At 40.4% G+C, this 108186-nt stretch overlaps 3 protein-coding genes across 5 annotated transcripts; all 3 read right to left on the bottom strand.

The window, feature by feature from the left end:
- Positions 1–424: 424 nt before the first annotated feature.
- On the bottom strand, positions 425–36726 carry nsmfa (NMDA receptor synaptonuclear signaling and neuronal migration factor a). The gene is made up of 14 exons (XM_068705865.1): positions 36370–36726; positions 27156–27217; positions 25949–26857; positions 25157–25223; positions 17128–17180; positions 15313–15402; positions 12308–12438; positions 11595–11678; positions 11393–11426; positions 10540–10610; positions 10364–10443; positions 9574–9676; positions 4766–4841; positions 425–3834 (listed from the first exon to the last, which is right to left on the bottom strand). The coding sequence occupies exons 1-14, from the start codon at positions 36438–36440 to the stop codon at positions 3737–3739; spliced, it is 1929 nt and encodes a 642-aa protein (XP_068561966.1). The 5' UTR covers positions 36441–36726; the 3' UTR covers positions 425–3736.
- Positions 36727–53981: 17255 nt separating this feature from the next.
- Positions 53982–101308, bottom strand: pnpla7a (patatin-like phospholipase domain containing 7a). Of its 3 annotated transcripts, none has more exons than XM_068705860.1 (36): positions 101219–101308; positions 100527–100584; positions 100358–100432; positions 99787–99874; positions 99518–99600; positions 98938–99038; positions 97921–98061; positions 97662–97821; positions 96995–97075; positions 96165–96293; positions 95821–95901; positions 95204–95333; positions 95037–95108; positions 94826–94902; positions 94537–94692; positions 94305–94382; positions 93921–94126; positions 93213–93344; positions 92961–93084; positions 91659–91772; positions 91466–91532; positions 91245–91382; positions 90969–91032; positions 90583–90751; positions 88971–89153; positions 88647–88765; positions 88250–88406; positions 87454–87570; positions 87248–87317; positions 86901–87017; positions 86578–86726; positions 86287–86439; positions 86072–86191; positions 85028–85112; positions 57320–57435; positions 53982–56596 (listed from the first exon to the last, which is right to left on the bottom strand). In XM_068705860.1, the coding sequence occupies exons 1-36, from the start codon at positions 101227–101229 to the stop codon at positions 56513–56515; spliced, it is 4005 nt and encodes a 1334-aa protein (XP_068561961.1). In that variant the 5' UTR covers positions 101230–101308; the 3' UTR covers positions 53982–56512. The 3 variants fall into 3 exon arrangements, with proteins under 3 accessions (XP_068561961.1, XP_068561962.1, XP_068561963.1); XM_068705861.1 differs by having other exon boundaries at positions 100527–100607; positions 101219–101258; XM_068705862.1 differs by having other exon boundaries at positions 56527–56596; positions 57298–57435.
- A 666-nt stretch (positions 101309–101974) lies between these two features.
- Positions 101975–106063, bottom strand: clic3 (chloride intracellular channel 3). The gene is made up of 7 exons (XM_068705492.1): positions 105979–106063; positions 105668–105779; positions 105027–105136; positions 103488–103613; positions 103279–103385; positions 102997–103172; positions 101975–102874 (listed from the first exon to the last, which is right to left on the bottom strand). Exons 2-7 carry the CDS (start codon positions 105728–105730, stop codon positions 102713–102715), a joined length of 744 nt encoding a protein of 247 aa, XP_068561593.1. The 5' UTR covers positions 105731–105779; positions 105979–106063; the 3' UTR covers positions 101975–102712.
- Between the last annotated feature and the right edge of the window lie 2123 nt (positions 106064–108186).

Genomic DNA, 108186 nt, shown 5'->3' with positions numbered 1-108186 from the left:
CATTCACTGTGTAGCAGTTGATCCAGGTGTAAAAAGTTCTCTAAAACATAAAGTGGGTTTGTAATGCAGAACAATGGAGACTTGCCTGTATGTGGGCAGCTGTCTGGTTTTATTTGTTTGAAATGGGGAAGGGTCACAACTTTGCTGAAGTTGTGTAACAAAGAGTGGTGACGACAGTGGAGTTTCATCTGTGTTGTTTTGGGTAATCGGTGAAGTGAGGGTCATTGAAATGACAAATTAGCATTTTTCTTTGCGGTCCTATCATCCTGCAGTATTTCTTTCTCGCATGTCTTTAGCCTTAAGTCTGTTTTTCACACATTTTAATTAAACAAAAGCTCTGATCTCAGAGCTCTCCTTTTGTTTGTTTGTTGCCCAGTGAGTGAAATGAAACGATAAGGCAAATAATGCAACACAGACCGAGAGAGACAAGTAGACATTTGCATCTTTAATTAGATTTCCGGTAAATAATTTTTTTTTCTTTTTTGCTGAAGAAGAAAACAAAAAAAATCTCTCTCAAACTCCTGAGTCAGAGTGCTCTTCACATCACGGTCAGTTCAGCACAGGAAAATCAAACGGAGGATTAATTACCAGTAATTTCTTTATAGACTGGATATGTGATGTGTGATGTTTTCTATGGCATAAGAAAAACACTTTCTGAATCCATCACATCACCGCTTTTGCTTTAAATGAACCAGTGTTTCTGATCTGAAAATTAAACCAGGGCTTAAAGTTGAAATAGTCCATTAAACGTAGCAGCTGTTGAGGGCAACATCTTTGAGAATTCGGCAGCTTAATGCTTCTGCTGGAATTAAAATGGCTCAATGATACGACAGGTTGTCTGAGTGTTGGATTTTAAATCTGGAGTGAAAACATGTACTGCGTGACTCAGGCTGTTAGAGCACTTGTCTGTGCCAGACGAAACTGTAGGCCAACACTGCAATGTCAGAGAGAGGGCAAGAGCAAATAAAAAAAGCCCCAGTTCTGCTAGTGGAGCGATGGAGAGCCCTCCAGTGAGCCTGGTGAGCCTGCACATAATGCTCCACATATTAACACAGCCACACAAATAATGACTTGTGGAAAAGCATTTACCATACACAGGTGAAGAGTATCTTTGCCCATGTGTGTGTTTGTGTATGTTTGTGTGTGTGAATGTATTATGCAGGGCTGGGCCCACTGACATCCATTAATAACTAACATCTTTTTCCTCACGCACTCTGTAAACTATCTGCACACAAGTCGCCCACGGCAACACTCAATGACCGGTTTAAAATCACAATCGGCAGCATGTTTCGCTGACTTTCAGTGGCCGTCGTCACCGTGGGACGCCGCTGCCGTGACTTAGCAACGTCCCCTTTGGATCGCTGCCACATTCGAAAAAATGACGGCTCAAAGTTCAGCATTTAAAACAAAAGTAGAGACACAGCGCAGCACTCCAGAAGCACAGAAAGCTCAATACTCTGGTATCGGCTCATTTCTTAGGTTGACACATCGAAGCAATGCTGTCTCAATCTGAGCTTTTTTTTTCACGTCAACCTGAGGAATCTTTTTTTTGTGCTTCGAGTGTCCCTGTCCCAGTCTAGATGTTGTTACATAAAGCAAATGAAGTTATCATTAAAGGGTGATTATCTCCGCCAGGAGGATCACGTGTCCGTCTCTGCGTCCGTGAGTGAGTGAGTGTGCAGCTCTGTGTTTGTCCACAGTTAATCTTACATTCCGCTGCAGCAAACGGCACTATATTTTGGGTGGCCAGTGGTTGCTGTGACTCACGCTTTCTCAAAACATCTTTTTTCTTTTTGCTGCTGTTATATACTGGCGTTGACTGCCTGCTGACTCCTCGCTCACTGCTCTTAACCGGCCTCTGCTGAGTGCACCTTTCTAGCGCAGTACTGCAGAACTTCCAAAAAAACGAAAACGAGAAACAGAAAATGTGTCGGACCGAAGCGAAGATGACCCTGGGGACATCACCTTTAATTCTGTCCTGATTTATTGATTTCTTAAAATGTCCCAGCCCCTGTGTGTGTGTGTGTGTGTGTGTGTGTCTGTCTGTCTGTCTGTCTGTCTGTCTGTCTGTCTGTCTGTCTGTCTGTCTGTCTGTGTGTGTGTGTGTGTGTGTGTGTGTGTGTGTGTGTGTGTGTGTGTGTGTGTGTGTGTGTGTGTTTGCGCGCATTGTTTCAGATTTGCTGTCCAGTTGTAGGCTCGCCGCTGCTCTCCACATTTGACCATCCTTAATCTGTGTGAGGTGCGGTTCTGGTCACTCGGGTGGCGCGGCGGTCGTGGACACACACACACACACACACACACACACACACACACACACACTCGCCGCATATTTCTAGCTGACACCTGGCAGGGGCAGCAGATGGCTGTTAACAGCCGAAACCGCTGGCAGATCTGTTTAATTCGGAGAACTCCGGTCCTCAGACTGGATCGCGGCCCAGTGAAGTGAGCGGTGGCGGAAGCTCGTTTTGGCTGCCATTTAAGAGAAGCCAAGAGTGTTTGGCAGACAGTGAGAGCAGCTGGCGGCTGTGACCGGGGGGCCGACTAAGTGGCCTGAACCTTCTGCAAGAGGAGCAGGAGGGATCAATAGGGCAACTCCTACACTACAGTGGCAGGAGCACTTGGATGGCTGTTACATCCCTCTTGACATCATTAATCACACTAGACGGTCTTTGAGCGTATGTGACAGAAAGAGAGAAGATGGGGGGGGTGAAGGTGATGACCATTATTTTTGCTTTTAACATAGGAGCAGAAAGAGGAAATACACACAACACATTTGCATGATTTCTTCTTTTTTGACATGGAAAAAGACAGCCAAACACACACTCGCACACAAAATCAGAACTTTTTTTCTTTTCTTTTTTCTTTTTTTTTTTTACCAAAACATGAAGCTGGATTTCTTCAAACCTGAAGATACATTTCTGGAGAGATAATACATTCGTTCCAAGCGATGGCGATGACGATTACAATATCTTGATAGAATAGACAAACAGATTAATTACTTCATGGCTAAAACCTGAGTTATTCCAAAGTATTTCCATATGAAACTGCACAACAATGCACATCAAAAATAAATTATGCATTATTATTCTCATGTATTATTTGCTTGACTAAAGCTATGCTAATATATTCATATGATATATACAGACACACATCGACGTATGGATTATTTATGTATGTATATATGTATGTCTCTGGGGTCTGAGATCATCGGAGCGGTCCAGTCAAAACACAGAACCACATCGTGGCAGAATGAGTTTCAGCCATTTTTCCTGAAGCACATCAGCCTCAAAGTGTATTTGCAACAGAGGTGTGACTAAAATTATATTTGTTGGTTTTTTTTACACATTTGAATTTTTTTTATTCTCCTTTTTGCTTTCCAACCCAAGAGGCAAAGGGAGTTGGTGACTAAGACGTGGACAGTCCAGTTGTCTCTGCTTTTTCCTCATTTTGTCTTTTGTGTTTTTTTTTCTTTTTTTCGGCCCTTTTTGTTATAGTCTTTGATCCTTACTCTGAAAATGAGGAGGAGCAGAGGCACAGCATCATTTTGTTTGTCTTCACCTTGTCCGTCCTGTCATCTCTCTTCCTCCCCTCCCAGTCCTCTCCAGGATGAACGCAGGCGTGACTGTTTGTATTGAGTTGGCGGGTCGAGCGCTGTAGTTGAGCAATGTTCAGTTATTGGATCAGTTTTATTTTCACTGTAGGGCTCCGCTGGACCCATTAATCCGAGTTTTTTTCGTCACAAAAATTCCTCATATTCCAAGAGTTTGGAGTGCTGCCGTGTCTTCCAAAGCCGGTAGAGGCGGAAGTCGAAGTACATCTCAATCATCTCTTTGCCTTGATTGGTAAATGAGAAAGTTTGAATCAAGTATTAAGGAAGGAAAGTGAAACCAAGACCGTGATTTTTCTCTAACCCTTAACCAAGAACTGTGTGTGGCTTAAAACATGAATCATGCTTTAGATACTATAAGCAGATATTGTTTTGCAATAGCTGTAAGAATTATTTGCAAATACAGTACACCAACTTTTTGCAACTTTCCAGGTATGTTTATTAAGAGCATTTCTTATGTGGATAAGAAACATTACTCAGATGACATTAAGGTCGCCTCAAAATACGATGGAAAATGATACGTGTACAGACATAATTTCCAGAAGACGGGGTTGATTTGTATGAGACAAAAGTTTAGCCTGGTTTGATTTCATCAGGGCCGCAGAGGTTTGGATCTCTACTGGGCACAAAGGTAACAGGAGGAGAAAACCTGTAATGAGAGTGACGGACTGAAGAGGAGGAAGTCTGGGTTTAAAAGACAACAGTTTCCAGGAACAGTTTGTTCCTGGAACTGAGAGCAGGCTTTAGTAATACTGACTATTGTGTCGAGTAGCGTTCTGAGCGTCTCTTCTCCCACCTGCAGCTAGAGAGGAGAAGAGTGCAAAGCAAAGTGATGACTCTCTCCTGTGTGGTGGGTGTTGTTTACAAACTGGAGTGTGAAGCCTTTATGACTTGGATCAATTGCATGAAAATGACAATTCACACCAAAAAAAATGAAATGCCGATTTTAAAACACCACCCAGATAAGGTGGATGAGATTGGAATGAGAAGGAAACGGCATGTGACACAAATGACAAACATGTTTGAGTAACATCTGTTGGTAAATTCCAGATGTTAATGCAACCTGTGACGTTTTTTTCCAGGTCATTTAATGCGTCACGTGTGAATCACTACGCGCGCCTGTGATCTGCATGTTTGGGTGCGTTTGTTCAGACTCACCCTGTGCAGACAGCTCCAGCGGCGACTCAAACTCGACAGAATAAGGCCTCATCAGATTCTTCAGTTTCTGGAACAGCTGTTGGGCCGAGATAAGAAAGCAAACACCAACTAGGAAATGCATTTCCTGCTGAAAATGCGTTGGAATGCTGAAAGCTGAAAGCTGAAATGAATTGCAAAAACATTGCTGAAAATACAGAAATGAGAGACTACCTGTCTGAAAAATGTTGAAGCCCAAAAGCATTTAAACTGCTGAAAACCATTCTAGTTGAAACATCTAACTATGGTGTCTGTAGCTGAAAGTATGAGAAAGAAGAAGGCTTCGAAAGTTGAAGAAGTTGAAGAACAGGATTTGAAGATTTTCTCCATTGATATCCCATAAAAAAAGAATTGCAAACAGCTTAATAATTCCTCTAAAAAGCTCTAAGACCTGAATGACTGTATGAGAGAGAGAGAGAGAGAGAGAGAGAGAGAGAGAGAGAGAGAGAGAGAGAGAGAGAGAGAGAGAGAGAGAGAGAGAGAGATGGACTGAGTGAGTGACTGGGAGAGAGAGAGAGAGAGACAGGCAGACAGACTCAATATTATATTAATACTGGAGCGGAAGGATGACTTGAAGAACAGATCTTGTGAAAATTGTGTCTGTAGTGTAAAAAAAGTGGCTTAACTGGCGATTTAGAAATGGGGTCCGGTTGTCTGTGCAAGACTCTTTTGAAGTACGAGAAGGATTTGAAAGTTGAAAAAGTTTAAGAGGATTTGAAAATGTTCATATTATATATGATATATATATATTTATATATTTTCATAGCCAGCATGTCCTTAAAGAGCTGAACATTTTGATAGTTGAACGGTTTCTGTAGCTTAAAAAATGCATAAGGAGAAGAGGTCCAAAAAATGTACGGAAGAAATAGTAGTTGAATAAAGATTTGAAGAACAATACTTTGAATGCTGAAGCAGCATTCCAACAATTAATCCTACTGTACTTGAATACACGAGCAGCGGGGGAGCCTGCATCTTCACGCACGCACGCACACACACACACACACACACACACACACACACACACACACACACACACACACACACACACACAATCAAAGAAACACACACAAGAATGACAATGACTCCAGCTCATTACTGCCAAAGAGACATATGGACATTTGTCCTAAGCAGCTAACGAGGAGGACAGTAAATGAGGAGAGAGTATAATTTGCGACGGTGTTTTCCAGCATGTCTTCATATAACCTGCCTTTCCATGAAACAGCCGAGCTTGTAAAGGGTTGAGAGCAGGACCCCGGTCCCTGTCATTTCACTAGCGAAGAGTCCCATGTTCAGGAAATTAAAAGAGAGGAGATTCAAATCAAACATCAAATTTATCTGTGAATCAGAGGGATTTGAGATGCTAGCTGATAGCTTGCATTTGTAGTCCTACAAGTGTTTTTCTCGAAACCACAATATGAAATTTAGCGCCGATTAGTCACTCGGAAAATTAATGGATGACACACATGGGTCGTCCGTGAACCAAAAATGAAAAGCATTTGCAGGTTCCAGCATCTCATTGATGTTTCTCTCGGTATTATTTCATTGGAGATGTTACACTTTGGGGTTTTGAACTGTTGGATGGACAAAAAAAAAATCCCTTTTTGAAGTATGGATCGACAGATGTGTTTATTTTTCAGGGCCGATACTAATAATTAGTGAGAGAGGGAGCATGGACTGAAGCGTCGACGTGACACAAAATCTTTCTTTGATCATGAAGCCGATTGTATCTGTACTATTCACTGGTTTATCAGTGACGTGTATGAACTACACTGCAGACTCCATTCACATATTTCAATTAATTTTATCAGCAAACGTATTAAAAAAAGATTCCAATAATCGTAAAAATGTCGACTATCGCAGCTGATAATCGGGCAGGCATCACACTTTGGACTCTGGAAACATGTGATTACCATTTTTCATTTTAGACTAAACCATCATTCAGTCAGTTGAAAGAAAAAAACAGACGTAGTAATCAATAGTGAAAATAATAACTCATTGCAGCCCTGAAGAGCGTTTTTTAATTGGCTCTGTAACGCGAGTCCTCTCCTCTGCAGCCTCTCGGTGACGTGGTTCTGTGCACATTAAAAGTTGAATCTCACTGATTCCTCTAGAATTTAGTCATGAGGGAACCCGATAGCCTCTCTGTCAGAGAAATCAAAGGCCATGTGCGCTTTTGTTTTCCACTTTATGATGTTAAAATGGAGGCGGTGGTGAAGAAACAGAAGCTTTCGCTCCTTGTGTTTGCAGTCCTTTTTGAAGAAGATGAAAGAAGATGGCTACGCGCCAGATGTGGAGGAGAGAATGGCTGTGGAGACGCAGGCGGCGTGGCTCGTCTGTAGTGCAAAGAGAGCCGGAGGCAAACGACTGATCTCAAATAATGCGCTGCAAGTCGGGTAGTTTCCTCTCTGTTCTGCGTGACTCCGCATTTCACATTGCCGTGTTTAGAACTGTGTTTCTCCAGTAATCAAAGCAACATCCCCCCCCCCTCCCCCTTATATCAGACTTTTCACTTGGCCTTGTCACCTATCTTTTCAATCACATTCACTTACATGTATATGGAGCTCCTCCAACATTCAAAACTGAAAGCAATTGTTTAATTCATTTATTGATATCGAGAGGAGAGAGAAGTATCCTTAAAAAAACAGCTTTTATATTTCTTAACAAGCCCCTTTAATATCTGTTGAGTGATTTAATTACCCATGAGCTCACCTTTATGTTTTTACTTTTAATAGGGGGCGGGGAGGGAGGTTAATATACCCCTCTGTTAAAACCACCCCCTCTATCATGGCTGCAAACTGCATATCAATATTTATGAGCTTAGATGTACATTATTGTGTGTGTGTGTGTGTCTCTCTTTATGTGTATGGCTTGCTTTCAACTCTCCAGGAGGCTTTTGCACAACATGTGCTTTGGTATTTGCAATAACTTCCAGGCTGTTATTAATTTAGTTCCATTCCATTACTGTCGTGTGTTTGTAAGATTTACTGTTACGCTGTCTGGAGTGCAGCATTTGACAACAATGAAACCTACTGTTTAAAAATGGATCGAGCTATAGGACCCAAGCTGACTCCATTTAAACTTTGTGTGTTGTGTTCTTTTCACGACGCACTGTCTCTGGGTGGAGGTTATATGATTGTTAAGAAAGTGAACACAAAAAAATAAACAGTTTGGTGAAATACACTAAACAGCCAAAAGTATGTGGACACAAACTGTTGTTTATTTGTTGTGTTCTGGGGTCGTTTCTCGTGGTTTTGGGCCCTTTAGCACTGACGGGGGTCATGTTGTTTCAGGGACCAGTCAGTACCGTGAAATAGGATCCAGGAAGTCCACTTTGAGTAATAGCAGTTGAAGGCTTATCCGACGGCAAAACAGCGTTTTTTTAAATACAACGAGACGGGGTTTATCGTCGCAGAAATCATGTTCTCTCGTCGCAACGCTCTGAAGTTACAAAGTCATCAACCGTGTGAACCGACCGCTTGATTTGACTTGACTGCAGCACCTTGCAGCACCATAAACGAGTTGTTTATCAAGTTTGGTGTGGGAGAACATACCGGCCTGCAGAGAGCCACGGCCTTCAGCTCCATCCAACGTTTCTAACATCAGCAGCCGACCACACTAGTGCTCCTGTGGCTAAACATCTGCGCAGCCAGGTTCCAACATTTTTGTGGAAAGACATTACAAGAGTGAAGGTTGTTCTAGCAGCATATCCTGTGTGTAATGGTCCACAAGTAAGTGTCTACATACTTTTGGCCATGTTGTGCTGTTTCCAGTGGAGATTTGATGAAAAGCACAACAAGGTCACGGCTCGTAAAATGTCTACAAAGTGGTTTATAGTGTACACATTCTTCAGGAGAGGTTCAAGCTGAAATCGTGTTCATTCTATTTTCTGCCTGAAGTTAAGACTAAAGTAGACGAGCCACCAGTGTGAAGATATCACGTTGGGATCTTGGGACTAAGCCTTGCTCAAAAGAAAAACACCAATTTAGTTGTTTTTGAATTCCATCTTTGTTGAGGCGACTGCATGTGTCTGTGATTGTCTGTAGGGGTGGAGATATCACCGATGTGCAGCCTGTGCTGCAGACTGCCAGACTGTCCATCAACCCTAGAGAGATCCACTTTATATAACAAAGCATTTTGGCAGACATGACTGGAACAGTTAGGTCAGACAAACACCGCTGGCTATGTTGTGCATCTGTGTGTGTGTGTGTGTGTGCGTGTGTGTGTGTACGTGTGAGTGTGTCTGCCAGCTTGTCTGTGTGTGTTTTTTTTTTTTTTTTTTCATTTTCATGCGTGTGGTTATGAGTCTTATTAAATGCTCTTGTCGGGTAGAGAGAGGTGCAGCAGCACTCGCTTCAGCTGCAACGTCGCACAGAGCGAGACGATAGTCACACGGGTGGATTAAGAGAGAAGAGACGGGGGGACAAACTGAGACAACCGGGAGGTTAATATGCTGAATGTCAGACACCATTAGAATAAATCTGAAAGCAGAGGGGCGGCAAACGGGGAGGACAAAGAGAGGCAGGAGAGAGCGTTTACCTAGATGATGAGAGACGGGGAACAAAAAGACTATACCTTTGACGATCTACCTTATTAAATCAGTTTGTGCAATCACGGCTCTTGTGGTCTCTATGCACAGTATCTCCATAGACCTGCCATGTAGTTCCATTTTTTAAGAGGTGTGCACAAGTGCTGGTGCTTGAAACGTTAGTGGTGTTGATGAGCTTTCGTGTTTTTCAGTTGTTCGCATGTGTATCAGCATCAGCTCTGCGTACCTTCTCTCCGTTGGGGTTGCCCAGGACGTAGCATCCCATTATGTGGATAAGGTTGGGTTCTGGGTTGACTTTACTCATGAAGCGACTCAGCCTCCTCCAGAACCTGAACAAACACAAAGACAGTTACAACTGAATGGAATCGAGCCGATCGACGGTTCCCATGACATTTCAAAAACACAAAATGTAGGCCTGTTAAAAGATGAGGCTTAGTCAAGTACTTGTCACTGCTGCTCTTCTTTTGCACTGAAGCAACTGTTTTTTTTTTTAATAATATAGCGATGGAACGGGCTGTGAGCCGAATGTTTTATATCTCTGAAACAAGTAAACATCACCTAATCAAAGGCGGTCCCCCTGGGAGAGACGCATCGCTCCGAAAAATAGTCGATAAATGACAAACCCGAGTGTTGAATCATCCAAGTGGAACATCCGTAATTTAAATCAAGTCGGAGAGCACTCACAGAAATAGTATTGTGTCATGTAAACGAGCATTTACATTGTTTTAGAATCTTTGAATCCTTTGAATGCCTAAAATGAAGTTAAGAGTTCTTTGGAATGAGCCCGTTTCCTTTTATTCGACTGAGCCCTTCTTCCTGTTATGGGTGGAGTAAATACCTCAAAGTGGAAGCAGCTAAGGTATCTCAATGATAAAATAGTTCTCTTTTCACAGCTAGCTCATGGTTCTCAGTCATGACTCGTAGCGCGTCATCACATGTCGGTGCTTCATGAGACATCGGGCCTGTGAATTGTCACGGTGTTCGTTACATTAGGAGCCTGTGGGAGATGTACTTACTGGCTCATGTCCTCCTCCTTTTCCACCTTAGCAAAAGTTGCCACTTTATTCTTCAGTAAATACAAGTGACCGGGGCCTCCCTAAGAAACGCATACAAGAGTGAAACGCATTACTACAATCACGACCACTAATTGACCTCTTCTTAATCAATTTTATTCTGTCTCGTTGTTCCCCACCTGACAAAAGATGAGCATCCTCCAGAACTTGCTTCCTCTCCTGTACGCTGTGAGCTTCTTCTCTATTTCCTCTGTGGGGGACAGAGAAAGGGTTGGATTGATGTGATTGATGTGAACTTCAGGGACCGAGAACAAACGCAGCGAGAGAACGGTGAACACAAAGGAATACTCTGGAGCTTGAGTTCAAGTACAGGTGTAATACAGAGAGTAGAGACTCTAATGTAAGATGGAGTTTGATTTAAATTCAACAGTGCGTACTTAAGGAAATGTCACAGTGAAATAAAAACGGGTCAATGAAAGACGGTAAAATGGAAACATAAAGTCGATGAATTATTCACTGACGTCCTCTCACTAACTCTGCGTGAGCTTCATTCAATGCAGCGCTTGTTATTATCTCCAGGGACTGCTTACTGGAAGTGCTTCATTTTCAGAATGTACAAACCAATTAAAAAAAACAACACATTTTTAAGTAATTTTGCAGCATTGTAACTGGTTTTATATGAAATGCGTAATTATCGCCAAATCTAAGCTATTTTTTTAAAGATATTTTGGACCCTTAACTCCCCCGTTACGAGTCAGAGTTCTAGTCCAGGCTAACGTCTAAATGTCATATAAATCTGTATGTAAATCTATCTGTGGCTCTAGTTTTTTATATTAATTAGGTCTCTATACTTCAACTATTTGAATCTTTATTATATCTTCCATTAGTTGGACACTGGTACCTCAAAATTATTTGCAATTGTCAATTTCTATCATCCGTCATAATTTTAAAAGTATTTTATTCACTTTACTCATTTATTGGAATCATTGAATACATAATTACAAAACAGGAGTAAAAGGAATATCTACTCACCCAAAATATCATCAAAGGTTGCATGTTCATGATCCTAAGGAAGAAGACGTTCACATACAACAATCATTTGAGATCGCAAAAGGCTTTGATTTACATTTCGATCAGCCTTTATCACAGAACATCCCTTTTAAAGACACAGCTGGTCTGCTCTGTATGTCGATGGATTTGTTACGCACACACGTCAATCAATGCTTCGACTCACGTAGAGGATGGGGATGATGGAGGGGTCATCCCTGCGAATTATAGTGGGAACGTACTCTGCCTTCGGGACCTTAGAGGAGATCAGCTGGAGGTGAAGGAGAGGAATGTTGGATTTAATGGGATGTGAGGAAATGAAAGAGAGGGAGAAATTGGAGCAAAGTTAGAGCGAAATTAGAGGAAAGGGTAAACTCTACCACACTCTCATGCCTGCAGGGAAAGTACAGCTCTATATAATATTCACAGCGAGATGGCAGAGAATACATCCGGTGCGTTTAAGATACTGCATCTGCATAGACATTCACCTTCCAGAGTTTAAGCTGTTTTAACCTAGATCTGCAATCCGTGTGTAATCCTAAAGCAACAATTGCCTAAAGCAACCATTTTTATTGTGCCCTGTTTATCAATGATCATTGTTAGCTGCAACAGAAGCCAGAGACCTACATTCTTAAAGGGACAGTCCACCAATTTCACTTGGGTTTGGACATGTTTGACAGTATTTAAAGGCAGGAAGGGTCTTAAGAAAGATGCTGGTTTGTTGTATCGCTGGAAATGTAGGATACAGTGTTTTGGGGTTTTGATATATACTTAAGACTAAAAGTCATGATGTTATGGCCTCAGCTACTTTGATTTTGACCATTTAAAAACTTCTTTCACTTGTAAACCTGCCAACTTTAAGTGTAATATTACATTTGATGAGCAAAACCGATCTCCTACCATGATTTTTGGAGGTACAAAGTCGTCTCCTTCACAGGCCAGCTTCTCCATCTCTCGCTCCTCCTCCCAGTCTATATTGTCATCGAGGCCCCCTTCATCCAAGGTACCACAGGAGGATTGCAAGTCTCCACCTAAAATAAAATATATTACACCGGTGAGGGAGAAAAAAGAAGCCTTGTAGACAGAAGTGTTTCCGTGGGAGGCAAGGAAGGTGACACAGAAAGAGAAAAATCTAGGAGTGAAGGAAGGAGGTGTCCAGGAGAGTGGAGAGAGGTGAGTGCGGAGGAGAGAGGAGAGAGGATGGAGTCGTTAATAATAATGGTGGTGACATAAGACATGTGACAGATGGAACAGGGAAAATAAGAGACAGCCGGCAGAAGGAGAAAAGTGAGTGACTGATAGTGAATGTGGCGGCACAATTTCTGGCAACGGCTAACAAGGAGATAAAAAAATCAAACGGTGGATCAGAGGGCAGCTGTTCTAAGACGGTGAAGTGTTGTGTACCTTCAGGTCGTGCAATCATAATGTATATTACACATCATATTTACATTTCAACATGTTCTGGAAGGATCAACTGATGATTAGTACTCAGAATATTGACATATAGCCGTGTCACTATCATACTTAAGAAATATCAAAGAACTCATTGGAATTAAAGTGTAATATAAGGAATCTGAATGAAAGAGTCCAATACTGTTCCACATCTGATCGATATTGTTCATAGATAGATTATTTCCGTCCTTTCCTAACTCCTTAATTGCGATAGCATTTGAGAGACACCGTTGCCTACGATGGTCTTAAACTGGGACCCGATTTCCTCTGGACTCTGGTGTTTGGTTTCATTTTGTCCAATGTGTTCCTGCTCTTCTGCTCTCCACACTTGACTGTTTACCTGCGTTCAACCAAAGCTCGCTCAAACATCATCGGTCAATACTACTCGGGCTCCGATCAGAGACCAGAACGCTTCAGACACCAAAATCTCATCCCGACAGATTCTGCATTCATATACAAATATCTGTCTATGAAGATTAGTTCATATACAGATGTTTTCTCGCCTTTGTTTGATGTTTTGACCGTATTATTTTTTTTTTCAATCCAAATATCTATGTTGGTACTGAGTCAAGTTGCAGTCGACAATATATTCTGTAAAGCGTCTTATGAAGAAAAGCTGTAGGGCGAAAAAAGAGAGAGTGAAGAAAGAGTATGAAAAAGGAGAAGATGACGAGCAAGGCTGACGATTAATGTCGCGCCTCCAGAGAACAATACCTTTCCCTCAGGAAAGAGGAAGAGTGAGGCATCAACCACACCATTAGACTGTCATCAACAGTTCATGTATCTTTCATCACACTCTGAAACACAGAAACGCTGAAGAAGATGGAGGTGGAGAAACACAAACATAAAGCCACAGATACTCAGACGTCGACACAGACCAACGGCACATGCAAACAGTGTGTGAGGAAACTCGTAATCAGAAGCACCGAGACACACCTCGCGTTAACAGTTATACCGGTTGACACACTCGGACTTAGACGCACACTCCATTTTGGAAGACATACTCACAGAAAGAGAGCATCACAAAGTTGAAGAAAGACCCACGGTCATAGGGAGACAGATGGACAGGGTCAGAGCCAACAGCAGAGACGGTCGGTTTGTTCGTGTGACGCTGAGTTTTAAGTGCAAATGTCTTTCGATCTTAATCTGCTGAAAGCAGGAACTGAGCTGTGAAACCGCGATGACAAAAACGTCACCTGACTTCAACACAGAGGTCTGCGGTGCGTACAGCTCAGGACACATTTGGCATGTGTCTATCTGTACTAGATGAAAAGTGGCTTTAACTTTCAAGTGCATGTGAGTTATAATAGGCTGCCTTCCAGGTGGCCATTTATGAAAGAATTTAAAGGAGCAATATATACAACATTCAGAGGATTAATATACCAGCAAACAACTATTGTCTATGTAAAGATACGGTGCAGTGAAGCGTGCCCCAGTGGCTCAGGTGTCGCCATTGTGAGGGACGTTAAAAGGGAATCTCGTATTTTGCACCTTTTTGTCCAAAGTTAGCAATATCATAATCAAAAAACAAATCTAGATTTTTCAGGATTTCATATCAGCTGAGGGAGGAATGAAAGAAATGAAAACACGTGGTAACTAATAACAACCATTAGATAAATGTAGTGCAGTACGATATTTCCTACTGATATGTTTTACTTACTTGTACAAAGTACTTAGTTATATTATACTTTGCATTATTCTTGACCTTCATTTAAGACTACAGGTGGTCCGGCCTCATTGCAGCTGTACTGTGACTCAGCTCGTATATAAAGGTGCTGATTACCGGACCTTTTTTTTTTTTTTATTATTTTTTTATGGCTGACAAATGCCGCTAAGTGGCTTTCAACTCACTACGAGCCACCAGTGTACGCAAATGAATTAATGACAAAAGTACTGAGTGAGCGCAAAGCAAATTTTAAACTCGTCATCAATCTTGCCGGTCGAGGTGTAAGGGCTCACGGGTTCAGATGGGTTCGTTATAACGGCACACGTGGTGGATGGTTCAGAAGATTTACTGCAGCTCTTTTAGAGTGTCGACATACTAGAGAACCAGAGGACACTTGACAGCTCTTAAAGGACATGTTTGTGTGCGGCAGTTATGGTGATGACTGCTTTTTAAGTAGTTTGATTTAGGCGAGGTCTTTCATGTCCAGCTCAGTTTCTTTTTACTCTCTCTTCTCTCAGGTCATGCTAATAACACAAACTGACTACTTACCAAGCACACTTCACATTACACACTTTGGAAATGTGATTTGGTTACTTCAAAGTTAAAGCCTCTTTCCAGATGTTTTTCTTTTAATTGCACCATTTTTAGTCCTTAACTGTTTGGAATTGTGTGTGTGTGCGTGTGCGTGTGCGTGTGCGTGTGTGTGTGTGCGTGTGTGTGTGTGTGTGTGTGTGTGTGTGCGTGTGTGTGTGTGCAGATGCTCGTGCGTGAGTCTGTGTTAACTCACTGTCTCTGGGTTCATGAGGAGAGTCGGGCTTGACCGGGGTGGGGTCACTCCAGGAGCGGTTGAAACTCTTCGATCTACGCTCAGCGAATGCTAGTGCAGGCGGGGAGAGATAGTCACACACACACACACACACACACACACACACACACACACACACACACACACACTAACAAGCCTGCAAACTGGCTGTTTCCTCTACACACTCGCCACCAAAAACACCAAAGTGAAAAGGCGAAAGCGGTTCACACATGGCGTACACACGATGCCGTCCTTCCTCCGCACAAACAAATGCCTGTGTGTACAAACTGTCAAACAAACACACACATATGCTAACAATCATGTATTTGATCATTTTAAAGGATCCTGCTTATCGTCGGTATCTATGGATTTTAAAGGACTGTGCTCGTTACACAGATTTACTGAGCCTCGATAAAATCAGCTCTGCTTTGAAGAGTAATCACTGTTCACTTAGAATATTTTTAGACTACTTGAAAGTATTTGACATGGTTAATCAACAGCGTCCCTCAAGGCGCCGTCGTGTTTTTTTTTTTTTTTTTTTTGCTTCCCTTTCCATTTTGCTGCTGACACCAACTTGTTCCTTTTCAAGTACAAACGCTCTTTTATTAGCCGAGTCATTCGTCTGATTTTTACTCTCGTGATCAAAAGGACATTTTTCAAGGTTCGCGATTCATTAAAATACCTTGTAATGAAACCAAACGTGTCCTAGTTCGTGATCCCAACATTTATGCTCTGTGATTATGACTAGAGTTTAGATTTTTAGTTGGAGAAGAAATTGTCTAAAGGAGAAATTGTCTCCTTCTGGAAACTAGTTCTTGAGAGGTGGGAGAACTTTGACACTGCAGCATTAAGAGGATTTGGGGTTTTAGTAAATGTCGAAGCAAAAATCTTCTACGGCGCTATATTGATTCAGCTGCAGTGATAGGTAACACATTTGAGTTTAAATTGGGTTCAGTCTGCCAAAACCTTTTTATGTAAATTACAAAATAATGATTTTTTTCACAGTTGACATAATCGCCGCTTTTATTTTATTTCCATTATAACCTCACAGCACTGGAATAGAAACAACTTTATTGCAATATGTTCATAAGGCTTTGACATATGTTACCATGATTTATACATACTGTATAGATATAACAATTATCACCTTCTGTCTGTCTATGTGGCATCTGGTCACGGAACGTTTTTCTTGAGGTTATTGTTTAGTTTACTTTGTCCGTCACCATTTTCTCTTTCCATCTAAGGTCTAAAATCCTGGACAAGTTACAGAGCAGCCGCGTAACAAAACCACGCTCACGATGCCATTGAGCCACATCTAAACCAGGACCAGGAGGAATCTATAGATTATGGTTTTCTTTCCTTATAGATTTGCAGTTACACTCAAACAGACACACACCACTCCATCTATACCAATCATCCCTTCGCTTTATATCATTTAGTCTTTTGCCTTCAAACTTTTCGACACACCGAACAAAACAAAGAGAAAACTCTGAACATTCAAAGCGATGCGACAGGAACACACCACCTACACACTCGTACATTAACACATGCACAGACTCATGTTGCTGGCTGATCAACACAGACACACGCTGATGAAAATAATAATCCTCAAAGAAACGCAATAGAGCGTTAAAAATCCCAATAAACCAGCAGCAACACGCATGCAAAAAACACACCAGAGAGCATAGAAACAGAACACAGACGACGATGACGATGGTGATGATGATGATGGTGGGGTGAACTACATCGCACTCAATTTGAGCAAACATACAAACCACACACACATCTCTGACTCACTCTGTGCTTTCATCCTCCTGCTGCCCACCATCCGAAGATGCTTCCGGAAGTTCCTGTGGGTAGAAATATCAAAGCAGAAGAGGGATGACGAAGGACAGAGGAAGATCCAGAATGCAAAGAGGAGAGGGAGGGGAGAGGGAGGGGTGGGCGGGAAATCACAAAGCAGGAGAAGACAAATAGGAGAGTTTAGTGTCAAGCTTCTATTTATACTAAAAGTTTGGCTTTTTAAAAGGGATAATTAGAGGTAAATATACTTATTTCCTCCAACGTGAGTGGAAATACTTGTCACAGTAGCAGTGTGGGTGTAATGTAGCACATTGCCAAAGTACCTCTTCTCCTCCTTTTTATAGTGTCGATTATTGAGGCGTAGGAGATTCATTCATGTAACAGCCAAAAGGGAAAGCCTTCTTTAGCATTGTCCAGGTTTTGATGCATATGTGAGCATCAGAGGGAGGTTATTCAGCCAAACTGGTGCTTGTGTGTTTCTTTGCTTTGTTCCAGGCTGATGAGATGTTGCTTTGTTGATCTTTGTGTGTGTGTGTGTGTGTGTGTGTGTGTGTGTGTGTGTGTGTGTGTGTGTGTGTGTGTGTGTGTGTGTGTGTGTGTGTTCGTTCAACACAGCTGGGATTTGGCCAAGAAGTTCATGCCTGATCGATTTTATTTATATTTGAGAGCCTGACCAATACTGGTCAACATATTTATAATATGACACATTTGAGACATTTGAGAAAGCGATGACAATATATCGACCGATGTCTTTGTTTGTTTGTTTGTTTGTTCATGCAGTAAATACGTCCAGAAGATCCTGTAGATTGTTCTACAGGTTCAAAAATTCTAGTTATCGAATGCCATTAAATGCCATGAATTTAAGGTCAAATCTAATAAAACTTATTTTAACAGGTTCTACCTTAGATGCCTTTTTCTCTTCTGTCCTCAGCTGCTCCAACAATCAAGCAAAATCCACGAGCCTCTGCTCCACAAAATACATTTCCCTGATTACTCTCCATTATCTCCATTTAAATCCTGCCTACATGGGACTGACTGGTGTTGAGCCACCACACTCTCTTGCAAGCTTGGTACACCATATGCCTCTTATGTATAACATATATATATATATATATATATATATATATATATATATATATATATATATATATATATATATATAGAGGTCAGAAAGAAGCGGCACACTTTTGTTAATTTCCCCCAAAGCCTGTGTCATAACCAATTTTCCCACCATTGCTATGAGACTGAATAACATTCAGGCTTCCTTAATCTGTTGGAGGGTGCAACTATCAACCATAAACAACCAAAACGCACAACGAACGTACTTCCCCTGCCAATGGACATAATGCTGCAATAATCAGCCGGTGGATTTCCCTGTTTGTCTTTAAAGATATCAGCCGGCTAATTATCGGTCAGGCTGTATTTGCATCTGCAGCTGATTACAGGATCAAACAAGCTTATCCTCATTATTCAAATCATTCGCCAAACAATAAAACATTCATTTATATTTACTTTTGAACCATATAGTTTATAAACATAGTTTGTCCGTTCTTTCATCTGTTGACAGAATATGTTAAACTATCATATAAAACGCTGTGTTATAGATTAGACTATAAGACTAGTTGGGCTACAAACGGGTTGAGCTCGTTTCTCTTCTGTTTTTCGCTCCTTGTATTCGCCTCCTAAAAGTCTACAAGGTCTTCATGTCTCCTCGCAACAATAAAACATTCTGACGACACTCTATATATAGATATATATAGAGGCTTTGCATTACCGTGCTCCCCTTGAAATCCATTTAGTTTGTTTAATGACAACAAAGAAATGGGGTTTGTGTGTTCGCGTCTTCTCTGTGACTTTCTGCCTGACGACATGATGTTCTATGCAAGAGACCCAGATAAACATCCTTTTATCTTTCTGCCTCCCTCCCGCATCGCATCTACACACAGTTTCTGTATATACCGAGCCACGAGTCGACACTCCTGATTAATGATCTCAGCATGTGGTTTATATGGGCGTGTGTGTGTGTGTGTGTGTGTGTGTGTGTGTGTGTGTGTGTGTGTGTGTGTGTGTGTGTGTGTGTGTGTGTGTGTGTGTGTGTGTGTGTGTGTGTGTGTGTGTGTGTGTGTGTGTGTGTGCGTGCGTGCGTGTGTGTGTGTGTTAGCGGGTCCATGTTTATCTGGTGGTGGAGGAGAAGCACATAAATATAGAAGCAACATAAAAGGAAAAGGAAATAGACTGTGGATTATTTGTCCTTGGTTTACCCCCATAAAAATGTCAGCAAAGCAACAGTTAACTTGTAACATCAAACAATGAATTTTACAAGCAACACATTACATCATGCAAATAACACGGTCTAATATAAACTCGGTACTAATTACAGATGAGCAACATCGTCGTTGCTTACTTTGAACTTTGTGCATTAGTGCGTTTAAGATATTTTTCTCAGAGTCTTTCCCACCGAATCCTCTGCTTAAACCTCAGCTGCCCACAGAGGAGAGGTGTGGACACAGCTGATGAGATTCAGTCAGAGAGAGGAGATGGGAGAGAACCACGGTTCTCCGTTCTCTCTTGTTCGGCTCTTTCTGTGACGCTCTATAACTCATTTCCATCTTTTTTACCTATTCCACTACACCCTAGACTTCACTTTGATTTAATTCTTTGCTGCCTACTCCTGTTCCATATTCTCAATGTATTTATTTGAATAAGAAAGATGATCACACCAGCTTTATTTCACACATTGTTTTTGTTCCTTTGCTACCTTACGAGCATCCTTCCTGTCTCCTTCCTCCTCTTTCCTTTAACAGAGTGTGAACTTTCTCCCAGTCTTCACTGTTTCTTTGATAACATCTTCTACTATAACGTCTTGCGTTCCGAGGTTTTCTCTAAGTACAGGATTATCATCAAAATATACTAGAAGTAAAAGTAGCCAACTCCATATGCAGAATGTCCCATTTCAGAATAATATGTATTATATTATTGGATGTTGATTGATCGATGTATTAATGTGTAAACCTTACTTAGCCGACTTATAATCATTAATATTAACCTTTTACGTTCTGTCATCGTCTGGTAACTTTAGCTCTCAACTAAAGGCAGTGAAGTAAAAAGTACAGTATTTGCAGTACGTATAATGTAAAATCCTAAAATAACCAGGTTGACTGTTTTAGAGATGCTAATGCATGATGGAAAGGACAGAAGCAGACCTTTCTATGGTGGAAAGCGCTCTGAGATTGTGAGGGGTGATGAAGAGCAGTGCTGAAAGGCCTCTTTGACTCTTTCTTTGTGCATCGCTGTTGTTCATAACAATGCTTAGAATTGTCGTCTATGTCGGGATGAGATTCTGGTGTTTGACGTTTGTACCGCCTGCAAACTGCTACTGTATGAAGTGGAATCATGTCGGCTCTGCTCTGCAGCTCAGGACATGTTCTAGTGCAGGTAGACTCAAACACACTGCTTAGGTGTCAAAGGGTTTCATTCTCTCTGGTGTTTTTATTGCTTTTATAAAGTTTGCCAACCCAGACTGAAATTAAAAAAAAAATACAGAAATGCTCCAAATCTGAGCCAGCAGCTATTCACCACATCTGGGGGAAAAAAAAGAAAGAAGCTTTCTTCTGTTTTCACAGTGTTGTTGGTTACAGAACAATAAGGCAGAAGAACAAAGTGCCACCAAGTCAAGAATGCAACACATAAGCCTACTGTGTCAAGAGTCACGAGTGGTTTTCCTGTTTGATCTGGTTTTGATGGTCAAATAGTACGACTAATAAAGGCAAGAATGGAAATACATAAACATAGGATGGCCTTAGTGTGATAAGATGTAATCTTCTTTTTCAAGGGATGCTTTCAGGTTTCATTTTCCTGTGGATTTGCAAATGCAAGGAGGCAAATTGTTCCCAAAACTTTGTTCTGCTATTTTTTTCCCCTCATTTTCAAAATAACTCATTTCGATGAAATAACACTCGACGTGAATGCGCTGACACTGCAGATGGATGACACTGAGATGTCAAAGGAACCGAGATGTACTGCATGCGTGGTGTCACATTCACCATCTGCCCCTGTGTGACGAAGCATCTGGGCCCTGAGTGGGACAGTGTCTGAACTTGTTGCTGGTGTCATTACTCCTGCAAAAGTTACAGAATCTGACTCAGGATTCTTTTTACCTTTTTAGGGCTTTTAGCTGCAGGGTTTACTTGGCTGTTAAGGGGAGGCTGAGGTAGGAAGGCAGCAGCTAGATTTGAGTATAAAGACCAGGAAGTCAAATCGCATCACCAGCTCAAATCTTATTTTCTATTCATCCCTGTAACAGAAGTCTCCATGTGGAATAATCCATCTTACAATAGAGACGCTGATCTTGTGACCTTATGTGTCTTTTCACTAGTTTCACTTCAGATATAATTCTTTTGTTTATTTTTGGGGAATTTTATGATTCTTGATACTCTCCCAGAAATTGTTTATTATGTGCAGTTTAAAGGAATTTTTTGATACAAGTGTAATTTTTGCACCTGCAGGCCATTGGGCTAGAGTAGCAGCGCCACTTGAAATGCTGTGGCTTAATTCTCCCTTTTCACCACCTGGTGTTCATTTTTATGGTTTATTTTGAACGTTAAAGCTGTAATTCACGAGCAAAGAGGTTGACGGCAAAGCCTGCCGCTCATTAAAGTCATTGTTCCAACTTCTGAGAGCCTTCTGGCGAGCAGAAAGTGACAGCACTTTATGTGTCAAAGTACACACGTGGTGTGAAATGCCTCGCTGTCGATGTGTGATTATGTCTTCAAGAGACGTACTTATTGTTGTTAACGAGGAAAGATGTGACCCAGAGATTCAGTTCAGCTGGTTAACATTTGTCCATAGCAGAGATGGAGATGGAGCATCTCCAACCATGCTAAACATGACTGACTCTGGGCAAGTTATGGAAAGTAGTAAAATCCCTAAAAGAACAAAATGTTCTTTAGCTGGCACTATTCTTAATTAATCCTACTGTCAACCAATCGCATGAACAGCCCCAAACTAACGATGCATCAGTCAATACTTTCTGACTTCACAGCCAGTCATGCAAATGGCCATAAATCTTGAAAGACTTAACATAACTATATAGTTTAATTTTTTGATTTTGTAGTTTTCAGCAAACATTAATCAAACAAGATTAAATAGGGACAATTTTAATAAGCATTTTGTGCGCTGAGCAACACCAAGATGTCATGTGGGATTTGTTGAAAATAAGCTACCTGTGTTCATCATAATGAACACAGGTAGCTACACAGATACCTGGTGTTTGGTCTTTCCATGGAATTTGTTGACAAAAAGAAAAAAATATATAGATTATCACCAGCTTGATCATTTTAATATTGCAGAGATTTAGAATAAACCTTCACCGTTTACTGTAAACTAGCAGCCAGAGGTTAGCTAAGCTGGGTCAACATACGAAGAACTTGAGAACGCGTATGAGCAGCTTGGGTTCGTTGGGTTTAGTTAGGCGAGGTGTGGTAGGAGCAGCGGTTGTGCAGTATGTCAAGACTTAGTCATAATACATTATTACTGTTGTCAACATTCATCTTAACCTACTTCTCAGCTTGCCTATACTCAGGAATTATTTGACAGATGTTTGCGATTTTGCACTTATCAGATTTCACACTGGACATCTACCAAGGTCATTAAGACTTCATGAATAATACATCAAAGCTGAACGATAACTGACTTCTTTTTAAACTACAACCAATAGTACAGTTTTACCAGACGGCACTGGGGATCACATGTTAGCACTATAAATATTTGTGATTAACAAATCTCTCCGGAGCCAATTGCCACAATCGGTTCCAAACACGCACCAAAGTCAGCCGGCACAGATTCAGTGATGATTGGCGACGGCTGTCGATCTGGATTAGAGCACTTCAACACGGCTGCCACAAAAAATCTTCAAAGGCCAAACCACCTATCGCTGTGTCCTTGGTGAGGCGGCTGTGTTGGCCACGCTGACAGAACTGCTGGATGGACGTGGGCTGACGGGGTTTTGGTCGGCCGATGCTCAGATGGACATTTTCCTGACTTGAGCTTGGTGGGATTGTCTCAGCTGCAGTGGATTACTCTGGACTTTATCCCTGCTGTTGCATGAAAATCCTGTAACTCAATTTCCCCCCTTTTGGCTTTTTTATTTAATTAAAATACCAAAATATTTGTGCTGACTAGGCTTTTAACTAATAATCAATAACTGTCCGACGATGATTGATGTTTTGTGATAAACATAATTTTTTTGCCAGGCCAGAATAACCCAGACAACAAACACACACACACACACACACACACACACACACACACACACACACACACACACACACACACACACACACACACCTCTACTGTACACTCCCTATAGCTCTTTCTCATACTTGTCAGTTTGTTTTCAGCTGAAACTCAATCACCCAACCCAAGGGTGTATGTTCAGTGGTTGTCATCAAAGTTAAGGAACAGCTGTTAAGAACAAGAGGTAAGCTAAGAAAAGAAATAAGAAGCAGGCAGGGAAGTATACTCACGATATCCTGTTTGAGTGTCCCGTGATTAATTAGCATTCAAGAAGAGAGGAGAGGGAGAAAGAAAACAACACAGTTTAGGCATCTGTGAGCAAAGAGTCCAAACAACAGAGACAGAGGAAAACCTGGGAGAGACATAATGAGACGGAGACAAAAAAGTGTGTGTCATAATTGACATTTATGAATAAACCGTAAACTTGCAATGCCACATAATTGCGACTGGTCTGACCGTATTTAATGGACCGCATGAATAACCGCTTTTATATATTGACTGAGTCTGCCTTTATATTCTGAATATTGTCTATCAAGCATTGCACAAGGATGCTTTTTGTTAAAGACGGACAGAAGAGGTCAGAGGAGGTCAGAGGAGGAACGGATTGCTGGAGATTCTGCGTTTGATAAAGTGAGTTGAGATATCTCCTACAGCTGCAGGTGATCTTTGGACAGAATCTCAGGTCGCTATCATAATCACACTCACAAGCACTTACAGTTAATACAAGTCACACACACACACACACACACACACACACACACACACACACACACACACACACACACACACACACACACGCACACTGTTGGTTTTGTGTGTTTCAGTCCATTAACTTCAAACTGCATAAATGTTACATTACTATTACTTATTATTAGCAGCTTGCCTTTTGGGATGGCAATGTCGGGTCGGTCCACCACTTTTGGTCCAGACTAAAATATCTCAACAACGTTTGGATCTATAAATGCTAATAACTTTGGTGATCCTGTGACTTTTCATCCAGCGTCACCTTCAGGTCAAAATGACGACCGGTGCGTCCAATTCATCCAAATCAAATGCCTACAGAGCTAATGACATCGCTACTGTAACTAGCTAATGTTAGCATGTGAACACATTAAGCTAAGATGGCAAACATGCTTGCTAAACAGCTGCATGTTTTGGCATTGTCATTGTAGACCATGAGAGCATCCTTATGGGGACATAAAAGAACTTGTAATTAAATCTGAAAGATCCACGATCAAATCCGTTGTGGAAGTGATAATGAGGTTGTCGTCACGTTTTGCTGTTCATCACCTAACTATCAAAACTCAGATGTCGAATGGTCCTCAAGGTGAGCTTTCAAAAGAAACCCTGCGTACAGCTGCTTTACCGCGCATCAATTATTCAACTTTGATAACAAAAAAAAGAATTGACAAAGTATTCAATATGATGAATTGTCCTCCCTGAGCCAGCTTTAAGGGTCTGCAAGCTGTTTTTATAGCTTACTGAAATGAAGATCAATGGCAGCCTGGAAATCAATCTAAAAACCTATAGCAAGCTCTGGAGAAATGGTCTGCTGTAACGTAAAGTATGTGGTTTGTAGTTAATGGCCTCAGATGTGCAGAAACACCAGTAGTGGTCCGTTAACTCACACCAGCATGACCTTTCAGACACCGTCGCTGTGACTGTGTGCGCATGCATGTGCGTTTGTGTACATGTAAGGTTCATGTGTGCTTGAAGGTCGGACACTCACGCCTGCATGGTTGTCGTGGCTGTTTGAAAGCTGAACATGTTTTCCTTTGGGAACCAGTTAGTGTCCTCTGCAATTAGAGAGAAAAATGATCATTCCAGGGTTAAGTGGGAAAAAAAAAGAAAAATCGATGTGTCATTATTGGCAAACGTCGTAATAAATATATTAGAAATATGGAAGCACAAAACCAGCGACAGCACCAGCACTTCACAGTCCACCACTCCACAAATGGAGAGAGGGAGACACACAGAAGGAGACAGCAGAGGAGACAGACGGGGAGACGAAGAGTCAGATATACAGACCACCACGTCACATCCAACAACAACCCCTCCGTCCCCACCAGAGCTGAGAAGAAATAGATTTAACTCACTTTAATTCATCCAGATGTGTTGTTTCATTAGACTGATATTAAACAGTAAAATAACAACTTCAATCTACAAACTAACTGCAGAGTTTCTTAGTTAATTCTTACAAAATGCTCATTAAATGTTAAGTGTGCTTGTTTTCACTAATGTGGCCCCTAGACTTCCACGGAGCCTAGAATTATTACTTATAAATAATTAAACCGTCACATACACTAGACTAATGGGAAATCATGTTTAAATGGATCCTTCATTTTCATTTAGGAAAATTATTGAAATTAGTCAAATGCTATTTCATCTCTGGTCCAATACCAAACCCGTCATTCACAGGGTCTTTTGAACGGTCCCTAACCCCCCCCCCCCCCCCCCCCCCGCCCCGCCCTCGTTTGGAATTCAGCGCCTCTCCCTTGCTCTGTGTCCTCCGCCCTCTCACCTCTCTCCAGCCCAGTCACCCGGTCCACACTCCACATCCGCTCTAGGCGTCGGTGCTGCTTGCCTGCCTCTCGGTTTGCGCTCTCCAGGTCCAGGGAGCCTTGACTTCGCGATGGGGCGCCGCTGCAGGACTCGCAGGCCAGCCCGCTGCACTCCGCCTCCCCTTTTCCACCCTCGCCCCAGCCGCGGATGTTGTGGGCGCTGACGGAGGTCTGCAGCGGGGGTTGAGACAGGTGATGGTGGTGGCCGTGGTGGTGTGCTCCGTGATGGGAGTGGGATCCAGCGACGGATAGAGACTGCTGCTGCTGATTGCCGCTTCCACTTGCTCCGCTACTTCCTCCGCTGCTGGAGGGCGCGTTGGTTCCCGGGACGCCGTGGTGGTGGTGGTTCCCGTGGTCGTGATGGTTTCTGTGATGGTGGCTGGCGCCACGGCTGCTGCTGGCATGGTAGTACTGAGTTGGAGACGATGAGGTGGAGGAAGGGGAAGTGGAGGGTTGGATCAAGCCTCCTCTGGATCCCACCCCGCCACTCCCCGACTTCTCCTTCAGGACGTCCAGTTCTAGGCTCTCCTTGCTGCCCCGGCCGCTGCTCATCAGCATACCGCGCTGGGTGGTGATAGTGTACACGCGAGCAGGCTGCAGGGTGCACTCGACGCACTTCTGCTGGTCTTCCTCCGCTGAGAAGCTGCGCTCGAGGGACAGTCGCGATGCTTTGGTAGAGATGGTGATGGAAGGGGGAGGAGGCTGGAGTAAGCCCAGCGGGGGTTTTATCAGGCTGGCCTCCCGTTTGTCCTCACAGCTCTTGGTGGCGTTGGAGCAGGGATGGAGGCTGTTGTTGTTGTTGTTGGGGCTAATCGTGTCACTTGGCGACTCCGGGTCGGGACCCACCAAGGTTTCACGCAGGAGATGAGCTAGAATGATGGACAAATAGACAGATATGAGTGCTTGAGAATGAGGGGGAAAAAAAAGAGCAAGGAGAAGAGAGAGAGAGAGGAGAAATAAGAGGACAAGCTGAGGATGACACAGAGGAAATTATCATCATCTTTCTTCGGTTACCAGCTATTGTAGTGGTCCAAACACTAATGATCGCAGCCTGGCATTTTCACAGAGGATGAGGTGAAGCAGGTGGAGGAAGGATTAAAGACCACAAAGGAATAGGCAGAGCAGGATAGAGGGATGGACAAATGGCAGGATGTCTAAGACGCTGACCTGATCCGTTTCGGTTTTCAGGGTGTGTGTGGGACAGGTACTCTCCAAATGCTCGCGCTGCTCTGTGGGGACACATGACACACATAAAGACATTATTCATGGGCGGAAAGTAGGAGTGAGTTGAAAGGACAGGAAATGGAAGAGTAGAGAAGAGAGAAGGGCAAGATAATTGTAATTTATGAACCTAATTGCCTTCTTTTGTGGGCTTGTGCCACCCACAGATTAAAGATGCAGCGGTTTTATCTCCACGTTTCAGGCAGCCTCGGACTGAAAGAGAAACGGCGTATGAGACGGTCGGAGGAGATACTGTAGAGTGAAGGATTGTTCGTCTTCATTTCTCAGTGTGACCTCAGTTCTTGTCAGTGGGTGTAATTGCAGCTGCAGACCATAAGTGTGTTTGTGTCCTCCTTTCATGCACACACACACATGCAGAATGTATGTGCGGATGTAAACTGTATCTTCGTGTCGAGGAAAAACACTTAACCTTGTCAACAACTACAGAAAAATGTCTTTGGTGAAAATAGATGCTGTGAGCTCCTTGACCACCGTACTGCATCTGGCGCTTAGCTCCTTTTTTTTTGCTCCTTTTTACTCACACACACAGAAATAGAGATAAATACGCTACGGACGTCCATTCAGCCACTTATAACTAAAACTCAATATCATGGAGGGCTTCAGCTTTTAATAGAATAGCCCCAGGTCTCGCAGTCGAATGACACTGACCTCGTAATGTTCCCGTGTGACGGCAGAGGAAAATGAGCAAAGAGAGACGGGGCGGACAAAGAAAGACGAATCACTCTGAAGATGTGCTTTCAATGTCAATCTGGAACCGAGAGGGAAGGAGCCGCAGCCATAACTATCAGGAGCAACGACGTGACAATAATTAGGAATGAGTGGAGGGAGGAAGGGAGAAAGATGCGAGTAACTCTTAATACTGTATGCTATTAATAACAAGTTACTCCTGTTGCAAGGATCGTGTTTTCACTCCACTTCTCAGAGGAAATGCTGCAGCTTTTAAACTTTTATTCAACTTGTGCTTTGGTTTAAACTACCCAACAGCATATGCACTTCAGTAAAACACAAAAAGCAGCACTCATCTTCAAGTTTATATCGATGTGATCCTGAAAAGTAACCTAGTGTGTTCCACAGCTGCAGTTATAATATCACCTGTTTACATCCTGGAGCACATTCAGGGGAGTGGCCTCTTCTCCAATGCAGCTAGAGTTGGAGGTGACTGTGCAAAAGAATCCCCTGAATACAGGTGAATCTGTGGGTGAACGCCTCCTCCCTGCCAGCTCTGTCAATTATTAAAGCCTGTCCAACACACACACACACACACACACACACACACACACATTGTCTTCCTTGTTTAAACTGAGCCCAGTCGAGCCAGATTCAATTTTACCGACGCTACCTTTTCAACAACTGCACAGTTATAGGATGTCGTATAAATGGAGCTATGACTTTATTATTCAAGTTAATAACCCCCATCATCATTTTGCCACATTATTTATTGTTACTGACTAGGAAGTAGAAACTGTCACTGTCACCTATTTTGGGAAACTCTTTGTTCTCCACCGATATTAATCCTTTGTGAATACGTATCAGTAGTTACAGAGAGTTAGGCACGTTTTGACACCATCACCTCCTTCATTAACCCTTTGTAGGTTGTAGTGGAGACTTTGTGTGAGAGCTCAAGGCTCGTGTGGACCTCCATCAGCAAGACAACAGAACCAGATGTTCTTTATCACAGCGTTGGGTTAGATACTGCATGCGACACACACAGCCGCTTCGTACCGTAGTCTGCCTGCAGTCCCAGAAACCAACCGGTAGACTAATATTATGCTGTAATACTACCTAACAGTCTGGTGTGATTCAATTAAACACACATTGATTTAAGAATATGCGCCATGTAAACACAATATAAACTGAATTAAAGATTTCAAAACCAGCATTGACTCTACAACACAGGCCCTCAAAACCAGGAAATGATGCAGGTGTTATCTTAGAGTTACAAGTCTTGAGATTCATATTTGTACAGCACTCGGCTGTGTGTGTGCATGCATGTGCGCATGAGTCCCTCTCCATACAATATATTCAAGAGCAAAGAAATGCCAGCAAAAAGAGATGAAATGTTTCTGTGTGTGTGTGTGTGTGTGTGTGTGTGTGTGTGTGTGTGTGTGTGTGTGTCTCTGAAATGTAACAAGCAACCACTCCAGTTAAGGCCAGTTGTGATAAATGCAGTCTAAGCTCAAATCAGCAGGTGTTCCTCCGAAGCTCTGAGACATTTTCATTTTGCCCTCCTGTTTTATTATTCAACAGGCCGGGCCCTCTGATTAGAATCGGCAAACAATGGTGCAAGAGACTCGCGTCATCCATTATACATGAGAGGAAACCGAGTCGGAAACGGATCGAGCAAAGCACCGCTCAACCCCTCCATTAAACAAACCCTCTCTCTGTGTTGTCTCCTATCGCTGTTTTGCACCTACTCCATATACGATATGTGAGCTCGGCGCGTCGGGGACACAGGTGCATGTGGCAGCAGGGGAGATAAACCCAACGCAGAAGTTAGAGACGAAGAAGACGAGGAAGAGCCTGACAGGCAGATATGAAATTCGTCCTGCATGCTCTCAGACATGTGACGGGGGTTTGGGGAGAGAAACGAGTCGGGGAGGGGCGTTTCTGAGCAGGAGAGACGGGATTACAGCTGAGAGGAAGAGGAGTGTACAGCAAAATGGGGGCATATTAAAAATGAAAGGTGGAGTAAACTTGAGGAAACCGCGGCAGACACAGAGAGAGAGAGAGAGAGAGAGAGAGAGAGAGAGAGAGAGAGAGAGAGAGAGAGAGAGAGAGAGAGAGAGAGAGAGAGAGAGAGAGAGAGAGAGAGAGAGAGAGAGAGAGAGAGAGAGAGAGAGAGAGAGAGAGAGAGCACAGTCAGGACAACGAGGAAGAAAGAGATGCAGCTGACGACAGAGTCTGTTTCCTCCTCAGGGCAACTGCATCTTTGAAAATCAACTCGACCCTAAAACCCCGTTTCATTTAACCCCTTAAGTGACTTCTACAAAACCCAGTGAGTGCGATACGCTGTGAAACGTGTCAAACAGCAGCGAGGAGGATGGCACAGGTTCAAGTTCAGTGCTCTGGATTCAGATCAGATCAGATATTCTGACGGTGATGGACGAGAGTGGGTCGTGTGAGTGAGATCTTTAACCTTAAAGGTGAAGTTTGAATCTGTTTCCACGTGTTTCACTGTTCATTAACGTTAACTTGAGGAGACTTAAAGAACGGTTAATTGCCGTAATGTTTTAGAAACCCTTCCAGGGTGGCAAGTTTATGAGCTTATGGGAAATGGGAGTTGGCAACCAAAGAGTGAATTTTCACACCCATACTCTGCCAAGTCTTGTAATATATATATATTTTTATTTATATGTATTTCCTCTTACTTTGCATAGCCTGTTCTAGTTTCTATAGTAATGCAAGAAATTCACATGATCAATTTTGGCCACTTTGTTGTTGTTCGTCTCCCGTGAATGAAGGTTAGATACCCTGACAGCATCACTGGTGAATGAAGGCCATGTGTTCAGCTGCCAACTCGGCTGCCACAGCGTCCTTGACACCACAACCGGGGCTTTTGGAAGCACTTCTCACCTACCCATCAGGTCCCCAAATTCAATGACAAAATACCTCGTTTGTTATCGCCCTCCACAATGACGCATTTTCTGCTCTGACGCCCCCTATCTGTCACGTGACAACACAGTGGTTAACACTTGGTTTAGGCACAAAAACAACCGAGTCAGGGCTGCGGGACGACCATGGTTTTGATTAAAATAAGTACAAAAGCATCTTTGTTTGGTCGAGAAAACAAGAAACAAACATTGTTTAAATCGGTTAATCGTTTTATCATTGCTTGTATAGCTTTGCCACTTTAACATAAACATATGCTGCTTTTGGTAATTTGCTGAAATGACAGCTGGTCTTGTTTTTGTCGGGAGGACAAGCTCCAACTACAATGTCAAGCAACAAGGATGCTAATGGTACGATGTCTCGGACAGAGCTGCTCTCTAAGAGTAACTCTATACTGGCTGAGCGAGTGAATACAGTATGAGCATATGTTGTTGCTTTGTCTGGGTCTACAGTTGAGAACTTAGCATTTACAAGCCGTATGAGTCAGACACAATTACACACACTCCACTCCTCCTTAAACACTTTTATGCCACAAACGTCACTAACCACTTCACAGCGGCATTACAGCGTCCTCCACAACAGGGACGATACACCTGAGCAGTCCTTCTCTTTTAATGGATCTACACGGAACAATATGCATAACTAGACACTTGGCAGATGGGAACATTATAGAACTGTAAACATACCTTTTTGTCTACAGTCTGTCCAAGTGTGCTCACTAATGCAGACACAGATGGTGAAACATTGCTCATTACTTATTCCAGTGTTACTTTCTCCTCTTCTTTGACTTTTTTCCTGTTTTTTTTTTTTTTTAGGCTGCTTTTTTAAACTATGTTTTTAGTGCTCATCAACCGAACATGTTTCCTGGTTGACTTTGCTCTGACGGCTGTAAAAGGCCCGCCCACATTACGCAAACCATCGCTTACTGAAACTCAGGGGACTTTGTCTTCCAAGCGGAGACAAATTAAAGTAAATGTAATATGTGGAATAAAGGTAAAGTCAATGCAAAACATATTGCCCAGTTTCAATAAGATAATTAGATGGGCCTGTTTTATATGATCAATAGGTTAGAATGCAGTGTTTATTTTGCACCATCATTAAATTCAAACTGTAATTTGACCAATAAATGATCCACATGGCTACAAAACGGACTAACGGGTCAATCTGATCATAGACACACAGGTACTTATTGAGAGTCCCGTATCTTAACGCTGCCACTCCATATAGCGTTTCATTCTGTTATTGACCCATATCTAATCTCATGCCTTTTCCCTGTCGATTCTCATGCTGTTTATCGCTGTGACCATATATCTTTAGAGGACAAGCGGCTGGAGGCTGCACACAGGTCATCACTCCCCTGGCGGTGTTCCCACTGGTCTGAATATCATCAGAGCTGATGTCTCCCCGGGCGTCTCTGCGCTGTAAACAATGGGCTGCCGAGCAAAGAGATTCCTCACTCTTAATGCTCCTTAATCGAATTCGCCTCTCAGATGGTCTAATTGAATTGGGTTTCCTACACACACACACACACACACACACACACACACACACACACACACACATAAATGCACAGCTGGGGTGATGAGAACCTGTTGAGAGGCTTGCTGCCTGCATGTGCTGAGGGCCGAAGGGACTTGGGAACGTTAATTGCGAGTCTTGAAAGTGTGGTGCATCATGGGACGTATGTGGAAACGGAGCACCTGATCTGGGAGCTAATTAATTACGTTAGTGGCCTTTACGCTACCACATGCTGTGCTGGGTGCTGGCTCTGAAGCCTTCCACCATATCACGAGGTCTTCACTGGCAAATTAAACTTGCTTAGTTGTCACTGAACTGTAGAAAAAGTGCTCAGAGTAGTGGAGAGTTTGAACATCTACTTTTTCAACCTGGGCTGCGATTTTTTTAACTTTTTTTTAAAACTTTTTTTTTGTCAAAGAATAAATATGAAAAACAAATAGATATGCGCTATAGCAGACAGACAATCAGACAACACTGCTGGAGCCCTAATCATTCTTCAAACTGTAATCAATAAAATCTGCCTCGTTCAGCATATTTATGGCAAAGATTTGCACTCTGAGGGAACAGAAGAGGGGGAGATGTAATAGAAATGCTCAAATGTTGATGCTCTGAGCCTTGCTGCTAAAAATCTGAAATACAGTGAGTATCAATACACAAGCAAAATGTTCAGCAGAGAATGACCAGACACTCAGAACTTCTGAGGAAACACGCTCTCCCTTTTGTTGAGCTGAATCTGAAATACTGTTCTTTCAAAAAACAATTACGTAACAGCCCTCGACCCTCAGACTGCAGGTCTGCAACAGTGACGGTCGCTCCTTTCGATTGGCCTGAATAAACTGAGACATTTCATTTACATCCGTCCGTAGAAAACAACCCTTTCATCTCTCACACCCCCACAGCTCTGTGGACGCTGTTGTCTGACGCCCTTTACCCGAACCACAGCACAGCCCTCGTCTCTGGCCGATATGAAGATCAAAGCGTTCGCTTTCTCACTCAACGTCGCTGAATTCTGGTGTGTAAATTGGAATTAATCTCATCCTCTCTTCCCCCCCCCCTCCCCCTCTCTCGCTCTGTCGCTCGCTACTTCTCAAGAGCTGCTGGAGGGGAAAGTGTGACCTGTTTCATAACCAGCAATCCACAAACATGCAAATGGTGACGGGGGCACAGACACCGGAGACGAGAAGCTGGTGTCTCCGTAGTGTCTCCTGTGTATTGTTTGTAGGCGTTCCCGTGAATGTGCTCGTCCACTCTTGAGTGACGTCCGCTGACACGGCCTCGTACCTCGATGGCGATATGGGTCAGAGCTTTACAAAATGTCTCTTACGAGCGTTTTTCTAATCCGGCACACCTATCCGTATATTAGTGATTCCTCAAGTCATGGCAGCAGCGTGGCTCAAGGGTTTGCACTGTTTGATTACCAAACAAACAACAGATTTGGTACGGACATTAGTGGTCCCCAGAGGGTGAATCCTACTGACTTTGGGGATCCCCTGACTTTCCCTTTGCCGCCACCAGCAGGTTGACATTTTCGTTTTTTAGTGGCATGTCTTGGATAACTATGGTATTGCCAGGAAATTTGGTAAAGATATTCATGGTCGCCAAAGGATAAACCATATTGACTTTGGTAATCCCCTGACTTGTTCTGTAGCACCAACAGAGGAGACAGATTGTGTTCATGTAAAATTATTGTAAATCTTACAGAAAGATGGAGGATCAACTTGCAGAGAGGGTGTGTGTGTGTGTGTGTGTGTGTACCTGGGTCTAGCTACTTCAACAGATTTATATGATGTCCTCTAATATGATTTGAGAGCTGAGGTGACGCTGTATCACGTCGCCAACTGGACACTAGCTGCAGATAAGAAATTGATGAGTCAGAACTTGTCTATGAGCTTGAAAATTAAATTGTGTTTCTGAGGTAAACCCCTTTTAATATAAATGCACCTTGCTATGTAAATGGCTGCATGGGTAATGCGTCCGTAGATGTGACGCTGCAGACGGAGCTCTAGCACTTAAGATCCGCAGCGATTCAAAGATTCAGAGTCCAACCTGCCCTTCAGACACAACGGAGAAGAGATCGAGTAGATGAGGGTGAAATGGAGAGAGGCACATAGACATGTTTGTGTGTGAGGTGGAGAGATGCAGAGAAACAACTTTTGAATGCCTACTTCCACATTCATGAGGTCGTGTGCAGGTGAAAGGCTGATTATTATTGGATGGGATTCAGCTGCATCTCCCATCTACGGAAGGCAAGGTTCATTCTGCCATTAACTCAGAAAATTAAACTGTGTGTGTGTGTGTGTGTGTGTGTGTGTGTGTGTGTGTGTGTGTGTGTGTGTGTGTGTGTGTGTGTGTGTGTGTGTGTGTGTGTGTGCGTGCGCGCGCGCGTGCAGTAATAATCCTCAGTAATGATGTATTTCAGATGTTTCATTGAAGACGTGAAGACTTGGCTTTGAGATTGACTTTCTCTCTCTTCCTCACACACACACACACACACACACACACACACACACACACACACACACACACACACACACACACTTACAGTATAGGCTACGTGCCCGGGACACCCTCCGTATTCACTCGCCACTGTATGAGCATCACATTCTCATCTCAAGGTGGCACACATAAAAAATAAAAAAACACACACCTACTCCCGCACACTGCGGTGAATGCAAAGAAGGCTCACATACACATGTGCAATGTAAGGAAGACACACATACACATGTGAGATAATGACGTAATGGCACGTCAGCCCTCATCTGTGGACATTGGACGTCGTTGCACAAGTCAAGGTCAATCATTGATTGATAAAAAATAAATAAAAATCCCAAAGCGTGGCCTGCTGTGAGGCCACTGCTGAAGCCCAGAAGAGCTCATTTTGCATTCTGATCTCACTCGAGAGATCGCAGCTCCTCGTCCGCACTCCACAGTGTGGACACATGAACACAGTTGCACGTGCTTTTCTGCAAACTGCAGCTTCAGCTCAACCTCAGTCAAGCGTGATAGAGCTATAAGCTATATTTATGTTTTTGTCTGCATGGTGCGAGAACAGCTGGATGCGGACTTGGCCATTTAAAAAAAACATAATCCATACAGTGAACGAATGAGTCGTTAACAGCTTTTAACGGGTTGGACTCGTGCCAAACAGTCTGAGTCCCACTGCTTCTTTTTTTTTTTTTCCCTCCTGGTTGAATAAATTAAACAACCGCTTACCGGCGCTGGCCCCCTGTGACCGGCCCAATAACAGATCGTGATAGGTGATCACTGCAAGCGACCGAATCGATTGCGGTGATTGATTCATTTGCGGCTGGATCGTTTGCACGCCGGGGTGTGAAGTCAGCAGGCTCCTCGCTGCGCGGTCCGCTCGGGTCGATGCGGCCAGACAGAAAGCCATTTTTGGTTTAAATCCCCATTAAAAACATACGATGACAGCTTTTTTTTTTTTTTTTTTTTTTTTACAAATACATATCCAACAAATGATTGCTCATCACGATGACCTATTTTAGGTGATAGCCTACCAAAGTCAGAACGTGTTAGTCGACCAGTGAGTCACAGCAGCCCCTCGCTTCGCCTCTGCATGACTTTCATTACACAATGATGCTTCATTCACAACATCAGGAAACGCTCCGACGCGTCATGGGCAGATGGGTTAGCACATTTAGTCCGAATAAAACGCAGTCTTGTGGAATGAAGGGACAACCTTCTCCAAAGTCGGTTTCCATTGCTCACCACAGGTGCTGTGTTTTTTTGCAGAGAATAAAGGCTAATTTAAGCGCACATTTGCGCGGATGCACGCCCCGGGCCAGACGGGACGGTCGGCAGACGTGCGAAAAGCTCTGAGCCTCTTTGCGCATTACAAATAAGGACGAGCTGTACCCAGGAAAGCGCAGCGGTAATTCAACTGTCACACATTGGCAACTTCGCTCGGGTCGCACCCGAAGGCTGTCGAGTCTAACCCGCGGCTGCCGTTTAATGGGGGCTGAAAGGCGGAGAGCTCCGGGTTGATACTCACCTAACTTTTGCTGCCACGGAGGATATCGCATCGTTTCTTAAATTCTTCCTTTTGGACACGGCAGTTCCCATGCTGGCATGGAAACGACGCAGACAGGAAAACAGTTCATTCCAAAGACTCGGCGGACGGAGGGAATGCGGCAGTGAAAACAGTGTGAAAACCGCACAAAAAGTTGAAGGGAAATCCGGGAGCAGACAGCATGTCACGCACGCGTCTGCAGAGCAAAGGATGCAGAAAAAAAGATCTCTCTCTCTCTCTCTCTCTCTCTCTCTCTCTCTCTCTCTCTCTCTCTCTCTCTGTTTCCCGGATATGAGCACGTACGTGGGGTAGCTGCACAGCTGTCAGCGTGTGACTGAAAATACACGGTCCTCTCTCATTGATCTGAAAATGCTATGGAAAGATGGTAGGGGTGGTGATATCATCAGCACAGAGGAGGGGGGGGGGCAGGTACTGAGCAAGGGACGCATGGTGCCATCCATGCATAGGAACCTCTGCCTTTCATCTCATCCAGTTTTGGATCATTATGCGTATCTTTATGTAAACGGTCATTTTGGCAAAAAGGTTCCCGTCTCTCTTTCTCTCTCTCCCTCTCGTCGAAATGGTTCTCATCCACAGCCGAGGACAGAGGGAGCGGTGAGGTTGAGGCGCTGCAGTGAGCATCACTTCAAAAAGCATGAGAACAATAGCTTTAGAGGCAAATGTGATCAGTATTCCAAAGAGTGCAGGAGACTGACAGATCATAAAGGGCAGCTCCTTGCAGCACTCCTATGAGAGGTTCTTTATTCAATCAGGGATCCACAATGCTCCCATTTTGTCTTTACCTTCTACTGCAATATGGTTGCAAAAGTTGCATAGACTTGATATCCTTAACTGGTGATGATCTATGACTTACTGAGTACCACTGGTTTGTATTCTGGTGTTGTGGACCTCACCAACGTTGTTGTTAGATTATTAATGTGATGGAAAGAAAGGAAAAAAACATTTCCATGAAATAAAATACTTCTATATTTTATGACGTATATCCCTTTGTGTCTTGTGAAATAGTTTTACCTCCTCAGGCCTCTTGAATTACTTAAATGTAATGAGTCTAAGAATCAATATTTAATTGCAACCTGGGTTGAGACGGTACAGTAAACGCTGCTTTCTTTGAAGAGGTCACAAACCACAACAGGTTTGTGACCAAAGCTGAACAAAGTAGAACAATGGTTGCGTTGGCTGGTAGCACATCTGACATGGGACGCACGGTCAAACACATGGATCCATAAGCTTTTGTTTTTAGAGTTGCATTCAATCAGCGGAATTGAACTAACAAAGATTGTCTATTTATCACTGAATGGTTTGGAGATGTTTTCTAACATCCTGGTCTTTGAGTCCTATAGTTGAAGTCTACGTATGTGGTAGAGAGTCTGCAGACTCAATGATTTAACAAGTGCTGAGTTAGTGTTCAGTAACAAAGTGCCAACATCTAGCAGTATACAGTGTTTGTGTCTACTGCTGAACTATCAGTTCAGACGTTGTCCTCACTTTTATTTAGTGTAATGGGACCTAAAGACTTGCATCTTCAGCAATAACACTACAAGCCAGACAACCATTCGAGGTACAACGTGTCTTTAACCCAGGTTATATTAAACGTATAGTATTTCAAATGAATAGTGGAAACCAACGCTGTGTGCAGAAGTTTTAATTATGTAATGACGCGATATACAGCTTTATTTCCAAGAAATCCATATTGGCAAAAGTCCCAGCAGTATAGAGAAGTCACTCTACTCAGAGATAATGAATCACTAGTCAGTGCAACACACATACATACATACTATTGTACATATGGACACATGCACACATCATATAAACAGACAGAAGCATGGGTAGTAGAGAGTAACGGTCGATTAGCCTTCAGACATCAGATCAATCACTCTTCCAACCCACAGGTCATTTCACCAGCAGCCCGGAATGTGCAGGATGTCCTTGAGCTTTTATATCTTTTAAGATTTGCTTCTCCTGCACACACACACGCACGCACGCACGCACGCACGCACGCACACACACGTGCACACAGACACAGACACAGAACAGAAGACAAAAGGAATGAAAATCAATAAATAAAGCAAAGCACCGCTGGGCTGGCGTGAGCTGCTGTAGGCCATTAAGCAGTAAATAATTCGAGGTAGTTCTGACGAGACAGAGGGAATGTGTGTGGATGTACTGTAGATGAGCACGAGAGGAGAAGGGAGGGATGAATGAACGGAGAGAGAGGACGGGATGATGGAGCTTCTCACACAAGAAGTGAAGGATGACGGAAAGAGGAAGGATGAATGGATGCATGAACGGACAGCAGGAATCCAAAATGGTGACGAGAGCAGAAGGGGGCAGAAGAATGCAAAGGGATGACAGCGAGAAAAGGAGACACAAGGATGAATGAAGGAAGCGATTCATGTTTTTCATTCTATAAAAGGAGTGCAGTGATGCGTCTGCCCTCGCGCGGTGGGATAGCACTGTGCTGTGTGCTGAGGAAAGGCAGCGAAAACGGGAGGAAAAGGAAAAACATATGCGGCCATAAATCCACATCTGCCCAAGATATTAGCGTCTCCTCTGACCCTGACGAGCACTCACCATTTGATTGATTGCAAAGCTCACATTCCTGGTGGATTACTTTGTACGTGAACGGCGTGTTTTTATTGTTTACCCTGTGATCATTGGAACAAAAGACCAAATATTTGCCACTTTGGTAACCTTCGCCAAATGAATACTTGAAACGAACATGAATATTGTTTTCCCCCACCATTTGGGTTTGATTGGCGCTCTTTTGATGAAGTCATCTTGTGGAACCCTCTTCTTCTGAAATGATATAATTGACTCTGACTCCAGAGTTAGAGCCACCTTCTGCTCCCCCTGATGAACCAATAAGTGGATGGAAACACAAATATATTCTTTTCACGTTTTAAAAAAAAAAACACAAACATGCTACATTTGGATGAGTGCCTGGTTTAAAGTGAGCATGTTGGCATGTTATCAATAGCGTTTAGCTCAAAGCCCCTCTGTGCCAAAGTGCAGTCTCACAGAGCAGCTAGAAATGGTCTTTTTGTTTTGGTGGATCACACAAATCCTGCTCGACTCTATTATCAGACTTGTACAGTCCCGAACACCTTTTGCTGACACATACTATCAGTCCTTTTATCTGAGACTTAATCGGTCCACCTGACAGTGAGGAAATGTGTGCAAACCAGCTGATAAAAAGACCATCAAAAGGAAAAACTTGGGTGACGGGGCTGAAGAAGAAGTGAAAAACTGTCACGATGTATTGTGATTGTACTTCTTGGCCAGATATTTAATCTGTACATGTGAAGGCAAACATGAAACAAAACCATGAAGCGTGGCCTACTTTTGAAGACTGTGAATTTTAGGATAGTGTGTTGTATAGTGGGGGGTAGTGAAGCTTAAGAATGTATTAAGACTCTCAAAGGCTTAAGTGAGACAATATTAAACTTTGATACAGACTCAAGGGGATCTTAATAGCACTGAACTCTTGTATCTTCAAATACACCGTTTCGTTTAAGGATGGTGACTTGGAGCAGGGGTCACTAATAGGCGGACCGCGGTCCGGATCCGGACCCAGACACCGTCGTATCCGGACCCTGGACCTAAAACCGATAGATAATTGAGAATTATTACATTTTGACAGAAACCTTGAGGTGCTCTGCTATCAACCTGAAGTGAAATGATTTTGTAACTATGCACCATTTCCTTTAAAATCAAATCTGAAACTAGACAAATTGTCTCATGAATGTGATTTGAAGTTGGCTCATGCATGCGATTTTGAAGGGCTTTTATTTTGAAATGCTACATCAGAATGTCCTGGTTCCACTGACTAAGTGCCGTAAAGGCTAGAAAAGCTGCGCCGGTTAAAATATAGGCGCTCCGTCAAAATGTAATAATTCTCAATTATCTTTCGGTTTTAGGTCCAGGGTCCGGATCCGGACCGCCTATCAGTGACCCCTGATGTACACGATGACTCTGCTAGTGACTCCATTACCACTGCCACGGCTTTCATACATCAAGGAAAAGGCTTTCCTAACCTTTTCTACAAATAGGCTACTGATTTTTGCATCAATCTGTGCAGCACTTTTGTTACACAAGTTTATATCTTAATAATACCATCAAGGACTTTTCCAATGAACTATATTCTCTTGAGGCATGCTTGTTTGGCGGTGAAGACAGTGATGGGAAGAAAGCAAAGGGGAATACAGCTTGAGGGTTAAAAAGATGGCAAGAAGAGACGCAATAATGTGTCACGAATATAAAATACGGACGGAAGAAAAGGTTGACGTCTACATCCATGTGTTTGTTAATTTGCCAAGAATCACCGTCTCTTTTCAAAAAGGGGGAATCAAGATGCTACCGCAAATCTGGGTGTAAGCGATGACCCTGCTCACCTGACGGAGCAGAGAGGGCCGAGAGGAGATGGATGGCAGCGGCAAAGTGACAGAAAGAGAGGCACAGAAATGTGTGCTGGTGAGGAGAGGTTTTCACCGGCAGATGATGGATAGTGCAATCCGTGGGCTGGGAGAGAGAAAGTGTGTGTGTGTGTGTGTGTGTGTGTGTGTGTGTGTGTGTGTGTGTGTGTGTGTGTGTGTGTGTTTGTTTAGGTGTGTCAGGTTTAACCTGAGGGTAACCACAATAGGGAGGGTGAGAGGAGTCAGATCTCAGTTTAGATTCACTACCAGAACATCACAAAATCATATTACATCCCATTACTGCAGCTTCAAAAAAACAAACAATTAGCGCTTTCCTACAAAGAAAGAAAACTTCATTTCAATCTGTTGAAGTGGTTGTATTCCCACCCCCCCTGCAGTTCGCCAAAGCCAAACGCTGTCTCTCCTGAGCCAACTGAGCTAGCGGCAAACAAGCCAAACAACAAGGTCGGCCAAGAGACATTCATTCCCTTTTGCATACATGGACTAGTCGGCGCATCAATCTCGCCATAAGAAGCCCGTGTGAACGCAATTACAACGGCACTCACTTCCACTGTAGCTGATAAACGAACCATGTGCACTTCCACAGGCATGCAGGCTGTGCGTGGAATAAGCCGGCGTACAAAGCCGATCCCTATCGAGGGCTGTGACTGTAGCGCACCGGGATTTGTGCTTTATGTCAGCGCCGCGCTAAACAGAGTAGACAAGCTGCCAGCAGCAGCTTAAATGAGCTGTTTGGTCTGTCTAAATAAGTTATTGGTAATTATGTTAATGTGGCTTTTTGACAAATTGTTCAATTTAAAATGACATTGTTATTTCAACATCATTTCGTAGTCTCTACCAGGCAGAAGAGGTGTGCAGTTCATTGATTTTTGGACTTAAAAGTCACTAAACTGACCTCAGGCTAGCAAAAGAAACCTGTAGAAAATCACCAGACGTGTCCTCCATCTTGTGACCGCTGTTGGTCTTTGATGACGGCTTGTTTCATTGTTTTCTTCAGACGGCTCGTTTAATGGCTCGTTTAATGATTAGCAATTTGTTTGGACAGATGCTCTGGCAATTGAGGTATTAAATTATTTGGCCTCTTTGGAGCTCCATCACCGTTGTTGTTTGATGTTTCTTTGAAAACTCGTATGAAAGCGGTGATTGACAGTCTTCTTTTATAGCTTATAAAATCTGTTTCCTCTATTTTCTTCATGCGTTGTAGGTCCTCACTTCACATGCACAGCCCTATGCCACATCTAATCTATTCTCTAAAGAGGAAAAGCCGAAGAAAGCCACAAGTAGAGAAGACGATTGCAAACTCTGAGTTAGAAATGCATTTGGAGGATTACATTTAATCTCCAAATGGAGTGCAGGTGTGGTGCCGGTATCCTCATGTGGAAACGCCAGACTTAGTAGAAGACTTTCGCAGATCTCAGCAATTAAGTAAGAAACTGAAATGTACTCAAAAATTCGAAGAAATGATCACCAAAATTACAAAAATAAGGTCGTAAAGAATACTGTGGAGGTAAAAGTCTGCGTAGCTCTCCATGGTGCTGAAACCAGACACTCTCCAGAACTAGAAGAAGAACCACTTAGGCAAATGGCTCCTGTGAATACTAATGTTGACAAAGAGCGAGAAAGAGCATTTGGCAAAAGATGGCTGACCATAAAATTAGCCCAAGGAGAAACACAGAACGGAGAGAATAGATACTTCAAAATAGAGGACAGTAAGTGGGCAGATGGGAAACAGGAGTTTAATAGACAGAGGTAGAGAGAGCCGGAGGGAAATGAAGCCGACTAATGAAATAAAATGTTAGACAAAGAGAGACGGAGAGTATAACTATCCCCGGCAAAAGGGGGTGTCTGTGTCCGGTGCACATGTACCGCCTGTGTTTAAAAAGTGAACCCGCGTCACACAACGTGCTCACCTTCACTTCCTAGCCGCCTCCCCAGAGACTGAGGGCAGCCCTCATTATTTATCACCGGTGGACATGAGCTTCATCAGAGGGTGGTTCCTCTGGTGACTCATCCGCCATCGCTCCATGTCTGCTCTCTTCCCTGCTGGACAAAGGTGTCTGGATGGTAATTGTCAACGGGAATCCCCGCGGTCACGTAATCCACCCACGTACCCGTGACATTCAGGCAACGGTGATATAAGTGAGCCGTGGAATCCTGTAGGTGATGTGGAGAATTAAAGGGCTTAATTCATTTGCATGATGTTGGAACGTCGCTAGACTGGAAATGGCAACGCTTAGATATCTCCGTCCCATCTATCCTTCTTTCTCTCGTTTGTCTGTTCAGTCTTCATCCTCTGCTCCTCAGACACTTGGAATCATTTAGACTTTATCAAGCAAACGTTTAACCGAATCCGGTTCCAATAGGAATAAGCATTTTGCACCAATTGTCTCACCAATAGTGAATTCAATTATTATTGTTCTTTAGTTTTTGGAGAAAGATCTAGAGAAAGATCTAGCCCTTGATATTGGCTGCATACAAAGAGATTCCCTCCCTGCTGTGTACAGTGAATTGCTTCAGTGGGTACTTGGTACTCTGTAGGGTGTTGACAGTGATGAGACGGCCCTTTGCTCTACGAAGGCAGCTATTCCTGTCACTTCTGTCATCTGTACATTACTGAACAAAAGCAGGCTCTGTTTGTCACAGTGACGCGGAGGAGAGCCTGGGTAAAGCTCCTTCAGCTGTGAGGTCAAACAGTCACCTCCTCCTCCTCCTCTGCGGGGCTCTCTGACAGAAGAAGCTGTTGATTCCCACGCCAAGCACTTGGTGAAGTGTAGCTAAATATGTGCAATTACTTTAGAATCCGGGATAATCTGCAAGTTGGACCAATACACACATCATGTGTCTCTGAGTCTCTGCTCTTGTTGGTGCTCCTGCCCCTGAATCACTCTATAGAACATGTTGAAGCAGACGCATTCAGTATCACTGAGAAGTACGATGCACAAAATGCAAACGGCATTAGAGGCCATAACCAGGACCAGTACTACGTGATTAAAACATAGGGAGCTGGTTTGTGTCTGGCCAACCTACAGCAGGTCAAACATTAAGCTGATGTTTTAACTTCAACATCCCAGCGGCAGGCAGAAATCCTTCATGTGAAATACCAATACTGAATCCAGAAATGTATCTAACTTTGGTAGAAAAGTGTAAATGTAGGACCTCATTGCTCACAGTATGAACCTTATTGAGAAAAACAAAAAAAGATAAAAAAAAATAAATTGGGTCGTCCTTCAATCAGATCCCCGGCTCTGCTAGTCCATGTCCATGTGTCCTTGGGCAAGACACTTAACCCCAAGTTGCTCCTGTAGCTGTGCCTGCGGTGTGTGAATGTTGTATGAATGTTAGAGTCCCGATGAGCAGGTGGCTCCTCGCATGGTAACCCCTACCATCAGGGTATGAATGGATGTGAATGGGTGGATGACGACGTAGAGTTAAAGAGCTTTGAGTGGTCGGAAGACTAGAGAAGAGCTAAACAAATACAATTCACTGTTCATTTACATTCTCTGTTGTCTAAACAGAATGACAAGTCAACACTTTGACTCACTGGTTCTTGATGATCGGAACCAGCCAGTGCAAAACAAAAAAAAATCTACGTGTCATCTGTCCACTGCAAAATAAGCAGGTGAATATACGATGTTGTTAAGGGTAATATAACTAACAGGGCAGTCCTCCAATCTCATTACTGGTCCAGGATCACCTCTGAGTCTAATGCCATTTGTGGGGGGTGGTGGTGGGGGGGGGGGGAGATTAGGGAAGGCCTTTTTTCCGTACGTGACACCCATGTCTATCCCCACCTTGTCTCACCTTGGTACTGCAGCACACCTCCCCTCTTCCATTGCTCTTCTCCTCCACCCTTCCCTCCATACTAAATCGCTCGTAACATCGGCTCCCAGGTGACATATTTCCACTATGGTACTTAATGGATTCCTGCGCTCTCTGGTTGGCTGAGGAGCAGTGGGTTTGATACTCTGAGAGGTGAAGGAGAGACTGCTTAGAGCGCTGATGGAAGGGGAGAAAGTGTAGAATGAGGAGAGATTGAGAGAGGAAAGCGGAATAGATTAGAAGAAATGGGAATGAAAGAAAAGCAGAAATAGCTAATGTGTAAAGGAGGAAATGAGAACAGGTTGAAGTGGCATCTGATAAGAGTGAAAGAGGGATTGAACTATGTATAAAAATGCATATGAAGATGGTTATAAGCATCCATTTTTCATGGCATCAAACCCCATATTTGGTACTATTCAATGTTCGCCATTTTTCATTTATATTCTGTAATTATTTCATCATACAGTAGTTTTCATTGTTAGTGGCAGAGTCTGCCATTCCTGCGCTGGATTCAAATTGCCTTGACACATACAAGAGATGAGGGACGCACCGGTGTCCCATACTGCTGTTGGATATCGCTCCGATACCGACTCAGACAGCTGGATCGTTTATCAATGGGGCCGATCGGTTGAATTCTATGTTTACGCTTAATTACTGCGTCATGCATCAGCAGCACGCCGGTGAAGCGCGTAGCTGAAGGAGCTGCTGGGTTCTCTAGATGAAAGCCAAGGGGTCACCAAGGTCATTCCAATGCATCCTTCAGGGACCGTGAACGTCTTTACAAATGTTCCTTCTATAGTTGTTGAGATATTTTAGTCTAGACTAAAGTGATCAACACTGCCATCCCTAGAGCTATGCAGCTATAGCATGGCTAAAACATGATGCTTGTGTTGCTGACCATTTTTCAAAGCGTGAGTTTTGAGTAAGGCTGTCACTCATTCATATTTTCACGATCGATATTGTCAAATAGTCCTCAAATTGATGGTTTTGTTTGACATCTGACATTTGAGAGCGAGTCGGCAAAAAAGTCACTGCCTTAATGAGGGAACGAGTTTTTGGGATATGAAACTCCAAAACTATGAACAAACATGGAGGCTGTGGATTTGTTTCTTTCAGTAAAGAAGTTACTGTTTGGCAGTTAAATCTAAAATCCTTGTCCTTGAGCGCACCGACCGAAACCTTTTTTTAATAATGGCCACTGCTCAGTGGTATTACCTCAAGAAAACAGCAGAGCACTTGAAGGGTACTTACAACCTCAAGCTGTGATTATGATGCTCTGGCCGTGTGTTTGCATCATATAAAACTGCAAAACAATCTAAGACGCCATAAAAAGGCTTAATATTGTGTCAATATTTATGATTAAAACAGCGTGAATGTGTTCTCCAGTGGGACTGTTGTAACTCCTGCAGCATTAGCAGGTATTAGAATGTAAACACATTTTGAAGTGGTTCCTGAGGAAGTGTCCACTGTGTAAAATGTAAGCTTTGCTCAGAGTGAATGGTGCTTCAGTACAGCGGCGCTACACTGCAGATGAGTGAGAGGCTGAGGCCAGGGCTGGCTGTCCTCCCAGAGGCTGACTGATGAATTATGGAGGCCTGTTTGACTCTGTTTACTCAGAGAAATGCACCCTTGCTTCCCGTGTGTATGTGAAAGAGGAAAAAGAGAGACAAACGCTAAGGACGTCAAATCAAAGCTCAGCGATGTCACCAGACAGTAGCTGATAACGGATTTCCTTCCCACACTCTCAAACACGCTGCTCTTTTATTCTGAGAAACTCTCGTTGGCGCATAACAACAGCCATCAGGATGGTAGGGAGGCTAGTGATTTACTATGGCTCCAGGGGCATCCATGATGAAGCCAAAGTGTTTTTTCTGTCCAGTGCGGCAGCTCTCCTCCCTGCACAACGACATCAAACAGAGGGAGATACGGGCAGATAGACAGAAATGTGTAGCGACAAAGAACAGCCGACAGGCAGGATGGAAACGGGCACAAATACGGACTGTGACGTATGAAGTGGAATATGGATGGAAAAACAGATGAAACGCACAGAAAAACACATGTAACTCTATTTGAACTCTAACAAGGGAAAGACAACAGCTGCTAGATGTTTAAAGAAGGTCTCTGACTACCAGTGCACCTCAAATAATGAACGGTGCACAACACTTTCACCTGTAATAGAACAAAAACTCAAAAACCTTTTACAGTATTGAGCCATGGTTGGTCAATTTAGGTCCCGATTGTACAAAATGTGGAGGGAATCCATTTAATAGTTGTTGTAAATTGTTGAAATATTTCAGGCAATCAGTCTTTCGGCATATTAATCCTACCGACTTCAGTGATCCCTGGAAAAAAACAACCTGCAGTGCATTTTTTTAATTTGCATCATAAGAAATGTAAACAGCAGCAGAAAAAAACAGTTCTCTGGGCAGATAATATGGCCGACGTCTTCCCATTAAATATTCAACACGAGGAAAACATTGTCAATCCACCTCCTCTCATCCCACCAGAGTCCTGCGCTCTGTCCTGCTGTCCGCCCGTCAAGTGCAGCTTGATCCGGGATGAACGATGGAGCCGGGCCTCTGTGTCGACTCATTAGTCGCCGACCTCCCGCCGCTTTCATTCATCTTGTTTTTCTGGGACCGGGCATCAGACGGCCAGCGGTGGGCTGGGTTCTGGAGAAGCCTCAGGTCCTCACTGGGTTAGCTTAGCTTCCGTCACTGTTCTCCTGCCTCTCCTCCCTGGGCCAGTTTGGTCCGGCATGTCTGGCTGGTTGGTCGGCTCAAAGTCTGCTGCACTTAATTCAATCCCCACGCTTCCTGTTCAGATGTTGATGAATGTATTCTGTCATAGGTCATTAGTGATGAACATGCAGATGCAGCTTGCTTAACATCTTTATAGTTATTTTGGACAATAAAGATTTTTGAAATACCAAAAGTATTGTTCCCCTAACATCCCCTATGTGTTTACGTAACACTGACACAGAATGACACACAGAAAATAGATACTGAGGAACAATCGGGCAACAATGGCCGGAGAGACAAACAGACCGGCATGGCACATTGATCTGATTTGAACCTTTTTGCTTCCCAGCTCTCTGCTGGTCTGGGAAAAGGTCATTTCCTTCTGACTTGGTTTCTCCCTCATTGTGGCCTAATGCCTCTGAGGGCAGCCCTGCCAAAGCACCTCAGATCTCTGTGGGTTGGCAAATGTACTGTAGCAAGCAATGAAAACAGAAATCAGAGAAAGTCATGGTCAGTGAGTGAAGTGGACAAGAGGGGGGGGGGAGAAGAAAGTGCAGGATAAGTAAGCTGTGAATGAGACGGTGGCTGAATGTGGAGTTTTTTGGACAGCAGAGAGGGGGACACAATAGGGGAGGAGAGTGAATACATACAGGAATGAAACATGGATGGAAGCGGGCCGGTGCTGACAGCCCATCTAGCACAGGATCAAACGGACAGACGGGGAAAACGCGAGAGACGAAAGTGATAAACGAGCGGTCGCCAGAAAGCTGGGCGGGTGAGCTATGGGAGACCCAAGTGCTGACAGACTGTGCACTCCCTTAGACCCTCACACACACACACACGCACACACACACACACACACACACACACACACACACACACACATCACTGTAGTTGTACACACGTGTTAAACTGGCCTGCAGAGCTACATACAGCAGCAATGTTTCGAGTGGAAACCAGGAAAATAGTACATATTTGCCTCAAAGGTCAAACATGATAAAAGCAATAGCTCAATAAAGTGGAAAATAGTAAAAACTATAATTTGGAAGCCAGGGCTCTAGATTGAAAGCCTGAGATTAAAGATTGTTATCCTGTGATGACATTTTGGGAGCCGAGTGTCTGTATTCTGGCTACACAGTTTATTATAGACGTATTGAAGCTGAGGCTGAACTTCCAAAAATTTGGGGGGAAAAAAACTCACAACCCTACCAAATATTAAGACATATGCATTAACAGAGACTAAATTATCATGAAATGAAAAATCCCAAAACACCCCGAGTGAGGAACAAGGGTTAAATACCTGAGTAGGAGGTATTTATTTACTGTAGAATATTTAATTATTGTTTAATTATGAGCCACAGAGCTCCATTAAAACACATCAGTGAGCCTCACTGTAAAATATCAATAAATATGATTTCTTAAAATCTGAAATGGAGGTAAAATTAATAAAACTATATTTCTGAATTTCTATAAATCATCATCACTTTGAGACCCGCTGTTCATTTCCTGCTCACTAAAATAACGACATAGCCTCAAATATACATCTGACCAAACCTAAAGAAGCCTGGTGTAAAAATACACGACTAATATCACTGCAGTCCGTTTATGCTTTTTATAGGCTCTATCAAGTATGTGGGAGTATTTTTGCAGTGCATATTCAAAAACCCGTGACCCTGTTCCTATCTGGGGGAAAGTCTTTCTTTTTTAGCAGCTGTAAACCTCGGTGATGTCCGTGGGCAGCGAGGCGCTCTCACCTCGTGTTCCCAGTCCTCAGCGTTAGCAGGATATTATTAGCCTGGCAGAGAGGCTGAAAGAGGCTGCAGCTCTGCCCAAACCGTACAGCCGGATCAACCGGCAGCGGCTGTGACTCCATCTTTGTTTTCATCCTGACCTCCGATGCTGTGTGTCTGTGAGCGTATTACACAGAACTATTACGCTCCCACGGGCAGATCTGTAGCCGTGTTCTTACTGGGTTTCCTCCGACTCGTATCCAGACCCACGAAAGCTGCCAGTTGAGGACGTGCTTTTATTTTAGCTGCCAACATATTCATACTCATATGAGCTTTTCTTTTCTGTTGTACATCTCCACAGAAAGTTGATTTGTGGCTTTAAAGTCAAGCTAAAGGGTCCGTTATAGATGTGACATAAACAATATACAATCCACTATGAGAGCACTGATAACAGATTTTGTGGTTCATGAGCTCACCATGATTACATTTCAATAAGTAATAGTGCTTTTCTTCTCTGGCATGGATTGTAATTGACCTTTGCAACCTAACAGTAGAGATAACAGTATCTCAGTCTTGGTTTGACCAGAACAATGTGTGAATGGACCTTTTTTGTTGCCCTATTTGTTCTTGGTTACCAGTGGTAGACGTTGTTGTTGTTGTTGTTGTTCTATAGATGAAGAAACATTTCTGTGTGAGAATGTGGGCTGCATATTGTTTACTACTTGGAAACATAACAGGTAAACTGATGAATTTATCTTAATACCTGATTTTGACCTCTGTTCACTTGACATTTTATTCCATACGTTTTGCTTCAGACAGTATTCTCCTCCCTCTGTGTCCGATGATGCAGGAAGCTGCCTGGTGGGCGAAGCTTTCCTTGTTGTTCCTACACCCTTGTGTCCTGTTTCCCTGGTTGCATATTAACTGATTTCATCTCAGACAGCAGCGCTCTAGAAATATTCTCTTACTCACAACAGTGAAATGCTCCACCTGTCTATTGCAGCATGTTGTCGTTGGAAGCCAGGTCATTGACTAAATGAGTGTTTTAATATGAAGGTGTTTGAGTGGTGCACTGTAGAGGAGGAGTTCAGTCGTGCACAGATTGAATTCTGTTATGTGTGTGTGTGTGCGTCACCAGTGGATGCAGGGGGGGCAACAGCTGCATGTTGATAGAGTCTACTGGAACAACAGACAATCTCATTCTCTTCTTATCGTTCCATCTCGTACGGCCCGAGGCGGCAGTGATCAGCGGACTCACGCTGAGACGGAATGAAACCGAGACAAAAAGGGGAAAAATCCCGAGACGACTGACGTCCTGAAATTACTGGACCGTTCAGAGCCCAGAGCGGAGGGAGCTATAAGCTATAAGGCTGTTTTTATTTTATTGCAACTCTGTCACAAATCAAATGTCCTTGACATTTAGTTTCTGTACATGATGCAACAACACCTGACGTTAGCAATGTGTGATTATTATTAGTGTTTAAATGTGTTGCTCTGGTTATTGCTTTGTCACTTACAGTAAGATTCAAGCTTCATTCTGCTTTTGCACACAACTACTGTTAGGAAGAGCTTCTGCTTAAAGCCTAAAATGTGGTGTGATTTTTGGCTTTAGTTGGATGTTTATTGGAAATAGGTTTGCAATTGAAAATGCCGTCACCAAATTGCTTTTTGTCTGACCGACACTTGCAAAAGATAAAACTGTATTTTTAGTCTAAAATGATATAAACCAGAGAAAATATGCAAATTCTCACATTTCAGAACCAGCAAATGGTATTTGTGATTGATAAATGGCATAACTAATTAATCAATTATCAAACTTGTTCTTAATGAATTCTCTTTTGATCGACTAATTCCAGTACTCATTTTAATCAGATATACCCATCACACTGAGACATAGATTAATAGCACGGTTTTGGTTTTGCTAAATGAGTCTGTGAGATCTACTTTATGCACACACAGTATTCAGTATATGCCTGTAGCATTATTGTTTTGCAGTTGTAGCCGTCGACAAAGATGTGCTCTCTTTGCACTAAGGTAAGAAAAACTAAAGTGATTACGCAACCCACTTTAAAATACTTTCTCCACCTTGTGATCCACCCTGTGCTTAAGTTCTTCAACATCTAGTGCTCTTTTAATGCAGCAACTTTAGTCGAGTGAATAGCAATGCAGATTCTACTCCACTATTCAACGCAGCATTGAAATGAACTTCCCTCAAATGACACCCGGTGCAACCGTTTTGGAAATCGAGAGTCTTTTCACTAAGAGGGCCTCGTGTCAGTATGTCAGTATGTTAGTATAGGCTGCTGCTGCTGCTGCTGCTGCTGCTGCTGCTGGAACAAAGTGTCACATGTTGTGGACGGCAGAGACACAGTGAGGGAAAAGGTTTACACAAGTGGTGGCTGCAGGCTGACAGAGCTCTGAACTCAAGGGTGGAGAAGAGAAGTGACTGCAGCACAGTGATTTCAGCTGCGAGGTCAGAAATGGTTCCCGTGCTTCTGAGGAGAATCCCCAGTGCAGTCCAACCTGAACCCACATCTGTCTCAGCATATACTCTCACACAGCTGCCTTCCTTCTTTAACCTTACATGGAAATGCAAGATGAAGCTTAAAGCGCAAGTTCAGTCAGGAAGACGAACCTTGGTAATCTCTGTCTCTCCTCTCCTTGTAGTTACTCGATCAGCTGATTGGGGGCGTGCACTGTTAAGTAACCAACCAGATTCTGCACACGGTTTCTTTAAGCCAATCACATCGTTGCTGTCCAACTTTTAAAAAGTCTTCTCCTCTCTTGCTGCTGTCGGTTGTTATTTCAGCGTGAAGCAGACGAGACCCTCCTCCACCCCGGTCACCTCCAGTCAGCATCACAGTCAGGCTCCTGATTCACCACCACCACCACCACCAGTGTGTGGACTCCAGGGGGGGTTAGGCCTATTGGACCTCAGTGTCCCTCCCTGTCTTCATCTGTCTCATGGTGATAACTGACCAGCTGCAGTGGGACATGTTGCAAATCAAATGTATTGCAATTAGTTGATGGAGATCAATAATTTATGCATCATCTTTTTGTGGATAAAGTGGTTGGTGGACGACTGCAAGTAATTGTTTTTATTACTGATTAATCTATTGATTTTTGGAGTAATTGGTAAATTCATAAATTGTGGCCAAGATGGAGTCCACAGCTCACCTTCATGTAATGAGATTAGGTTCTGTAAATGGAGCTTACACATTTAACGCATGGGGACCTTTCTGTGTGTTCACTATTCTTGTATTCACACGTCACAGAGGTACGTTCACTACAGCAACAAACAGTATGACCCACTTACCTGTTATGTCCTTTTTGTCCAAAAGCCCGTCTGCGGGGGAAGCGGAATGCGAGGCGATGAGACGAGAGGGAGGGGAAAGAGCGGCGCCGTATCTCTGGTAAGATGGAAGGAGATGCTCAGCATGAGGCTGTGCACCGTTCCATGCGACCTTCTATGAATCAAAGTCTGTCTGTTTGAGGGCAGAAACTTCTTGTCGCCACTCTTCCCCTGCCTCATTTTTCCATAAATGGCTCTCCAAATCTCTTGCTGCCTGCTGCAGCAATTCAGTCCAGAGTGGGGTCATTGTCTCCCCCCCCCCCCCCCTTGTACAATGACAACGTTGCCTTTCTGTCAAAAGACTCTAATATCCTGGGAGCCTGTACTCATTCCCTGTATTTTTTGGCTCTTTGCTTCCTTCCCTGTGATGTATTGATCGAGGCTAGTGCCACTTATTCCCTCCTCGTTCCCTCCTCCCTTCTTGTGACCTGAATTCCCCCCCCCCCCCTGCATGCTCATTAATTAGCTGATGCAAGTCTAAGTTCCCCAGGGAGGGTGGGGATTGAAAAAACTCATTATAGGACACATCAATAAATTGGGATTAAGCATCCATTTGTGTGTGTGTGTGTGTGTGTGTGTGTGTGTGTGTGTGTGTGTGTGTGTGTGTGTGTGTGTGTGTGTGTGTGTGTGTGTGTGTGTGTGCGCCTGCAGGTGTGATAGCTCTTGATTTATTTATGATAATCTCTGTTTTCTTCAGCTCTCAGTCTGTATCTCTGATTCTGAACGTCCTACAGTTTCTCATCCTACTGGTTGATTTCATCCATGGTCCACCAGCAACAACAATATCAGCTGCGTGACTGATATCGTTTTCAACTTCGAGTACAGCTGTTTCTGACGTACATTCTGACTTTTTCTAACATACTATACTACTGCCTTTTATAACATGCTTTTTAAGACATACTACTGTTTACTATGACTTCTTTATCACATACTATACAATGATACTATAAAGTTTTTGATGTACTACACAATGGCCTTTTTATGACATAATATTTCTTTAGTTTTTATGACTTACTATATTGTTTTATCAGATTATTATGGCAAACTATGCCATGACTTTCTATGATATACTGAACTATCATTTTAATGACTTTTTCATGACATACTAGTCTGACTTTTTTTATGAAATACTATGTGATGATTTTTATGATTTTTTTTTTTAATGACATACTATAATATAACTTGTATGACATACTCTAAGTGTTACTTTATATGAGAAATTAAACTGCAACTTTTTAGGAATGGTTATGACATTATGCTATAACTTTTTTTTGTACTAGGACTTTTTTCAACTAATCTATAACTTTTTATGACATACTAACATACTGACATAACTTAGATGAAGACGGGATTTATTACAGGGTTTTGTTGAATTAGTGTGAGTAATGTGATTTTTATTTTTTTACCATTTTAAAATAGTAATTAATAGTTACTTGCTTCTTTTTTTTACAGCAAAGTACAAATCCAGGTGGCAAATTGAAAAACGAAAGACTCAGAATAAATCCACAAATAGTTTATTAGTAACAATTGATTATCAAAAAATGTTATCGAATAACAAGTATAGACAAGACGTCCTACAGTACAGGCTTAGTGGTAAACATTCGTCATTGGACACTAATGCTAAATCAGGGCACGAGTGTTTTGTTTTTTTTCCGTACGGGTCATCTAAGGCTTTGTAACATTAACTTTATGGCACAGTTCCACACATTACATCAGCATTTCATCCATTACCTTGTCCCATTTAATAAAGTAGCGAAGCATTCATTCTGCCAGACGACATCAATTCATTGTGCTTGGTTTTTGGAAACCACCCAAAAGTATGACAAAACACCAGTGCAAACGCCATTACCTCAATGGTCAACTACCATCTGCTTTGCTCTCACGTTCTGTCTCCAGACTCCGTTTGACCCACAGCATACGGGATCCCCATACTGCGCATCACAGGGCTGCTCTACCGTCTACACATGTAAGGCTGCAGGCACTGTAGCACCAGCATTAGCTGGGATCACAGCTTCATATGGTGAGGCTCACAGGGTGCTAGATCAAGTGGGAAGAAAATTGAATCCAAAATTTGCATCGATATTCTCATGATTAGAGCACGGCGGGTAAATCGGCCAACTGATGTTACCTTGTTACAGCTATATTTGTATTTCAACATGCGTTGGTCGCTAAGTAACAAGATATTGCAGTACAATCCCTATTACATAGTACACAGAAACATTTGTTTTTTTTAAATAAATGTGTCATTTGATCATAATTCTTTCAGAAACAATATAATGGAATCATCAAAAATGTGTGTTATGCAGTCTCGCTAGAGCTCTGGTAATTAAGCGATTAGTCAATCAACAGAAAACTACCAACTATGATTACCAATTAATTAATTAATTAATAAGCCATTTATGAAGCAAAAATGTCAAACATTTGATGTTTCCAGTTTCTCAGATGTGAGGCTTTGTTGCCTGGAACTACGTTGAGTGAACTAAATATCTTTGGGTATTTTCTGCGGTTGGTGAGACAAAAACAATTTGACCATATCACCTTGGGCTCTAAGAACTTTTGATCCATTTTTCACTATTTTCTGACATAATACAGACCAAAAGATGAATAAAGATCACACTACTCAATAATGACGGTAACCGTTAGTTGCAGCCCTAGTTGTGAATGAGGTTAACTCTATAAAATTGGTAAAGTGACGTACAGAGAGGCGCGTTCAACAAGGCTTCAGAACTAGTTGTTAGTGTGTTTTTGCAGTGATTGTCCAGCTGTGTGGCTTGTGCATAAAATCATCTAGAGCTTAGCTTGTATACATTCTTGGCTTAAATATGAAAATAAGTAGTTATTCATATTTTTTGAATATATTATGTATGCATCTGATAATCTTAATGGCAGTTTCATAAGATGCAAATCACAGAAAAAACAACTTAAAACATGAACAAGACAAATAACGTGCGTTACATGTTCCTGTGAACTGTCCTGCTGCAAAAAGCCGCTGTGCATAAACTGAAGTGACGTAAGAGGCACTTCAGGGTTTGCTCAACACATCCACTCTTTCTGTCTGACAGATTCAAGCCAGAACACAGATGGGAGGGAGGGGGGGGGGGGCTCTCTTGCCAGCTGAGTGGGTAACCAGTGCTTTGAAGTGGATTGCAATCATAACTTCCCTCCATGTCTTTGGCACACCGGGTGCAACAAAGCTGTGCCGACAGCCATGGCCACAGTAAGGCTGCTCGTTTGGCTCTCGTTATGGTTTTAAATTAGTCTTGTTAGATCATGACATAGACTGAATGTACAAAACACTAAAGGATGGTTTCTGATTTATTTTTTTCTAGTCTATCTTAACATAATGTAATACTTGCATGTCAGGTGGATCGTTTTGGTGTTATTGTTCCAGGTTGTTGAGATCGTGAAGGGGAGTTGTGTTCATAGCTGATCTTCAAAACAAACGTGTAATCTTTATACTTTGTGTGTGGCAAAAGTGGGGGAAAAAAGTCATTTTGTAATTTAAATGAACTGACTCTTTAACTATCTCAAATCTAGTTAGAAGACAGATTTTAAGAGTTCCAAGTGTTATCAACCAAAAGTCACCGTTTTCAGCTGGGTAAATATAGTTCCATAAATGCTTCATGGAACTAGTATCGCCTACCTTCTATCTTCCACCGGAATGCGATTCATGTAAAGTTACAGAGAGAACTCTTGACTGTTAATATGAGAAATGATTAGATTGGCAGCTGCTCTTGGATAATAGAAATGCATAGGATTTGCAGCTGAGGAAATGTGGTACTAGCTGCCTGTATTGCCATTTGTTGTGTCAGTCACACAGCTAACGAGGCCGGGTTACAGAGGGCAAAGTGGTAAATGCAGTCATTCTGACAGTCCCAAGGGCAGAAGACCAGTTTTGAATCACGTGGGGCAGACTGGGGGGGGGACCAACAGGAAGATTGAATTACAATGACCTGATTGGGCAAAGTTCATGAGACTGGTCTTCACTTAATGGACTGTTTGGCGAGGACTTGTTGGTCTGATGGACTGTCAGAGATGGTGGGAGTCTGAGGGTGGCTGCTGGAGAGTGAGGTAATGTGGCGAAGACGTCTCCCTTCCAGCTCTTTCTTCATCCTGAGAATCAGAAGTAAAGTTATTCATCAGTGAAGAAATGAAGAGCTCAAATTTCATTTGAATAATATTCTACACATTTAATCAAATTCTCAAGAACAAGTGATTAGAAATCCATAATAGATTCCACTGAATGGGTCCCTATTATATAACATGGCTGCTATGATACATGGGCCTTGTCCAATGCCTCAGCTGAATATTGGTAATGGTATTTGGTTACCTTTCCGTTTTTTCAGTAAAGTATCATCGACCTCATTACTATAATAATTTCTTTTTTTGTCTGATTTAGAAAACATTATTCAAGGCTTAACTGAGTCTTGGCCTAATCTTCTTAGTTTCGCCTAAAAGTCTTAGCCCTACAACTTTCCCAGGCTCTTAACTTAAACGAAAACACATTTTAATTTAATTAGGTGGTCCTGCAGTGTCTTCCAATTAATTTCAGGATATGTTTTAAGTTATTATTGATCACATTTTTAAGCACGAGTTGGCCTGGCCCCAGAATAACTTTTATTCTCCTTCTTTACAATGACCAACAGAACATTTTTGACTTTCCCAAAGTCTAGATTCAACAAAAAGTTTTTGCATCCAATAACAGTAAAAATGAGTTGTGTTGAGAAAAAAGTAAGATATGCTAAAATTAGACATGACTGAAATGCAACAGCTGTAAAGTGCTGTACTTAAAACAGAAACCCCATAGTGTCTACCCTTAATAGCAGTGGTTCACACCGTGTCAGCAGTCTCCTCCCCTTCAGTGTGCTCTCCGTAGCGATTGTATGGCTCCATGTCAGACAGAGCGCTCTCCACTGCCTCCTCTTCATAGTCAGTGTGGTAGTCAGACTCCTCTGATGAAGGGAAGGAGCGGAAAACAGGAAGCAAAGCAGTACATTGTGGGTAAGTAAGTTGGAATACGTGGTGTGTAGAAGAGAAGACAGTGGCTGAGGGATGTTATATAAAGGTCTAGTATTGTACAGTACAGTAAAATTTTGAACTGGAAAAAACAATCATAGTATATTATGTCGAAAACAGTCATAGTATAGCGTGTCGAAAGCAGTCATAAAGTGAAAAACGGTCATAGTATATTATGTCGAAAAAAGGGAAAAATGGTCATAGTATAGCATGTCTAAAAAAGTGAAAAACAATCATAGTATATTATGTTGAAAGCAGTCATAGTATAGCATGTCGAAAAAAGTCAAAAAACAATCATAGTATATTATGTCGAAAACAGTCATAGTATAGCGTGTTGAAAGCAGTCATAGTATAGCCTGTCGAAAGAAGTGAAAAACAGTCATAGTATAGCCTGTCGAAAGCAGTCATGGTATAGCCTGTCGAAAAAAGTGAAAAACGGTCATAGTATAGCATGTCGAAAAAAGTCAAAAAACAATCATAGTATATTATGTTGAAAGCAGTCATAGTATAGCATGTCGAAAAAAAGTCAAAAAACAGTCATAGTATATTATGTCAAAAACAGTCATAGAATAGCCTGTCAAAAGCAGTCATCGTATAGCCTGTCGAAAAAAGTGAAAAACGGTCATAGCATAGCCTGTCGAAAAAAGTGAAAAACGGTCATAGTATAGCATGTCGAAAAAAGTCAAAAAAACAGTCATAGTATATTATGTCAAAAACAGTCATAGTATAGCCTGTCGAAAGCAGTCATAGTATAGGCTGTCGAAAAAAGTGAAAAACGGTCATAGTATAGCACGTCGAAAAAAGACAAAAAACAGTCATAGTATATTATGTCAAAAACAGTCATAGAATAGCCTGTCGAAAGCAGTCATAGTATAGCATGTCGAAAAAAGTCAAAAAACAGTCATAGTATATTATGTCAAAAACAGTCATAGAATAGCCTGTCGAAAGCAGTCATAGTATAGCCTGTCGAAAAAAGTGAAAAACGGTCATCGTATAGCCTGTCGAAAAAAGTGAAAAACGGTCATAGTATAGCATGTCGAAAAAAGTCAAAAAACAGTCATAGTATATTATGTCAAAAACAGTCATAGTATAGCCTGTCGAAAGCAGTCATAGTATAGCCTGTCGAAAAAAGTGAAAAACAGTCATAGCATAGCCTGTCGAAAAAAGTGAAAAACAGTCATAGCATAGCCTGTCGAAAAAAGTCAAAAAACAGTCATAGTATATTATGTCATAAACAGTCATAGTATAGCCTGTCGAAAGCAGTCACAGTATAGCCTGTCGAAAAAAGTGAAAAACGGTCATAGTATAGCATGTCGAAAAAAGTCAAAAAACAATCATAGTATATTATGTTGAAAGCAGTCATAGTATAGCATGTCGAAAAAAAGTCAAAAAACAGTCATAGTATATTATGTCAAAAACAGTCATAGAATAGCCTGTCAAAAGCAGTCATAGTATAGCCTGTCGAAAAAAGTGAAAAACGGTCATAGTATAGCATGTCGAAAAAAGTCAAAAAACAATCATAGTATATTATGTTGAAAGCAGTCATAGTATAGCCTGTCGAAAGCAGTCATAGTATAGCATGTCGAAAAAAGTGAAAAACGGTCATAGTATAGCATGTCGAAAAAAGTCAAAAAACAGTCATAGTATATTATGTCAAAAACAGTCATAGAATAGCCTGTCGAAAGCAGTCATAGTATAGCCTGTCGAAAAAAGTCAAAAAACAGTCATAGTATATTATGTCAAAAACAGTCATAGAATAGCCTGTCGAAAGCAGTCATAGTATAGCCTGTCGAAAAAAGTGAAAAACGGTCATAGTATAGCATGTCGAAAAAAGTGAAAAACGGTCATAGTATAGCATGTCGAAAAAAGTCAAAAAACAGTCATAGTATAGCATGTCGAAAAAAGTCAAAAAACGGTAATAGTATATTATGTCAAAAACAGTCATAGTATAGCCTGTCGAAAGCAGTCATAGTATAGCCTGTCGAAAAAAGTGAAAAACGGTCATAGTATAGCATGTCGAAAAAAGTCAAAAAACAGTCATAGTATATTATGTCAAAAACAGTCATAGAATAGCCTGTCGAAAGCAGTCATAGTATAGCCTGTCGAAAAAAGTGAAAAACGGTCATCGTATAGCATGTCGAAAAAAGTGAAAAACGGTCATAATATAGCATGTCGAAAAAAGTGAAAAACGGTCATAGTATATTATGTCAAAAACAGTCATAGAATAGCCTGTCGAAAGCAGTCATAGTATAGCCTGTCGAAAAAAGTGAAAAACAGTCATAGTATCGCATGTCGAAAAAAGTCAAAAAACAGTCATAGTATAGCCTGTCGAAAGCAGTCATAGTATAGCCTGTCGAAAAAAGTGAAAAACGGTCATAGTATAGCATGTCGAAAAAAGTCAAAAAACAGTCATAGTATATTATGTCAAAAACAGTCATAGTATAGCCTGTCGAAAGCAGTCATAGTATAGCATGTCGAAAAAAGTGAAAAACGGTCATAGTATAGCATGTCGAAAAAAGTCAAAAAACAGTCATAGTATATTATGTCAAAAACAGTCATAGTATAGCCTGTCGAAAGAAGTCATAGTATAGCCTGTCGAAAGAAGTCATAGTATAGCCTGTCGAAAAAAGTGAAAAACGGTCATAGTATATTATGTCAAAAACAGTCATAGTATAGCCTGTCGAAAGCAGTCACAGTATAGCCTGTCAAAAAAAGTGAAAAACGGTCATAGTATAGCATGTCGAAAAAAGTGAAAAACGGTCATAGTATATTATGTCAAAAACAGTCATAGTATAGCCTGTCGAAAGCAGTCATAGTATAGCCTGTCGAAAAAAGTGAAAAACGGTCATAGTATAGCATGTCGAAAAAAGTCAAAAAACAGTCATAGTATATTATGTCAAAAACAGTCATAGAATAGCCTGTCGAAAGCAGTCATAGTATAGCCTGTCGAAAAAAGTGAAAAACGGTCATAGTATAGCATGTCGAAAAAAGGGAAAAACGGTAATAGTATAGAATGTCGAAAAAAGTGAAAAACGGTCATAGTATAGCACGTCGAAAAAAGACAAAAAACAGTCATAGTATATTATGTCAAAAACAGTCATAGAATAGCCTGTCGAAAGCAGTCATAGTATAGCCTGTCGAAAAAAGTGAAAAACAGTCATAGTATAGGATGTTGAAAAAAGTGAAAAACAGTCATAGTATAGCATGTCGAAAAAAGTCAAAAAACAGTCATAGTATAGCCTGTCGAAAGCAGTCATAGTATAGTATGTCGAAAAAAGTGAAAAACGGTCATAGTATCGCATGTCGAAAAAAGTCAAAAAACAGTCAAAGTATATTATGTCAAAAACAGTCATAGTATAGCCTGTCGAAAGCAGTCATAGTATAGGCTGTCGAAAAAAGTGAAAAACAGTCATAGTATAGGATGTCGAAAAAAGTAAAAAAACAGTCATAGTATATTATGTCAAAAACAGTCATAGTATAGCCTGTCGAAAGCAGTCATAGTATAGCCTGTCGAAAAAAGTGAAAAACGGTCATAGTATAGCATGTCGAAAAAAGGGAAAAACGGTAATAGTATAGCATGTCGAAAAAAGTGAAAAACGGTCATAGTATAGCACGTCGAAAAAAGACAAAAAACAGTCATAGTATATTATGTCAAAAACAGTCATAGAATAGCCTGTCGAAAGCAGTCATAGTATAGCATGTCGAAAAAAGTCAAAAAACAGTCATAGTATATTATGTCAAAAACAGTCATAGAATAGCCTGTCGAAAGCAGTCATAGTATAGCCTGTCGAAAAAAGTGAAAAACGGTCATCGTATAGCCTGTCGAAAAAAGTCAAAAAACAGTCATAGTATAGCATGTCGAAAAAAGTCAAAAAACAGTCATAGTATATTATGTCATAAACAGTCATAGTATAGCCTGTCGAAAGCAGTCACAGTATAGCCTGTCGAAAAAAGTGAAAAACGGTCATAGTACAGCATGTCGAAAAAAGTGAAAAACGGTCATAGTATAGCATGTCGAAAAAAGTCAAAAAACAGTCATAGTATATTATGTCAAAAACAGTCATAGTATAGCCTGTCGAAAGCAGTCATGGTATAGCCTGTCGAAAAAAGTGAAAAACGGTCATAGTATAGCATGTCGAAAAAAGTCAAAAAACAATCATAGTATATTATGTTGAAAGCAGTCATAGTATAGCCTGTCGAAAGCAGTCATAGTATAGCATGTCGAAAAAAGTGAAAAACGGTCATAGTATAGCATGTCGAAAAAAGTCAAAAAACAGTCATAGTATATTATGTCAAAAACAGTCATAGAATAGCCTGTCGAAAGCAGTCATAGTATAGCCTGTCGAAAAAAGTCAAAAAACAGTCATAGTATATTATGTCAAAAACAGTCATAGAATAGCCTGTCGAAAGCAGTCATAGTATAGCCTGTCGAAAAAAGTGAAAAACGGTCATAGTATAGCATGTCGAAAAAAGTGAAAAACGGTCATAGTATAGCATGTCGAAAAAAGTCAAAAAACAGTCATAGTATATTATGTCAAAAACAGTCATAGTATAGCCTGTCGAAAGCAGTCATAGTATAGTATGTCGAAAAAAGTGAAAAACGGTCATAGTATCGCATGTCGAAAAAAGTCAAAAAACAGTCAAAGTATATTATGTCAAAAACAGTCATAGTATAGCCTGTCGAAAGCAGTCATAGTATAGCCTGTCGAAAAAAGTGAAAAACGGTCATAGTATAGCATGTCGAAAAAAGTCAAAAAACAGTCATAGTATATTATGTCAAAAACAGTCATAGTATAGCCTGTCGAAAGCAGTCATAGTATAGCCTGTCGAAAAACGGTCAGAGTATAACATGTCGAAAACAGTGAAAAACGGTCATAGTATAGCATGTCGAAAAAAGTCAAAAAACAGTCATAGTATATTATGTCAAAAACAGTCATAGTATAGCCTGTCGAAAGCAGTCATAGTATAGCCTGTCGAAAAAAGTGAAAAACAGTCATAGTATAGGATGTCGAAAAAAGTCAAAAAACAGTCAAAGTATATTATGTCAAAAACAGTCATAGTATAGCCTGTCGAAAGCAGTCATAGTATAGCCTGTCGAAAAAAGTGAAAAACGGTCATAGCATAGCCTGTCGAAAAAAGTGAAAAACGGTCATAGTATAGCATGTCGAAAAAAGTCAAAAAAACAGTCATAGTATATTATGTCAAAAACAGTCATAGTATAGCCTGTCGAAAGCAGTCATAGTATAGCATGTCGAAAAAAGGGAAAAACGGTAATAGTATAGCATGTCGAAAAAAGTGAAAAACGGTCATAGTATAGCACGTCGAAAAAAGACAAAAAACAGTCATAGTATATTATGTCAAAAACAGTCATAGAATAGCCTGTCGAAAGCAGTCATAGTATAGCATGTCGAAAAAAGTCAAAAAACAGTCATAGTATATTATGTCAAAAACAGTCATAGAATAGCCTGTCGAAAGCAGTCATAGTATAGCCTGTCGAAAAAAGTGAAAAACGGTCATCGTATAGCCTGTCGAAAAAAGTGAAAAACGGTCATAGTATAGCATGTCGAAAAAAGTCAAAAAAACAGTCATAGTATATTATGTCAAAAACAGTCATAGTATAGCCTGTCGAAAGCAGTCATAGTATAGCATGTCGAAAAAAGGGAAAAACGGTAATAGTATAGCATGTCGAAAAAAGTGAAAAACGGTCATAGTATAGCACGTCGAAAAAAGACAAAAAACAGTCATAGTATATTATGTCAAAAACAGTCATAGAATAGCCTGTCGAAAGCAGTCATAGTATAGCATGTCGAAAAAAGTCAAAAAACAGTCATAGTATATTATGTCAAAAACAGTCATAGAATAGCCTGTCGAAAGCAGTCATAGTATAGCCTGTCGAAAAAAGTGAAAAACGGTCATCGTATAGCCTGTCGAAAAAAGTGAAAAACGGTCATAGTATAGCATGTCGAAAAAAGTCAAAAAACAGTCATAGTATATTATGTCAAAAACAGTCATAGTATAGCCTGTCGAAAGCAGTCATAGTATAGCCTGTCGAAAAAAGTGAAAAACAGTCATAGCATAGCCTGTCGAAAAAAGTCATAGTATAGCATGTCGAAAAAAGTCAAAAAACAGTCATAGTATATTATGTCATAAACAGTCATAGTATAGCCTGTCGAAAGCAGTCACAGTATAGCCTGTCGAAAAAAGTGAAAAACGGTCATAGTACAGCATGTCGAAAAAAGTGAAAAACGGTCATAGTATAGCATGTCGAAAAAAGTCAAAAAACAGTCATAGTATATTATGTCAAAAACAGTCATAGTATAGCCTGTCGAAAGCAGTCATGGTATAGCCTGTCGAAAAAAGTGAAAAACGGTGATAGTATAGCATGTCGAAAAAAGTCAAAAAACAATCATAGTATATTATGTTGAAAGCAGTCATAGTATAGCATGTCGAAAAAAAGTCAAAAAACAGTCATAGTATATTATGTCAAAAACAGTCATAGAATAGCCTGTCAAAAGCAGTCATAGTATAGCCTGTCGAAAAAAGTGAAAAACGGTCATAGTATAGCATGTCGAAAAAAGTCAAAAAACAATCATAGTATATTATGTTGAAAGCAGTCATAGTATAGCCTGTCGAAAGCAGTCATAGTATAGCATGTCGAAAAAAGTGAAAAACGGTCATAGTATAGCATGTCGAAAAAAGTCAAAAAACAGTCATAGTATATTATGTCAAAAACAGTCATAGAATAGCCTGTCGAAAGCAGTCATAGTATAGCCTGTCGAAAAAAGTCAAAAAACAGTCATAGTATATTATGTCAAAAACAGTCATAGAATAGCCTGTCAAAAGCAGTCATAGTATAGCCTGTCGAAAAAAGTGAAAAACGGTCATAGTATAGCATGTCGAAAAAAGTCAAAAAACAATCATAGTATATTATGTTGAAAGCAGTCATAGTATAGCCTGTCGAAAGCAGTCATAGTATAGCATGTCGAAAAAAGTGAAAAACGGTCATAGTATAGCATGTCGAAAAAAGTCAAAAAACAGTCATAGTATATTATGTCAAAAACAGTCATAGAATAGCCTGTCGAAAGCAGTCATAGTATAGCCTGTCGAAAAAAGTCAAAAAACAGTCATAGTATATTATGTCAAAAACAGTCATAGAATAGCCTGTCGAAAGCAGTCATAGTATAGCCTGTCGAAAAAAGTGAAAAACGGTCATAGTATAGCATGTCGAAAAAAGTCAAAAAACAATCATAGTATATTATGTTGAAAGCAGTCATAGTATAGCCTGTCGAAAGCAGTCATAGTATAGCATGTCGAAAAAAGTGAAAAACGGTCATAGTATAGCATGTCGAAAAAAGTCAAAAAACAGTCATAGTATATTATGTCAAAAACAGTCATAGAATAGCCTGTCGAAAGCAGTCATAGTATAGCCTGTCGAAAAAAGTCAAAAAACAGTCATAGTATATTATGTCAAAAACAGTCATAGAATAGCCTGTCGAAAGCAGTCATAGTATAGCCTGTCGAAAAAAGTGAAAAACGGTCATAGTATAGCATGTCGAAAAAAGTCAAAAAACAGTCATAGTATAGCATGTCGAAAAAAGTCAAAAAACGGTAATAGTATATTATGTCAAAAACAGTCATAGTATAGCCTGTCGAAAGCAGTCATAGTATAGCCTGTCGAAAAAAGTGAAAAACGGTCATCGTATAGCATGTCGAAAAAAGTGAAAAACGGTCATAATATAGCATGTCGAAAAAAGTGAAAAACGGTCATAGTATATTATGTCAAAAACAGTCATAGTATAGCCTGTCGAAAGAAGTCATAGTATAGCCTGTCGAAAAAAGTGAAAAACGGTCATAGTATATTATGTCAAAAACAGTCATAGTATAGCCTGTCGAAAGCAGTCACAGTATAGCCTGTCAAAAAAAGTGAAAAACGGTCATAGTATAGCATGTCGAAAAAAGTGAAAAACGGTCATAGTATATTATGTCAAAAACAGTCATAGTATAGCCTGTCGAAAGCAGTCATAGTATAGCCTGTCGAAAAAAGTGAAAAACGGTCATAGTATAGCATGTCGAAAAAAGGGAAAAACGGTAATAGTATAGAATGTCGAAAAAAGTGAAAAACGGTCATAGTATAGCACGTCGAAAAAAGACAAAAAACAGTCATAGTATATTATGTCAAAAACAGTCATAGAATAGCCTGTCGAAAGCAGTCATAGTATAGCCTGTCGAAAAAAGTGAAAAACAGTCATAGTATAGGATGTTGAAAAAAGTGAAAAACAGTCATAGTATAGCCTGTCGAAAGCAGTCATAGTATAGCATGTCGAAAAAAGTGAAAAACGGTCATAGTATATTATGTCAAAAACAGTCATAGTATAGCCTGTCGAAAGCAGTCATAGTATAGCCTGTCGAAAAAAGTGAAAAACGGTCATAGTATAGCATGTCGAAAAAAGTCAAAAAACAGTCATAGTATATTATGTCAAAAACAGTCATAGAATAGCCTGTCGAAAGCAGTCATAGTATAGCCTGTCGAAAAAAGTGAAAAACGGTCATAGTATAGCATGTCGAAAAAAGGGAAAAACGGTAATAGTATAGAATGTCGAAAAAAGTGAAAAACGGTCATAGTATAGCACGTCGAAAAAAGACAAAAAACAGTCATAGTATATTATGTCAAAAACAGTCATAGAATAGCCTGTCGAAAGCAGTCATAGTATAGCCTGTCGAAAAAAGTGAAAAACAGTCATAGTATAGGATGTTGAAAAAAGTGAAAAACAGTCATAGTATAGCATGTCGAAAAAAGTCAAAAAACAGTCATAGTATAGCCTGTCGAAAGCAGTCATAGTATAGTATGTCGAAAAAAGTGAAAAACGGTCATAGTATCGCATGTCGAAAAAAGTCAAAAAACAGTCAAAGTATATTATGTCAAAAACAGTCATAGTATAGCCTGTCGAAAGCAGTCATAGTATAGCCTGTCGAAAAAAGTGAAAAACAGTCATAGTATAGGATGTCGAAAAAAGTAAAAAAACAGTCATAGTATATTATGTCAAAAACAGTCATAGTATAGCCTGTCGAAAGCAGTCATAGTATAGCCTGTCGAAAAAAGTGAAAAACGGTCATAGCATAGCCTGTCGAAAAAAGTGAAAAACGGTCATAGTATAGCATGTCGAAAAAAGTCAAAAAAACAGTCATAGTATATTATGTCAAAAACAGTCATAGTATAGCCTGTCGAAAGCAGTCATAGTATAGGCTGTCGAAAAAAGTGAAAAACGGTCATAGTATAGCATGTCGAAAAAAGGGAAAAACGGTAATAGTATAGCATGTCGAAAAAAGTGAAAAACGGTCATAGTATAGCACGTCGAAAAAAGACAAAAAACAGTCATAGTATATTATGTCAAAAACAGTCATAGAATAGCCTGTCGAAAGCAGTCATAGTATAGCATGTCGAAAAAAGTCAAAAAACAGTCATAGTATATTATGTCAAAAACAGTCATAGAATAGCCTGTCGAAAGCAGTCATAGTATAGCCTGTCGAAAAAAGTGAAAAACGGTCATAGTATAGCATGTCGAAAAAAGTCAAAAAACAGTCATAGTATATTATGTCAAAAACAGTCATAGTATAGCCTGTCGAAAGCAGTCATAGTATAGCCTGTCGAAAAAAGTGAAAAACGGTCATAGTATAGCATGTCGAAAAAAGTGAAAAACGGTCATAGTATAGCATGTCGAAAAAAGTCAAAAAACAGTCATAGTATAGCATGTCGAAAAAAGTCAAAAAACGGTAATAGTATATTATGTCAAAAACAGTCATAGTATAGCCTGTCGAAAGCAGTCATAGTATAGCCTGTCGAAAAAAGTGAAAAACGGTCATCGTATAGCATGTCGAAAAAAGTGAAAAACGGTCATAATATAGCATGTCGAAAAAAGTGAAAAACGGTCATAGTATATTATGTCAAAAACAGTCATAGTATAGCCTGTCGAAAGAAGTCATAGTATAGCCTGTCGAAAAAAGTGAAAAACGGTCATAGTATATTATGTCAAAAACAGTCATAGTATAGCCTGTCGAAAGCAGTCACAGTATAGCCTGTCAAAAAAAGTGAAAAACGGTCATAGTATAGCATGTCGAAAAAAGTGAAAAACGGTCATAGTATATTATGTCAAAAACAGTCATAGTATAGCCTGTCGAAAGCAGTCATAGTATAGCCTGTCGAAAAAAGTGAAAAACGGTCATAGTATAGCATGTCGAAAAAAGGGAAAAACGGTAATAGTATAGAATGTCGAAAAAAGTGAAAAACGGTCATAGTATAGCACGTCGAAAAAAGACAAAAAACAGTCATAGTATATTATGTCAAAAACAGTCATAGAATAGCCTGTCGAAAGCAGTCATAGTATAGCCTGTCGAAAAAAGTGAAAAACAGTCATAGTATAGGATGTTGAAAAAAGTGAAAAACAGTCATAGTATAGCCTGTCGAAAGCAGTCATAGTATAGCATGTCGAAAAAAGTGAAAAACGGTCATAGTATATTATGTCAAAAACAGTCATAGTATAGCCTGTCGAAAGCAGTCATAGTATAGCCTGTCGAAAAAAGTGAAAAACGGTCATAGTATAGCATGTCGAAAAAAGTCAAAAAACAGTCATAGTATATTATGTCAAAAACAGTCATAGAATAGCCTGTCGAAAGCAGTCATAGTATAGCCTGTCGAAAAAAGTGAAAAACGGTCATAGTATAGCATGTCGAAAAAAGGGAAAAACGGTAATAGTATAGAATGTCGAAAAAAGTGAAAAACGGTCATAGTATAGCACGTCGAAAAAAGACAAAAAACAGTCATAGTATATTATGTCAAAAACAGTCATAGAATAGCCTGTCGAAAGCAGTCATAGTATAGCCTGTCGAAAAAAGTGAAAAACAGTCATAGTATAGGATGTTGAAAAAAGTGAAAAACAGTCATAGTATAGCATGTCGAAAAAAGTCAAAAAACAGTCATAGTATAGCCTGTCGAAAGCAGTCATAGTATAGTATGTCGAAAAAAGTGAAAAACGGTCATAGTATCGCATGTCGAAAAAAGTCAAAAAACAGTCAAAGTATATTATGTCAAAAACAGTCATAGTATAGCCTGTCGAAAGCAGTCATAGTATAGCCTGTCGAAAAAAGTGAAAAACAGTCATAGTATAGGATGTCGAAAAAAGTAAAAAAACAGTCATAGTATATTATGTCAAAAACAGTCATAGTATAGCCTGTCGAAAGCAGTCATAGTATAGCCTGTCGAAAAAAGTGAAAAACGGTCATAGCATAGCCTGTCGAAAAAAGTGAAAAACGGTCATAGTATAGCATGTCGAAAAAAGTCAAAAAAACAGTCATAGTATATTATGTCAAAAACAGTCATAGTATAGCCTGTCGAAAGCAGTCATAGTATAGGCTGTCGAAAAAAGTGAAAAACGGTCATAGTATAGCATGTCGAAAAAAGGGAAAAACGGTAATAGTATAGCATGTCGAAAAAAGTGAAAAACGGTCATAGTATAGCACGTCGAAAAAAGACAAAAAACAGTCATAGTATATTATGTCAAAAACAGTCATAGAATAGCCTGTCGAAAGCAGTCATAGTATAGCATGTCGAAAAAAGTCAAAAAACAGTCATAGTATATTATGTCAAAAACAGTCATAGAATAGCCTGTCGAAAGCAGTCATAGTATAGCCTGTCGAAAAAAGTGAAAAACGGTCATAGTATAGCATGTCGAAAAAAGTCAAAAAACAGTCATAGTATATTATGTCAAAAACAGTCATAGTATAGCCTGTCGAAAGCAGTCATAGTATAGCCTGTCGAAAAAAGTGAAAAACAGTCATAGCATAGCCTGTCGAAAAAAGTCAAAAAACAGTCATAGTATAGCATGTCGAAAAAAGTCAAAAAACAGTCATAGTATATTATGTCATAAACAGTCATAGTATAGCCTGTCGAAAGCAGTCACAGTATAGCCTGTCGAAAAAAGTGAAAAACGGTCATAGTACAGCATGTCGAAAAAAGTGAAAAACGGTCATAGTATAGCATGTCGAAAAAAGTCAAAAAACAGTCATAGTATATTATGTCAAAAACAGTCATAGTATAGCCTGTCGAAAGCAGTCATGGTATAGCCTGTCGAAAAAAGTGAAAAACGGTCATAGTATAGCATGTCGAAAAAAGTCAAAAAACAATCATAGTATATTATGTTGAAAGCAGTCATAGTATAGCCTGTCGAAAGCAGTCATAGTATAGCATGTCGAAAAAAGTGAAAAACGGTCATAGTATAGCATGTCGAAAAAAGTGAAAAACGGTCATAGTATAGCATGTCGAAAAAAGTCAAAAAACAGTCATAGTATAGCATGTCGAAAAAAGTCAAAAAACGGTAATAGTATATTATGTCAAAAACAGTCATAGTATAGCCTGTCGAAAGCAGTCATAGTATAGCCTGTCGAAAAAAGTGAAAAACGGTCATCGTATAGCATGTCGAAAAAAGTGAAAAACGGTCATAATATAGCATGTCGAAAAAAGTGAAAAACGGTCATAGTATATTATGTCAAAAACAGTCATAGTATAGCCTGTCGAAAGAAGTCATAGTATAGCCTGTCGAAAAAAGTGAAAAACGGTCATAGTATATTATGTCAAAAACAGTCATAGTATAGCCTGTCGAAAGCAGTCACAGTATAGCCTGTCAAAAAAAGTGAAAAACGGTCATAGTATAGCATGTCGAAAAAAGTGAAAAACGGTCATAGTATATTATGTCAAAAACAGTCATAGTATAGCCTGTCGAAAGCAGTCATAGTATAGCCTGTCGAAAAAAGTGAAAAACGGTCATAGTATAGCATGTCGAAAAAAGGGAAAAACGGTAATAGTATAGAATGTCGAAAAAAGTGAAAAACGGTCATAGTATAGCACGTCGAAAAAAGACAAAAAACAGTCATAGTATATTATGTCAAAAACAGTCATAGAATAGCCTGTCGAAAGCAGTCATAGTATAGCCTGTCGAAAAAAGTGAAAAACAGTCATAGTATAGGATGTTGAAAAAAGTGAAAAACAGTCATAGTATAGCCTGTCGAAAGCAGTCATAGTATAGCATGTCGAAAAAAGTGAAAAACGGTCATAGTATATTATGTCAAAAACAGTCATAGTATAGCCTGTCGAAAGCAGTCATAGTATAGCCTGTCGAAAAAAGTGAAAAACGGTCATAGTATAGCATGTCGAAAAAAGTCAAAAAACAGTCATAGTATATTATGTCAAAAACAGTCATAGAATAGCCTGTCGAAAGCAGTCATAGTATAGCCTGTCGAAAAAAGTGAAAAACGGTCATAGTATAGCATGTCGAAAAAAGGGAAAAACGGTAATAGTATAGAATGTCGAAAAAAGTGAAAAACGGTCATAGTATAGCACGTCGAAAAAAGACAAAAAACAGTCATAGTATATTATGTCAAAAACAGTCATAGAATAGCCTGTCGAAAGCAGTCATAGTATAGCCTGTCGAAAAAAGTGAAAAACAGTCATAGTATAGGATGTTGAAAAAAGTGAAAAACAGTCATAGTATAGCATGTCGAAAAAAGTCAAAAAACAGTCATAGTATAGCCTGTCGAAAGCAGTCATAGTATAGTATGTCGAAAAAAGTGAAAAACGGTCATAGTATCGCATGTCGAAAAAAGTCAAAAAACAGTCAAAGTATATTATGTCAAAAACAGTCATAGTATAGCCTGTCGAAAGCAGTCATAGTATAGCCTGTCGAAAAAAGTGAAAAACAGTCATAGTATAGGATGTCGAAAAAAGTAAAAAAACAGTCATAGTATATTATGTCAAAAACAGTCATAGTATAGCCTGTCGAAAGCAGTCATAGTATAGCCTGTCGAAAAAAGTGAAAAACGGTCATAGCATAGCCTGTCGAAAAAAGTGAAAAACGGTCATAGTATAGCATGTCGAAAAAAGTCAAAAAAACAGTCATAGTATATTATGTCAAAAACAGTCATAGTATAGCCTGTCGAAAGCAGTCATAGTATAGGCTGTCGAAAAAAGTGAAAAACGGTCATAGTATAGCATGTCGAAAAAAGGGAAAAACGGTAATAGTATAGCATGTCGAAAAAAGTGAAAAACGGTCATAGTATAGCACGTCGAAAAAAGACAAAAAACAGTCATAGTATATTATGTCAAAAACAGTCATAGAATAGCCTGTCGAAAGCAGTCATAGTATAGCATGTCGAAAAAAGTCAAAAAACAGTCATAGTATATTATGTCAAAAACAGTCATAGAATAGCCTGTCGAAAGCAGTCATAGTATAGCCTGTCGAAAAAAGTGAAAAACGGTCATAGTATAGCATGTCGAAAAAAGTCAAAAAACAGTCATAGTATATTATGTCAAAAACAGTCATAGTATAGCCTGTCGAAAGCAGTCATAGTATAGCCTGTCGAAAAAAGTGAAAAACAGTCATAGCATAGCCTGTCGAAAAAAGTCAAAAAACAGTCATAGTATAGCATGTCGAAAAAAGTCAAAAAACAGTCATAGTATATTATGTCATAAACAGTCATAGTATAGCCTGTCGAAAGCAGTCACAGTATAGCCTGTCGAAAAAAGTGAAAAACGGTCATAGTACAGCATGTCGAAAAAAGTGAAAAACGGTCATAGTATAGCATGTCGAAAAAAGTCAAAAAACAGTCATAGTATATTATGTCAAAAACAGTCATAGTATAGCCTGTCGAAAGCAGTCATGGTATAGCCTGTCGAAAAAAGTGAAAAACGGTCATAGTATAGCATGTCGAAAAAAGTCAAAAAACAATCATAGTATATTATGTTGAAAGCAGTCATAGTATAGCCTGTCGAAAGCAGTCATAGTATAGCATGTCGAAAAAAGTGAAAAACGGTCATAGTATAGCATGTCGAAAAAAGTCAAAAAACAGTCATAGTATATTATGTCAAAAACAGTCATAGAATAGCCTGTCGAAAGCAGTCATAGTATAGCCTGTCGAAAAAAGTCAAAAAACAGTCATAGTATATTATGTCAAAAACAGTCATAGAATAGCCTGTCGAAAGCAGTCATAGTATAGCCTGTCGAAAAAAGTGAAAAACGGTCATAGTATAGCATGTCGAAAAAAGTGAAAAACGGTCATAGTATAGCATGTCGAAAAAAGTCAAAAAACAGTCATAGTATATTATGTCAAAAACAGTCATAGTATAGCCTGTCGAAAGCAGTCATAGTATAGTATGTCGAAAAAAGTGAAAAACGGTCATAGTATCGCATGTCGAAAAAAGTCAAAAAACAGTCAAAGTATATTATGTCAAAAACAGTCATAGTATAGCCTGTCGAAAGCAGTCATAGTATAGCCTGTCGAAAAAAGTGAAAAACGGTCATAGTATAGCATGTCGAAAAAAGTCAAAAAACAGTCATAGTATATTATGTCAAAAACAGTCATAGTATAGCCTGTCGAAAGCAGTCATAGTATAGCCTGTCGAAAAACGGTCAGAGTATAACATGTCGAAAACAGTGAAAAACGGTCATAGTATAGCATGTCGAAAAAAGTCAAAAAACAGTCATAGTATATTATGTCAAAAACAGTCATAGTATAGCCTGTCGAAAGCAGTCATAGTATAGTATGTCGAAAAAAGTGAAAAACAGTCATAGCATAGCCTGTCGAAAAAAGTCATAGTATAGCATGTCGAAAAAAGTCAAAAAACAGTCATAGTATATTATGTCATAAACAGTCATAGTATAGCCTGTCGAAAGCAGTCACAGTATAGCCTGTCGAAAAAAGTGAAAAACGGTCATAGTACAGCATGTCGAAAAAAGTGAAAAACGGTCATAGTATAGCATGTCGAAAAAAGTCAAAAAACAGTCATAGTATATTATGTCAAAAACAGTCATAGTATAGCCTGTCGAAAGCAGTCATGGTATAGCCTGTCGAAAAAAGTGAAAAACGGTCATAGTATAGCATGTCGAAAAAAGTCAAAAAACAATCATAGTATATTATGTTGAAAGCAGTCATAGTATAGCATGTCGAAAAAAAGTCAAAAAACAGTCATAGTATATTATGTCAAAAACAGTCATAGAATAGCCTGTCAAAAGCAGTCATAGTATAGCCTGTCGAAAAAAGTGAAAAACGGTCATAGTATAGCATGTCGAAAAAAGTCAAAAAACAATCATAGTATATTATGTTGAAAGTAGTCATAGTATAGCCTGTCGAAAGCAGTCATAGTATAGCATGTCGAAAAAAGTGAAAAACGGTCATAGTATAGCATGTCGAAAAAAGTCAAAAAACAGTCATAGTATATTATGTCAAAAACAGTCATAGAATAGCCTGTCGAAAAAAGTCAAAAAACAGTCATAGTATATTATGTCAAAAACAGTCATAGAATAGCCTGTCGAAAGCAGTCATAGTATAGCCTGTCGAAAAAAGTGAAAAACGGTCATAGTATAGCATGTCGAAAAAAGTGAAAAACGGTCATAGTATAGCATGTCGAAAAAAGTCAAAAAACAGTCATAGTATAGCATGTCGAAAAAAGTCAAAAAACGGTAATAGTATATTATGTCAAAAACAGTCATAGTATAGCCTGTCGAAAGCAGTCATAGTATAGCCTGTCGAAAAAAGTGAAAAACGGTCATCGTATAGCATGTCGAAAAAAGTGAAAAACGGTCATAATATAGCATGTCGAAAAAAGTGAAAAACGGTCATAGTATATTATGTCAAAAACAGTCATAGTATAGCCTGTCGAAAGAAGTCATAGTATAGCCTGTCGAAAAAAGTGAAAAACGGTCATAGTATATTATGTCAAAAACAGTCATAGTATAGCCTGTCGAAAGCAGTCACAGTATAGCCTGTCAAAAAAAGTGAAAAACGGTCATAGTATAGCATGTCGAAAAAAGTGAAAAACGGTCATAGTATATTATGTCAAAAACAGTCATAGTATAGCCTGTCGAAAGCAGTCATAGTATAGCCTGTCGAAAAAAGTGAAAAACGGTCATAGTATAGCATGTCGAAAAAAGGGAAAAACGGTAATAGTATAGAATGTCGAAAAAAGTGAAAAACGGTCATAGTATAGCACGTCGAAAAAAGACAAAAAACAGTCATAGTATATTATGTCAAAAACAGTCATAGAATAGCCTGTCGAAAGCAGTCATAGTATAGCCTGTCGAAAAAAGTGAAAAACAGTCATAGTATAGGATGTTGAAAAAAGTGAAAAACAGTCATAGTATAGCCTGTCGAAAGCAGTCATAGTATAGTATGTCGAAAAAAGTCAAAAAACAGTCAAAGTATATTATGTCAAAAACAGTCATAGTATAGCCTGTCGAAAGCAGTCATAGTATAGCCTGTCGAAAAAAGTGAAAAACGGTCATAGTATAGCATGTCAAAAACAGTCATAGTATAACATGTCGAAAGAAGTGAAAAACAGTCATAGTATAGGATGTCGAAAAAAGTCAAAAAACAATCATAGTATATTATGTCGAAAACAGTCATAGTATAACATGTCAAAAGAAGTGAAAAACAGTCATAGTATAGCATGTCGAAAAAAGTAAAAAAACAGTCATAGTATAGCCTGTCAAAAGCAGTCATAGTATAGCCTGTCGAAAATCGGTCAGAGTATAACATGTCGAAAAAAGTGAAAAACGGTGATAGTATAGCCTGTCGAAAAAAGTGAAAAACGGTCAAAGTATGTCGAAAAGAGTTATGTATGATGGACATTTATTGGATAGAAAATACTGCGGCCTCTGTCTCCCACACAATCTGAGTTGTTACAGGGTGTGTCCGCATGTATCATTGGCATGGGGTCCAGGAATGGAGGAGAAGGACATGGCTGACTGGCTGGATAGGCAGACTGAACTCACTGACTTAAGGCCCACGGAGGATCCTGATAAACTGTACAGTATAAAGGGCGATGTATACAAAACAAGGTGTACATCATTGCCAACAGTAAAAAGAGTCACTCATCTTATGTTTGATAAGAAAACCCACCATGGTTTAAAATGTTCCATCTGTCGACATGGCTGAGCTGTCCGAGGTGTCCTCCTCTTTATGGTCAGCGCACAAATATGACGTAGGACTGGTGAGGGCTGCGGCACCTCTGGTGGTTCACCAAAAATCTTATTTCTGTCCATGCATGAAGCAATATCCACTCAAACAAGAGGCTATTGATGGTATTACACCCATTCTTGAGTCTTTATTGAAGGCTGGTGTAATAGTCAAATGTGATGATTCACCGGTGCGCACACCTATTTTTTATTTAATTGAAAGAAAATTTGAGACCTGGGGGGAACCGACTGAGTGACGATTTGTTTAAGATTTACAAGCAGTTAATGCTTCGGTGCAACCGCGAGCACCTCAAGTTTCTAATCCACACCATTGTGTCACTCATCCCTCCAGACACGACTCATTTTTCCGTCGTCGGCTTGGCCAATGCATTATTTTTTCCTGTACCTGTGTACAAAGACAGTAAATTTTGGTTTGTCTAAACCACAAATTAAGAAATAAATGAGCTTTTTTAGGAATGACGTCATAGTATAGACAATGGATCCCAACTATTCAGAAAGAGAGGCATCCTTCTCTTTCATGATTCATGGTTAACATCTTTCTCCGCAGAACAAAGTGACCTGGACTGACTCCTCGACTGCTGCCTTTAACGACAAAGAGTGCTTTACTGTCAGCTCTGACACTTGGACTACCTAAACTTGACACACGGTTCACACAGTACGTTGACCAAAGAGACGGTTACATGACATCAGTTTTGACTCAGGAACATGGGGGGACAGAGACCTGTTGCATATTTCTCTACTAGACTAGACCCTGCAGCAGCTGACCTTCCTCTGTCAAAGTGTCTGCTGCTGCTTGTAGTGAGCTCACACTCAAGGTTCCTGATGCTGTATCACACAGATTAGATTAATACATTATATTTGCCTAACATTACTGTGAAACAATGTACTATCCTTAATCCTGCTACTCTTTTTCCTACTGCAGCAGATGGAGAGGATGGACACGCCCACCGAATGCTGATTTAGAACTGTTAGTGGACGGTTTGGCATCACGCTCGCCGGACACGTGAGCAGGGTTGTTGGTTCTGCTGTAGTCTCATCATATGACACCCTGTGCAGCAGAGTTGGCTCAAGCTGCAGAACCTGTGGCTCTTACAGAAGTCTGTAAGCTCGCTGGCAACAAAACAGTTAACATTTACACTGACATTTTTTGTGTAATACTTATGTTTATTATAGCTTTCTATTTTAGAAATATAATCTCACAAAACAGCTAATTGACAGGTGATTCTGGATGTTTATTACATACTTGAATGGTAGAATTTCTTACAAATTGATTATTGTTTATTATAAAACTCACTGACATGTCTCATTATACAGTTTAACAGAGATGGAGGTCCGATGTCTGTCTTTCACCTCATCTCAGGAGATTTATTTTGCCATGTTGATGTTAACATTCCCTAGCTGGCTACAACATTGAGTTGCTTGGAACTCACAAAAACAGCTAATGTTGTAACCTTATTGATTAATGATGTGCATATGTAAACCATTCTGGGTAATGTGTTGATGTTTTGATAAATTGTAAATGCTGTAATGGCCAAAGGGGAAATTGTTGGGAGAAATTTATCATACCGTTCTCTTAGTTAACTTGTATTGCTTAAAACCTGCAAAAATGCAGACGAGGCCAACCAGACTAATTTAAGAACTAATAAGAAATTATCTCATATCAAAGGTATTTTAGCATTCCTGGCTTGCTGCAGTGTCATCCTGATCTCATCACCTAACACTCTTCCCACCAAAAGGCTGGAATCTGGCCTTGGTGGGTGCATCGGCAGACAGAGGACGACGACATCTGCCAAGGGGGGGTGAGAGGAGACAGGATAATGTGTATATATATACTCTGTTTTGTCTATTCATTGTTGTTAGACCTCAGAACCATCCGTGGGGAAAGCGCTCTATCCATTCAGCTGAATTATTACAAACTGTATGTTCATTAAATATGTTTTATATTTAAGAGTTTTCTCATCTCAGTTATTTCTCAAAGGGAAGTTAAAAAGATTTTTTTTCCACCACAAAAAACAGTCATAGCATATTATGTCAAAAACAGTCATAATATAGCCTGTCGAAAGCAGTCATAGTATAGCCTGTCGAAAAAAGTGAAAAACGGTCATAGTATATTATGTCAAAAACAGTCATAGTACAGCCTGTCGAAAAAAGTGAAAAACGGTCATAGTATAGCATGTCGAAAAAAGTCAAAAAACAGTCATAGTATATTATGTCAAAAACAGTCATAGTATAGCCTGTCGAAAGAAGTCATGGTATAGCCTGTCGAAAAAAGTGAAAAACGGTCATAGTATAGCATGTTGAAAAAAGTCAAAAAACAGTCATAGTATATTATGTCAAAAACAGTCATAATATAGCCTGTCGAAAGCAGTCATAATATAGCCTGTCGAAAAAAGTGAAAAACGGTCATAGTATAGCATGTCAAAAAAAGTGAAAAACGGTCATAGTATAGCATGTCAAAAAAAGTGAAAAACGGTCATAGTATAGCATGTCGAAAGCAGTCATAGTATAGCCTGTCGAAAAAAGTGAAAAACGGTCATAGTATAGCATGTCGAAAAAAGTGAAAAACGGTCATAGTATAGCATGTCGAAAAAAGTCAAAAAACAGTCATAGTATATTATGTCAAAAACAGTCATAGTATAGCCTGTCGAAAGCAGTCATAGTATAGCCTGTCGAAAAAAGTGAAAAACGGTCATAGTATAGCATGTCGAAAAAAGTGAAAAACGGTCATAGTATAGCATATCGAAAAAAGTAAAAAAACAGTCATAGTATATTATGTCAAAAACAGTCATAGTATCGCCTGTTGAAAGCAGTCATGGTATAGCCTGTCGAAAAAAGGGAAAAATGGTCATAGTATAGCATGTCGAAAAAAGTCAAAAAACAGTCATAGTATATTATGTCGAAAACAGTCATAGTATAGCGTGTCGAAAGCAGTCATAGTATAGCCTGTCGAAAAAAGTGAAAAACGGTCATAGTATAGCATGTCGAAAAAAGTAAAAAAACGGTCATAGTATATTATGTCAAAAACAGTCATAGTATAGCCTGTCGAAAGCAGTCATGGTATAGCCTGTCGAAAAAAGTGAAAAACAGTCATAGTATAGCATGTCAAAAACAGTCATAGTATAGCCTGTCGAAAGCAGTCATGGTATAGTCTGTCGAAAAATGTGAAAAACAGTCATAGTATAGCATGTTGAAAAAAGTCAAAAAACAGTCATAGGCTATATTATGACTGTTTTTGACATTATATGCTGTCGAAAGCAGTCATAGTATAGCCTGTCGAAAAAAGTGAAAAACGGTCATAGTATAGCATGTCAAAAAAAGTGAAAAACGGTCATAGTATAGCATGTCGAAAAAAGTCAAAAAACAGTCATAGTATATTATGTCAAAAACAGTCATAGTATAGCCTGTCGAAAGCAGTCATAGTATAGCCTGTCGAAAAAAGTGAAAAACGGTCATAGTATAGCATGTCGAAAAAAGTGAAAAACGGTCATAGTATAGCATGTCGAAAAAAGTCAAAAAACAATCATAGTATATTATGTCGAAAACAGTCATAGTATAGCGTGTCGAAAGCAGTCATAGTATAGCCTGTCGAAAAAAGTGAAAAACGGTCATAGTATAGCATGTCAAAAAAAGTGAAAAACGGTCATAGTATAGCATGTCGAAAGCAGTCATAGTATAGCCTGTCGAAAAAAGTGAAAAACGGTCATAGTATAACATGTCGAAAAAAGTGAAAAACGGTCATAGTATAGCATGTCGAAAAAAGTCAAAAAACAGTCATAGTATATTATGTCAAAAACAGTCATAGTATAGCCTGTCGAAAAAAGTGAAAAACGGTCATAGTATAGCATGTCGAAAGCAGTCATAGTATAGCCTGTCGAAAAAAGTGAAAAACAGTCATAGTATAGCATGTTGAAAAAAGTCAAAAAACAGTCATAGTATATTATGTCAAAAACAGTCATAGTATCGCCTGTCGAAAGCAGTCATGGTATAGCCTGTCGAAAAAAGTGAAAAACGGTCACAGTATAGCATGTCGAAAAAAGTGAAAAACGGTCATAGTATAGCATGTCGAAAAAAGTCAAAAAACAGTCATAGTATATTATGTCAAAACAGTCATAGTATAGCCTGTCGAAAGCAGTCATAGTATAGCCTGTCGAAAAAAGTGAAAAACGGTCATAGTATAGCATATCGAAAAAAGTAAAAAAACAGTCATAGTATATTATGTCAAAAACAGTCATAGTATCGCCTGTTGAAAGCAGTCATGGTATAGCCTGTCGAAAAAAGGGAAAAATGGTCATAGTATAGCATGTCGAAAAAAGTCAAAAAACAGTCATAGTATATTATGTCGAAAACAGTCATAGTATAGCGTGTCGAAAGCAGTCATAGTATAGCCTGTCGAAAAAAGTGAAAAACGGTCATAGTATAGCATGTCGAAAAAAGTAAAAAAACGGTCATAGTATATTATGTCAAAAACAGTCATAGTATAGCCTGTCGAAAGCAGTCATGGTATAGCCTGTCGAAAAAAGTGAAAAACAGTCATAGTATAGCATGTCAAAAACAGTCATAGTATAGCCTGTCGAAAGCAGTCATGGTATAGTCTGTCGAAAAATGTGAAAAACAGTCATAGTATAGCATGTTGAAAAAAGTGAAAAAACAGTCATAGGCTATATTATGACTGTTTTTGACATTATATGCTGTCGAAAGCGGTCATAGTATAGCATGTCGAAAAAAGTCAAAAAACAGTCATAGTATATTATGTCAAAAACAGTCATAGTATAGCCTGTCGAAAGCAGTCATAGTATAGCCTGTCGAAAAAAGGGAAAAATGGTCATAGTATAGCATGTCTAAAAAAGTGAAAAACGGTCATAGTATAGCATGTTGAAAAAAGTCAAAAAACAGTCATAGCATATTATGTCAAAAACAGTCATAATATAGCCTGTCGAAAGCAGTCATAGTATAGCCTGTCGAAAAAAGGGAAAAATGGTCATAGTATAGCATGTCTAAAAAAGTGAAAAACGGTCATAGTATAGCATATCGAAAAAAGTCAAAAAACAGTCATAGTATATTATGTCAAAAACAGTCATAGTATCGCCTGTCGAAAAAAGGGAAAAATGGTCATAGTATAACATGTCGAAAAAAGTGAAAAACGGTCATAGTATAGCATGTCGAAAAAAGTCAAAAAACAGTCATAGTATATTATGTCAAAAACAGTCATAATATAGCCTGTCGAAAGCAGTCATAGTATAGCCTGTCGAAAAAAGTGAAAAACGGTCATAGTATAGCATGTCGAAAAAAAGTGAAAAACGGTCATAGTATAGCATGTCGAAAAAAGTCAAAAAACAGTCATAGTATATTATGTCAAAAACAGTCATAGTATAGCCTGTCGAAAAAAGTGAAAAACGGTCATAGTATAGCATGTCGAAAAAAGTGAAAAACGGTCATAGTATAGCATGTCGAAAGCAGTCATAGTATAGCCTGTCGAAAAAAGTGAAAAACAGTCATAGTATAGCATGTTGAAAAAAGTCAAAAAACAGTCATAGTATATTATGTCAAAAACAGTCATAGTATCGCCTGTCGAAAGCAGTCATGGTATAGCCTGTCGAAAAAAGTGAAAAACGGTCATAGTATAGCATGTCGAAAAAAGTGAAAAACGGTCATAGTATAGCATGTCGAAAAAAGTCAAAAAACAGTCATAGTATATTATGTCAAAAACAGTCATAGTATAGCCTGTCGAAAGCAGTCATAGTATAGCCTGTCGAAAAAAGTGAAAAACGGTCATAGTATAGCATGTCGAAAAAAGTCAAAAAACAGTCATAGTATATTATGTCAAAAACAGTCATAGTATAGCCTGTCGAAAGCAGTCATAGTATAGCCTGTCGAAAAAAGTGAAAAACGGTCATAGTATAGCATATCGAAAAAAGTAAAAAAACAGTCATAGTATATTATGTCAAAAACAGTCATAGTATCGCCTGTTGAAAGCAGTCATGGTATAGCCTGTCGAAAAAAGGGAAAAATGGTCATAGTATAGCATGTCGAAAAAAGTCAAAAAACAGTCATAGTATATTATGTCGAAAACAGTCATAGTATAGCGTGTCGAAAGCAGTCATAGTATAGCCTGTCGAAAAAAGTGAAAAACGGTCATAGTATAGCATGTCGAAAAAAGTAAAAAAACAGTCATAGTATATTATGTCAAAAACAGTCATAGTATAGCCTGTCGAAAGCAGTCATAGTATAGCCTGTCGAAAGCAGTCATAGTATAGCCTGTCGAAAAAAGTGAAAAACGGTCATAGTATAGCATGTCGAAAAAAGTGAAAAACGGTCATAGTATAGCATATCGAAAAAAGTCAAAAAACAGTCATAGTATATTATGTCAAAAACAGTCATAGTATCGCCTGTCGAAAGCAGTCATGGTATAGCCTGTCGAAAAAAGTGAAAAACGGTCATAGTATAGCATGTCGAAAAAAGTCAAAAAACAGTCATAGTATATTATGTCAAAAACAGTCATAGTATCGCCTGTCGAAAGCAGTCATGGTATAGCCTGTCGAAAAAAGTGAAAAACGGTCATAGTATAGCATGTCGAAAAAAGTGAAAAACGGTCATAGTATAGCATGTCGAAAAAAGTCAAAAAACAATCATAGTATATTATGTCGAAAACAGTCATAGTATAGCGTGTCGAAAGCAGTCATAGTATAGCCTGTCGAAAAAAGTGAAAAACGGTCATAGTATAGCATGTCAAAAAAAGTGAAAAACGGTCATAGTATAGCATGTCGAAAAAAGTCAAAAAACAATCATAGTATATTATGTCGAAAACAGTCATAGTATAGCGTGTCGAAAGCAGTCATAGTATAGCCTGTCGAAAAAAGTGAAAAACGGTCATAGTATAGCATGTCGAAAAAAGTCAAAAAACAATCATAGTATATTATGTCAAAAACAGTCATAGTATAGCCTGTCGAAAGCAGTCATAGTATAGCCTGTCGAAAAACGGTCAGAGTATAACATGTCGAAAAAAGTGAAAAACGGTCATAGTATAACATGTCGAAAAAAGTGAAAAACGGTCATAGTATAGCATGTCGAAAAAAGTCAAAAAACGGTCATAGTATATTATGTCAAAAACAGTCATAGTATAGCCTGTCGAAAGCAGTCATGGTATAGCCTGTCGAAAAAAGTGAAAAACAGTCATAGTATAGCATGTCAAAAAAAGTGAAAAACGGTCATAGTATAGCATGTCGAAAAAAGTCAAAAAACAGTCATAGTATATTATGTCAAAAACAGTCATAGTATAGCCTGTCGAAAGCAGTCATAGTATAGCATGTCGAAAAAAGTGAAAAACGGTCATAGTATAGCATGTCGAAAAAAGTCAAAAAACAGTAATTGTATATTATGTCAAAAACAGTCATAGTATAGCCTGTCGAAAGAAGTCACGGTATAGCCTGTCGAAAAAAGTGAAAAACGGTCATAGTATATTATGTCAAAAACAGTCATAATATAGCCTGTCGAAAGCAGTCATAGTATTGCCTGTCGAAAAAAGTGAAAAACGGTCATAGTATAGCATGTCGAAAAAAGTGACAAAAACGGTCATAGTATAGCATGTCGAAAAAAGTCAAAAAACAGTCATAGTATATTATGTCAAAAACAGTCATAGTATAGCCTGTCGAAAGCAGTCATAGTATAGCCTGTCGAAAAAAGTGAAAAACAGTCATAGTATAGCATGTTGAAAAAAGTCAAAAAAACAGTCATAGCATATTATGTCAAAAACAGTCATAATATAGCTTGTCGAAAGCAGTCATAGTATAGCCTGTCGAAAAAAGTGAAAAACGGTCATAGTATAGCATATCGAAAAAAGTCAAAAAACAGTCATAGTATATTATGTCAAAAACAGTCATAGTATCGCCTGTCAAAAGCAGTCATGGTATAGCCTGTCGAAAAAAGTGAAAAACGGTCATAGTATAGCATGTCGAAAAAAGTCAAAAAACAGTCATAGTATATTATGTCAAAAACAGTCATAGTATAGCCTGTCGAAAGCAGTCATAGTATAGCCTGTCGAAAAACGGTCATAGTATAGCATGTCGAAAAAAGTGAAAAACGGTCATAGTATAGCATGTCGAAAAAAGTCAAAAAACAGTCATAGTATATTATGTCAAAAACAGTCATAGTATAGCCTGTCGAAAGCAGTCATAGTATAGCCTGTCGAAAAACGGTCATAGTATAGCCTGTCGAAAAAAGTGAAAAACAGTCATAGTATAGCATGTCGAAAAAAGTGAAAAACGGTCATAGTATATTATGTCAAAAACAGTCATAATATAGCCTGTCGAAAGCAGTCATAGTATAGCCTGTCGAAAAACGGTCATAGTATAGCATGTCGAAAAAAGTCAAAAAACAGTCATAGTATATTATGTCAAAAACAGTCATAGTATAGCCTGTCGAAAGCAGTCATAGTATAGCCTGTCGAAAAAAGTGAAAAACGGTCATAGTATAGCATGTTGAAAAAAGTCAAAAAACAGTCATAGTATATTATGTCAAAAACAGTCATAGTATAGCCTGTCGAAAGCAGTCATAGTATAGCCTGTCGAAAAAAGTGAAAAACGGTCATAGTATAGCATGTCGAAAAAAGTCAAAAAACAATCATAGTATATTATGTCAAAAACAGTTATAGTATAGCCTGTCGAAAGCAGTCATAAAGTGAAAAACGGTCATAGTATAGCATGTCGAAAAAAGTCAAAAAACAGTCATAGTATATTATGTCAAAAACAGTCATAGTATAGCCTGTCGAAAGCAGTCATAGTATAGCCTGTCGAAAAACGGTCATAGTATAGCCTGTCGAAAAAAGTTAAAAAACAATCATAGTGTATTATGTCCGTTTTTCACTTTTTTCACCGTTTTTCACGTGTTTCCGTTCTCTGTTTGTCACCATGCTTCTGCCAACTTTAACATTTTATTTATCATCTGAATTTAGCGATATTAGTTCAGACAAAACCCTACTGTCCCAGACCCAGCCTTTGTTAATATTCAGAATTTCCGGTAGATGTAGTGGGAGCAGGGTGTTTGATCCTATAAGCAGCACCAGAGTCGCTGCAAGCTTGTCATCCTGCGTTTACAAGCTACAAGACTTTGTTTAACAAAAATCAATCAAAACCCTAAAATACAGAGTTTTTAACATGTGTCCCATAGTGGCTAGCATGTGGGACCAACCTGCATGTACAGTTAAAACACTTAATTGCTAAAATGTATTCAGCAACTCATTTCCATGCTTTCTAGTATGACAGGAAAAGAAAATGAATCTCAAAACAAATAAGAGGGAGCACAGGAAAGGCAGACGTGCAGAGGAAACGGTAATAACATGCATTATCCCAGACACTGTGTGCACACATTTAAAAAAGTATGATCAAGGGTGTGTGTGTGTGTGTGTGTGTGTGTGTGTGTGTGTGTGTGTGTGTGTGTGTGTGTGTGTGTGTGTGTGTGTGTGTGTGTGTGTGTGTGTGTGTGGCTGAACACGAGTGTGAGAGTAGTAGTTTACCATCCACCAGAGCAGGCTTCACGAGCTCGATGCGGGACACAATTTCTGCCAGGTCAGTGAAGGAAGCATTGGGACATGACACCACCTGAAAGACACAGAAACACATGTATATATATTAAAGTAACACTAAAATAGACTGAGCCAACAAACAGCTAGTCATGCACTGGGTAACTTCAGCAAACGGAGAAAGCAATGATGACTTCTTTTTTTTTTTTTGTTGCCATTTTCAAGACTTTGTTGTCTTATTAATACAAGTTTTAAAACTGCATCCATGACTTTAGCGCCATCCCTATCTTCACAATTAGCCCTCAAGCAAGAAACTAACAAATGAACCTGACTGTTGTCACAACATGTCAATATCAACCCTGCTTTTCTTTTGTCTTTATCCTTATGTTGTTGTTCAGATGGGGGGGGGGGCAAATATCTCATCTTTCTTCATCATTCTGTCTCCGTCCTTGTTAAGTCGGTCCTTTGTCTTACTCTGCCATTGCTGCGGGACAAATCTGTTGTACAGAAAATCTGTTTCCCCTGTACTTTAAGAGCAGACTGATGCATAGTTTTAATGTTATTACTTTAACAGCAGTGTAGCCCAAGGCCTAACATGAGCCCGTTGACGACAGAATACAGCTGAAAATGGCAATATATTGTAGCAATGAGGAAAACATGACAAAAAATATAGTAGACCCATGATGATGATAAACATAAATGGACTACAAATGAGATTACAGTTATCGACCAAACTCAAGAGGATGTGAATTTGGGTGCTGATGCAGAACAGTTACTGAGCTAATGTGTTCGTGACCTAATCAGTTTGATTGCATTTAAGACAAACTATTTCATTCCAACCTGGTAGTTACACGTTTTTAAATAGCTTTGATTAAACCACGAATTCAAGATATTCGAGTTAGAAACGTCTCCTGCTTCACTGCTGTGATGACAATAGTTACATTCTGTAGCTGCTCTGCATTGAATTGTGCTTAAAGGCTCTCTCATCATATACTCTCTACAGCATTCCGTTATGTTGTTCCCTCCCTCCATCCTTACATTGTTCTTGCTTCGGGTGTTGTGGAACTCCTCCTGGTGTCGGTCTTTCAACATTTTGTCCACCACTCCACTGCGACTCCACACGTCAAACACAGTCTTTCCGTGCTGGTATCCCACCTCCTGCATTACACAAACGCTCACATAATCACCATTACTTTTTCTACTGCGAAATCGTTAAAAAGATACACCGGAATACTTTCGTTACTCAAACTTACAGCAATCTCATCAAACTTGCCGAACTCCAGTGTTCCGTATCTGTCGATTGGAGGTCTGATATACTCGCAGTAGTCGCTGCTCTTCACAGACTCCAGCTGCCTAACGCAACACACGTAGGCCAGCCGAGTCTGGATCTCTGCCATGTCTAACACCTAAGACCACAAGAGTAGAAATGGACATTTGTACCACTAGAAACCACCAACAAAAATATCCTCATCGTTATTCATAGGACACGTTTAGTTTTAAAAACGTATCCTTGTCTGTGTCTTTATTTTTAATCAATCCATTACCTTTACTTTCTCGGCTAGGGGGTTGAGGCGTTTCCATAGCAGCCACCAGCCTGAGAGCGAGTCGCCGTAATTAGTGAGGTTGGTTTCATCCCGGCTGCCCACGTCAATAGCTAACACCACTTTGGCCCCCATGGAGCGCGCCACATCAGCTGGGAGGAGAGGAGGAAACGGAAACAACGGCGGGACAGGAGACAGGAGAAAGAGAGACAATCAATCCTACATGAGTGTTAAAATAGCAGCAACGACACGGTCTCAACCCTAACCCTGAGAGAAACAATGCCAAGGGAGGTATGAAGTGAAACTGAAAAGACTGAGCAACACACCGGGCAGGTTGTTGATGTAGCCTCCATCCATCAGCAGGTGTCCATCTTTGGGGTCGCAGAGAGGAGGCAGATAGCCAGACAGAGACATGCTGGCACGAACATACCGCCACAGAGACCCTCAAACGGCAAAAAAAAAAGGAAACTCTTTCAAGTTGTATGCCTATTTAGCTCCATGTAGTTAATTGAAAGCAACCTGAACTGACACTAATTGAAGGGTCAGTTCACCAATGAGGGCAGAAATCTCAGAGGCAGATAAAACACAAAGTATCGACTACAGTGACCAGACAATGCTTTTGGACATTTGACACTTTAAGCAAACAAGAACAAAAGGACAACACTGTACTTACCATCAGTGTGTACTCTCATGGCAGAGGAGGTGATGTCAGTTGTAATATTGAAATACGGGATCCGAAGGTCCTGCATATCCAAACAGATAAATACATTAAGTTCACATGATGCATTTGCTTATCCTGCACCATTCTCCATCTTAAATGAGCCGACAGAGATGACAATGAATCAGTGTGTCTTCTCCTATAGATCTTTGGGAACTCACCTCAATCTGTTTGCTCTTGAAGACGTTGCTAATGCTGGAGTTGAAGGCAGCACCGGAGAACATGGAGGTGATCGGGTACGTCATATCCAGAACCTTCTTAAACACGGATGTCATTTCCTGCAGGAAAGACAGAGAAAATAAAAAGGTAAAATGGCTTCTAGTCTCCACACAAGAAGTTTTCATCATTACAAAAGCAGAATTGTGATTCATTTTTGTCTGTATTGTATATGAATGAATGAATGTATAATCAGGCTTTTCTTCCTCATAAAAAAGGCACCAGCATTTCAACAGAGCCAACTGTTCTGTCCTGACTTTGCTAAAGACAAACTTTGTGTTACAACAGTGGTTATTTTAGTCCGATACTCAGGAGCAGCCACACAGCCAGCTGCTTCTAGAGAGATGATTCAGAACCAAGGACAGAGCCAGAGGAGGAGGGGCTGGATACACTGTATGAAGACGACTAATACCACATGTTCAGCCTGCAGAGACTGAGCAGGTGTCTCAAATCAGCCGGCATAGAGGGTCACTGGGTCCATGTCCATGAGCGAAATGTGCAAAACCAAGCTCTGCAGTCAGCAGATGCTTAAAGTTCATGTTCAAGTAAATTCAACAGGGGAAACGTCACCTCTATAGTATCCCATCTAATAAATACTAGTATGGAAAAGGGACTTGAATCGGTCTTTTGATGATAAGTGGGATCAAATATTAACCGCCTACTTGATATGAAACCGATCAAAATCAACAGCTCCGTTTGTCTTTATTACAAGACTAGTGTCATTGCTGCATTGACTCTCACCATCGCCCATTCTTTGGCCCTCATCCTCATGCGGCTGTGGCTGCGGTCCTCGGCATACAGTGCCCCCATCAGGGAACCGATGGAGGTGCCACCAATGAGGTCCACTGGGATGCCGGCCTCGCAGAGAGCTCGCATTATCCCCACCTGGGAGCAGCCCCTGAACAGGAGGGTTGAGAAAGGAACATAGAAATCTGATCAAAAAGACAGATATACCCAGCAAGCAGAGAGAAAGCTTCATAATTATAGTCTGAGGCTCTGACAATTATAAAATCCATTAAGCCCAGAGGAGGCGTCATATTTCAAATGTTAGATTTAAAAAGTGTGTGTCTTAGATCACAGTGTATTATGACATGAGCTTTTAGAACAGCTGTTTGGTAAGACAGTGGGGAGGCATTACCTGGCCCCTCCTCCTCCCAGAATAAGAGCAATAGCATTGCCTGTAAGGACTCGAGCCAAGCGCGAGAAGTCTGAGTGACGGTCGGCTGGCTTCTCGAACACACGCTGATACAGCTCCAACTGAAAAACACAAATGGGTAAGGAGAGAGAGGAAGGAGCAAGATGGTGAGAGGATGGAGAATAATTCAACAGATAACCAAATGTGATGATGTTGAATACGAAAGAAAAGAAAACTAAATGAGAGGTTAAGAAGCAGCCAGAATGGGACAAACAAATGTGTTTTGATCTGCAGATGAGAAATGAGAGAAAATCAACTACATCCTACCAGCTTGGGCAGGCGCCTCCTAGAGAAGACCCTTCGGGGACAGGAGAGGTGGAGGTGTCTGGAGATCCAGCTTCGCATGTTGAGCCAGTCCACGGTTCCTTTGGGCGGGGGGCCGTCTTCTCTGTGCAGAAGCACCAGCTGCTTCTGGGCCCGCACTGCACTTCCTTCCAACATACGCTCCAGCTAGAGGGAAGACAGCGAGCACAGATGTTTCAGAACATTTTATTCACATCACTTACTTCAAAGTGGCTCCTGCGTAGCGCTTGAACAGAATTTTGAATGCTAGCCCAGAAATAAAAGTGCAAACTCGTGACTTTAAGTGACGTTTCCAGGTATGCGATTGCAATTTCATATTTGTGTTTGAGAAAAATTTCAGGTGTGTTTTAAAGGGACAAATCAAGGATACATTTCAGTACATCTCTTATTTTTAAATATACTATATGAGGAGCTACACTTTCATTTTGGGTAGCAGGAAGGGCAGAACAGAATGGGAGACTATTTGAGAGGTTTATTTTTTTTTATGTATTTCATTCACATTTTCTTAAGTGCAATGTCCCAACTGAGGCCTTTTTATAATATCTTAAAAGAAAGGCTAAATAGTCTGAGAGGAAGGTCAGATCGCTTACTCATTCAACAGGCCCACTGCTAAAAGGTTTAGTGTATGCGCAAGGTGAGAGGATGTGTGTGTGTGTGTGTGTGTGTGTGTGTGTGTGTGTGTGTGTGTGTGTGTGTGTGTGTGTGTGTGTGTGTGTGTGTGTGTGTGTGTGTCCTGAAAGATAAGACCCAGAGCTATGACTCATTCTGAGCAAATATTGATTCATCTTTCCATTTCTCCCACCATCTCCTGTTAAACAGGGACACATTCCTTACTTTTCTCTGTGCCCATTTTTATCTTGGAAGGCAATTACCTCCCCTTAATTACCGTAGCTGGACGGCACTTCCTTTCTCTCCTTCACAACATCCATCCACCCTTTGCTCATTTCGCCAATATGCCCAATGGTCAGATACATGCCTTTGAAAGTTGTTTAACCCCTGGATATAAGCATAAATCAAGAGCATAATAATCAGCAAAATCCTAAAAAAAGTCTAGTCAGCTGTAACACAGATCATTAACCCGTCAATTTCCAGTTCAAGATAACAAAACCCACCTAGTTTATTCTGTTTAAGAGTAATTAAAGGATGAGTCTAGTGTTGTTTTTAAAGCCAACAAATCCATGAAAAGACCAAAACCAACAATGAATCCTATCCTTATCCTACAAGCAATTCTCGTCTGTGTATCCCAAGCCTGATTTAGTAAATTCCTCACTTACAATGAACATGGGTATTGTAGTTTAATTTGAGTCAGTCCCACATACTGTCCTACTGCTCACCAAATCCGCCACTGAAAATAGTCCAGAACAGATACGATAATAACTTCTTTTTGACACAAACAGTTGGGAACTAGTTTTTAACCAATTAAAGATGTCACCTTGGACTTCTGAACCTTGTGATGGGCATTTTTCACTATTTCTTTACGCTTTACAGAACAATCTAATGATCAGACTAATGTTAAGCAACGCTACGCCCATCAAACAAAAACTAAATTCCTAAACCCAGACCTGCTTTTGCTCACCTCCCCAACGGCAGGGTCCTGCTCTCCTAGTCCCACAATAATGATGCAGTCAGCCTGACGAATGCACCGCTGCGTCCACGGGGTCAGTGTGGAGTCCGTCTGGTAAAGAACTATGCGATGGAGGTCTTCTTGTTGGCCCAGCCAGCTGGACAGACGATACTCGTGGACACTGAAGAGGATAGGAGTCCATTAATGACGGACACTGCTGCCTAGCTGGCAGCACAAGGTAGATCCATTTTGTGCCAATAAAACATACTTAAACTGAATTTAATGAGGGAGTCAAGTACATCTTTTAAACAAAAAAAGAATGAAATATGCCAATAAATAGTATGAGTAGTAGTATGAGTATTTGGGGGGTGCTGAAGAGAACCAGCCACCAGACATACCTGTCTAGTGCTGCAGCTCCCAGTCGCTGTTTGATGACTTCACTGGTGAGCAGAAGAGTCGGACCTGTGTGTGAAAGATCACAGCAGGTACAGTCAATGAGTCCGGTCAGTCCGTAAGTGGTCCACCACTTAGAGGGTCACATGCTGTCACTCATGGTCCTGATTCCTTAGTTCAATATGAACTGACCCTGGTTATCTTTGGGCCCGCCCTCTACAGCTAGAGCGTACCTTTAATACAAGATGACCAGACACATTTTGAGCTCCTGTAGTTCTTACCTATCGCAATGAGTGCATGCTGCAGCTCCAGGGTGAAGGCCATGAGAGGCACATCTTCTGATACAGGCAGGACTGTCACCGTGGAGAGGTTGGAGGCCTGGTTCCCTGCATCCCACTTACTGCCGGTAAAGCTGCGAGCTGGGGACACGCATGCATACTAGTAAAGCTCTCTTTCATCAGCGAGTTGGGATTGACACAAGTGCGCATGTAGATCCACTAACTTGTCAGAGGCCCATTGACCTGCTGGAGGATCTTCTGTCCCAGTAAGTGGATCAACCTGGTGACAACCTGAAACGCACATTTCATCATCAGACTGTCAGCTGCATTTTCCTCACCATGGATTTAGCAATGCTTAAAAAAAAATGTATTTGAATTTGAAAAATTTAATATTTTAACAATTGAGGTAGACCCTACCTGTGGGAACTTTCTCTTGATGGAGCTGAGAGCTCCGTCTGGTAACTTGGCCAGCTCAGAGTCTCGTACAGCGTGCACTGTGGTGGCTCTGTTCTGATGGGTCAGGGTCTCCACCTGCAGGACATCAGGACAGTCTCATCGTTTACTCAAAAAAGGTCCATCATGAGTAGAAATAAACCTTGTTTGTATTAAAATGTGTATATGTAAGTTTGTATGTTAGTCTATGTTCATTTCACGAGTTTCAGATTAAAAATAAATAAAGTATATAAACGCTATAAATAAGATCCAGAGTTGACGTCAACACAGCAGTGCTAAATATGTCTCAGAATGTTAGCCACCTTCAGAACAATCTCATTCCCACCATCGCAGGAGCTGTGAACAGCAAGTAACAGTAACCATCTCCTCCATCATCCCAGGTATTATTATTAGAAGCATCGTGGCAGAGAGCAGCCACACCAGCCAATCGGAAAGTGGGTGGACAAGTGCAACAATGTGACTTTGCTTGACGTAGTTTATTTATTCAACAGTGCGTAGGATCAACACTAAATGTTTGCGTACATTGAATGGAAGAAATGCACAAACACCAAAAAATATTTCTGATTCTGATTTACAAAACCTTTGATTCTTGCATCGGACAGCTGTCTACAGTTTGCTGCATCTGTCACTATAAACCATAAATGAATAAATAAAGTTGTGTTCACTGCAGCGATTTTACACAAACACTTACGACAGATTTGGTGATATACGCACAGCATTAGAAGATTATTGAAAACTACTGCAAACTCTAGTTTAAATGTGTTTGAAGGCCCCAAAAATAGCCAGATTGTTTATTTCATGATGTCTGCTGAATAAATTAATAGACCTGCATGTAAACTATAACGTACAGTATGATATGGATAATAAAGATTCAGTATTTTTTGTTTAAAATCCATTTCAGCTGGCTTGCAGCAAGTGTTTAGTGTTTTTCTCCCTAAATATTCCTTAGATGTACTTGGTTGAGTTTATTTTTATTTGCAGAGAGCGAGAGCGAGAGAGAGAGCGACTAACGCTCGTGTTTCTGAAGAACATACTGAGTGAATATGTTCTGTGAGGATTAACTACTGCTAATGACAAACAGTTTTCCTGATGCATATTTAAATCTGCATGTTTTTGATCTACTATGTTTCTGGAGAAAAACACAGAAGTGTTCCTCTGGATTTGCAGTCATTAATATTTATGAAGACACTAAAGGGAAAAACAGATATTTATAGTTTTACAACTACTAGCCACCATCTGTCTTCTCCCTCACATCACGGTCCTTACCACTCCAATCAGGTCTCCTCGTCCGTACTCTGCTATGAGCTCCTTCTTCCCATCTTCCTTCAGGATGACAGAGCGCAGTCGACCACTCAGCACTATGAAAGTACTGTCTGATTTCTCTCCTTGCCTGAAAAATAGACAACTTCAATTCACTGCAAAACATGCATGTGAACCAAAGCCTTCACTTTTGACTCGTTTAGAATTGATCTAAAATGTCTATTTTCCCCAAGATGTAGACTGTTAAGAGTGGCGTACCTGTAGACCGCCCGGCCAGCTTCCACAGCCATCCAGTCGAGAGCGAAGTCTATCTGTCTGACAAAGGAGGACATCCTTCTCACGACGGTGTGAGCGACGTTCAGCACAACGTTTGGCTCCACGCGCATTATCCTGAGGAGTGCACAAAAACAACAGACCATCGGCATTGCTTTTGTAAACATTTTACTTGGTGTAAGTGTGTTTCTTTTTAGTCTAAGCTTTGTTGTGCAGTGTAAACACAGAAACTTACAAAATAGTTTCCAGTATTCTGCGAGAAAACGGGTTAAACTCAAACTGCATTGACTGGTGAGCAAATTTACCCACTTCTTCCTCTAAAAATGTATACCTTCATATCACACATTTGAATGTATTTTATTCCCGATTCATTTATTAAACTAGCTCTTTATTAAAATGAACAAGTGGAAAACAAAGAACACATTTTGTTCGTCGATACTGCACTTTCCCTGCACCCTTTAGATGGCCCAAACATACAGAATATTATCTAAATGTTTAGGTTTTAGATATGGTCTGATTATTATTAATTTTCAGAATTAAAAAAAAAAGGCATACAATTATGGTTTTACAAGTTATACACTCACACTTCACTATCAATAGCTACTGCTCTCTGCCTTTGATATGCTAGACTACATATCTTGAGAAAACATTTCAGCTTGGACAGGTGTGTGCAGATGTGTCCGGGTGACTGACTCGTAGAAGTGGGTTTTGGAAATTGAGAGGAAGCTGCAGTCTCGCTGGGCTCGAACAGTGAATATGAGGGGCTCTCCGGTCAGGACGGCAAGCTGACCGACGAGCTCTCCGGGGTGCGTCACAAACAGACGCGTCTCTTCTTCGCGGTCAATCATCCGCTGGTAAACATGGAGGAGGCCAGAGATCACAAACTGGATGCTCACCTCCTAAAGCACCAAGAGGAGAGAAGAGCACAGTTTGACACATTAAAAAGGAACAAGGATCGGCAAATGCATCTACACCCTCCATTAATAAAGAAGAGACAAGGGTAAAAAAAAACAAGCTTAAATTAAATGAATCTTAGGTATAAGATATAACTGCTTTTTAAGTTGTTGTTGTTCTAACCTGGTCTCCCTGACGAGCCACCACAGAACCAGCTTTGACTTGATGGAGGGTCACTCTTCCATCAAGTAGACTGGGGTCCTGCAACAGAAAAAAAAAAAAAACTAAGTTTGACCAAAAAAACATTGTCACATTGGACAATATGCATGCAAAATGAGTAGTAGCCGTACTCTGACAAAAATATGTAACCCTGAAAATATCTATCCCAGTTAATTTTCTGTGGTCAACCCGTCACCTGCAGCTGGATGATTCCCAGCAGGTCCTTCTTAGCAGCCTGGAGGATTGTGCAGCTCTTACTGAGGTAGATGGCATCAGAGTGCCCCCCACTGTCTGTGTAGTGAAACACTTCGGAGGGTGTGGGCTGCATTGTCACACTCTTCTTCAAACTGGACTACAAAGACAGACGTAAGAGAGTGACGTACGAGGATGAACAGGACGCAGTGGATGCTGGGATATGGTTTTAAAATCTACACGGTCAAACTGTGATTCACTGTAAAAGAGGCGACATGGCGGGAGAGTCTTACTTTGGGAGTGACGGGACTGGGTGGAGCCTCGTCTATAGTGACTCGAGCTCGTTCACAAGCCATGTTCAGGTCATTACCTGCAACTCAGGACAAAAGGAGGATGGTTATGATTTTATGTATGTTGGCATCTGTGTGCGTGTCCTTCCTTTCAGATCAGCGAGTAGTAATTAGTACAGACGTATGACCGCTTATGTCCAAGTCAGTGACCCACCTGCGCAGTCGGTGGGCATCGAGGTGGATCGCAGCTTCCTGTAGCTGTTTGAAGGACTGTCCTTTACACCATCTGCTTATTGTACAGTGCCAGCACAGGATCAGTCTTGATACAACACAAAGCACCTTTTCAAATGTGTGTCTAGTGTCTAGAATGGTTTGTGTGACCTGTCTCCGCGGAGCTCTCCGTGGCCCCAGTGGGTAACTCGTCCTGGAAGTACAAGCGCCGAGTGGTCTTCACAGAGGTCGCATCTCCCATCACTCCGTTGATGTTGGACAAGGGCACCGCCCGACTCTCCTGTCAACGAAACAAATAATAACAGTCCACATTTCAGTTAGTCACGACTACAGTAACATTTTCAATAACCATGAAAGGGAAAATAACACATTATAATGATACATCTAAAAAAAATGCATTAAACCTTTTTTAAAAACTTCAGGAATTGGCAAAGTGAACACCCTTCCACATATTTCCTCCCAGAAATGATTTAAGTAGTATTTTGGGTTTATCATCATAAAGTCTGAGGCAAGCCAGGTTGACACATCACTCCCTGTTTTCTGTGGAGGGGTTGTAATCATTGGGACTCATTTTCACTCAGCTTTATGAAGGACCAAGTTTTGATTCTATGCTTAATGTTGTGTGAAATTAACTTGTGTTACAGAGTGTGTATGTGCCCGCCAGTGCTTGTTTAAGTACAAATTCATACACATTGGTGTTTAGGAATTCAATACATACGTACATGTGTGTGTACAAATATGTGTGTACTAATTAATTTTCCTCCTACCGGATTGAAGAGCTCAGTTGTTAGGCCCAGATAGTCATGCAACGCCAAGAAAGTGACTCTTTGGAGGCGCACCATGATAATCTGTAACACACACACACACACACACACACACACACACACACACACACACACACACACACACACACACACACACACACACACACACACACACACACACACACACACACACACACACACACACACACACACACACACACCAGATTGTAATTACATTCAAAAATGTGATCAGGTTTTATTTTATGATGTGTTCCAGTAACAGGAACTTGTCTCACAGGAAAAACAAACACGACACACTGTACATTTATTGTTAAACAATCCGTTACCTGAATGACGCGAACAAGTGTCTCTGGATATTTCTTAAACACAGACTCAAAGGCCGACGCAGGTAACCGCAAGATGGTCGCACGAGTTGCAGCCCGTGCGCATACAGTCTTATATGACGCTGGATAACCCTGGAAAAGACGGCACAGAACAGTAAGAAAAGAAACGCGTGGAGACAAAAGGGGGCAGTCACTAGAGCCTCACATACATACTTGATTGCAGTGTTGATAGCCACCTAACTAGAACCGTCCGTGGAATAATGACTTGGACTAATTGTTTAGGTCTCTATTCTATTATATGAACTTTGTACTTGCAGCATTTAAACCTGTAATCGTTCAAGTAAACTTAGTATGATTTGTATCAATAATTTCTTTGATTAGTGATAACATTTTCTATGTTGTTCCAAGCTTTGAATTCTTGATTTTTAAGTGTTTGTACTAAACACTAACCGATTAATTTAATCCAACCTGACCAATCGCATTACGAGCGTCTTTTTCCAGAATTTTCATTTAACTTAATGAAGGTGACTGATCAAATACGACCATCATAAAAAAAACCTGAAAAGATGCAAGTTTGAGTAAAGAGGTTTCATCTAAATGGAGGAACAAAAAGGACGACGACAACATAGGAAATAGAAACAGAACATGCCACTAAAAAAAAATACCTAAATAAAGTACTTGACACAGGAATATAAGGTGTAATGGATAAACTAATTCAGTTGAACAGGAAGTACACCTCTAAACAAGATAAGCACAAGTGGAAACATGAACGGCGGAGAGGCGACAGAGAACTGAGACACAAATAAATCAGAGGGTGAAAGAAGCAGACTCACAGTGATGAAGTCCAGAATACTGAGCAAGCTGTGGACGCTGTCTCCTGGGAGCACGTCCTTCACCACTGGTTCAGTACCATCCTAAAAACAGGAGAACAAAAACACAAGTCATGACACCAACATCACAGTCTTTATTGCGTGGCTAAGAGGAGAGCAGGGCCATCCTTCAATCAGAGGATCGGCGGTTCGGCTCCGTCTAGTCTCATGTCAATGTGTCCTAGAGCGAGACACTTAACCCCAAATGTCTCCCGTAGCTGTGCCCACGGTGTGTAGATAGATACTGAATTGTCGCTTTGGATAAAAGCGTCTGCTAAATGACTGTAATGTGATGTAATCAAGCTTTACTGGAGGAAAGTAGCAGCAAAAAAACACATTTGAATAAAATACAAAAAGGGTGTGGAGAGCAATACTTTTTCTTCTGCTTGTTAAGCCTTAAGCAGCAGACTGCACATAGATAAATGCTGCATTACTGCCCTCTGGTGTTCATATGTTTTCATGGGTATTGTGAGGTTGAGGAGGAAATTGAAACAGTCATAACACATTGTGAAGTGTGCCCTTGCTTTATCCTTCATCAAGACAACATGTCACATGTGTTAATGACCAGAGGCACCATGGTGGATGACCTGTCCCCGTTCTAGTGTGTAAATGTAACATGATATCCACATACGTTCTCGCGGATGTAGAGCTCGAGTCGTCCATCCTGGACCACAAATATGCTGTCGTCATCGTCTCCTGGCCTGAAAAGACTTTCGCCCTCCTGCAGTTCGATAAACACCATGTGGCGACACAGCTCTAGGAACAGGGGCTTCTCAAAATGGCCCAAGACTCTACAACAAGTTGCAGAACAAACACGCATTATGGAAAACTGATGGGAGAACGGGAGAGGCGGAATCTGTAGGAAAAAAAATAAACGTATATTGGTCAACCTGACATTCTTCAGCATATAGAGGACCTCGGAGGGCATGTTTGAGCTCTGCACATCAAACTCTGTCAGGTCAGCCTCCAGCAGGGAGGGAGGAGGTTCCTTAGGCTGCAGGGTGGGAGGATCTTTACGGATCCTCAGGATTCTGATGACAGGAACAACAACTAAATATTTAACAGATTCAGGGCTCCCAGTCATATTTATCTATGGATAATTTTCAAAGTCGAGGCCATTGTCAGCCATGATCAAGCTGGTATGAAATGGCAATGCTAGCAAAGTTAAATAGCCAGTATTTAGCCGGTGGTTGACTCCCGTTCATTGTTTCGACCCACAGCTTCCAATTAATTATTATCCAACTCCCTCAACAACGCCCACATTTGAAACACTTGCTCCTAGCTAGAGTTGAATCACAAGCCTGAAACCTCTGCAGGCAAAACAAGCTAGAAGGCAACTGAACCAAACATGCTAACAAATTTAACATGACAGCTCAAAACAAGTTGGGAAGAAAACAACGTCATGGAATGTCATCCAACCGGCACGCATTCCCATTTGAAGTGACTGGAGGTGCGCTCACAGCGTTAACGCAACATAACAACAACAACTACTCTGGTTCATAAACTACCATCTGAACGTTCTCGTGATCCTGAACATAACTCGGCTCTTTCAGATGGAAATGTTATCGGTTTTGGGAAGCTCTGATAGATAGCATCGAAGTTCATTCTCAGCTAAAGGAAAATAGAAGAATATTTAAATAATTTTCCAGGACTAGAGTTACTTTTTCCTTTCATTTTCCAAGTGTTTTCAAGGAGTGGAAAATTGGTCAACTGTTTTTCAGGATTTCCAGGACACATTCCAGGACTGGAATTCCATTAATGAGGCTAAAACAAATCTGAAGAACTGTTTCAAGGTTTCACTTGCACTCAGAAAATTAAATATATATATATATATATATATATATATATATATATATATATATATATATATATATATATATATATATATATATATAAATGGAGCATACTTGCGAGCTATGCTGAGAACTTTGGTTCTTTTGCGTATGCGCTGCGGTTGCTTCGTTACTGAGGCGGAGGTGGGAGAAGGAACCGATGACAGCGTCTGGACCTTAGAAAGACAAACGCATGCAAGACTTTAATCTTGCAGTTTGTTCACTGCAGACAGAAACATGTTTTTCATATTCATATGACACAAGTGTAGACCTAATAAATAGAGAGAACAAAAAAGAAGGAAGCTCTTGAATAAATGTAGGGAGCTAATATTGAGGACCTGCATTCATTACTAAGCTAAATGCAGAAGTCATTTTCTGTTTCTTTGGATCAGAGTGCTTTACGATGATAAGCTACTGGAGCTTTAGCATTTATATTGCCAGTGGAGTAGGTTTCATGCAGTAGTGCAACAAGATGGGAACACTCAAAAGGAGAACATTTAGTTTCATGCAGGGAAAGTGTAGAAATAAGAAATTCGCACAGTATAATTTATGCCCGAAATACGAATAAAAAGCCTATTTACACGATTTATAATACTGAGATGAGTCGACCCCACTGTAAATATTAGTGTATGAGACAAATGGAAATGGAGAAAACCTTTCGCATTATCTTCCTTCCATAGAAGAGCACTTTATCTCGTTTTCGGAAGCGATACTGAGGTACGCCAGGCTGTTTTCCACCTTAAAAATAAAAAAAAAAAAACAGAACGCAGATAAAGCCATGTTAAGACCACATTCTGAAGAAAACTGTAAAGACAATATGGACAATTCTGAAGAGTCTTATCATTAGAAGCAGACAACATTTCTAAAATGTGGACTATTGCATTATAATAAGTATGAAGTTCAAGAGGAGGTCGGATGACTCACGAGCAAGCTTGAATCTCCTGTAGAGGAAAAGCACCACGATCCCAATCAGGGAGACGGCGACTGCAGCTCCAATCAGCACACCTGTGAGCTAGAAGACAGACGAGAGCGTGGTAGCAACAGTGCAGACACATGAGAAGGCAGCGTAGTGTCCCACAGAATAAGATATTCCATCTGCTGTTTCAGTAACAGTATCTGTCAAAGTGCAACGCAGGTTTTGAGTACGTAGTGCAATTCATACTGGATGTATGCACTGTGTTATTTTGTATTGTTTTAGCAGCAGACACTGTATGTTTCCAAGACAAATGTCCTGCAGGACAATAAAGTCTATCGTATCTTATCTTACATGCTTTATGCAGGAAGCGTTGCCAGATTTGACTGAATAATTTGGAATATTTAAAAAAAAAAAATCGGTGGAAACATTACAAAAAAAAAAACAATCCAGATTATCACAACACACCCAAAACTATTATTGAGTGCCCAATAAAATAACAAGCATCCCAATCTGGCAGCACTGTGCGCTCTGCTGGCTCGTTGAACACATAGGCTGTCACAATGAATGGTTATTTCATACCATGCTGGTCTGCATCCTTTCCTCCACAAACTGTTGCAGGCGTGCGCTGATTTCATTTTTGCCGTTCACCAGCAGCTAGAAACACAAGTAAGATTAGCACAATTTATCAACCCCCCCCCCCCCCCCCCCCAAAAAAAACTGTGATTATTGCTCAAATAGTGGCGCTTACTGCACTCGCGCTCGCCAATCTGCAGAATTCTCCATCATCCTCTCGTTGGCAGTTCATCCTGCAATCAAAAACGGGATCTGCCTTAATGTTTGGTGCATAACAAGAAGCATAGTAGAGAAAACACAAGCAAGTAAGTTAATGAAACAGGCAAGAAGCATTGATAAAATACGAAAAAAACAAACATTGACAATAAAAAATAGACGCTAATTTACATAACGCCTGCAAACCAAACACATCTAGGGTGACATGTGGGCGTGATCGCACATACATTCATGGTGTGAGCAGGTTATCTTTCATGGAAAGCTCACAAATTGCTCGGGAGGGAAACTAATGTAACTAAAGAGGAACATGGACGTAAGAAACAGCTGCATGTTCCCCTCCACCAGCCGCGCTCATCATTTCTCTTCGTGTCTTCATTTAAATACGACTTCATGACATTATCAGGAAGCTACACGATGAGCTGCTACGGTTAGCCTGGGACAATTCAACTGGCGGCTGTCGTTGATTTCGAGTGATTGCGGTCTCGGCTGTTGTTTCCATCCTAGCTGTAGCTTGACGTTAGCTAAAACAACACTAGCTAGCAGCTGGCTGACTGAGGTAAACCCAGTCTTGCCAGTGGTTACAAACAACCAAAGTCAAACTCACGTCTAAGCGTCGTGACATTATCAGTGGACAGACAACACTGGACTTACTTTTCGAGCATTTCCGGCGTGCTGCGTCAAGCTGGTTACATTGTATGACAGACGATGGAGCAAAGTTAGCAGGTAGCTCAAAGTTTTCTGTATGCTGTATGTCACTTGCTTAGCCCCGCCCATCTTTATATAATTCCACCAATAGCGTGTTTGATATCCGCTGTTGTCTCGGTGCCCTGTCATGCTCTCGTCCAATCAGGAACGGAGCAGGCATTAGCGGTCTTCTCTAACGAGGTATCTTTACTACATAAAAACAGAAGGAGTAAGGATTGTATTAAATCAAATGGTGGAAAGTAGTTAAGTACATTTACTCAACTACTTTTCTAAAGTACAATGCTGAGGTGTTGTACTTTACTTGAGTATTCCCATTATATGCTACTTTATACTTCTTTTCTGCTACATTTAAGGTGCAAATATAGTATTGTTTTACCCCACTGCAATTATTCAGCTGCTGTAGCTGTTACTTTGTAGATTAAAAGTTTAAAAAGGTGCATAAGAAATATGATGCATGGTCTATATCACCTTGAACAATTTAAATGCTGCTTATATGTTAATTAATGCATCAGTAATATCTAACAATATTGGTTAAATGTAAGATTAAAAGCTTTTATTATTTTATTACTTGCTATTATGATATGTAATTTATTTCATTAGCTTCCAGGCAACATACTGTATTTTCCTGACGTTTACATGTACATTGTTTTCACATTAATGACATAATTGCAAACTCACCAAATATTCATACAACCAACATGAGACCTTTTCACATATAGTCTTTAATATATACCATGTCAACATATATATGTTTCTCTTCAACCTGTTCTTATTCGGTCAGATTAAATGTATGTCAAAGTTAAACACAACTGAGCCACTACTGAGATACATGAAGTCATTTAAACGCACAAAACGAATAAACAGGACGGACTGTGAATAATGATTAGGGTGATGGAAATTATTTCTCATTTTCATGAAGAGAAACAATGTTCCTTGTTAGTTTAAAATCCTACCATTAAAAGACACTTTAAAAGCAAAGAATAGCTTTGGAATCTGCCTTATCTACAGCCAACATGTGATGTTTAATCTAATGTTGCATCTGATTTAATATCAACATGTCATTAATAAATTGCAAACAACATCATGTATTTACTGAGACACAATATATGCATGCACAACAAGACATAACATAAATATTCTCTGGGATTTACAGTGCTTCCGTTACTCATACTAGGGTTAAATAAGAAATATACACAAGAACAACCAGGGTATGCAACAGTACATATATACAAATACAAATTGTAAGCAACTTTGAAGTAGCACTTGGCAAATTAAAACCCAATTGATGAAAACAACAATACTTTTTTACGAAAGCTAATTATTGAACATGCCACTGCAAACAATTTTCATTATCCAGACTCTCATTTTGACACAAATAAAACATAAATCATGTACAGATTTCAGACATTTTGTCACCTCTTTATTCTCACTTCCACTGCTTTATTTCAGATACTGAGCCACAGACTCGTAGGCAGCGAAGATCTCTGACTCCATTGGGCAGGTGCGACGAAACACTTCTTGTTCGTAGGCATTATCCAGGTAACGTGTCAGACCTTTCAGTTCTGTAGGGATGGAAAAATCACGGTACTTCTTGCACACCACCTGCGGGAAGACGGGTTTTAGGATTGTATTATTTGCAAAAAGACATCAGGAGAACTTAAAGTCCTGGAACAGCTCAATATGACTTAGAACTAATCTTTATCCAAGGGTGTAAATATGCCCACCTTGACAATATTGAGTTTGGGAAGCAAGTTGCAGTCTGCCAAGGTGAGGGTGTCACCATCCAGGTAGAGGCGTGAAGACACAGTGGCATTCGGGTTCTGGTCCAGTTCATGGGGGAGAGGAGTCTCTAGGTACATGTTCAGCTTAACCAGAGTTGACAGAAATTTTTTCTCTCGCTCTGAAAGAGTGTAAAAGGCTATTTTATCCTTCAGGTCTCCATCATGTGGTTATGTACAGAAATTACTGTAAATGTATTTTTGGAAATATCCAACTAATGTCCTCACGTTCATTTATTGCAGGATTAGGATTTTTTACATATCTTGAGAAATCTCGGAAGATGTCTTCTCCAGCACCGTTGGACTCTTTGTATCGACAGCACAACTTTGGAAACCTGCCATTGGTTGAATGAATGCGTGTCAGTGCAATAATGAATGAAATAGTTCATGTGTTTCAAGAAAAACACTTCACAGAACACATTCTACAGTCGACTCACTGTGGCGGTGCTAACTTTTCCTCCAGGAACTCCTCAATCTTGTTAGTGTCTCTTTTGACGTCATCGTTGTAGAGGAGGAACGGAGGCTGAGAGCCCGGAGCCAGAGCCTTCAGCACATGAGGTGCCCTGCAACGGAACAGCAAAACGACAAACAAGTTAAGCTCACCGAAGATGGTCAAATGACAAAAATGATTAAAGAGTACAGAAGGGACAATGAGCTCACTTTCATGAGTGGATTTCCTTTACACTTTCATCTAATTGACCTAAGATACATTTCCCAATTTGATCTTATTGTTTTATTCTTACTCTCTACATACTATTTGTACTATTATTGTTGTTATTATTGTTATTATTATTAGTTGTTGTAGTAGTAGTACAAGTAGTAGTAGTTCTTTTATTATTGTTGGTCAAACATTAAAACTACGTTTGGAAGAAATATAGCAAGAGTATGACAGATTTCTTTTTTTTAAATATGCAACTGAAAAACCAAGCCCAGTGTTGCCAACTCTCTTCCAGTTAAAGTAGCCGGCAGCTCAAAAATGTCACTAAATCTAGAGTGAATGTCACCAAGTCTGCAACACTGTCAGCCGGTCCCTTCAGACCTCCCGCCAAAGCCACTCCCGCAAAATTGTCATGATGAACGTTAACATGTGCCAGGTTAGTACTCACAGCTGCCAAGCTTGCAGCTTGTTGAAGATTCAGGTGACGCAAAATAAGGGCACTCTCAAAGTGCTAGCAGATTGGCAGGTAGCTAGACATGCTGTTCAACAGGCTTATCATAGTCCTGCCCCACCAGATCGCTTTCTCTTTTTTTTTGTTAGAGCATTTTATTTATTGATTGGTGTTGGGGTGTTAAGATAATATCAACAATCACATTTTATCTGAAACTGAATGGATGATGGACGATAGGTCCTGGTAGGTCTGATCTCTTTGGCCGGTTGGGGCATTTTTTGTGTGTAGTTTTTATGTTCCCTAGTGTGAGTGGGTGGGGTGTTCTCAAGGTATATGTCCATTTCATCCTAGAACTGAAAATCTCCCCAAAACTATCAATATTCTATATATGTTTGTCTGTCATATTATCATTGTAACCCTATTGTGAATATTGTACCCTTTTAAAACCATGTGAGTGACACAGGCTGCAGTCCGTCTGCAAATCCCGCACTTTGGACGGAGGAATGAAATATTGAAGTGCAGTAAAATGCTTGATACTCAAACATCGTTATTTTTTCCTTCCAATCGTAACACTTTTTCCTAATGGGAGCATTGTCTTGTGAGTTGTATGTCTCACATCAACTCTTTATGTGCAATTACCTTAAAATATAGTGGTTGTGAACAACAATATGAACACCTAAAAGAATATAATACAATGCAAATGCCATAAATGTAATTAGTGAGAAATGTTCAGACTACATTACAAAGGGAGTTGCTGTTTCTTGTTGTGTCTCATCACATTATATTGTGAGTTGTAAATAGCTGTCTCAAAAAGAAAACCGATACATTTTACTTGGGGGGAAAAAGAAAACAAAGATGTGTTCTCACCTCTTCATGTCCACAGTGGTGAGGGTGAAGTGGACTCCCTTCAGCCAAAGAATCATGAAGAGTCTCTGACTGAAGGGACAGTTCCCCACACTCCCACCATCCACACTGGCCTGACAGACAAAGAGACACAACATCATGAACACATGCGCTTCTCATTCCCTGCAAACAGATTGCAGGGAACAGATTAAACAACCCGGTATTCAGATAGTGTCTCTGCTGTATCATACATTTCCCACAGCCTGATGTTGTTGAGTCACAGGCATTTGTCATGGAGACACATTCTTTTTTGAAAGAGCAGAACACAGGTTTCCAAACTGGACAGGCCTCTTTTTAGTTTCTACTGTTCACCACAAGTATCCACTCTGATACTTTCCAGAGATAGATATACTGACATTAAACACTAAGGCAATTCATGAAAAACAATATTAAAGCAGACACATTTTGACCTAGAAATTGTCTTTTTTCACTTGTTTTTGTCTGTAGCTACTAGAGAAGCAGTGGGTTAAGATTAAAAAACTACAAACTTAGTTATATATGAATTTAAATAACTGCAGGGTTGCTGAAAGTGTGCTGTTAAAACAATATATAAATAACAAATGGATGTACTGCACCCCACACATCACAACTAGTTTAGGTCTTACCTTAACGAAGAGTTCAATCTTAGAGGCCTCATCCGTCGTTATTTCTCTCTGTTTCGTCGTCATAATGTCCACTTTAATCTATTGGATCCACAAAATGGTCCTGTATCAGTCCCTGTCGATGCAAAAACAAGTCAGTCATAAAAATAGAAAAAAATCTGTGACTCGGAATTTTACATTCCTGTATAATTAGGACTATTTTGCAAGCTCATTCTTTCTCACACACACACACACACACACACACACACGTATATCTTTCACAGTTTTAATGAAATCAGTGGTAAGATGTGTTACTGAAGCATAAGTATACTCACAGTCAGCACTGGATCCGAGAACACTGCTTAATCTGTACTGTTTTATTTTGTATTCCAGTATTTCACCTCTCCCTCTCTTCTCTTCTCTCCCCTCCCTTCTGTGTGTTTCTGTGTTTTGTTTGTCCTTCACCACACCTGTCATGCTCTCAGAGGCAGGCCACACCCCCTCTGGCCTTTCCAGTCAAACCTGCAGATCTGGATGTCTCCTCTCAGCCCGTCAGCCTTCCAGCATATTCTCTGGAAGAACTCTTCCACTTTCAATCTGTGACTGTCTCAGTCAGTCCACTTTGGTCCCCTGTTTGCTTTCTGTTACTTTCTCTCTACTATAACAAGTCAGTGGCTGCCATATCAGTGTTTCCTCCAAAAGACAAATGAGAATAAAGCCATAGAAGATGAGGCGTTGGATGGGGCTGAGTTCTGTGCTCTGTGCAGGCCAGTCACTTTCTTCCACACAAAACTGTGAAAAGAAAACATGTCTTAATGGACCTGGCTCTGTGCATGTGGGAATTGTCACGTTGAAACAGGAACAGGCCTTTCCATGAACTGTTAACACAAAATTGGAATTGTTTTATATTCAAAAATATATATTGTATCAAATGTTAAGATTTTTCTTAATTGGAACTAAAGATTTAACAATGAAAAGCAGTCCCAAAACAAAGGTACACAAAAGTATGTATCCACATACTTTGGGCAGTTTGTTATTGCGTCGGAAAGATATTGAGAAACTGACTCGTTTTAAAGTTTGTGGATGCTATCTCTAAAGTTCCACAAGAAAAGAGATTCACTTTCATGAAGTACAATACTTGTCTTTATCTTTCTCTATCTGAGTTATCAATAGTGTTTTCCTTTCATCCCGCAGCCTAGTTTTAGTTGTTGTTCCGCATTCATGACTGGCAGAAACTGCTCTCATGTAGCAGGTGTTCACTCATGTTTCAGTGATTGGAGAGAGGAGGCAGAAACACCCCTCAAGCAAGTTGACATAAAGCGAAACAATGTAGCAAGCTGAGAGGAGCGAGACAAAGCTCTCATAATAGAAAGAAACAGATCGGTGGAGGTATGTCATGTCATATATGTCATTACGTAGGCAAGGATGGACCAGAGAGGAAATCAAGAGGGCGTGATGGCATTCACCTATGACTCACAGATTGTACAAAGTCAATTAAAGTAATTTCCTATTTAGTACCACCATGTTAGAGGTCTCCCTGAAAGGTATCCTCCTCTACACTTAATCGTCCCTGTTAAAAAGTAGAGAGGAACGAAACAAAAGAAGCATCGAGAGGTAAACTGTCTAGTGTTCCATATTAATCTAGAAAGGTGGAGTGCAGATCTGAACTACAAAACCCACCAATGAAATCAGCACTTCTATCTTGAAATAGTAACAAACTTCAAAGAGATCCCAGACATTCGTCGCTAACCGCATTGGAGTCATCAGAGAGTCAACCAATGTAAATCAGAGGTGACATGTTGGCACCAAAGGTAATCCAGCACACGAAACCTTCCGTGGAATGACAGCTGAGGAATTCCTGAAGCACGATGTTTGGATAAGCGGCCGTTCTAAGTTCCTTCTTACACACGTCTTGAGGATATTGGATCAGTCTCTTGTGACGATCCTGTAATAGAGAGAAAGTCACAGTCAGCGTAGTCCAAACGACACCACCGTGTGTGATCAACACACTCGTTCCTTTTTACTCAACATGGACCAAACTCCAAAGAACAGAAACGTGGTTTCTCCGTTTAAAAGTCTGTTTGAAAGCATTGTTGCTGATATAAAAGTCAAAGAAAAAGCAAAGCAAGAAGAAATTATTGAAAGTGAAATTTCAAAAGTTTCTAAAGTTTCCATGTTCCTAAGGAGCAGACCCACTTTATTTAGTCTCAAAACCCAAGCTCATACACAGACATGATACGTTCACATGAACAGCATCCACGAGCGAAAAAGCGCCCCTGTGAGGGAGACTCCTGCTCTGCATGCTCAAATGCAGTCCAACGACTTGCAACTGCTCACCACTTGCTCGCTTGTCAAGTTAACTTATTTTAGACTTTGGAGAATGTGATGACAGCGGCTGATGTGTCAGCTCCATTGATTTGTCTCTTTCATTCACAGTCTCCGGCCTGACAGACAGTTGTCCCCCCGTTTGTCTCTCTCTGTCTGTCTCTCCCAGACCCTGGGCTTCCTGATCGCTGCCAAGCTGTTTCACCTGCCCCAAACCA

The sequence above is a fragment of the Cebidichthys violaceus genome, unplaced genomic scaffold (assembly GCF_023349555.1).
Source record: "Cebidichthys violaceus isolate CVI_PGR_0920_01 unplaced genomic scaffold, fCebVio1.0.p SCAF_12, whole genome shotgun sequence".
NCBI lineage: Eukaryota > Metazoa > Chordata > Actinopteri > Perciformes > Stichaeidae > Cebidichthys > Cebidichthys violaceus.
This window is presented reverse-complemented; position numbering and strand designations above follow the sequence as displayed.

What these genes read in the sequence shown, in the direction of transcription:
- nsmfa (XM_068705865.1), bottom strand. Translation starts at nt 36,440, where the DNA reads ATGGGAACTGCCGTGTCCAAAAGGAAGAATTTAAGAAACGATGCGATA. An exon ending in TCCTCATGAACCCAGAGACA is followed by an intron (nt 12,439 to 15,312) that starts GTGAGTTAACAC and finishes ATTTTATTTTAG; the next exon opens with GTGGAGACTTGCAATCCTCC. An exon ending in GGATGCTCATCTTTTGTCAG is followed by an intron (nt 10,444 to 10,539) that starts GTGGGGAACAAC and finishes TGCGTTTCTTAG; the next exon opens with GGAGGCCCCGGTCACTTGTA.
- pnpla7a (XM_068705860.1), bottom strand. An exon ending in GATGCCCACCGACTGCGCAG is followed by an intron (nt 94,903 to 95,036) that starts GTGGGTCACTGA and finishes CCTGAGTTGCAG; the next exon opens with GTAATGACCTGAACATGGCT. An exon ending in GAAGCCTGCTCTGGTGGATG is followed by an intron (nt 57,436 to 85,027) that starts GTAAACTACTAC and finishes TCCCTTCATCAG; the next exon opens with AGGAGTCTGACTACCACACT.
- clic3 (XM_068705492.1), bottom strand. Translation starts at nt 105,730, where the DNA reads ATGACGACGAAACAGAGAGAAATAACGACGGATGAGGCCTCTAAGATT. An exon ending in GAAAAGTTAGCACCGCCACA is followed by an intron (nt 103,386 to 103,487) that starts GTGAGTCGACTG and finishes AACCAATGGCAG; the next exon opens with GTTTCCAAAGTTGTGCTGTC. An exon ending in TAATCCTGCAATAAATGAAC is followed by an intron (nt 103,173 to 103,278) that starts GTGAGGACATTA and finishes ACACTCTTTCAG; the next exon opens with AGCGAGAGAAAAAATTTCTG.